Raw genomic sequence first — 124,772 nt, 5'->3', positions numbered from 1 at the left:
TAATTTAACGTTGATTATCGTAACGAAATGATATCGTTTCGTTCGTTAAGCATGCCTGGTGTACAAGTACAAGTGTGTTGACTTATCTGTCAAGCATTCTGACAGGCACTCGCTGGATTCGGAATAACAGCAAATTCAAAATGGATACCATTACCGAATGCCCGAATGATTGAAAAAATGAAAAAGTCGAGACGATTGGTAGACAAAAATGTTGTCGTTGAGACCAAAAATGCGACTCTAGACCTGAGATTTCCATCAGGTGAGCGAGGCTGTTTGTAGTTTTGACGTTTATCGCTTAGTGAACACACTTGTATAGGTACACTATGATGTGGATACTAATTTCGGTGATATGTATTTAAAAACACTGCCTAATCTTAAAAATTAAACAAAAAATCGGCAACTTTGTAAAACTTAATCAATACGCTTTTGAAAGCTGCATATTCATTATTACTGTATTGTATTATAAAATAAATAAAATAAATGTAAGGCGCGATAACCTCCGAAGATATCTAAGGCCGAGCTTCTCTTCCAATTTGCGTCGTGCTCCTCTTGATTTTCCCTACAAATTGGCCGGACGGAACCTACATGTTTTATGCCGACTCCGAACGGCATCTGCAAGGCAGATGAGTTTTACTGGGAGCTTTTCATGGCAGAAATACACCCGGACCGCTTGCCAAACACTTAGAAAAAATTTCTTCTAATTGAAAAACCTTATTTCTAAAATTTTGATGTTGCTTTGCCCTGTGTGTGAACCCAGGGCATAAGGTGTGGTAGGCGGAGCACGCTACCATCACACCACGGTGGCCGCTATTGTATTGTATTATGCTCAAAAATAACTTGAAAAGTCGGCGTCAGATAGAAGCTTACGTAAATTAAAGATGCAGACATTGGTGCTTTATCGGTAACCGTATCGGTAACCTTATAACAGCTGATTCGACCAACCTTATGGGAATCAATGCAATCGATTATTGGTGCCGCTAAGGTCGTAACCGTATCGTAGCCAACCAATTGGTTTTTGGTTAACCGTCGTAACGATAAACAGCTGATTACTTTAGGGATACGACTACAGCGATACGACATACGGCACCAATGACTCCCGCTTTAAGTTTGATTTTGGAAATAAAGTTAAAGCATACGAATTTCGTGAATGTGAACAGTTAACTTGTAACGTTGGTGCTTCTCGCTTTAAAGCTCTAAATTGTCAAACTTAAAGTGTTGCCTAAAGTTCTATTTGATGCCGGCCGTAAATAACGAACTGAAGCCAAAGAAATCAACAAGTGACCCCCAGCGGGTAAGGGAGTAAGAATATACCCGGGGTAGGTATGCCTGTCGTAAGAGGCGACTAAAATACCAGATTCAAGGGGTGTGTAGCGCAACCCTTCAGGTTGCCAGCGCAATATATAGCTTCTCCAAACCTAAATGTCAACCTCACCTATCCGCGGCGAATCCTGTTTCACTAACAGACGAGGCTCTGGTGACCCCAAGCTCCTCATGGAACTTGGGGTGGGGAGGGGGAATGGTCTGAAGGTTTAATGTGGTCACATAAATCGTTCCCGAGATGGTCGGGCTAGCACATTAATGGTGCTGTGGTACCGGAGCGTACCGGATCTTTATCCGGCAAAGGACCATCACATCGATAAGACTCCCCAAGGCCTTTGGGGAGCAACCTTATCGCTACAACAACAACAACAACAAATCAACAAGTGCACTGCGATTTTTACGTTTCTTATATAAATATGCTATGTAGGATAAGATTAAATTAATAAAGCTATTAAATGTATTATAATTGACTATTTAAAATAATGAGCCTTTATTTTTAAAAACAAAAGAACTATAAATCTTTTTCGCTTAACTTAGACAAATTTCTGTATCTTCAATTTAATTGTCAATTGTGAGTATGTTTAATATACACCTTTTAATGTATATGGGGTATTCCATCCCATTTCGACCAATTTTGAACCCGACCCCTTTAGAATTGGCTGAAAGTGTTTCTTCTTTTTCTAGCTTACGAAAGACGTTTTTCAGAAGTTTTTCAAATTTTTTCATCCAACTCAAAAAAAGTTATGAATTTAAAAAAAACACCGTTTTTGTTTTCAAAATGCTATAACTTTTGCAAAAATTGACCGTTTGGATCTTTTTTTTTTAAATTTGTTTTTAATTGTACTTTTCGGAAAAAATTCAAAAAAATTTTTAAAGTTTTTTTTTTGTAATTTTTCAGTTTTTCCAGATTTTTCGAATTTCGCCCTTTTTTCTCATAAAAAAACTTCAGTCAATTCTGCAATCATCCCCACTAATCCCGTAGTGGGCCGAGAATTTAAAATTTTTTTTGTATTTTTTCCGATAAGTACATTTAAAAACATACTTAAAAAAAATTATCTCAAACGGTCAATTTTTGAAAAAGTTATAGCATTTTGAAAAAAACACCATTTTTTTTCAAAATATTTAAAACTTATTTTGAGTTGCAAAACGGTGTTTTTTTTTCAAAATGCTATAACTTTTTCAAAAATTGGCCGTTTGGGATAATTTTTTTTTTTGAATATGTTTTTAAATGTACTGTTCGGAAAAACAAAAAAAATTTTTGAGTTTTTTTTTTTCAATTAAATAAAGAAAAGAAAATTCTCGGCCCACTCCGGGATTAGTGGGGATGATTGCAGAATTGATTGAAGTTTTTTATGAGAAAAAAAGGGCGAAATTCGAAAAATCTCGAAAAGCTGAAAAATTACAAAAAAAAACAAACTTTAAAAATTTTTTGGAATTTTTTCCGAAAAGTACATTTAAAAACAAATTAAAAAAAAAACAGACACCAAACGGTAAAGTTTTGAAAAAGTTATAGCATTTTGAAAAAAAAACGGTGTTTTTTTTTAAATTCATAACTTTTTTTGAGTTGGATGAAAAAATTTGAAAAACTTCTGAAAAACATCTTTCGTAAGCTAGAAAAAGAAGAAAAACTTTCAACCAATTCTAAAGGGGTCGGGTTCAAAATTGGTCGAAATGGGATGGAATACCCCATATGTATGTAATTAAAAATCAATATAGATCTGTTCACCCATATATTTATATCTATCCAAATAATATCGCACCACTGGCTGTTTTTACCAACTCCGGTTAATACTAACTGGCACCTTATTTGACAGAAATCATTGATCATTGTTCTGTCAGATATTTTGCCAGTCAGCTTTTACAGAAATCGTTTCGAGATCTGTCAAATAAAGTGCCAGGTAGCATTAACCGAATATGGTGAAAATGACCGCAAGAATATCAATCTTTAATAGGTATATAAATGTATTTCTATTCTAAAAAATATTGCGAAACGACTGATAAACTCTCGTCCCAAGAATATACAAGATTTAGATTTTCTGTTAACGACATGCTAATCCGCTCTCTGAGCGTGACGTCACCTTTCAAAATACGTCACGCGCTTGACTGTCTCCATTAATAGCATTGAGTTATTTTATAGTTCAGAAGTGAATTTGACAATGTAGATGCGCAGATCGAACAAAAAATTATTCGCAATCAGCGAAATATTTATTTTACGGATCTAGGATAGACCCAATAGGTTGTCTTTAATTGCAGTTTTGATATGTTGATGCCTCAGCTACTAATTGAATCGATTTGTTTTATCACTGCACCGCTATTTCGAAATATGTCATATCCTTAAATAAAAAAAGAAATCTCCTTAGGCCCTGAACTTATCAGCTGTATTTGCAAGTTACTTTGCTCATCTATCAAATAATAAAAAACAGTTTAGATAGACACATCTCAATGTATTTTGCTAGTTAAAAAAATGTGAGCCAACTTGCACAAGGACAAATTATCTTTTTATCTCAGAGTTAACGTGATATGAGTTAACTCCTCATACATTTTTGACCAATTTTTTAAATTAACTATCCGCTAAAGTGATAACTTTTTCTTCTGCAAGTGGGCCCAAGTGTATTGTTTTTTCGGAAATGTAAAAAAAATTTATAAATATAATTAAGTAGGTACATATTAAATAACTATTAGGCCTAGTATCAATAAGTTGTGTTAAATTAAACAAAAATAAAAACTCAAACAATTTAGCTACAAAAATATGTATGTATATAAAAATTATTATCATAATAAAACTGTACAACAAATCAACTTTTTTATAATACTTCATAAGTTCAATGACAGATATTTTTCAATAATTATTTTTTTAAATGAAAAAAAATTATGAAATTAATATTTGGTCTTGAATTCATGAAATATTAAAAACAAAGCAATTGATAGATCGCAAAAGAATAAAAAATAATATTAACTAGATAGATCTAAGAAAGAAGTGATGACACAAATAAACTACTTTTTCATAAAAATTAATGTAAATAATTTATTTTATTTGAAAAAGTATTAGTTACACAGTGCATCTCTCGCCTGTGTATTAGAGCAAACTAGTATTTTTGTACGGATTGCTTCGTAACCAAAAACTAATTTCCTCCTTTATCGAAGTCAGCCGCCAAAACATAAATAATGTCTTTCGGAATTCGAAATCGAACCCATTTCAATATATATTGTGTTGAAAAAAGTAAAAGTGTGGGCGTGCCTTCTGCTTTTATTTGAATAGTAGGCATTATTTTCTTTTCAATCTGTTGTAACAGGTGTTATAAGGCGTCAAAAGGCATTTAAAAAATCACTGGGGATTGAACGTTTTTAAGGTTAAGGGTTAAGCGCTTTCAACCGGTCGTGCGCCATGAGCGCAGTCTTGTTCGACTTTCCTTAAATTTCAGGATAGCAATATGGAAATAAACATGTTGAGACCAGGAATTGGAACGCTAAAGCTTCCTTCAAGCTTCTAAAGCATCCGTTTGTAAAATGTGGGGTATAAGGGATCCCTAATCACCCACAAAAGCTCTGGAGACTATAATCAACCTCCCCCTAATGGTAAACTCCGATCAAGGTGTAATGCGGAAAGATGAATGCAGTTGCCCTGCAACGAAATTAAAGACCATATTATATCATATTCCGGAAACTATTGCCTAAAATTTATTTCAACTAGTTTAGCTAAACCGGACCTTTCTCTTGACAGCAAGTTTCTAAGTCCATGGATGTCTTTACAGATAACTCCAAACCTATTGGCGATGTGGAGTATGATATCTTATTCAAAGGGTTTTCACTCTAGTAAAGGCCTGCAAAGTCGTCTATAACGTACAATGAGAAGTCATAAAGAAGGCCGCACCTGGCTGCTTTCTCACATCTGTGGCAATTCGACTGTACTAAAAGAACCGACCTTTCGGTGTGTCATAGCAATTATATAGGTCCCAGGTCACAGAGGTGTACATGAGAGCTATCGTGTGGATGAACTAGCGAGAACGACGATATGATCAGACAGGTAGGTAACATTGCACCTTCCTTAACAAAGGACTTAGCCTCGGAAGAAGTTTAGGCCGAGATTTCCCTGCGGTTTGCGTTGTGCTCCTTTTTAAGTTTTCAAGGTGTTTCATGCCGAGTCAGAGCGTTAAAATACTGACTAGTGTCTGTTATCACATAAAACATGTATGCCAAATAGGCACAGAAACCCTAAAAGGAGCTTTACAGGCAAACGTGAAGATGCATAAATGAGAACCGAACTAGGTTTCTTATTAATTTTAACCATTTCTGCTTAGGCCCATTCATTAGAATATTTCGCAACCACAGTCCCAACTAATGATTTACGGCGGAACGGCATGTACGAATATAGGATTGAAAGTACCAAGAAAATAAAGTGTAGGTATCACACTTTGGTCACTGCACAGAAGATAAAATTCATCGACATCGACCCTGATAAAATCTGAGACATTCTGAGTACCATTAAGGCGGGCTTGCCTACATAAAAGGGTGGGTCGTTCAAGCGAAAAACACGTTAGGCGTTTAACTCTTATCCGATATAAAAGCCTTGAAGCAAAGCTACGCAAAGAAATGTTTCATGTAAATCCGTCTTTGGAGTTTGGAGGAACAATTTGGTCAAAATTCCTAAATATATAAAGGACTCTAGCTCATCTCGTGTTATCTCAAGAGGCCAGCTGACTAAACTGGATTACTCCAATGCTTGCAAATACACAAATACAAAATAAGTGCGTTTTTTATTTATAAAACTAAGACCCGTTTCACTTTGAACCTTTGCAACGCTTCCCTTTGATGCTTTGACTTCACCCTTAAGTCCCTATTATGAGACAAATTCTATCTTCGACTGTGATGGAAAGAGCTGATCGAACGAATTTTCATTCGTTTTTATGATGCGCGTTCGATGAAGGCAACTGTTATTGTGAATTTCGATAAACTAAAAAGTTCACAATAGCACATTTCCAATACCCTGTCGATTAAAATAAAATAAATAAACAAAATCCGAACTAGTTATTAAATGCAAATATTAAAAATAAAAGTACGACTACGATGGAATTGTGGTTTGACGATTCGTCAGATGAAGAGGAAAGCTTACTGGATCTAGCCAGAAAAATAAGACGGGTGAGGGATGCTTCAAATCCTTTGGAAATGAATTCTATCACGTAAGTGTAGCGATCTAAATAAGTTGTTAAATTGTTGAAATTATGAGTTTTGTTTATAGATTTATTTAAAACTTCAGACTGTCCAAAAAAGCGTTCATTGAGTTGTTGTCCAGTACAGATGAACTGCTGCAGCAATGCACAAGAGCCAAGTCTATTCCTAATATTCTAAAATTGGTAACAGTTCTCCGATTTTGTACTCAGTGATCCTACCAACTGAGCATTGGAAACGAAAACGCACTCGAACTTGCCCAGCAGACTGTGTCTGTGATACTATCAGAGGTGTTGAATATCTTGGAAAATTTTATTTGTGAAATATGGATAAAATTGAATTACGAGGAGGCTGAGCTGCATCAAGCAAAGTTGCATTTCTATAATGTGCAAGTTCCTCTTGCTAATCCCCATATAGCAATCTAATCCCCATAATTGAAACCAGTCTTTCAAGCTGTTTTTTTGTACTCACGACCTTGGACCTATATAAAATTAATTCAAATAGTTGAAAATTACTACTAAGTGGTAAAAAAGTAGAATATAAATACAAAAAACTTACATTTTAAACAAATCTTTTTCTATTCGATACAGCGTCGACAACAAATTTCTATTCGCTTGAAAATTAGATACACAACGAAAATTTCGACAGAGATGAGGTGTCATAATAACAATTTCAAATTCGATTTTCGATAGCCAGCGATGGTCGAAGATTGAATAATGCTCATAATAGGGGCCTTAATAACTTTTGCCTCGCCTTACATTCCACAAACTTTGTGTAGAAGCAAAGAGGATAAATACAATAAGAGCCGTCACTCGTTATTTTGTAGCGAGTATTTCGCTGGAAATTGAAAAAATTGATGCCGAATGTTTTCTGAGGGACATTTTTAATTGTCTCGCATTTATCCATGCCGTGTAGGTCCCTTGTGCAACTGTGATTTTTGGAAAGAGAATTAAATAAGTTAGTTAAATACAGTGGGAAAAATAAACACAAATACCACACGAAAATGTATAGAAGACATTTATAAACATCTCGCCCAAAAAAAAAGTAGCGACTACCTCTCAGTATACATCGAGTAAATGCCTAAAAAATAACGAGTTACGGATCTTATTGTATTTATCCTCTTTGGTAGAAGATAGATCTGTCTGGCGACGCTCTGCAACAAAGCCTGAAAGATACGTAGCCTGGCCAATATACCAGTTTTTTTACGCGTATATACGTCTACGTTTGCGCATAAAAAACGCTTATCATCACTTAGATAGTGCTTAGGAGACCCATCAGTGTAAACTTTACTAAGTAGCGCAACTAACAGCTGATCGCTCAAAATTTGCACACACACACAAACATAACTAATGGCCATATTACGGAAATCTTACGGAAATTGAAATTAAATTTTTAAACAGACATAAAATGTTATAATATTGGAATATATAGCATCTAGGACACCTTAATTAAAGTAATTGAAAGAAAATGTTTGCTTATTCTCAAGTATTTAATTATTTTTTCTAAATTTATCTTTAATATTGATGCAATGATTGGAGTTATATTAATCCAATGCAACTCTGCTCTTGCAACTGTTCTTCATTCCACTCCATTACTGTGTCTCTTTCACTGAATTCGAGTGCCTTCCACTCTATTCGCAACATAATCTCAATTTAAGCTGCCAAACTATATAGTAAATATTGAGACCCATCCAGCGGCAACTAGCTACAGAACATGTTGTCAAAGAGGATAAATATAATAAGAGCCGTCACTCGTTATTTTTTAGGCATATACTCGATGTCAACTATGAGGTAGTCGCTACTTTTGTTTTATGAGGGACATTTTTGAATTGCCTTCCATTTATCCATGCGGTGTTGTCACTTTATGCAAACGTGTTTTTTGGAAAGAGAATTAAATACAGTCGGAAAAATAAACACAAATACCCCATGAAAATGTATAGAAGACATTTATAAACATCTCGCACAAAAAAAGTAGCGACTAACTCATAGTTTACATCGAGTTAATGCCTAAAAAATAATGAGTGACGGCTCTTATTATATTTATCCTCTTTGATGTTGTACCGAAAAGCGGAGACAAACTTCTGAATCGGTTGCGATGAATAGTGGACACACACCATTTGTAGGGGTGAAAAAAATACACATATTTCAGTTGCATTTGAGTATAATACGTATTGAAATTTATGAGTACTAATTTTATGCGCTGCAATTTAGAAGAGTAGATAAAGTTTAACGCTTAGCAGTCCATATAAAGTTTAAGCGTAAAAGTATAAAGATGTAAAAAAATAACAGAAATAATTTAAAACTGTGACAGACTCCGTAGGTTATTTTAGTACCAACGAAAGCAACTCTGCAGAAACGCCGTCCGGTTTGTGTCACTGCTGATGTAAATAAAGAACAGCTGTTTCGCAACTGTCAAAGTAATTTGTATTGCAAAATTACCGGAAAATAATTTACCAGTGGTTGAAAAAGAATAAGATCTCTGCTGTAACAAAAACAAAGAATGCTTTTAAATAAACTAAATGCTTTGCGATGCTATTGTATGCAAGCCAACAACAATTTTTACGCCACAACTCCGATTTACTACGTTAACGCCGGTAAGTTTTTAGGTTACTCTGCATAAGATGGGTTACATATAAATATGCCCATTTACAGCTCCACACATAGGACATCTATATTCGGCTTTAATAACAGATGCGCTATGCCGGTATGAACGTTTGCTTGACCCCAAAAAGACAGTTCATCTCTGTACTGGCACTGATGAACATGGTACAAAAATCCAACAAGCAGCAGCTCAAACCGTGCCAGTTGCACAATATTGCGAGAATATATCAGCGCTATATCGTCATGTATTCGCCGAAGCGAAAATAGCAAACACCGATTTTATACGTACTACTGAAGAGCGCCACAAGAAGGCTGTAGCGCATTTTTGGGTAAGTAGTTGCCGTTGTTTTAACGATAAGTTCTTTTTACTAGTGCCCCTTCAAAATTGAAATATACATTTACAGCGCACTTTAAAATCGCGCGGCCACATTTACTCTGCTGCATACAGTGGTTGGTATTGTGTTTCAGATGAAACTTTCTTAACAGAATCACAGCTACGTTTGGACACACAGACGGGCGCACGTTTATCGCTTGATTCTGGTCATCCGGTTGAGTGGACTGAGGAGACAAACTATATGTTCCGTTTATCGCAATTCCAAGACGATGTTCGCTATTGGGTAAAGCAAGGTGATCATATACGTCCTGCCAAGTTTGAAAAAATACTATTAGACATGTTAAGTGAGCCATTGCCTGATGTCTCTGTTTCACGTCCTTCGAAACGAGTGCATTGGGCTATTCCTGTTCCTGACGATGAAACACAAACCGTTTATGTTTGGTTAGATGCGCTTACCAATTATCTCACTTCTGTTGGATATCCAGACGAAGCGGTAAGCGAGTTGGTATACCAATTTCCATCTAATTTACTTATCTTTTTCAGTATCGCAAGTTTTGGCCACCAAATGTGCAAGTGATCGGCAAGGACATTTTAAAGTTTCATGGTATTTATTGGCCTGCATTTCTTATTGCAGCAGGTAATTTGAATGTGTGATATAGTTTAGTAAAAGCTTTGCATATAGTGCTGATTCACTATACTTCACCAATATGCAATGTATTTGAAGTGCAAAAAGTATAAAACGCTTTGGCTTCAGTGTTTCATTGCATTTATTATGGTTGCTTTGACCGGTATACTCTCCCTGAAGGTTTCAAAGAGTGAGCGGAAATAACAGCCTTGGCCATGAGAAACGAAGTAGACTGTTGTTGGTTTGGACATCGGCTGTCAGCTAGCACATGTAAAGGTGTTTGTAATGTTTGTGAACTTCCTCATGGAACTAGGGCGTGGGCCAAGATGGCGTAGAAGGTTCAATGTGGTCATATTATATATTTCCCGAGATGGTCGGGCGTGTCCCTTAGGTGCTTGTTACCGGATCTATAACTGGCAAAGGACCATCAACATCGATAACACTCCCTAAAACCTTCGGAGAGTGCTTCTATCGCTAGGACAACAACAGGCTCAGCTAACACATTCCCTCGTGGAAGTGTAGTCAAGTTCTCCTGATAGAAGTAATTTTCAAAACGGGAGCTGCATTTCTTTTGGCATATTGATTATGCTGAAGTCGATGAGAGGTGTCGTTTGATACGGTCAACCATGGCACGTTACTGCAAGACCTGGAAGGGTCTACCCTTCCCCCATGTCTTAAAAGGTGGACCGCAAATTATCTGGGTGGTCGGCAGGCATCGGTGCAATTTAGAAACGAAACATCAAAACCAAGAATAATTTAACAAGGGGTGCCACAGGGTGGTGTCCTATCCCCACTTTTGTTTAACTTCTACATATCAAAGCTACCTTCGCCACCAGAAGGGGTTACTGTCGTTTCCTACGCCGATGACTGCACAATAATGGCCACAGGCCCAGGCCCACAGTTCGATGAGCTTTGCAATTGAATAAACGGCAACCTCTCTGACCTCTCCAGTTTTTTCGCCTCGCGAAACCTGGAATTATCACCGAATAAATCCTCCGCGACCTTATTTACAACATGGACGTCTCAAATGTCGACCATTTTGAACATCCACGTCGATGGCACTATGCTACCGACTGTCCTACACCCCAAAATCTGGGGTGTGACGTTTGATAAGGATCTACATTTTGCGGAGCGTGCAGCCGCAATTGTACCGAAAATCCAGAGCTGTAATAAAATCCTCAAATCTCTTGCTGGCAGTACATGGGGAAAAGACAAAGAAACGCTCATTACCATTTACAAAGCAATTGGCCAGCCGATTGCATGCTACGCGTCCCCTATATGGCCGCCAAGCTTAAAAATTACTCACTGGAAGAAGCTGCCGGCCTGTCAAAATACTGCTTTCAGAACCGCCACGGGCTTTCTTATGTCCCTAGAACACCATCTATATAATGAAGCGAGAGTACTCCCCATCAGTTAGAGAAATGAGATGCTAACCAAACAGTTCCTGTTGAATACCCAGAATACCTGGGCATCCCAACAGATATCTGATTAATGAGCCAACACCGCTCAGGGGCTAAAGGAGTCATCTCCGTAAGCATTATGAGGAAATACGGCACCTGAGAACTCAGCCGCATGAAGCCAAAAAATACAAGCAGGTCCTCAGCAAACAGGCGTCGGACCTTTATGCCAGGAATTGCCCGGTGAATCCAGTACTCAAAGAACAGTACCCAAAACTTCCGGAAGAGGAATGCATACTGCCAAGGGAAACGCGAGTCACTCTAGGTCAACTTCGATCTGGATACTGTAACAGGTTAAACTCCTACTTATCCAGAACAAACCATCTCTTTAATTGTAATGTGGAACCAACGCCTCTAACACCCCTCTCATTATGGTCCACCCCTGTTGAAACAGCAAGTTTTCTTGGACTCCCGTTAGAGGATATTGATGACAATTTGTCATCGGTCGCACCTATTGGATGGGGCGATGCACGCTACTACAACAACAACTTACTTTAAGTACTGTTAACATAACAATAACAGAACTTACTTACTTACTGCTCGATGTCTGCCCTTGCCCCGGATGTTATCTAATAATCATCTCCATTATTACTTTCCTATTTTATTCACACTTAACTAAGCTTATATTAAGCTGAACCACTTAAACATTCTGTTTCATGCAATAATTTCTTTACATTTCCCTCTTTACTACAGGATTGGAACCACCACGTCAACTTTTTGTACATTCTCATTGGACAGTGGATGGACAAAAAATGTCAAAAAGTAAACAAAATGTCGTCGATCCGGTTGTGGCAGCAAAAACTTACACAATGGAGGGCCTGAGGTATTTCCTGTTGCGTGAGGGTGTGGCGCATAGCGATGGAAGTAAGTTCAAATAAAACATGAATGCACAATAATACGCACATACTTATATATATTCATGTATGTAAGCACTTTGTGTGCAACAAGAATGCACCACAAAGTGCTTAAAGTTAAAATAACACTACTTAAAACATTTTAGAAAAAAGAAAACGATTTGAGTGAAGCGTAATCTTAGTGGATATTGTTGTTTAAGCACTAGCAGGACTGGATTTGAACAGGAGTAACATTGGGACTCATGGGGTTGTGGAGCTCAACCGTTTCAAGGATTTGCTAGTGCAATTTATAGGCCAGGTGTCAAATACACCTGCCCTTGAGGAATATTCTTTATTTAACAGGCGAGGCTCTGGCCTCTGGAAGGAGGGGCTCGGGTGACCTAGAATGTTCAATGTGGCCATGTTAATCCGTTCCGGCGATGTTACTAGCCCGAACATAATGGTGTCGGATCAATAGAAAGAGAAACATTTTTCGCTGTCCTAGGGAACACTGTTAGAAACTCAGTTTCTTAAGTGGAAAATCAAATGAATTGAAAACGAACAGAAAAAACGGGAAAGGTTCTAAACGCAAAGTTTCTCCGTTGAATGAAGTGAGTGATACTTACATCCCACCAAAGCTGTTGTTTATAAAATCGATTTTTATGTAACCACCGTTTAGACTAGATACCTGAATATTGACGCATGTGCACAATCCGCTGACAATGCAATATAGGGAAAAATATTGATAATACACTGATCGAGATAATAAGGGAACCTTTTCCAATCCTGCGAGTGATTCATAGTCTTTCCAATAGGCTAGATACTTGAATATTGGACTGTAGCATTGACAAAAAATTTATTCTTCTTATGAAATTTTAAGTAACGTCCTGGTGAGCAAGATACTAGAAACTTAGAACGTGGTCAATTGAGATATCATGATTTGAGAAACAATTCCCTAAGATGGGGCAGTGATATATTTAAAAAATTACTCTTAAGGCGATGGGATCTTGCATAAAGCATTGTTAAAAACCCCACCACAGGAGGCGCACAGATCGGGATCTAAGGAAACAACGCCTGCGGGCTAATCCAAAGCGGACTAAAACAAATTGAATACGCCACAAAACTAAAATTGTGTGCACCCACAGGCGCTTGTGGAGGTAAATCCGGTCCTGCATACTTGCTGCTGTTCTTCCATGCAGCCGCTGCAAAAATGTTTCTTATACTTAAAGCAAGATACTTGTGGCCAAAAGCGTAAGTTTGACACACAAAAAATGTTTAAAAAAGAAAAGCAAAACAAAGTAAAAGCAAAGCAGACAAATTAGCTGCAAAGCGGAAGGAATTTGACTTAAGTTTAAATAATACTTAACGGAAGAAATTAAATGATTGTGGTTTAGAAGAAGTTGGTAAAATTATGCAAAATTTAATGGAAGTTTTGTAATTGTGCAAATTTACGGGCGTAGTAACAGCTCAACAGCTGCACAGATGGCAATTTTAAAGAAATTTAATTGAAATGAAATAGACGGGGAGGTTAGCTAAGGCTGAACTGGGTAGTCAAAATACCTGGGGTTGGGTTTACCTCATATACACTGAATGTGCCATAGTAATACCAGAATTTGTTTGACGACCAAACAGAAAAACCTCACTAAGATAGCACGACCCACGTTACAAAATAGCTATTTCTCTTAGCAAACACTAGAAAGACGAGTAAAGCTAGAAATGAGAAGAGAATACGCAAACTATTAGCGAATGAGATAAAATATATAAGTATGTTTAAATTAATTAATGAAAAAGGGTCCCTTTATAAAGTTTATATACATCCACGCTTAAATTAATATTATTAAAATAAGTGGAGAAGTTGGAGTGCAAATAGTGTAACGAATTTACTTAAATTCCGCTTATTCCAAATCTGCTAACGTTCGAATCACTAAACTGTTGAATAAATAACTCCAATATTGAATAACACAGGTCAACAAAAACAATTTTTTTTTGTACATAGGTTTTGCCCTATATATTCGGATTCTATGTTCAATTCTATAAAAAAAAATGTGATTACTAATCAAAAATATTTGGTTTTGGTTTTAGCGATTTGAAAATTTTGCATTTTTGCACCAGGCTAATGTAGGTCCTTTCGCGCTATTTCGGTTCGATAGACGGCGGCGGGTAGCTACCTGATGCAGCGATGCATCAAAAAAAGATCTAATTAAAGCACAACATACTCATCTTAAAAAAAACCAAAAAAATGTGCCTGAGAAACAGTAAAAAGGATATAAAAGGTCCCAGATACACATAATTTTAAGTAGATTTGGCAATTCGTTAAGTACATATTAAGAAACTCATCGAAACTTTTACTGACGGATTGGCAGGCCTTGCAATAGAGCATGCCAGCTACCTGATAGCGTTTTTGTAAGTAAAATTTTGTTTAAGAAGCTGTAGTTTGTTGGGTCACTCGTTGTGGGCGACACTATGTTTTTGCATATCACAGAGGAATGATGTCTTCGAGAAGTTGTAAACGAGCGGCTAATTCGTTTTGCTATATATGTGGCGAATGTATTAAAAGAAGACAAAAAAAGTTTGATTTAACTAAAAACACAAGGATTTGCGAGACCTACCGAGCCAACTTCGGTCTACCTGTTAATAACCAGGACAAAAAATGGGCTCCACATGTTTCATGTAACTCTTGCAGAAGCATTCTGGAGCATAAGTTTATTTTCTCTTTTTTATTGTACTAACTGTTTCATATATATATACATATATCTACATATATATAATTGCATAATAACTGAAATTGTTATGAAATGCTTTACGTTATATTATAGTTTGGTAACAGGGTGAGAAAAGAGCCATGAAGTTCGCAGTGCCGAGGATTTGGAGGGAACCGAGTAATTATGACACTGATTGCTATTTTTGTGTAGTGAAACCACTGAAAGGGAAACGTTTAAGGAAAACAATTTATCCGGAACTACCATCGACATCCGCTCCAGTACCACATTCGGAACAAAATCCTGTACCTGATCCACCTGTGTTGGAAAAGAAACTACTCCCTCAAGGCAGCTTTCAAACATCGAGTTCATCTGCATCCGTACATTCCGAATTTGTTCCTCAATTTGAACCAGGAATACCACATCTCATCAACTCTGAAGATCTCAATGACTTAATAAGAGAATTAAATCTATCAAAGGACAAAGCAGGTTATTAGCATCGCGGCTTAAACAACGAAATTTACTTACTTCTGATGTTCGAATATCTCGGCAAAGAAAGCGTCATGAATAATTTTCTTGTTTCTACAGTAAAGAAGATAGACTCTGTTTTTGCTATGACGTGAAAGGTTTATTTGAATCAATTGGTATTCCTTGTAATACAAATGAATGGCGCCTCTTTATCGACAGCTTAACAAAAAGCAGTTCTACTACACAATGGGAACAAAATTCCATCTATTCCACTGGCACATTCCATACATCTCAAAGAAAATTATGACAGTATTAAAATGATATTAACTGCAATCAAATATACGGAATACAAGTGTGAAGTTATTGGAGACTTCAAGATGGTTTGTTTTTTTACTGGAATGCAAGGTGGATATACCAAACACTCCTGTTATTTTTGCCTATGGGATAGCAGAAATGATGCCGCCCACTATCGCCAAAAACATTGGCCTGAACGTACTGAGTATGGAGTGGGAAGATTTAATATTAAAGCATATATGACACTACTTTATTTTTGCTCGGATTCCAAGCTAAAATAACTGACGAAACTTTATCGGAACTTCAAAACACAAAAACAATTTCTATCATGAAAAAGCGAGACCACTATTCCCTCAAAATTAATGAGTTTGACATGTTTTCATTTATGTTTTACATTTTATTTTTACATTAACACTTTTAACAATATAAACAATGCAAATAACACGCGAAAATTATTTCGGTCTCTAATGGTTCACTTTTTTCACAAGAAAGTTGATTTTAATTGTGTTTTTATGCACCAAATTTTAAGACTAAAAACAAAATTTTCATATGAAAAATAAAGAAACGGCCGAATGTCAAAAAAACCTATCGAAATACAAACTGGCTCGTTTGTTTTTAATGAACTAGATTGTATTTTCCTTGTATTTCGTTAGTTTTTTGAAATATAGTGACAACAAATTGAAGATAAAATACAAGAAAAAATACACGAAAATAAAGTAGTGTCATATAGGTTTAAACATGAAGCAATTGTCGATCCTAAAGATATAATGATGCCGCCATTGCATATTAAATTGGGTCTTATTAAACAATTTGTGAAGACTCTTAATATTGAGTCTAAAGCTTTCAAATATTTGCGGACTTTTTTTCCAAAGCTTTCAGAGGCGAAAATTAAAGCTGGAGTCTTTGTTGGCCCTCAAATAAAAAAAATTATGAACTGCGATATTTTCCTGGACGTATTTAGCAATGAGGAGAAACTAGCGTGGAACAGTTTTAAGGCAGTAGTTCATGGCTTTCTTGGAAATCATAGGGATGAAAATTATGATGAGCTGATAACTGGCATGATTACGAATTTTTCCGCCATCGGATGTAGAATGTCGCTAAAGATGCACATGTTACATTCACATCTGGATAAATTCAAAGATAATATGGGAGCTTATTCAGAAGAACACGGGGAGCGATTCCATCAAGATATAATGGAGTTTGAGAAACGCTACCAAGGCCAGTAGGTATACGGAAAGTATGATGGGGGACTATATTTGGACGGTAATAAGAGAAACTGTTACCGAATATGGAAGGAATAGCAGGAAAAAGCATTTTTAAACATTTAAACTGTATTCTAAAACTAAATTTATAAGAATAAATCTTAAATTGATTTTTACTATGCTTCAATAAATTAAATCTATATCAAATTTTGACGAATTTTCATGTTTTTCGTTTTTCTCATTTTTTTCGAACAAAACCAAATCAAAAACTTTTTTATGTCCATATTCTTATTTCTGGGTACAAAAGCAATACAAAAAATATACGCACGACCCATGTAAAAAAATGTTGTTGACCAGTGTAATGCAAAAATGGTCTTTATTAGACTACTTCACAATAACACTTATACTTCGGAACTGATAGCTTGCTTAAATCAAACTGATCGTCGTGCCTCAACTGTTGCTGCTTTTTATACTGTTTGGTTTTCTCGTTGACATATTTCTAGGCGCTTCTATTTCTAGAATTTACTAGTTAGTTATCAGCTATAAATTTGTCAGCTATAACTACAGATGCTCGATTTTATAGCTTCTCTCATAGCCCATGCGCTTGTATATGTGAGTGATACTTGCAAAAATGATTGCATACTTTTGGGAGTATCTCAGATATATGCATGTGTTTGTGCGTTACCCTCCGCTGCTCATATGGACATATGGGTAGACATAATGATTGATTTGTTGATGTGCATACGAGTCACTGCTTAGTATCCGCTTAGGGATGATAGTATCTCTTAGTGTTGCTAATATTCGTCACACTGCCCTCCACCTAAGTCTGATAGTACCGATCAGACAAATCTCTCGATCTAGACGCTGCCAGCCTTTCCAAATGAACGACTCATTTTGGTTCGTGGTTTGCCAATGGTTTGTATGCGGTACACTACATCGTTGATCCGTTTAACAACTTTATATGGGCCTTCCCAATTACACTGCAATTTCGTAATCGTATCTGGCTTTCATCTTGTCACTCATAATCTTTGCTCGTTACCTTACCAGATCGTGTATCTCTCTCAGCTCTTCTCCCAAGACACCAGTGGATTTCTTAACATTTCTCTCCGCATCGGCATCTATCCCAAACTTCAAATCAGCTGGCAGTCGAAGATCATTGCCAAAAATTACCTTTGTGGGAGTTTGGCCCGTTGTCTCATGCACTGCCGATCGGTAAGCCATCAAGAATAATGATACGTGTGTATCCCACTCCTTATGGTACTTGCCTACTACTTTCCTTAAATGATCCTCCAATGTTCTATTGAAACGTTCCACCATACCATCGGGCTGAGGGTGCAATACAGTTGTCTGTGTTTTTCGAATGCCCAACTTCTTACACATTTCTTGGAACACAGCTGATTCAAAATCCCTGCCTTGGCCAAATTCCGAATGTAACTCCATTGGTACACCATACCTTACAACCCAATCGTTTGTAACCACTTCTGCTACTGTTTCCGCTTCTTGGTTTGGGATTGGGTATACCTCTGGCCATTTACTGAAATAATCCATAACCACCAGTACGTATTCCGCGGTTGCTAGTAGGAAATGGACCTGCGACATCCATGGCGATCCTTTCAAATGGTGCACCTGAAATATACTGCTTCATCTGGCCATGACTTCGTATTTTGGGACCTTTCGCTCTGTTGCATACCTCGCAGTTGGCAATCCACTCGGTGATCGACTGACGGCAACCAACCCAATATAATCTCTGCTTAATTTTCTCGAGCGTCTTCGTGATTCCAAGATGACCTCCACTTGGACCATTATGCAGCTCGCTGAGTACGTCAGGAATCCTCTTTCTGGGAACAACTATCAGTTTTTTTTTGCATTGACCATCCTCACTCTCCGATACTCGATGCAAGCAACCGGATATTAATTCTAAACTGTTCCACTGTGCCCAATATGACTTCGCAATGGGACTCTCGCTGACATCTCTGCTTGGTCTTTCGTTTCGTTCGAGTCCGTGCATAACATGTGACAGATCTGTATCTTCTAGCTGACACTTTCTTAGTTGTTCCTTGTCCCATTCATCCGTACACGTTATAGTCATTAGCCGGAAAGCCACTTCTTGCTCCTTCTACCATTCAAAAGCTTTTTTTTTTCTTGTAAGCTCATGGAGGCTATGGGCTACGCTGGAAAAGTTTGGTACAAATCGGCGGTAGTATGTGCACAGCCCAAGGAAACTTCTTAGTTCATGCAAGGTCTGTGGTCTTGGCCAATCCTTTACTGCCTCTATCTTTTTTTTCATTCGCTGTACAGATGCCTTCTGTCGTTACCTTGTGACCCAAATAATTTACTTCCTTTTTAAACAGCGAACACTTTTTGGGACTTAGTTTCAGACCAGCGCCAGCTATTCTCTGGAAAACTTCCTCCAAGTTCTTAAGATGTTCATCAAAGTTCTTGCCCAATACGATGATGTCGTCCAGGTACACCAAGCATGTTTTCCAATGTAGTCCTTTCAGTACCTGGTCCATGAGTATCTCCAAAGTAGCTGGTGCATTACAAAGTCCAAAAGGCATCACTGTAAATTGGCAAAGACCATCACCGACACTGAAGGCTGTTTTCTCTTTATCTTCCTCCCTCACCTCAACTTGCCAGTAGTCGCTTTTCAAGTCCAGTGTGGAAAACCATTTCGTACCATATAGCGAGTCCAGAGTATCGTCAATTCTTGGCAATGGGTAGCTATCCTTTTTTGTGACGTCGTTCAACTTGCGGTAGTCCACGCAAAACCTCATTTTTCCATCCTTCTTCACAAGTACCACCGGTGAGCTCCATGGACTAGCTGATGGTTCGATGACGCCGCTATCGCTCATTTCTTGTACGATTTGACTCACAACTTCCCGCTTCGCCAGTGGAACACTACGAGGAGCTTGACGTATAGGCCTCGCGTCTCCAGTGTCAATTTGATGTTTCACAACATTGGTGCGGCCTGGTTTGGAACCATCCTGGTCAAATATGTTTGCGTACTTCAGGAGCAGTTGCTTTGCCTTACTCTGATAATCTTCCTCTATCCCCTTCGTCCATGCCGTGATGTCATTTGAAAGATCAGTATTACTAGATGAAACGTGTTCCTGGAGCTGTTCACAGTTAATAACTACTTCAGCCTCTTGGCATCTTCCCAAAATAGCTCCTTTGGTCAGTTTGAGTGGTGACTTGAATTCATTGAGTACTCTTACCGGAATACGTCCATCTTGTTTTGTTATAGCCAGGGTTTTTCCTACAAGTATGTTCGGTGCTGATTTGTTTGCTGCTTCGACAACCCACAATTTGTTTGTCCCACAGTCTCCATCAACCTTTGCCCAGATGACTGCTTCGGATTTTGGTGGTATTTGCTGACTCTCTTCCACCAGCACTCGTTTACTGCTGCAGCCTCTCTCGTAGCCGAAACTATGTGGCGCATCCATGTTCTTATATCGCATCGTTTTGCTTTGCATATCGATCTTGATGCCTTGGTCGATTAAGAAGTCCACTTCAATTATGATTTCATCAACAATCTCTGCCACTATAAAATTGTGTAGTACCGTGACGTTCCCACTTGCTACTTCACATGCTACTTCTCCAATTACCTGGGTGTCCTCTCCCGTGGCTGTACGTAATCTTGCTCCAAGCCGTGGTCTTATCTTCTTGTTGACTAAATTTGATCGAATGATGGAATGGGATGCACCCGTATCTACAGTCAGTAAACGTTCCTTTCCATCCACATGTCCTCCGACAGTAAGATTGCTAGACCTTCTTCCAATTTGCGAGATAGAGATTATGGGGCATTCAATTGAGGGAGCCAGCTGTCGCCCCTTGCGGCTGACTCGCTTTAGTTTAACGATTGAGTGGATTTGGAGATTTGATCATCTCCTTCAGCTCTGCGCTTACGGCCACCCACATTGCTGGAACTGTTAGGATTGGTACTGAAATAACGTGTAGTGTGCCCTGGCTTTCCACATTTGAAGCATTTGACGGCACCATCGTTTTTCTGCTGCGTTCCTTTTAATTCTTCCAAAATTGTGTCTACCCAGTCTGGTATTTCCAATTCTACGCGATGAGCTTTGTATGCGGGCTTACTCAAGAGTGACGCTGTTTCCTGAGTCAGTGCATGGGATACCGTTTCTGCAAATGTTGGCTTTGGGTTTGCATATGTAGCTCACTTCGTTTCAACGTCCCGTATGCCATTTATAAAGCTCTGAATCTTTACCCTTTCAGTGTATTCCACGGGTGCATCCGTATTTGCCAAATGAGCCAACCTTTCAACATCCGAAGCAAACTCCTGCAATGTCTCATTTGCTTTTTGGTAATGGTTTTGCAACTCAATTTGGTATATCTGTTTTCTATGCTCGCTTGCATAACGTCTCTCGACAGCGGCCACTAATACTTCATAACTTTTCCGTTCGTTCTCTGGAATCGTCTGTAAGATTTCCGCTGCAGGTCCTTTCAATGCCACGAACAGTGCAGCAACTTTATCTTCCGCATTCCAGTTACTCACTGCTGCGGCGGTCTTCTCAAACTGTAGCTTAAAGACCTGGAAAGGAACAGAACCGTCAAAAGATGGAGTTTTTACCTTCGTATTACTCGCTGAAGCAGCCGGGCGATTAAGTTGCAATTCCTGTATACGATCTCTCAAAGCGTCCACCTCTGCCTCGAATTTTTCTTCAAACTGCATTATTTTTTCGTCCATGCCCGCTTCGAGTTTTGATGATATACGAGCCTCTTGTGCTTCTAGTTGTACTGTTATGCGTGTCTCTTGTTCTTTCAGTTGAGTTGCCATATATGTCTTTTGTTCTTCCAGCTGTGATGAAATTTGTGTTTCCTGTGCTTCAATCTTGACCGTTATACGTGTCTCCTGTGATTCTAGTTGCGATGACATGTTGGTGGATATTTGCGACGACATTTCTGAAATGCGTGCCTCCTGTGCTTCCATCTTGGATGTTATACGGTTCTCCTACGATTCCAGTTGAGATGACATTTCGGTTGATATTTGTGACGACATTTGCTTCAACACTGCTAGTATCGCGTTAGTGTCAACACTTGCCAGTAGATTCGGAGTCTCTATCCTCTCCTCCATTTTAGTCGCTGCCTCTTCTACATCAGTATAAAAGACATACTGGTTCACATTAATTCTTTCCAACTCCAATACCTCTCGTAGCCGTGCTTGAAGTTTGATCTTATTGCCGGTTTTATTCAATCCACGGCTCTCCGACTCCTTCTTCAGTTGCTGGATTCTCAATTCACTCAACTTTGCCATGTCCAAGCTGTATTCACAATCTTCGGAATTTATTCAACAATTCCTCTTCTGATACCAATTGTAACGAATTTACTGAAATTCCGCTTATTCCAAATCTTCTGCTAACGTTCGAATCAGTAAACTGTTGAATAAATAACTTCAATATTGAATAATGCAAAAATGGTCTTCATAAGACTACTTCACAATAACACTTATACTTCGCACCTGATAGCTTGCTTAAATCAAACTGATTGTCGTGCCTAAACTGTTGCTGCTTTTTATACTGTTTGGTTTCCTCGTTGACATATTTCTAGGCGCTTCTATTTCTAGAATTTACTAGTTAGTTATCAGCTATAAATTTCGCAGCTATAACTACAGATGCACGATTTTATAGCTTCTCTCATAACCCATGCGCGTGTATATGTGAGTGATACTTTTTTTTTTTTTTTTTTTTTTTTTTTTTTTTTTTTTTTAATGGACGTTGTGGCAGCGCGCTGCCCTCAAGTGGCCCAATGAAACCAGGCTAATCCTGTTCACGCGATCGATTTAAATATATATATAATAACTTTTTTTTTTTTTTTTTTTATTTTGCCGAGTCTTTGATGGGCAGCGGTTTGTCAAGCGTCACGATCTGAGACTGCTCAGCTACAGAAGAAATTTCATCAGCCAAGCGTAATACTTAAAGAGAACAGAAGCAAACGTATTATACATTAATTTAGAGAGGTGAGAACAATCTTTTTTATAGAAAAAAGGGAGTCCGAGCTATCAAATGTGTTTGAGTGAGAGTTATAATCTTGGCATAAACGCCGAAAAGGTTCATTTTGTTCGAAATTCGTTCTACATTGTTTCAGCAGAAGAGGTTTGAAGTGTCTCGATGTCCGAGAGGGAACGCAAAAGTTCACTTCATTCAGAAGGAATGGGCTCGAAATTGATCCATTTAAAAGTTTTGTCATAAATATCACACCAAGCATTTCCCTTCGACTAGCAAGAGTTGGAAGATTGATAAGCTTTAATCGATTAGTATAAGGTGGAAGATTAGTTAAAGAGTCCCATTGGAAATTTCTTAAGGCAAATAGTAAAAATTGTTTTTGTATTGATTCGAGACTGTCTGCATGGACTTGATAACGCGGATTCCAAATTATCGAGCCGTATTCTAATATTGGCCTAACTAATGTTGTAAAAAGTGCTTTAGTTATGTAAGGGTCGTTAAATTCTTTTGACCACCGTTTAACAAATGCAAAAACACCTTTGCCTTTATTCACTGTAGCATTAATATGAAGATTGAAACTAAGTTTGGAATCCATCATGACTCCCAAGTCAATAAAATTATTTACAGTTTCTAGACTATAGTTGTTCATTGTATATGAAGCTGGTGGCGAAACTCTCCGAGAAAAACACATGAATTTACATTTTTTGAGATTGAGCGGCATATAATTTACATTGCACCAGGTAACCAAGTGATTTAAATCCATTTGAAGCAAGGAATGTTCCTCAACCGAGGCACATGATTTGAAAAGTTTTACATCGTCTGCGTACATCAAGATTTTTGAGTATTTAATTGTACCAGATATATCGTTTATGAACAACAAGAACAGAATCGGACCAAGATGGCTGCCCTGAGGAACACCAGAAGAAACATTGATGACCCCAGAAAGTGTATTTTTAAAGATTACTTTTTGCGTACGATAACCAAGATACGAAGAAATCCAACATATAAGACGGGGTTGAAAACCGAGTTGACTGAGCTTATGAATAAGTAATGGGTGTGATACTTTGTCGAAAGCTTTACTGAAATCGGTGTAAATTACATCAGTGTGAAGGCCTTTTCTAAATCCATTAGAAACGTGGGTGGTAAATTCTAGTAAATTGGTGATAGGTGATTTGCCCTTACAGAACCCAAATGCGCAAATGATTGCATACTTTTGGAAGTATCTCAGATATATGCATGTGTTTGAGCGTTACACTCCGCTGCTCGTTTGGATATATGGGTAGACATAATGATTGATTTGTTGATGTGCATACGAGTCACGGCTTAAAGATGATAGTATCCCTTAGAGTTGCTAATATTCGTCACAATAGGAATACTCTAATACGATTAATGCTATATCGCTTTTACGCACCCCAGCGGGTTAGGGGGATTAGAATATACCCGCGGTAGGTATGCCTGGCGTAAGAGGCGACTAAAATACCAAATTGATTGAAGGGGTTGTGTAGCGCAACCCTCTTAAGGGGTTGCCAGCGCAATATATACAGCTTATCCAACCCATTTGTCAACTTCACATATCCTTGGCGAATTCTGTTTCATTAACAGCCAAGGCTCTGGCGACAGCAAGTTCCTCATGGAACTAGGGGGTGAGGAGGGCAGGATGGCCTAGAAGGTTTAATGTGGTCATATAAATCGTTCCCGAGATGATCGGGCTAGTACCTTAATGGTGATTTGATACCGGAACGTACCGCATCTATATCCGGCAAAGGACCATCAACATCGATAACACTCCCCGAAGCCTTCGGGGACTGTCTTTATCGTTAATACAACAACAAAAACAACAACTCTTTTACGCCATCTCGTTGTTAAGTTGTCCGATTACGCTAATACGCTCTACGCAATCCCCCTTAGGGTAGTAAGCGTTAAGCTATAAGATTTTTCGCAGTAATGCGTACGCTAATACATTAAACGCTATTATGAGCTTTCAAGATGTCACACTTGCACTATAGCGCTGTAATGATGTAAGTAAGATATGCGTTTATACACTGTTACACTTATACGCTTTATGTGCTGCTTGAATAGAAAGTTCGGTGTAAGCTAGCTAGATAATATAGATATGTATATCTATCGAAATATTTACCATAGCACAGAGGTTCGTATTTCCGCTATTAACATAAAATATGTATGTGAACATGTGTGCATAAAAACAACAAACACAAGTTATTTAGCTGGCATCTTTGAGGTAGGAGGGAACTGTTTCTAGTACTACTTTTTTCTCAAACACAAATCAATATGACTGCCATCCATATTGAAGTATCTTATACTCATTGTTTCATGCCTAATGCCCGGTTTTTCAGTGCGACTTTTAACTTCAGTTAAAGTTGACCTGCTGTTTGCTGCTCGCCTCAGCTCAAGCGGCCAAAGTGGCAGGGTTAAACTCTAATTAACTTTAACTGTAGTTCAAATTCGCACTGGGAATTTGAGTAATATAAAGGAAGCATTTAAAAATTTTTTTTTAATGGAATATTTAAATTATGATGAAAATATATCTGGTCTACTATGACGTGGTGTAATCTATTTCTGTCCTTGTTAACTTTTAAAACTTTTGCTAAGCTTTCTATTCACCAACGCCTGCTTTTAAAATCCTAAGTTAATTTAAACTTCAGTTTGTTAAGTTTGCTCTCTGTGTTAGTGGGATAAAGTCATGTGTCGCAAAAAGTTTATAACGCTCACAAACTTTGTTTATGACCTTTCTAAAGATTAGGCGCCTTCAAATCTCAAATTACAAACATTTATTTGTTTCTATAGTTTCCCAGCCAAATTTTCAAAAGATTTCTTAACCAGCAGTATTGTATACATACATATGTATGTGTAAACTTATTTATGCGTCGAAATGTGTTGTAAAGATTTGCGTCTTTGCATGAACTTTGTTTTAGGTACCACTATGATTTATCAACATAATTGAATGCAGTGTGAAAGTGCGTAAAGTTATTGATGTGTGTGTGAATAGACGTGGGATATGATAAAGGTTCAATCAACTGTCAAATTTTATTTTTTAAGTGTTCTTTATTTGCTAACGTCAAGTGTTTTTTAGTTACCTTAATTCCCACCTCGTTTGGAAGGACCAGGTGGAAACCGATTTGATGTTGCCAAATGGCGCCAGTTACCCCAACGTAGATGCGACTGGCGCTACTGCTGATCGCCGAAACATTTTAAGCGGTAAATAATGATAGAACTTTTAGAAAAAGTATCGAACCAGTACACGTATAAAATAATCGGATCAAAGTATCGATGCTAGTACTCATACTCAGTAAAAGGTATCGAGTATACTCGATCGAAGTGAGTACTTCGGAACTTTTATTATAAGTGAAGAAACTTTTTTTAAAATGAGATCGTATGTTTTGAATTTAATAAAAAACAAACAAGGAAGTGTTTGGACGAAATCGAACATTATGGCTGGGTGCGAGTTCGCCTAAATTTTAGGTACCTAAACTAATATTCCACTGGAACTTTCCAGCACTGCAATTAGGAAAAAGCTGTCAAAACTGTGCGCGTTGATTTGAAAACCTAAATTGTTTATTTATACTAGAAAATAACAATACGGGAATTTTGGTAATTTTGACGCGTTTTCATTCTTAAAAACAACAGAGGTCAATTAGGGTTCGCGGTAAGTACCTATCCTAAGACAGCACTACAAGAAAATGCAGTGGCTCCGTTTTATAAGGCTTTATTTCCGGACATAGTGGAGCACATGCACAATGACCTTTTCCACAATCTCGAATTCAAGACTGTGATGTTTGTACTCCTCCAATAACTTCTTTAGGCCAATTAGTCCATTTGGTTGCCAAATATGTTCAGATTGTGGTCCACATTTCAGAAGGATACAATTCTTGTGTCGCCACCATAAGCTTGAATAAATTTGAGCTCACCATAACGTACAATCGATCGGGCCTTAATCACAGCAGGGATCATCGCTCTATGATCTATTATTTACTTACATACATTGAATGGACAGAGCCATTTATGTACATACATATTTGCATATACAATGTTGAAAAATCAATATTTTTGTTTTTGAAATTTGACATTTGAATTTAGGTTGAAAAGTATGCTCATAAAAATTCTAAATTTTTATTTGGAACTGCCTTACCGGCAGTTTCCAGTGATTTAGGTTTTTCCATATTTATGTAGAAATTTAGGTCAACTCGCACACAGCCTATATACGCATTTGTGTGCTCTTACAAATATTTTAAGGATACATTTAAAGAGAATCGTCACGAACATTAAATGATTTAAAAGATTTTTGATCGACTTATGGCGTTTATAAAAAAAGTTTTTTCAGTTAGAAAAAAGTTTTTCTAAAAAGAGTCGCCCCTCGGCAATAGTTTGGCAAGCACCTTTCCCATGAAAAGCTTTCCAGTGAAAAATCAGCTGCATTGCAGATGACCTTGGGAATCGGCATGAAATATGTAGCACGAAGCAAATTGGAGGAGAAGCTGGGTCTTTATCTCCTTGGAGGTATATCGCGTCAACTATTTTTTTTTAAATTTCATTAAACGTTTTATGCAGAGATTACCTAAATAGCACGTATGTACTTTGTACTGCCATATATCTACTGGTTGTTGTTGTTGTATCACTGCTTCGCCCCATCCAATAGGTGCGCGCACACAATTGTCATCAATATCCTCTAACGGGAGTCTAAATAAAGCTGCAGTATCAACAGGGTGGACCACATTTAAAGGGGTGTTAGAGGCGTTCGTCCCACATTGCAATTGTCAAGTGGTTGACTCGGGGTAGGTTAGACTTTAGCCTGTTACAGTATCCAGATCAAAGTTGAGCTAGATCGACGCGCGTCTCCCTAGGGAGATCGCTTTCCTCTTCTGCCAGCTCTGGGTATTTAACTTTAAGAACGTGGTTCGCCGGGCGTTTTCTGGCATGGAGGTCCATCGCCTTTTTGTGGATATCACTGAGGAGCTTTTTTTTGTTGTTCTTCTACTTACGGCTGAGATCTTAGTGCCGTTTGCGAAGATGACTCCTTAAAACCCTTGGAGTGGGGTCCTTTAATTGGATGTCTGTCGGGACGCCCAGGTTTCTGTGTTTTCAGCAGAAACTGTTTGTTCAGCATTTCATTTCTCGCTCTAATGGGGAATACTCTCGCCTCACTATGTAGGTGGTGCCCTGGGGACATTAGGAGACAACCCGCATCAGTTCTCAGAGCGGTTTTTTGACAGATCTGTATATACTTCCAGTAAGTAACCTGTAGGCTCGGCGACCATATTGGAGACGCGAATCATGCAAGTATTTATTTATTTTTAGCCCAAGTGCTGCCGGCAAGAGATTTGAGTGTTTTGTTACAGCTCTGGATTCTTTGTAAGTAAAAGTGCGGATGCAAGCTCGCCAAAGTGTAGATCCTGATCGAACGTCACATCCAGTATTTTTGTTAGTCCTGTGGGTAATGCCATCGACGTGGATGTCGAATATGGTCGACATTTGTTTTGTGAATGTTGTAAAAAAGGCCCCATATAAACCATAGGTCGGTGACAATGTCGGGTTACATAAGGCGAAAAAACTGGAGAAATAAGGGAGATAGTTTTTTATTTTTTTACATAGCTCATCGATGGGTGTGACAGGACCTGTAGCTATTATCGTGCAGTCATCGGCGTAGGAAACAATGGTAACTCCTTCTGGTGGCGAAAGTAGCTTCGCAATGTAGAAATTAAACAAAAGCGGGGAAGAACACCACCCTGTGGCACCCCTTGTTTACTCCTTCTGGGATTAGATGTCACGTTCCTGAATTGCATCCATGTCTGCCGACAAGATAGATAATTTGCCGTCCACCTTTTGAGACTAGGAGGAAGAGGGGACCTTGCAAGCCTTGCAGTAAAGTGCCGTGGTTGACTCTATTAAACGCTTTTGATAAGTCTACCTCTTCTGGTAAAATTGTTACGTACCATATATAGATTGGAAATTTTGTTAAGATTAAAACTGTAAGCCAATTTTCTTTAAAGTAGACGTGGTCCCTATCCGATTTTGATCGGACCAATATGTTATACCAAGGACCATATTACCACCATATTTACATATAATGTGCATCGCAACTTTTTTATAAACTCCCCAAGTTTCACCACTTCATCAGTATTTGTTAAGGCATTGTTCCTTTTTCCCATTAAAATATCGATACCTTACTTTACTTTTGGAAAAGTATTGATACTACTCACTCAGCATTCGTATCGTTCTATCACTAGCGGTAAAGCGCTAATTAACTAAGCAAGTAACACACTCCATGACTCGATGACAACGCAATATGGGGAAAAAACCTTTCAGTAGGTGAAACATGGCTCGTCCTAAGAGACTTATAACTTTGAGAATAGCCCAATGAAAATGAAGCATTTAGGATAAAATATTTCTTCAAATCAATGCCCGGGTCAATATACTATCTGTATATGTCGGACGGTCGCCGTGATGTGATGGTAGCGTACTCCGCTTACCACACCGAAGATCCTGGATTCACGTCCCGGGAAAAGCAACACCAAAATTTTAGTAAACAAGTGTTTTCAATTAGAAGAACATTTTTCTAACCGGGTCGCCCCTCGGTAGTGCTTGGCAAGCACTCCGAGTGTATTTCTGCCATAAAAAGCTTCTCAGTGAAAACTCATCTGCCTTGCAGATGCCGTTCGGAGTCGGCATAAAATAAGTAGGTCTCGCCTCACCAATTTGTAGGAAAAGCTAAAAGGAGCGCGTCGCAAATTGGGAGAGAAGCTCGGCCTAAAATCTCATCGGAGGTTATCGCGCCTTACATATGTATATAAGGAAGGATGTATGTTTGTATGCAGCTTATGGACTCCGAAATCACTGCACCGCTTTTTTTCAAATTCAACCCGGGGATTGTTCCTGTGAAGTATCTTTCCAGAAAGTTGGCCATGGACTGATCTATTCGAACAAATTTTAATAACGGTTCCATTTGCATGAAATTTAGTATATAGGTACTGGAACTGGGACTGGGACTGGGACTGAGACTGGGACAGGGACTTTTACTTGGGAGTGAAGAGAAAAGAGGGAAGGAAAAGGAGGCCGAGAATAAAATATAGCTAGACGAAGTAGAAAGATGGGAGATAGAGAGGGATAAGGAGACGCAGAGAAGGGGAATGGCAGGATGAGTAAATAAATAGGCAAGCAAAAGGAGGAGGAGAGGGAGAGTAAGGTGTAGCATATTGTTACGAATATTAGCAACACTAAGGGGTACTGCCATCTCTAAGCCGATGCTAAGCAATGACTGAATGCACATCAATACTTCAATCATTATGTCTACACATATGTACGTACAAGCAGCGGAGAAGCAACACACAAACACATGCAGATGTCTTATCTGAGATATGCAATTATAATTGTGTAAGTGTCGCTCACAAACACACGCGCATATGAGAGCTATACACGTACATCTGTAGTTATAATTATAGCAGATGACCAACTAGTAGATTCTAGAACAGAAGCGCCTAGAAGATGCAACGAGGAAATCAAAGAGTATAAAAGGCAGTAATAGTAGAGGCGCTACAATCAGTTTTGATCAAGCACGTTATCTGTTGAGCAATAGTAGAGTTATTTATTGTGAAGTATTTTAATAAAGACAATTTTGCATTACTGAATAGTGGTGCTATTTATTCAACAGTTTAGTGATTCGAACTTAGAAGAAGGTTGCAAATAAGAGGATTTGCAGCAAATTTGTTACAATTGGTGTCAGAAGAGGAATTGTTGAATAAATTCCGAAGATTGGGAATACAACTTGGACATGACAAAGTTGAGTGAATTGGCGATCCAGCAACTGAAGGAGGAGTTGGAAGTCCGTGGATTGGCTACTTTTGGCGATAAATCCCAGCTACAAAAACGACTAAGTGTAGCTATGGTATTTGAAGGAATCACCAACGCTACAAAACAACAACAAAAATGGAAGAAAAGAAAAAACGAAACACCGCAGACAGTGACGAGCACAATATCTGTACAAACATCGACAACGGCATCTCAGCTGGAGTCACAGGAGGTACGCATTTCAAAAATGGCGTCGCAAATGTCATACCAATTGGAAGAACAGAAGACATATATGTCATCTCAACTGGAAGCGCAAGGGGCACGTATATCTGGAATGTCGACAAAAATTTCGGAACTGGTATCATCGCAGCTCTTTGCGAAACTGGAAGAGCAGGATGCAAAAATTTTACAACTCGAGGACAAAATTGATGCCGAGATAGAAGCGTTGAAAGGTCTTATGCAACAGTTACAACTAAATCGCCCAGATGTTCCAGCGAGCAATCCGAAGGTAAACACTCCATCTTTTGACGGCTCTATTCCTTTCGAGGTATTCAAGCTTCAATTTGAGAAGACGTCAGCAGTGAACAACTGGAATGCTGAAGATAAAGTTGCTGCTCTATTCGCAGCATTGAAGGGGCCAGCAGCCGAAATCCTACAGACGATTCCCGAAGGAGAGCGGAACAACTATGAAGCATTGATGGCCGCTGTCGAGAGACGTTATGGAAGCGAGCATAGAAAACAGATATACCAAATTGAGTTGCAAAACCGTTACCAAAAAGCAGATGAGACATTACAGGAGTTTGCTTCGGATGTTGAAATATTGGCTCATCTTGCAAATGCGGACGCACCCGTAGAGTACACTGAAAGGGTAAAGTTTCAGAGCTTTATTAACGGCATACGGGACGTCGAAACGAAGCGAGCCACATATGCGAACCCAAAGCCAACATTTGGTGAAACGGTATCCCATGCACTGACTCAGGAAACAGCGTCACTTTTGAGTAAGCCCGCATACAAAGCTCATCGCGTGGAAAGGCCAGATTGCGTAGACACAATTTTGGAAGCACTGAAGGGATTACAACAAAACAATGCCGGAGTTATGAAGTGTTTCAAGTGCGGTAACCCAAGTCACATTGCACGTCATTGCAGCACCGGCCATGGTAGTTCCACCTTGGCTGGTCGTAAACGCAAAGCTGGAGGAGATAAACAAGAGCGAGTCAAATGTAAAAATTGAGAACTTGCTCCAGCTATTGAATGTCGTGTGATGCCTATCTCGCAAACTGGAAAGAAATCGAGCAGTCTTACCGTCAAAGGATATGTGGATGGCAAGGAGCGTGTACTGACTGTAGATACGGGCGCATCTCATTCCTTGATCAGATCTGATTTGGTCAACAGGAGAGTAAAGCCATTACCTGGAGCAAGATTGCGTACGATTACTGGCGAGTATAACCAAGTGAAGAAGTGGTATGTGAAGTCTTAATTGGGGAGGTCATGGTTCCACACAAATTCGTTGTGGCAGAGATCGTTGATGAAGTCATATTGGGAGTGGATTTCTTAGTTGACTATGATAAGCAGAGAATGATTATGCAGTATAAGAACCAGGATGTGCCACTTAACTTCAGTTTGGAAAAAGGGTTCAGCAGTAAGCGAGTGCTGGTTGAGGAGATTCGACAGATACCACGAAAGTCAAGGAAAGTAGATCGAGCAAAGGTTGATGGAACAAATGGGCCAAACAAAGCGAAATCAAAAGTACCTGCGAGAGAAACACTGGCATTGACAAAATGCACTAAAATGACTGAAAGAATTTTCCAGAAAGAATGCAAGGGTGGTTTCAAGCCAGCGCGCACCTCTGTTGGGAAATGTCGGAACGATAATGGGTATGTGGAGCCAATCCGTCAAGATCAAGCTCTACAAAGTAGTTTATTGGCCAAACAACAGAGTGCGAGGGAACGATCAAGGATAATGAGTAGTAAGATGAAACGCAGGTATGATGAGAACAATAATTCGGAAGGTTTCTTGGAGGTAGATTTGGTACTGTTATACAACCCTCACCGGCGGAAAGGTGTTCCATCCAAATTTCGGTGCAGTTGGGAAGGCCCGTACAAAGTTGTGAAGAAGATCAGTGACACCATCTACCGCATACAAACCATTAAGAAACCACGAAGTAGAAGAGTTGTACATTTGGAGATGCTAGTGGCGTTTAGATCGGGAAATTTGTCTGATCGGGACGATCAAACTTAGGTGGAGGGCAGTGTTACGAATATTAGCAACACTAAGGGGTACTGCCATCTCTAAGCCGATGCTAAGCAGTGACTGAATGCACATCAATAATTCAATCATTATGTCTACACATTGTACGTACAAGCAGCGGAGAAGCAACGCACAAACACATTACATCTGTAGTTATAATTATAGCAGATAACCAACTAGTAGATTCTAGAACAGAAGCGCCTAGAAGATGCAACGAGGAAATCAAAGAGTATAAAAGGCAGCAATAGTAGAGGCGCTACAATCAGTTTTGATCAAGCACGCTATCTGTCGAGCAATAGCAGAGTTATTTATTGTGAAGTACTTTAATAAAGACCATTTTGCATTACTGAATAGTGGTGTTATTTATTCAACAGTTTAGTGAGTCGATTCGTTACAATGTTTTTAACAGTTATGCAGATAGAGCAAAGTTAGGACAGAGCAACGTCTGTCGGGTCTGCCAGTTATTATTATACTTAACGGAAAATATAAAATAATGAGTATAATAAATATAAAACGAACTCCGACAATAACCGAACTTTTGTGAAATCCGCCATTTACGTACGAGGTTTAAAAGTTTATTTCTAGGCATACACTTTCTTGCGCGCTTACATGTCTGCTTTACAAATTTCTCTCTTTGTGATGAAAATTGGATTGGTTTTAACTCTCCTAGAAAGTTTTAGCTTAACTTTATTCCCTATTCTGCTCTTTTTGATTAAGGTAGCTGAAATGCCATGAGCTGAATTGCGTTTCAGTTATCGTGCGTGTCCAGTAGATTCGGGCGGACGCTTGCTATTTTTTATGTCGTATGGAAACCAATCTAGTCTAATTTTAAATATGTATGGAAATATGAGGAAATAACATCGTAAGGAATGGTGTTTTATTTTCTGACAATAATGTCGCCCTGTTGGTTTTTCTTATGAATTTAGGTGTTCCACTCACAAAATACATTTCACTGAATAAGAAAAAGGGTCTCATTGCCTATAAAGAGAGCCATTTTGCATAGCGTGAGGTCATCAAAAATACAAATGTTAGAACTTAAGGTGCAGCACGGGGGTCACATTTTTTCCAAAGCAGAAAGTGCGATTAAATAAAAAACTTCTTTGTACTTTACAACGGTCCCGGTTGTTGTTGTGGCAGTACTTAGCCCCATTCAATAGGTGCGACCACTCACAAATTGTCATCAATATCCTCTAACGGGAGTTCAAGGAAACTTGAAGTTTCAACAAGGGTGGACCAAAGAGAAATTGGTGTTAAAGACCACATTGCAATTCAAAAGATGGTTGGTTTCATGTGGGGATACGTTAAAAGCAGGACATACATATATTTTGCGTGTAAAGGTTGATTCGAGATAGGTAAGAGTTTAACCTGTTACAGTATCCATGGTGAAATTGCTTTCCTCTAATGCGAGTTTAGGGTATTTGACTTTTCCCGGCAATTTCTGGTATAGAGGTCCGACGCATTTTGGTGCTGTTTGTGCTTTGTTTCTTCATATGTCTGAGTGTAGTAATAAAGCTTGCGGAGATGACTTCTTAAGTCCCTGAGTGGCGGGCCTCTTTAATCAGATGTCCAGGTTTCTGGGTACTCAGCAGAATTTCTCTCCCTTATGGGGAGTACTCTTGCCTCGCTGTGTAAATGATGTTCTGTGGACATAAGAAGACAACCCGTAGCAGTTCTGAGAGTGGTGTTTTGGCAGGCCTGTAGTTTCTTCCATTGAGTAAGTAGGAAGGCGTTGCCGCACTCGGTCGATAAAAGGCCGACTACATATAAGACAATTACATGGTGGACTTTATGCCTTACTATCACAATTTTTTTTTGCAAGAGTCAATTTCACTATATTTCTTGTTCTTGCCTGACCTGATAAATTAAATTTTATTTCACTTTGCTTTTCTTTATTAAATCGTACTTTTTCAGAGTTCAAACTTTTATATTGTCAATGGCTCAATAAGTACAAAGTTAGGCTGTTGGTTTTTCAATGTTTGATTTCTTTTATTTTTCAGAAATCTCTATTTATAATTTAAACGTTTGTAGTAACTTTTTACAACTCACTGCTTTGTTTTCGGTTTTATTGGTCTATCAGATTTTGAAACAAACAGTCAATTTACAATGAATTCGATCAAAACAGCGGTCAACTCAAAATATCACAATTATCAAAAAAAAAAAAAAACGCAATAAAACGTCTGCTTCTCCCATATGCTCCAATGCATTTTTTTATTTTACAAAGCCTTTTCTCGCTGACTAGTGCAGGTATTAGTAAATCAAGTATACAGTTCGGCAGGTATTGATGTGGGAAGCCTGGAGGTACTCATAACTTCGAAATTGCAGATTTTTCAGTTAGCTCGCTATTGATCTAGGTGTGCGTCATGCCTTATTATACGAGGTGTGTTCAAAAGTATCGTGAGTTTTGTGTTTTTTCAAAAATGATTTATTTATTCATGAATATCTATTTTGTCCTCTTCAAAGTAATCCCCATGAGATATAATACACTTGTGCCAACGGTTTTTCCAATCTTCGAAGCACTTCAAAAAATCATTTTTTTATCTTGTTCAGTTTTTCCTTCGTTGTCCTTTCATGGGCCTCTTCAGTTTAGGGAACAAGAAAAAGTCACAGGGGGCCAGATCTGGGGAATACGGTGGCTGCGGCATCATTAGTGTGTTGTTTTTGGCCAAAAAGTCGCGTCGAAATTGAACAATTTTGGTACGAATTTCGCGGCGACCCGTCTCATGCCCAAATCATTGATAAAAATCTAATGACACGAGCCAATCGATATGCACAGGTCCTCAGCAACTTCTCTAACGGTGATTCGACGATTTGCCAATACCATTTTCTTCACTTCATCAATTTTTTCGTCTGTTGTTGAAGTGATCGGGCGTCCGGCACGCTCTTCATCATTCACATCTTCTCGGCCTTCTGAGGACATTTTGTACCACCGATAAACGTTGCTTCCGTCCAAGGTAGCTTCTCCGTATGCCGCAGTCAACATTCGGAATGCATCCGCGCACTTAATTTCGTTTTTCACACAAAATTTTATACAGGTTCTTTGATCCATTTTTTTGAATACGTAAAAATAGAAGGCGAGCCAAAACACGTGCAAGCAAAGCAGCTGTCAACAATTAAGTGAACACTCAAAATGGCCGAAGTTGTCGGCATAAGTGAGAGACATGAGTACCAACATAACGCCATAAAAAAATCGAAATTCGAATATACGTAACCCGCGAAAATTCAAAATTCCCGATACTTTCTGAACACACACACATATACATATGTACATAGTATACCAAAAACATGGGTAAACTTTTTGAACTTTGCTATTAAGTACACAATCTAAAGTACGCGATGTGTCCATATAATTGTGCAAAAAAAAAAAAAACCACAGAAATATATCGAGCCATAACCGCACAAAGGGCTTAACCGACATTATTTTTGATTTTTTGTTTTTGATGGAAACCGCAAGGCCATTACCATATGCACCAGCTCCAAAAAAATTACAAGTCCTACGAAATACCGATACGAAGTTATAGATAAGCCAATTTTGGCTCAAGTGCACAAAACACTTTGTTTATATTTTTTGTGCTCGCAATGTGTAGGTTAAGCCTTTTTTCCGAGAAAAGTTTGTCATTTTAATACAAAGTTTTTACATTTTGGTATGCATGTTTCGTAAATTTCGTGTTTTTAATTTAAATATGGACTTCTTGCAAACACATATGGTTATTTTTTAGATAAAGATTTTTCTTAATAAGGATTATAATGAATATAGCCAGATGATTGTTGCAGATTTTAAATAAAGTTGCACTAGTTCCATACAGCGACACCGATTTTTCAGAGGAAATAGTTGAAGAAGATACTTGTGTTGGGAAACAAGGTAGGAGGATCCCGAAACCACTACCCAAAGGGCTTCTACGAAAGTAGGGACCTTCTACTTCAGTTTATACATGAGCTTACAGATAATTTCATCGTTAAATTATTAAGATTTGAAATCACTTTGTGATAATAATATTATTCCCGAAAATTTCCACAGAGAGTACCTCAACTTGAAACACAACTCTTTTATCACAGATACATTACCAGTTACTGATGTAGAAGACGGCAATGTGAAATGAATAGATTGTACCTTAGTTATACAGCTTTTATTTAGAAAAACTTAGTTTAGTTGTAAATTTATATATATTTGTTAATCAGTCTGCATCTTTAAATATGAATTCCGTTTTGAAATCTGAATAAAAACATTAATCTGCATCACCAACCACTGTTTTTATTGTTTTCAAATGTGTATTTTTTATTAGTTTAGTTTTGGCTTAACCGACACTTCAAGTAATGAAGTCTTTTTTTTGGAAAGCAAAAAGGGCGTAAGCGGCAAATGCGCCATTATTACTAAAGAAATGCAAAGAAATCCCACATTAATATACGTCAATTATATAGTCTTATATACACACCAACTTTAACGTTACTATCTAAAGTAATCGCAATATAAATACAAAAAAACGTCTACTGAACAATTTTGTTTATGCCGGTTAAGCCCTTTCTGCGGTTATGGCTCGATATATAAAAGTAAAATCAATAAAAATTAGTGCGATTGACAAAAAGGTTAAATTTTTTTGTCTGAATTTTACTGTGCTTGCATTCACATATCTGTGTGTGTTTTTTTTCGATAAAAGCAGTGGTATAACTGTGGTATAGATTTTTAATTCCTTCCGTTTTATGATAAGACGGCGGCCGCCTTGGTGTGGCGGTAGCGTGCTTCGCCTACCACGTCGAAGGTCCTGAGTTCAACTTCCGGGCAAGGTAACATCAAACTAAGAAAACAAGGTTTCCAATTAGAAAAAAGTTGTTCTAATCGGGGTCGCACCTCGAAAGTGATTTGGCAAACACTCCGAGTGAAGCTTCTCAGAGAAAATTCAACTGCCTTGCAGATGCCCTTCGGAGTGAGCATAAGACAGGTCCCGTCCCGCCAATTTGTAGGGACAATTAAAAGCAGCACGACTTAAATTGAAAGAGAAGCTCGGCCTTAATCTCTTCCGAGGTAAATCGCACCAAGTGTTTATTTTTACATTTTTTTATGATAAGTGAGTTCAGAGTTTTTTTGCATTTGGTATTTGGCCGCAAGGCTTACCACTGCAAAAAATGGGAGACAGTCCAATAAAACGGCCGCCTCGAACCAAGTCTGGATATACATATAGCTTTTGACTCGTTGTCTCGACTATATAGACTAAACTCTTTTGTCATGCAAAGCAACTTAACCTTAATCGGATGAACAGCGAGACAATTTGCAGCTACACTTGTACCAACACTCAGAGAAAAACGCCGTTCTAAAATCCAGCACCACCGGACTCAATTCAAGCTTTTCATGTTCTTACTTTTTTGTTTTTGAAAAACGAACGACCTGTTCTCAAAACAACAACCTTGTTCTTGAACTGACAACCATTTTCTTGAAAAGAGAACGGCTGGTCTTAAAATATGAACAAATGTTCTATTAATGAGAACAATGTTCTTAAATTAAGTTCAAGAAAAAAGAAACGGTATAATTCGTGTGCACTAAAATGTTAAATACAACATTTGACACAAGCTATCAAGCAGTTGTTGTGGCCCAGCGGCTACGATGTTGCGGTTGCGATCGTGTGGCGCGAGTTCGATCACCGTCAAACTCTCAAGTTTTTTTTTCTATTTTTCTTTCAGTTCCGCTCATATATGCACAGCTAATTCTCAAGCTTGTTATGAAATGTTTTAAGTATATATTCAGATTGCATTTTTTTATTAATTACAAAAAAATTATTATTAATAAAAATAGTAATTAAATGGGTATTGGAAAAATCACCTTCCCAAACCACACCCCCCTCCCGGCCCCCAAAGATCAAGAATTGAGACCGAAAAATGTTAAATCGACCGCAAATCTTTCTCGAAGCGTGAGAATGAAAATTCTTAAATCAAGCCCAAGTAGTGCTTGAAATGAGCACTGAAGGTTCACACATCAATACCAAAGTGGTCATAAAATACGAACGGTGTGCTTGGAAAAATTGTTCTTAAAACAAGCCCATCGGTCACGAGTTAAGAAAAAACGTACTTAACAGACTTTGTCAACGAATGTTCTTAATTTTGAACTTGTTTCGTTCATTTTAGAACGATTTTTTCTCTGAGTGAACGACGCTTAAATCTGAGCTATGTATATCTATTTAATTAATCGATACAGGGCAGCGACTCTCTCAAAACCACCAATTTTTAACAAATTTCGTCATTGAGGTTAGGTTGGGTTGAACTGGCCGTTCAATAAAGACCTCACATAAACTGAATGTGTCCATAGTCTTACCACAATTTGTTTGACGACCGTAAGTACCCCAATCAGGTACCAGGACTTATGTTATAGAATAACTCCGTCCTATCAGCAAATTCTAGAAGTTTTCTATGACCTAGCTTAATTGCTGCCTCGAGATCTGGCAACTCTGCCGCCCCTAATAACTGGAGCCTTGTCCTAGCGAGCGCAGGACACGAACACAGAGCGTGTTCAACCGTTTCTTCCTGCAGCTCGCTCTTCCTACACCTGCTGTTGCTGGCGAGACCCAACTTATAAGCATGTGAATATCAAATAAAATTATTACAACCTACTTTGAATTCCTTTCAATCCGTCATTTGGAGCACTTACAGTAAAGGGCACAGCAATCGTTCGACACTTTCGCATTGCTGGCTGACCAAATATGGTAAATGCGTTGCTTTAGCAACATATTTTGTCTTTGCTTAATCGCATCGTTAAGACGCTGTTATTTTTTTACTCAGCTGAGCAGAGCAGATAACGGTAATCCGTAACGGCATAAACTAATCGAGATAGATATAGACTTCTATATATCAAAATGATCTGGGCGAAAAAAGAAATTCATCTAACCATGTCCGCCCGTCCGTCCGTCCGTAAACACGATAACTTGAGTAAATTTTGAGGTATATTGATAAAATTTGGTATGTAAGTTCCTGGGCACTCATCTCAGACCCCTAGTTGAAATGAACGAAATCGGACCATAACCACGCCCACTTTTCCGATATCGAAAATTTCGAAAAACCGAAAAAGTGCGATAATTCATTACCAAAGACGCCTAAAGCGATGAAACTTGGTAGGTGGGTTGAACTTGTGACGCAGAATAGACAATTAGTAAAATTTTGGACATTGGGCGTGGCACCGCCGACTTGTAAAAGAAGGTAATTTCAAAGTTTTGCAAGCTGTAATTTGGCAGTCGTTGAAGATATCATGCTGAAATTTGGCAGGAACGTTACTCCTATTACTATATGTGTGCTAAGTAAAAATTGGCAAAATCGGAGAACGACCACGCCCACTTAAAAAAAAATGTTTAAGTCAAATTTTAACAAAAAGTTTAATATCTTTACAGTATATAAGTAAATTATATCAATATTCAACTCCAGTAATGATATGATGCAACAGAATACAAAAATAAAAGAAAATTTCAAAATGGTCGTGGATACGCCCTTTTTCATTTAATTCGTCTACAATACTTTTAATACCATAAGTCGAACAAAAATTTATCAATCCTTGTGAAATTTTGTAGGGACATAGACTCTATGACGATAACTGAAATCGGTTGAAGCCACGCCAAGTTTTATACACAGTCGACCATCTGTCCTTCCGCTCGGCCGTTAACACGATAACTTGAGTAAAAATCGATATATCTTTACTAAACTTCGTTCACGTACTTATCTGAACTCACTTTATCTTGGTATAAAAAATGGCCGAAATCCGACTCTGACCACGCCCACTTTTTCGATATCGAAAATTACGAAAAATGAAAAAAGAATGCTTAATTCTACCAAATATGAAAAAAGAGACGAAACATGGTAATTGGATTGGTTTCTTGACGCAAAATATAACTTCAGAAAAGACTTTGTAAAATGGGTGGGTATTAAGTAGAAGAAAATGAAAAAGTTCTGCAGGGCGCAATCAAACGCCCTTGGAATCTTGGCAGGAATACTGTTCGTGGTATTACATATATAAATAAATTAGCGGTACCCGAAAGATGATGTTCTGGGTGACCCTGGTCCACATTTTGGTCGATATCTCGAAAACGCCTTCACATATACAACTAAGGGCCAATCCCTTTTAAAACCCTCACTAATACCTTTAATTTGATACCCATATCGTACAAACACATTCTACTGGTCCACCTTTATGCGATATCTCGGAAAGGCGTCCACCTACAGCACTAAGGATCACCCCTTTTAAAATACTCACTAACACCTTTAATTTGATACCCATATCGTAAAAACAAATTCTATAGTCACCTCTGGTCCACCTTTATGGCGATATCTCGAAAAGGCGTCCACGTATAGAACCAAGGCCCGCTCCCTTTTAAAATACTCATTAACACCTTTCATTTGATACCCATATCGTACAACACACATTCTAGAGTCACCTCTGGTCCACCTTTATGGCGATATCCTGAAATGGGGTCCACCTATAAAAATATGGCCCACTCCCTTTTAAAATAATCTTGAATACCTTCTCATTTGAAACCAATGTCATACAAACACATTTCAGAGTTACCCTAGGTTAATTTTGATAAATGGTGATTTTCCCTTATTTTGTCTCCAAAGCTCTGAGCTGAGTATGTAATGTTCGGTTACACCCGAACTTAACCTTCCTTACTTGTTTTGGCTCAGTAAGTTTTGAAGCTATGAAGTTCGAACGCAAAAGTTTGAAAAATGTGTCATTGATTTCTTGTTATTGAGTAGCAAAGCAGGAGGAAACATTTAGTTTTTATTATTGCGAGAAGGCAGCTCTTGTAATTTTTATTGTCGTGTTTGCCATATGACTTCGTTAGACAAATTTCTTCAGCAGTTGAAATTTGCCAATTCATAAGAACCTTAATGATAATACTTACAGCAGCAAACAGAAAAATAGCAGTGGCAATTTTTGTCAAATTTCTTCAGTTAAGTTCATTTTTTTTTGTATGAATAAAGTGGGGATTGCCATCATTGCTTTTAAATGTATGATGAAAACATTTATTTGAAGCAATTTTTATACCCAGCTGTACTTGTACACAGGGTATTTTAACTTTGATTGGATAACGGTTGGTTGTACAGGTATGAAGGAATCGAGATAGATATAGACTTCCATATATCAAAATCATCACTGTCGAAAAAAAATTTGACTGAGCCATGTCCGTCCGTCCGTCTATCCGTCCGTCCGTCTGCCCGTTAACACAATAACTTGAGTAAATATTGAGATGTCTTCCCCAAATTTGGTACACGAGCTTATCTGGGCCTAGAATAGATTGGTATTGAAAATGAGCGAAATCGGATGATAACCACGCCCACTTTTTATATGTGGGATATTCCATCCCATTTCGACCAATTTTGAACCCGACCCCTTTAGAATTGGCTGAAAGTTTTTCTTCTTTTTCTAGCTTACGAAAGACGTTTTTCAGGAGTTTTTCAAATTTTTTCATCCAACTCAAAAAAAGTTATGAATTAAAAAAAAAACACCGTTTTTGTTTTCTAAATGCTATAACTTTTTCAAAAATTGACCGTTTGGGATCTTTTTTTGTTTAAATTTGTGTTTAAATGTACTTTTCGGAAAAAATTCAAAAAAATGTTTAAAGTTTTTTTTTTTGTAATTTTTCAGTTTTCGAGATTTTTCGAATTTCGCCCTTTTTTTTTCTCATAAAAAACTTCAATCAATTCCGCAATCATCCCAACTAATCCCGGAGTGGGCCGAGAATTTTTTTTTTGTTTTTTATTTAATTGAAAAAAAAAAACTTAAAAATTTTTTTTGTATTTTTTCTGAAAAGTACATTTAAGGCAGGGCGAAATCGAAAGCCCTTGGAATCATGGCAGGAATACTGTTCGTGGTATTACATATATAAATAAATTGGCGGTACCCGACAGATGATGTTCTGGTCACCCTGGTCCACATTTTGGTCGAAATCTCGAAAACGCCTTCACATATACAACTACCACAACTCCCTTTTAAAATTCTTATTAATACCTTTAATTTGACACCCATATTGTACAAACACATTATAGAGTCACCCTTGGTCCACCTTTATGGCGATATATCGACGTCCACCTATAGAACTAAGGCCCACTCCCTTTTAAAATACTCATTATCACCTTTCGTTTGATACTCATAATTTACAAACGCATTCTAAAGTCAACACTGGTCCACCTTTATAACGATATCCCGAAAAGGCGTCCACCTATAGAACTAAGGCCCACTCCCTTTTAAAATACTCATTAACACCTTTCATTTGATACCCATATCGTAAACAAATTCTAAAGTCACCCCTGGTCCACCTTTATGGCGATATCTCGAAAAGGCGTCCACCTATAAAACTAAGGCCCACTCCCTTTTAAAATACTCATTAACACCTTTCATTTGATACCCATGTCGTACAAACAAATTCTAGAGTCACCCCTGGTCCACCTTTATGGCGATATCTCGAAAAGGCGTCCACCTATAGAACTAAGGTCCATGCCATTTTAAAATATTCATTAACACCTTTCATTGGATACCCATATCGTTCAAACAACACATTCCAGGGTTATCGTAGGTTCTTTTCCTACATGGTGATTTTCCCTTATTTTGTCTCCATAGCTCTCAACTGAGTATGTAATGTTCGGTTACACCCGAACTTAGCCTTCCTTACTTGTTAAATTTGTTTTTAAATGTACTTTTCGAAAAAAAAAAAATCGGCCCACTCCGGGATTAGTGGCGATGATTGCAGAATTGATTGAAGTTTTTTATGAAAAAAAAAAAAAAAAAAAAATGGCGAAATTCGAAAAATCTCGAAAAACTGAAAAATTACAAAAAAAACTTAAAAATTTTTTTTTGTATTTTTTCCGAAAAGTACATTTAAAAGCAAATTTAAAAAGAAAAAGATCCCAAACGGTCAATTTTTGAAAAAGTTATAGCACTTTGAAAACAAAAACGGTGTTTTTTTTAAATTCATAACTTTTTTTGAGTTGGATGAAAAAATTCTGAAAAACGTCTTTCGTAAGCTAGAAAAAGAAGAAAAACTTTCAGCCAATTCTAAAGGGGTCGGGTTCAAAATTGGTCGAAATGGGATAGAATACCCCATATGTATTATTGTGCAGCCTTGTAACACTATTATGCACACAAAACAAACAGCAACAGCATTTCAAGTGTACATCTGGGTATGTAATGTTCGGTTTCACGCGAACTTAGACCTCCTTACTTGTTAATTTTTAATTTATTTAATAATTTGGGAAAATTTTAAACAACGTGACATCAGGACGATAGCTGTTTCGGTTATACCTTGTAAAACTCTTCAAGGTCTTTTCTCCCGGGAGTGTAACTCGAAAGCACTCCTACGATGGTTGAAGTTTAACAAAGGCCTTCAGCCACGTCATGCAGTACTTGTGGTAAACTTATCCCGCTTGCATTCTTTGCATATTTTATTTTTTCCACAGTACATACTTCGTATATTATCATGTGTCAAAGCTATGTTTTTGTTGTTGGTATGTTTTAAAGAAACTTGTATTTTGCTTTGTTTTATTTTTCAGAAATACAAAGAATTAATCAATGTTGTCTATTAGTATGAATTTTTTACTTTAATTTGAAAAAAAAAGTGCCATTATTTTTTTAACTAAAAAACCAATTTTAAAAAAACTTTTCAAAAAATTCGACAAGTCGAGAATATTTTTCGAAACTTTCGAACTTTCCATTTAAAGTTGTCTGAATTTTTCCGAGTGTGCAATTTTTTGTAGGCCAATCAATTTTAGTTTAACAATGAACAAGTTTTATTTCTCCAAAATTCGCATTGATATTAAAACATTTTTTTTTTCGAACGGTGTTTCAGACTTTCGTCTACTATGTATGTATATAAAAAACAAATGTTTCAAACTTCGATGGAGATGGAAGAAAAAATTTAGAAAAAATGATTGCGATCTATAACTTGTTCTTTGGCAGACTAAAATTAGTAGGGCTACAAAACTGCATACTAAAAAAATCTAAGAAATCTAATAAAAAAGTTCGAAATTTTCCTAACATTTTCTAGAATTTTCGAATTTTTTCGAAAACGTTTTGGGGATTACTTCCAGTTACAAAGTTCATGGAAGTTTGCTCTTAAACTATCGGAAGTACAAAAAAAGAAAGAATTTCAATTACGAAATTTGATTAAAACTGCCAATGCTAATTTCGTTTTCGCTACTGTACATCCAACATAAATATTTATAGCCCCATTGCGCGAGTGCGACTTTAATGAATCACTAAATTAATTACAGTCACAAATTTGTGGCACATTATGAAAATAGTGAAATGTATTTTTAATGCTAACATAACTGTAAACGAATTGAAAATTGTTGGTTGTACTCAAACAACAAAGTCATTATAGAAGTCGTAACTCGATCGAAAAACGGCAATGAATAGAAATCATAACAACAAATGAAGCTATTACTTAGAAGAAACTACAAAACTGTTGTAATAAAAACAAGTAAGGAAGGTTAAGTTCGGGTGTAACCGAACATTACATACTCAGTTGAGAGCTATGGTGACAACATAAGGGAAAATAACCATGTAGGAAAATGAACCGAGGGAAACCCTGGAATGTGTTTGTATGACATGTGTATCAAATGAAAGGCTTTAAAGAGTATTTTATGAGGGAGTGGGCCATAGTTCTATAGGTGCACGCCATTTAGGGATATAGCCATAAAGGTGGATCAGGTTGACTCTAGAATGCGTTTGTACGATATGGGTATCAAATGAAAGGTGTTAATGAGTATTTTAAAAGGGAGTTATCCTTAGTTCCATAGGTGGACACAGTTTCGAGATATCGCCATAAAGGTGGACCAGGGGTGACCCTAGAATTTGTTTGTACAATATGGGTATCAAAAGAAAGGTGTTAATGAGTATTTTAAAAGGGAGTAATCCTTAGTTCCATAGGTGGACGCCGTTTCGAGATATCGCCACAAAGGTGGACCAGGGGTGACCCTAGAATTTGTTTGTACAACATGGGCATCAAACGAATGGTGTTAATGAGTATTTTAAAAGGGAGTGGGCCTTAGTTCTATAGGTGGACGCCGTTTCGAAATATCGCCATAAAGGTGGACCAGGGGTGACTCTAGAATGCGTTTGTACGATATGGGTATCAAATTAAAGGTATTAATGAGAGTTTTAAAAGGGAGTGGTGGTAGTTGTATATGTGAAGGCGTTTTCCAGATCGCGACCAAAATGTGGACCTGTGACACAAACATCATCTGTTGGATACCGCTAATTTATTTATATATGTAATACCTGCCAAGATTTTAAGGGTTTTTTATTTCGCCCTGCGGAACTTTTTCATTTTCTTCTACTTAATATGGTAGGTGTCACAACCATTTTATAAAGTTTTTTCTAAAGTTATATTTCGTGTCAATAAACCAATCCAATTACCTCACCATGTTTCATCCCTTTTTTCGTATTTGGTATAGAATTATGGCATTTTTTTCATTTTTCGTAATTTTCGATATCGAAAAAGTGGGCGTGGTCATTGTCGGATTTCGTTCATTTTTCATACCAAAATAAAGTGAGTTCAAGTAAGTACGTGAACTAAGTTCATTAAAGATATGTCGATTTTTGCTCAAGTTATCGTGTTAACGGCCATGCGCAAGGACAGACGAACGACTGTGTATAAAAACTGGGCGTGGCATAAACCGATTTCGCCCGTTTTCACAGAAAACAGTTAACATCATAAAATCTATGCACCTACCAAATTTCAAAAGGATTGGTTAATTTTTGTTCGACTTATGGCGTTAAAAGTATCCTAGACAAATTAAATGAAAAAGGGCGGAGCCACGCCCATTTTGAAATTTTCTTTTATTTTTGTGTTTTGTTGCACCATGTCATTACTGGAGTTGAATGTTGACATAATTTACTTATATACTGTAAAGATATTAATTTTTTTGTTAAAATTTTACTTTAAAAAAATTTTTTTTTAAAGTGGGCGTGGTCCTTCTCCGATTTTGCAAATTTTTATTAGGCGTACATATAGTAATAGGAGTAACGTCCCTGCCAAATTTCATCATGATATCTTCAACGACTGACAAATTACAGCTTGCAAAAGTTTTAAATTACCTTCTTTTAAAAGTGGGCGGTGCCACGCCCATTGTCCAAAATTTTACTTATTTTCTATTCTGCGTCATAAATTCAACTCATCTACCAAGTTTCGTCGCTTTATCTGTCTTTGGTAATGAATTATCGCACTTTTTCGGTTTTACGAAATTTTCGATATCGAAAAAGTGGGCGTGGTTATAGTCCGATATTGTTGATTTTAGATAGTGATCTGAGATGAGTGCTCAGGAACCTACATACCAAATTTCATCAAGTTACCTCAAAATTTACTAAAGTTATCGTGTTAACGGCCATGCGGAAGGACAGACGGACGACTGTGTATAAAAACTGGGCGTGGCATCAACCGAATTCGCCTGTTTTCACAGAAAACAGTTAACATCATAAAATCTATGCCCCTACCAAATTTCAAAAGGATTGGTTAATTTTTGTTCGACTTATGGCGTTAAAAGTGTCCTAGACAAATTAAATGAAAAAGGGCGGAGCCACGCCCATTTTGAAATTTTCTTTTATTTTTGTATTTTGTTGCACCATGTAATTACTGGAGTTGAATGTTGACATAATTTACTTATATACTGTAAAGATATTAAATTTTTTGTTAAAATTTTACTTAAAAAAAAAATTTTTTTTAAAAGTGGGCGTGGTCCTTCTCCGATTTTGCTAATTTTTATTAGGCGTACATATAGTAATAGGAGTAACGTCCCTGCCAAATTTCATCATGATATCTCCAACGACTGACAAATTACAGCTTGCAAAAATTATAAATTACCTTCTTTTAAAAGTGGGCGGTGCCACGCCCATTGTCCAAAATTTTACTAATTTTCTATTCTGCGTCATAAATCCAACTCATCTACCAAGTTTCGTCGCTTTATCTGTCTTTGGTAATGAATTATCGCACTTTTTCGGTTTTACGAAATTTTCGATATCGAAAAAGTGGGCGTGGTTATAGTCCGATATCGTTCATTTTAAATAGCGATCTGAGATGAGTGCTCAGGAACCTACGTACCAAATTTCATCAAGTTACCTCAAAATTTACTCAAGTTATCGTGTTAACGGACGGACGGACGGACGGACGGACGGACGGACGGACGGACATGGCTCAATCAACTTTTTTTTCGATCCTGATTATTTTGATATATGGAAGTCTATATCTATCTCGATTCCTTTATATATGTACAACCAACCGTTATCCAATCAAACTTAATATACTCTGTGAGCTCTGCTCAACTGAGTATAAAAATTGCCAATGTTGTTGTATTATAAATATTTATGACCATTTGTGTCTATGAACTACAAGTAGCCCATGAGTACCACCCCACCCCACCCACAGGGACATTGAACGTTTTATTATTGTATTGCGCTAATGGCATATTTTGCATAAATAGTTCCTGCGGCAAGTGGTAATGGCAAATGAGTGCAGTTGAATGACGAACATCTGTGGCAGTGTTTCACTCATTTCACTTTTACGCTAAAGTGAATGCGCAAAAAATTTGCCGGCATGAAATGAAAGCGTAGTACTAAATATGCGAAAAAATACATTAATGAAATTATAATAATAAATTGTGATGTTCAGCTGCTGCGAATGCAAAATGGTGAAATGAGTTTAAAATGTTTCTGTGCCATTGCTGTTGCGGCTTCCGTTAGAAGTTTAATGTTGTAGGTAAGTTAAGTTGATTTTCTGCTATGATGTGATGTTTATAACCTTGTACATGGTACTATCTATGTAATTTGTTATTTTTTACTAGCACTTCAGTGTAATTTGATATTGAAGTGCAATTGAAATTTGTAATGTAGGAAATAAATATAATTTGTAGAAATGAGAAATACTTGGAAAGAAAAATGCATTAAAGACTGGGTTGCTTTTATGCGATAAAAATTGTTTAAAGTTGAAGCCCATGGTAGGACGCTTTGGCAAAATTAACAAAAATGTACCAGGTCCTTTCGAAGTATTCAAATACATACCTATGTACATAAATACAAGTATAAGAAAAGGAAACTAAGTGCATCAGTGTCAAATTCATTTTGTTGTGGCGAAAAAAATCACTTTTTGCAATCGCATACGTGTTTTTAAGTAGATAAACTCAAGCGATGCGCACGTTTCTTGTACTCTACGTACTTAGCTTAATGATTCCATGACGGCTATGGTTCAGCACTATTCAGGTTTTTACTAGGACTTCCATTTAAAAAATTCGGTTACTTACTTGCCTTAAATTGATTTCAATTTGCTTTGTTTGAATTGATTTGACGTGACTTGACTAGAATCGACTTGACTAGAAGTGACTTGACTTGGCTTGGCTTGGCGTTACTTGACTTGGTTTTACGAGACTCGACTTGGCTCAACTTGACTTGAATTGACTTGACTTGAATTGACTTGACTTGATGTAACTTAATGATTTGATTTGACTTGACTTGATTTGACTGAACTTAATGACTACGCCAGTGGCATGACTGTACCTATTTTGACTTTACTTGACTTGAATAACTGACTAATTTATTTTGACCTGATATGACTTGACTTGATTTAACTTAACTTAATGACTTTGCTAGTGACAGAACCTATTTTGACTTCACTTGACTTGACTAACTGACTACCTTGCGCTTGACTTGACAAATTGGCTTTTTTTGTTTTTTGTTAGAGTTTCGTTGAAGGAGGAAATGCTTTATGCCCTGACTGGGATATTTGAGCCTCAATGTGTGACTCTCCCAGTAGGACTCCGTTCTTCCATGAAAGGCTACTCACTAAAACCGAACCTCCTACGGCCCACCCATTTCACTGTGGCTGCGCGTACGTACGCGCTACGTGAACTTCACGGCTACTCTCATGCTAATGTGTTAGACATCAGTCTTCTCGTTTGCTGAGAAGTATAAGCCTTACAAAATCGCTGACCGTATCCCATCGGTCGTTTCGGCAGGTCATGTTATTGATGACAGTGCCCGGGGATAGCTCGCCAAGTATCTTTTCTTCTGACTTGATGACTTAACTTGGTTATACTCAGACCGGATTAACCCTCTACGGGGTCAATGCAAAGTATACCTAACATCTCGAGTCGCTCTTGTCGCGTTGTGGCTCTTTCAGCAGCTTTGATTCTTTTTAATTTCGAGAAGGATCGTTCGGCAGAACAATATGTGATCATTAATGTTAAAAAAATCCGAAGATCTATTTCTGTGTTAGGAAATAGATCGGCTAATTGATCTTCCATTAGAATCTTATACAAATGAATATGAGTTTTTTGTGCATCAGTGTATCTGGAGTTCACGTAACTTTGGAATTGTTTCATTTCAATGAAAAATTCTTCCAAGTCTCTAGAATAAAAAATAACTAAAGCGCTTTCTTTTCTGGCTATAGTGTTACGCTTTTTGTACGCCGCGCAAGGTTTGTTGTTCTGTTCTAAAAAAAAGGCAACGCCTTTACGGGGTATTTCGTCCTTTTGTGAAAGTTGTTGCCTACTCGCAACGCAAAAGCGTTACACTTTTACCCTGTATAAAATGGCGGTGTGGCAGTGCAACTCTCAATTCGCTCTTGAGTTCCACATATACTCTGTTAATATGAGTGCACAGATCACCTACCAGATTGCGCATTCACGAGTTCGAAATTGCTTCGTTCTGCGCATCTACGTCACAGCTGACTGAGCGAATGAAAGAAAAAGAGAAAAAAATAAGAGCTAATGGAAAATGACGTAAGAATTGCCCATGCGCAATGCGCAATCTTCTTGTGTGATTTGTGATATGAGTGAATATGGTGAGATGAAATGTTCTTTGTATGCACTATAAATGTTGACAATTTTCTGGGGTAGGAGTAACACTATTAAGGCTTTACCATTTACTTAGGCAACAATTTATTTCAGAAAAGAAAACGCTATAAGTTATTTATAGCTTCGTGGAGGTCTCCATCACTTAGAGAAAAATTGATGAGAAATGCAAATCTCTCTGAAACTTCCATATACTTTCACTGTGAAGATTGTCGATGATTTCGAGGAAAAATTTTGTCCTAAAATCATCGCGAGGCGAAAATTCTACTTCTGGAGCATTTCCGCCATTACGTTGTTTTTTTCTACGACGAGTACGTTTTACGATTTCTGTATAACCTACACAGGTAATAATTGTTTTGTTTTTTCCTCGAAATAATTGAACTTTTCACGGAATGAAACTAAACTCTCTTCTAACGATTCGTACAAAAAAGCACACGTTTTACAATCTGCCTTTTTACAATGCAATGACTTACTCACTGAACGCATAGCAGTTAAAATAGAGTTAAAGGCTACACCCTCTGTTCCAAAAATAATCGAAATTTTTCAATATAAAAACAACCAGTGTACATTTTGAGATAATTCTTTTATATTATTCAATATACTCTCCTGTCACTTCGATACACTTCTTTGCGCGCTAATACAATTTGTCAAATGAGTCGGAAATGTCCTTTTAGGAACCTTGTCTAGTTCGTCGGTCATCGCCTTTTGAATGCGGTCAATTAAGTTTTATTTATTTGAGTAAAAATTATTTTCAGTTCTGATTATATTTTTCTTTCACTCTCTAGAATTTTATGTTTGTAAGAAAATTTTAGAAGTCTTTTTCATCTTTCGGGGGCCCAGGCAACTGCCTATTCTGCTTCTTGTTAATCCGGCACTGGTTATACTTGACTTGATTTAACTTGACCTAGTTTGACTTCACTTGATTAGAATTGTCTTAGCTTGTCACTTTTCCTCTCGTTTTTTTCTTTTACTTTGGTTCATCTCTTTTATTTGATTTCCCCTCCCAACATTGATAATAAGCGTAAGTATCCTCAACATTATCCTCACTTTCGGGAATGTAGTGGTATTGAGGATCGAGTAAGATATTGACTTTCATAGCTAAAATTTAATAGCTTCGAAAAAGATTTTACTTGAGCTATGCCGGCCGTCCGTCAGCCCGTTCGTTAAAAAGGTAATTTGAGGAAAAAATTTAGATATTTTTCTCTACATATGTTTGAGCCTAGTTATACTCCTAGTTATACTTACTTACTTAATTGGCGCTTAACCGTCTAAACGGTTATGGCCGTCCAACAAGGCGCGCCAGTCGCTCCTTCGCTCCGCCAACTGGCGCCAATTGGTCACACCAAGGGAGTTTAAATCGTTTTCCACCTGGTCTTTCCAACGGAGTGTGGGCCGCCCTCTACCTCTGCTTCCATAGGCGGGTTCCGATAGAAACACTTTCTTGGCCGGAGCATCATCTTTCATTCGCATAACATGGCCTAGCCAGCGCAGCCGCTGCGTTTTAATTCGCTGGACTATGTTGATGTCTGCGTATAGCTCGTACAGCTCATCATTAAATCTTCTTCGGTACTCGCCATCGCCAACGCGTAGAGGTCCATAAATCTTTCGAAGAACTTTTCTCTCGAACACTCCCAAAGCCGCTTCATCTGCTGTTGTCATGGTCCATGCTTCTGCCGCATATAGCAGGACGGGTACGATGAGTGACTTGTAGAGTATGATTTTCGTTCGCCGAGAGAGGACTTTACTTTTCAATTGCCTACCTAGTCCAAAGTAGCATTTATTGGCAAGATTGATTCTTCGCTGGATTTCAGTGCTGATGTTGTTGCTAGTGTTGATGCTGGTTCCCAAATAAACGAAGTCTTTTACTATTTCGAAATTATGGCTGCCAACAGTGGCGTGGTTGCCAAGGCGGGTATGCGCTGACTCTTTGCTGGATGACAGCAGGTACTTCGTTTTGTCCTCATTCTCCATCAAACCCATTTTTACCGCTTCTTTTTCCAGTTTGGAGTCAGCAGAACTAACAGCGCGGGTGTTTAGGCCGATGATATTAATGTCAGCATATGGCAGGATTTGCACGCTTTTAGTTATACTCCGCTTTTAGTTACGCTCTTAGTTATACTCCTGGTGAAAATTAGCAGAGTCGGTTGACGACCACCACCACTTTTTTAAAAAGCTCTGATTTTATTGTTCAGTTGTTTGATTTTAGTTAAGAACGTACCGTAGTACATTAGCTGTATCTTCGTAGACGTAGTATGTAACTGCATTATACTCATATTTCAGCTGAACTGTGATTAAATAAGCATAGTGCCACCACTTTTTTAGTTAATCGTTATCTAATGCTTTTAACGACATAAGTCGAATATAGCGAAATCCCTAAAAACACCCCGGTATTCACATCAACTCGTCAACTTATCTGGTTAAAAAATATATCCCTCTAGAGTATTGTGTTTCTATAAACTGTATAATAACCTCTTACCCACTCAACCAGATTAGGTGACAACTCATTCAATTGCGTTTAAGACGATAAGTGTTTCCTGTGAAAACGGCATAAATCGTATTTTAGAACCACGCCTACATTCCAATACTTTGCGTGTCGTCGCGTTAATTTGTTAGTGTTATTTGAATCAAAGGTACAAACCCACTATGGCGGAAAGTTGTAAGCAGTTGGCGATTGTCCCGAGAATGAATTAATTGGACTGTCAGTGTTCACTTGGATTGTGTCTGTGCCTTTCATCTTTTTGCTAATTTTTGTACAGTGAGCACTGATGAATAGATTCTTGCTCTCTGTAAGCGCAACGGAAGTTTTACATACACTGACCATTAATGCCATCTTCGTCAAAATAATTTTTGGGAATTTTCGTCCGACTTTTGGGCGATATGCAGCGTAACGATTACTTTCAGTAGGAATCATTAAATCAACCATTAGGGTGCAAAACATATATTTCAAAAACGATCCGTAGAATTCCCTTTCGTCGGGGGCCGCCGAGCAGAATGATGTTTTGCGCAGAAATTCCTTGGCTTGTATAACTAACCTGAGATTTACAAGGTATAATCGAAGCAGCTGTCGCCTTGTACATCCTAAGCCGTTTTGGATACATTTTTCTCGAAATATTCTATTAATTAAATGGTAAAACTTTACATGAGTTGTTGACAGCTGTCGTTTGAGGCCATCGATGGTGCTTGTAGTGCAGTGGTGCACTACGCCGTCAGAGCTTCGAATTTGGGGATTCAAGGGGTTGTGTAGCGCAATATATAGCTTCTCCAACCCAATTGTCAACCTCACCTTCGAGCGGCGAATCCCGTTTCACTAACAGACGAGGCTCTGGCGACCCCAAGCTCCTCATGGAACTTGGGGGTGGGGAGGGAGGGATGGCCTGAAGGTTCAGTGTGGCCATATAAATCGTTCCCGAGATGGTCGGGCCAGCACCTTAATGGTGCTGTGTTACCGGAGCGTATCGGATCTGTATCCGACAAAGGACCATCACATCGATAACACTCCCCAAAGCCTTCGGGGAGTAACCTAATCGCTACAACAACAGCTTCGAATTTAAGGGCAACATTTCTTGTAGTAGTATGTGTTTACATGGAGAATGTTTGGACATAAATTCACTCATTAGATGTTTATTGCTCGAAGTATAAGCTAAAACTGATTGGTTGCTCCCTTCACTGAATCTCTTTCGTTGCGCTCATATGACATGTAGGTGAACGCCGAACAGTTCTCCGAAGCTCTACTAGGCTCTCGAGTGCGTCACTGTTTTAGTGGCCAATTAATCAATATCAGTTCGAAAAATGTTTTCTAATCTGTTTAAAGCTTACGTCTGCCCACTACGTTAGAGTTGGATATACTCCATTCTTTCATAAAAATTTCAAATATTTTTTTCACATCTAACTCCTTTTCAATAACATTCCGAATTACTAATATCAGAAATATTTTACTTCATTTGATTTATGTACATCTAAATTTCCAGTTTTACGCTTCGTTTTACGTTTCATCTTTTTTATTTGCATTATTATTTTTTGCTCTCCTTCACTTTTGCTTCGCTTCATTCAAAAGTTTTTTCGCTTGAGTAACCAATGTGGTCAGCATTTCTATCATTATAAAGACTTTGCATAACTCTATGCAGGTACGTTTTTATAGCTTTCCCTGTAGGAAATATAAGAATCGAGTGTGCCATAATAAGTAAGTAACAGTGAATTTTCGCCGCTTCTCGCAATTTATTGAATTGAAAGCACTCCAGTGTATTTGAAAGACTTGTTAAATTTCCTTAAAATACCAAAAATGTGCTGCCGCTATACAACACAGAGATCTCAAAGTTTTGAGAAATCCATTTTACTCCCAGCGTTTTAAGGTGGCTAAAATTTTACTCAAACGTTTTTTTTAAGCTATTGCATAGATTTTATAGCGGGCTTGGCGACTAAATCAAAAAAACCGTAACAGATATTTGTCAAAAAAGATCCGAAAAGGCTCGAAAAGGTTCGAAAAGGTTCGTAAAGGTTCGGTGTTAGCAACAGGCCAAATACATAAAATTGGATCTCTATCATAGACAGCGGTGGGCACCACTACATTTACACGGTTACCAAATTGAGAATGTGTTAGTAAACACGAACGCGTAGCGAGCACGAAAGCAAAGTCAATTATTTATTTAGTTTGATTTCAATCATTGTGAATGATGACTAAGTGTGTTATCTTATCTGTCAACTGCCTGACAGGCTGTTCAATATGGCTACTTTTCAGCGTTTTGACAGGCTGTTCAATATGGCGGCGCCTATCTTCAGCGGGTGATAGAAAGAGAGACAGAATGAGACAGCGGTAGTCAAATACAAATCAGGTGATCCAATCACTTTGGAAGTTTGACGTTTATGCATAAGATATCACACTTAGTCATCATTCACAATGATTTCAATGCTTGAACGGTAAACATGTGTCACACGCACTCTTTGGTACTCTGTTTTAAGCGCGCGTGCGACACTTCTGACACCATCGAAATCAAACTAAAAGAGCTGTTGTTGATTTTCACGAAGTAGCCATCGTGCTATCGCTTATCGTATACATATATGGTCGCTTACAAGCCAACCTAATAAAACCGCACTGCGTTGTTTTAGCGCACACAAACAACCGGCGTTTTTTGCCCTTACCAAAATAAGCATGCGTTGCGACAATGTAAAGCATGTGTGCAAACGTCAAATCTAAATGTCACGCAGAACAAAAATTGGAAATCGAGTTAGGTTTCACGCAGCAAATTCAATTTGAGTTGCTCTCATACAAGTTGTATGTGCATGAGACATTTTTGACAGAAAATGACTTGCGTGCGTTTATATTAGGTTAGCTGGTTAGCAGGTGCTAAGCTCACGCCCACCCCGGATCATAAAGTTAAAGTTAAAGTGAATGTTAAAGTTAAAGCGAAAGTTAAAGTTAAAGTTAAAATGAAAGTTAAAGTGAATGTTAAAGTTAAAGCGAAAGTTAAAGTTAAAGTTAAAAATAAATTTAAAGTTAAAGTTGAAGTTAAAGTTAAAGTTAAAGTGAAAGTTAAAGTTAAAGTTAAAGTTGAGGTTTAAGTTAAAGTTAAAGTTAAAGTGAATGTTATAGTTAAAGCGAAAGTTAAAGTATAAGTTAAAAATAAAGTTAAAGTTCAAGTTAAAGTTAAAGTTAAAGTCAAAGTTAAAGTTAAAGTTAAGGTTAAAGTTAAATTTAAAGTTCACGTTACAGTGAAAGTTAAAGTAAAGTGAATGTTAAAGTTAAAGTGAAAGTTAAAGTTAAAGTGAATGTTAAAGTTAAAGCGAAAGTTAAAGTTAAAAATAAAGTTAAAGTTAAAGTTAAGATGAAAGTTAAAGTTAAAGTTAAAGTTTTTTTTTTTTTTTTTTTTTTTTGTGTTTCGTGGAAGGAGGAAATGCTTTATGCACTGACCGGGATATTTAAGCCTCACTGCGAGACTCTCCGAGTGTAGGACTCCCTTCTTCCATGAAGGCCTACCCACTAAAACCTAACCTCCCACGGCCCGCGCAAATCCCCGCACCTGGGACCGCGTTTAGCATTACTTCGGGTACGGGTGCGCGCTACGTGAGCTCTATGGCTACTCTCACGCTAATGGGCTAGGCATCCGTCTTCTCGTTTACTGGTAAGTATATGCCTCACATATGTGCTGACCGTATCCCATCTGTCTCTTCGACAGGTCATGTTATTAATGACACTGCCCGGGGATAGGTCGCCAAGTACCTCTTCTACCCTCCTTCGCTGATGGGAGAAGTGCTTGCATTCGAAGAAGGTGTGGCGTACATCGTCTATTTCCCCAAAGTACAGGCAGCTCGGGCTATCAACCTTACCCATTCTGTGTAGGTATTTGCGGAAGTAACCATGTCCCGTTAGAAACTGGGTCAGGTAAAAGTCTACCTCTCCGTGCGGTCGCTTCAACCATGGATCAAGTTCAGGGATTAGTTCCCTAGTCCACTTTCCTACGATGCTGTTGCTCCACTGATCTTGCCAACATCGGTTGGTTAGGTTAAGGTTAAAGTTAAAGTTAAAGTTAAAGTCAAAGTTAAAGTTAAAGTTAAAGTTAAGGTTACAGTTAAAGTTAAATTTAAAGTTAAAGTTAAAGTTGCAGTTAAAGTTAAAGTTAAAGTGAATGTTAAAGTTAAATTTAAAGTTAAAAATAAAGTTAAAGTTGAAGTGAATGTTAAAGTTAAAGTTAAAAATAAAGTTAAAGTTAAAGTGAAAGTTAAATATTAACTTCTCATTTACTCAATAAAAGTAAAAAATTTGTTTTCTTATCGGTCACCACGCTTATAAAGGTTAACTTGAATTAATATCAAAGACAAAACTTTAATTAATATCAAAGAAAACAAAATGTTGCATAAATATTATAATTGCATAAGTTGATAATATGCAATAGCTTTACCGCGGCAGTCCCCGAGTGCCACACGTCCTTTTTTAATTTACGGACGAGTTGAGAAGAATGTCTTTTGATTGCAATTCGCAAAGGTCATTTTCGAGATAAGTTTGAGAATATTAAATTTCTCAATTTGAGACCAAGCTCAACTCACATATCAAAAATGCGCTTCCTAGGTTGAGGACGTCTTTTTTGTGAAGCATTCGAGAACTTAGAATTAAGACTTCAGAAATGCTTCTGAAATTTGAATTAATATAAAAAATCCCTACCGGATAACCTGTGAAGGGCAAATATCCGACTAAAAGTGAATTTTCCAAATAAGTTTTCTAGTTTTATTAAACCGCAAGCTTACTTATTGAAATGCTTTTGCTACTACAACTACACACGTGTGTCGGCGATGTTTTTGGGGCTTCCGTCATCATTGTAACTCTGCATAGCCTCTCAAGTTTTTTTGGTATAGTATGTACTTTTTTGTAAAAGTATGGGTTGTATAATTGCAAATACCCAATCAGAAAGTCTGGGTGATAGGCGCCAGGTGCATACCAGCTTCCTCTTGCATGCATACAGTGCCGCGGATGGTTTGGTAAGGTTTTGTTAGGTTGAACTGGCCGGTCCATGAGGACCTCACATAGACTGAATGAGCCGGGGGTGGAGTCGACGAACTTTACATAGAATCCCAATCTATTAGAATCCTCCAGTATGCCTGTCGTAAGAGGCGTCTAAAGAACCCAAATAATTCAAGGGGCAATTTATAGCTTCTTCAGGCCAATTTAGAAGCCGACGCTTTTGCCACCCCATACTCCTTATGGAGGTTCAATATGGTCAGATCAAATCGTTCCCCATATAGTCGGGCTTGTAGCTTAATGGTGCTTCTTACCGGAACGTACCGGATTAATATCCGGCAAAGAACCATTAACATAGATAATATTCCCCAAAAATTTCCTGCAATAGCAACAACAACAACACCAACAAACTAGAATTGATGCACATTAGTGTACATATGTATATTTTTATAACCCAAAAATAAGCAAAATATTTTTCAACTTCTTTTTCAAAAATACTTGAGCACTATTTGGCATATCTTGCATTTATTTAACCAATTCTGCATTTCCAATAATATTTGCTTGTGCTTTTCCCTTGATCTTCGCTGGCACATGTATAGCAAACTATTTCCACATGTAAATATGTTGGTACACAAAAAATTTTACAATTTCGCATTTGCATTCTTATAATCAATTAGAATAGAAAACAAAATTGTACTGTTCGAGTATTAAAAGAGCAGATACCAAATCTATGGATGTTGCTTTTTTAACGTTTGCGCATTTGTATACCAAATTGTTGCCAAAATTTGAAGGACTCGAGGTAGACGTTAGAAATGTTAATTTTTATTTGAATTGTTGTTCTTCGAACTGAAAAATTTTAATGTTACAGTTATTTGTGCGGTTATAGCTTATCTAAGGTACCATTGCACAATAATCTAACAAGTTTCCAAATCCATTATTTTGGATTGCAGTATTCTGCCATTATATTCGAAGAAAATTTGGTTGTGAAAGACATTGATACTGACGGCCGTTGTACCGACATTTCGGGCATTACTCTAACAATGCTGGATATAAAAAGCCGGCGTGGTTTACAATTTTTACAAATTCTTGTCATAAAAACAATGTTCTAAGCAAGTTATGTTGCAATTGGTCGATTATAGTTGAACTTATGGCATTAAAAGTCCCGCCCATTTTCAAAATTTTTTAGTAATGGTTTTTTTGCTCCACCATATCATGACTGAGCTGAAATATCAGCATAATTTAGTTATATCCTGTAAAGATATTGAATTTTTTATTTACATTAGAGTTAAACAAAATTTTTTGAAAGTGGGCGTGTTCGTCAACTGATTTTGCTTATTTTCAGTTGATGTATAAATAGTAAGAACGAAAACTATATGTGAGTGAGATTTAAATATGATATCTTTAACCTCGTTTGATTCACGGTTTGCAAAACTTTTAAGTTTTTCTTTTTAATGTGAGCGGTGCCACGCCCATTTTCAGAATTTTACTAAATTTCTATTTGGCGTCATAAAATGAACCCACACATCAAGTTTTATCAATTTATCGCTCTTTGGTAATGAATTATCAACAATCTATTCAGGGCGGCTGCCGTGGTGCGGTGGTAGCGTGTTCGTCTACCGTACCGAAAATCCTGGGTTCAAATACCGGGCAAAGCAACATCAAAAATGTAGAAACAAGTTTTTCAGGTGCCGTTCGGAGTCGGCTTACGACATGTAGGTCGCGTTTCGCCAATTTGTTGGAAAAATAACGTCGCAAATTGGTTGAGGAGCTCGGCCTGAAGTTTTTTCGGAGGTGTATCTCGCTTTTTAAACGGTTTTATTTTTATTTTCAAACGGGAAAACTGAAGTTAAGCCACATACAAACGGACACAGTAATAGCTTAATGGTAGGCCGGCGGTGTTAGAAAATTTTACGGCTCGAGTTCGAATCTCACTCGGGAAGAATATAGTTTCTAATTTAAAAAATACAAAGATATCTGAAGAGATCTTTGGCAGGGTCGAAAAAGCTATAATATAAGCCAGCATGTTTCGTTTCAGTTTTTCCATCATAATAAAATCACAATAATTTAATAAGAGAAATTATTGTGAATACGTCTCAAAATAAACCAAGTGTGTAAATACTGTCCATACAGTGATTAAGTAAGAATCTCGAGAAGCTCGCGAGATTTACGAGTACTTCGAGACACGAGAATCTCGCGAGAAGTCGAGTTCTCGGATCTCGAAAATCTCGCTTGTGTTCGAGAAGAAATCGTAATCTCTAGTTTCGAGTACTTCCTAAACTCCGGATACTTTCTCCATCCGTGTACTTATTAAAACGGTAACTTTTTAGAGTGTATATTTGTATTACATATTTCCATATCTACATATTTTGTAATATAGTGCAGTACATGTGTATGTAAATGAATATTTTGCTATTCGAGTTCAGGAATTGTGGCAAAGCACAATATGTATTTGGTTTTTTTTTTTGCTTTTGGTTCAATCGCGTTTGAAACACTACATAAAGCCGGCAAATGCATTTGCGTCTGAGCATCCAACAGAAAATATCTACAAATTGTTTATTTCCGTCCTTTTTGACAGTCTTTTTCTGGCAGTCAAGCTTCAGCAAATATCTGAAGTGCATACATATATATGTACATTAGGCCGGGTCGATTTGTGGGGAGGCAAGAAAATCGCCCTTTGCTCTGTGAAAATCATATTCTAGGGATCAAAATAAGAAACTTTGCCGAAGGAACCATACCTCTAAAACGAATTCTGATGTCCCCCCTTTGGGTCGAACTTTCAGATTTTGAAAAATCCCACTTTGAAATGCCTATGTTTTTATACTCAGTTGAGCAGAGCTCACAGAGTATATTAACTTTGATTGGATAACGGTTGGTTGTACAGGTATAAAGGAATCGAAATAGATATAGACTTCCATATATCAAAATCATCAGTATCGAAAAAAAATTCGATTGAGCCATGTCCGTCCGTCTGTCCGTTAACACGATAACTTGAGTAAATTTTGAGGTATCTTGATGAAATTTGGTACGTAGGTTCCTGGGCACTCATCTCAGATCGCTGTTTAAAATGAACGATATCGGACAATAACCACGCCCACTTTTTCGATATCGAAAATTTCGAAAAATCGAAAAAGTGCGATAATTCATTACCAAAGACGGATAAAGCGATGAAACTTGGTTGAACTTACGACGCAGAATAGAAAAATGGTAAAATTTTGGACAATGGTCTTGGCACCGCCCACTTTTAAAAGAAGGTAATTTAGAACTTTTGCAAGCTGTTATTTGGCAGTCGTTGAAGATATCAAGATGAAATTTGGCAGGAACGTTATTCTTATTACTATATGTCTGCTTACTAAAAATTAGCAAAATCGGAGAACGACCACGCCTACTTTTTAAAAAAAATTTTTTTAAATTAAAATTTTAAAAGAAAAGTTAATATCTTTACAGTATGTAAGTAAATTATGCCAACATTCAACTCCAGTAATGATATGATGCAAAAAAATACAAAAATAAAAGAAAATTTCAAAATGGGCGTGGCTCCGCCCTTTTTCATTTAATTTGCCTAAGATACTTTTAATGCCATAAGTCGTACAAAAATTTACCAATCCTTGTGAAATTTGGTAGAGGCTTAGATTCTAGGACGATAACTGTTTTCTGTGAAAAAGGGCGAAATCGGTTGAAGCCGCGCCCAGTTTTTATACACAGTCGACCGTCTGTCCTTCCGCTCGGCCTTTAACACGATAACTTGAGCAAAAATCGATATATCTTTACTAAACTCAGTTCATGTACTTATCTGAACTCACTTTGTATTGGTGTAAAAAATGGCCGAAATCCGACTATGACCACGCCCACTTTTTCGATATCGAAAATTACGAAAAATGAAAAAAAAATGCCATAATTATATACCAAATACGAAAAAAGGGATAAAACATGATAATTGTATTGGTCTATTATCGCAAAATATAACTTTTGAAAAAAACTTGGTAAAATGGGTGTGACACCTACCATATTAAGTAGAAGAAAATGAAAAATTTTTGCAGGGCGAAATCAAAAGCCCTTGGAATCTTGGAAGGAATACTGTTCGTGGTATTACATATATAAATAAATTAGCGGTACCCGACAGATGAAGTTCTGGATCACCCTGGTCCACATTTTGGTCGATATCTCGAAAACGCCTTCACATATACAACTAAGGGCCACTCCCTTTTAAACCCTCATTAATACCTTTCATTTGATACCCATATTGTACAAACACATTCTAGAGTCACCCCTGGTCCACCTTTATGGCGATGTCTCGAAAAGGCGTCCACCTATAGAACTAAGGCCCACGCTCTTTTAAAATACTCATTAGCACCTTTCATTTGAAACCCATATCATACAAACGAATTCTAGAGTCACCCTTGGTCCACCTTTATGGCGATATCCCGAAAAGGCGTCCACACATAGAACTAAGGCCCACTCCCTTTTAAAACACTTATTAACACCTTTCGTTTGATACCCATATTGTACAAACGCATTCTAGAGTCAACCCTGGTCCACTTTTATAACGATATTCCGAAAAGGCGTCCACCTATAGAACTAAGGCACTCCCTTTTAAAATACTCATTAACACCTTTCATTTGATACCCATATTGTACAAACGAATTCTAGAGTCACCCTTGGTCCACCTTTATGGCGATATCCCGAAAAGGCGTACACCTATAGAACTAGGGCCCACTCCCTTTTAAAATACTCATTAACACCTTTCATTTGATACCCATATAGTACAAACAAATTCTAGAGTCACCCCTGGTCCACCTTTATGGCGATATCTCGAAAAGGCGTCCACCTATAGAACTAAGGCCCACACCCTCTTAAAATACTCATTAATACCTTTCGTTTGACACCCATAGTGTACAAACGCATTCTAGAGTCACCCCTGGTCCCCTTTATGACGATATCACGAAACCTATGGAAATAAGGATCACTCCCTTTTAAAATACTCATTAACACCTTTCATTTGATACCCATATCGTACAAACAAATTCTAGAGTCAACCCTGATCCACCTTTATGGCGATATCCCTAAATGGCGTCCAACTAGAGAACTATGGCCCACTCCCTCTTAAAATACTCTTTAATACCTTTCATTTGATACACATGTCATACAAATACATTCCAGGGTTACCCTCGGTTCATTTTCCTATATGGCTATTTTTCCTTATGTTGCCACCATAGCTCTCAACTGAGTATGTAATGTTCGGTTACACCCGAACTTAACCTTCCTTACTTGTTTCTTTTTGGAGTTTATTTTTCTCTTTAGAAATTTATTTAGTCAGAACATATGTAAATGAAAAAATGAATTTAACTTAGTAATAGAAAAGAAATTAAAAAAAATTATTAGAAATTAGCGTTTTTACAACCCCCTTTTAAAACCAAGGCATCACTGTGATGCATTTGCATGACATAGTTTTGTGGGTTTTTTATTCAACCGTTTTAAAAAATGAAGGTATCACTGTGACACAATTGCAGATCTTAAAATTGCTTGTGTTGTTTTTTTTAAGCCACCCCAAGACACAACAGGTAGAATTGAAATTGCCCCTACCCAAAAGTTCGAACCAAAGGGGGGGGGGGGGGGGGGGGGGGACATCCGAATTCGTTTTAGAGGTATGGTTCCTTCGGCAAAGTTTCTTATTTTGATCCCTAGAATACGATTTTCACAGAGCAATGAGCGATTTTTAAATCGACCCGCCCTAATGTACATACACTTACTCCAGTTTGCCTATTTTTGTGAATTTAACTGAATCATTTGCATGTATAGGTACATATGGGGTATTCCATCCCATTTCGACCAATTTTGAACCCGACACCTTTAGAATTGGCTGAAAGTTTTTCTTCTTTTTCTAGCTTACGAAAGACGTTTTTCAGAATTTTTTCATCCAACTCAAAAAAGTTACGAATTTTAAAAAAACACCGTTTTTGTTTTCAAAATGCTATAACTTTTTCAAAAATTGACCGTTTGGGATCTTTTTTTTTTTTAATTTGTTTTTAAATGTACTTTTCGGAAAAAATACAAACAAATTTTTAAAGTTTTTTTTTATAATTTTTCAGTTTTTCGAGATTTTTCGAATTTCGCAATTTTTTTTTCTCATAAAAAACTTCAATCAATTCTGCAATCATCCCCACTAATCCCGGAGCGGGTCGATCATTTTTTTTTTATTTAATTGAAGAAAAAAAACTTTAAAAATTTTTTTGTATTTTTTCCGAAAAGTACATTTAAAAACAAATTTTTAAGAAAAAAATATCCCAAACGGTCAATTTTTAAAAAGTTATAACATTTTGAAAACAAAAACGGTGTCCAACTCAAAATAAGTTATTAAAAAAAAAAACGTTGTTTTTTTCAAAATGCTATAACTTTTTCAAAAATTGACCGTTTGGGATCTTTTTTTTGTTTTAAAATTTGTTTTTAAATGTACTTTTCGGAAAAAATACAAAAAAAATTTTTAATCTCTGCAATCATCCCCACTAATCCCGGAGTGGGCCGATATATTTTTTTTTATTTAATTGAAAAAAAAAACTAAAAATCTTTTTTGTATTTTTTCCGAAAAGTACATTTAAAAACAAATTAAAAAAAAAGATCCCAAACGGTCAATTTTTGAAAAAGTTATAGCGGTGTTTTTTTAAAAATTCATAACTTTTTTTGAGTTGGATGAAAAAATTTGAAAAAATTCTGAAAAACGTCTTTGGTAAGCTAGAAAAAGAAGAAAAACTTTCAGCCAATTCTAAAGGGGTCGGGTTCAAAATTGGTCGAACTGGGATGGAATACCCCATATATAGAATACATACAACAGCAATCTCTTTCTTCGCATTTGTTTAACTATATGTAGAAATATATGTACGTATAAGTCAAAATATATTTCCAACTATAGATACGATCTCATACCTATAATTGCTTTCAACATGCAAATGTACATACATTTACAATTTTTCATAAAATATATTGAAATTTTTTGTTTTTTTCTTGTGCAGTATGTATATTTTTACATACATATATTAATTTCCTACAGACTATACAGATTTGCACACATTTTTTCTCTAAGTTATTTCAATTCCTTCCTGTAGTATTTAAAGGAAGCTACAAATTACTTCCTCTTTATTAAAAAAATAAAATTATACGAAAACATACATTTATTATAATTACTTCAAACTAGTGCTCAAATTTCCATGTAAATGCACAGAATTAAGTTAATTTATATTTTGAAGATTTATATCAAGTTCAAATTTCAATCAGAGAAAATAATAGTTATGCATGTATCGGTTAATAACACAACTTCACTTTAGAAAAATGTGACTCTATTGTGATCAATTGTCCAATATGTGCCATATATCGAAACCATCTACCATGTGAGTACTCCATGGTGAAAAGTTAGGTTAACCCGAAATAACCCACGATTACCAAATGGTAACGCAAAAGGTGTCGCTATATTTCCACGAATTAAATCTAAACTGCACAACAAATTTACAAATGAATAGCGCTATTTTATACTGAATATCCATGACTTTCCGCAAAACAAAGCTTTGGTCAGTCTGGGTTCAAATAGTTAAGCTCTCCTACGTCAAATTTAAGTGAGAAAAAGAATAGTTGAAAATTCCCGTTTTTCAATATGGCACGTCTGTAAGTACGCGATTATAATAATAATTTTTAGGAACATTTAAATAAAAACTATAAAAGTCAGTAGCTAATGAAATAAATTATTTAATTTAAGTTAATTTTTAGCTGGAATTATTTATTTTCTAGTTGTTTTTTACATATGGTAACCGTGGGTCGGCTAGGGTACAGGCTTTTTTTCGTATTTCATGGGATTTTCTATGCTAGGGTCCAGTTTTCTACGCGTTTCAATAGCTTTTCTATGCCTTTTTGTAAATTTATCTGATATAATCTGCAGAATTTTAAATACTACGACCTTCAGAGGTTTATCGTTGCAAAAAATACTTGATTACATTCAAAATATACCAACCTTTCTTTATATCGAGCCTCCTGTAGACGGAAACATATCTGGCGAAAATGATGCTGAAGATGATTGTGCTGATTCCCTGAAACGTATGACCCGCTCAGCTAAAAAGCGGATGTGAAGTAGTAATGGCTAGTGGACGGCGTTTCGCTTATCCGCTGTTGGCTTTTCTCAATTCATGTGGATCTAATGCTATGGAAACAATTCGTGAAAATAGAATTTTAGCAAGCTGTCCACTGGTGCATAAAAAAGACTTCAAGTCAATGGAATGAGGCAATAAATTGAGATGAAAAGCACTGACATATGCATGTTTGGAGAAAAGGAAAGATAACAATGTTGTGTGCATGTTATCTACCAGCTTCGGTGAAAATCCGAATTCAATGGCACATCGTTTTTCGAAGGTAAGTGGAGCCAAAATTAATGTACCCTGTCCTTGTGCGATCATGGATTGACGGATTCGATCAAATCTTGGCGCAGTATCGCACCGCAAACAGGGGAAAAAGTGGTCGTTAAGCATTTTTACCTGGCTGTTAGATGCTTTACTAAAAATGCTTGGCAGCTTTATCGGAAAGTGCAACCGACAATGTCTCAATTAGATGGCCCGTTTCCATCCCACAGATATGCTCTACAACCAGGTCGAGTAGAACACACTCTTCGTTTTAATCAGAGCGGATATATTGTAGTACCATCGAATCGCAGCCGTTGTTCCTATGAAAGATGCATAGTTAACGGACGAACAGCATGTATGAAATGCATCGTAGGACTTTGTTTGAAGTGTTTTGCAAGTTTCCATACCAAACCATGATTTCAACCACCTATATTTTAGTTCAGAAAATGTCTTTCTATTGTATTTTTATAAACTTATTCGTTCCTTATTTACGGTCTATTATTTCCGAAATAAAATTTAAAAAACCATGTCCAAAATAGTTTTTTCTTTCATCAAATCCTGTACCCTAGACGACCCAGGATCACCATATGGTAACGCTTGTTTTCCGGATTTTCCGGAAAAGCGTAAGAGTGAATTACAAAATGGACAGTATTTTAGTGTTCAGGAGGTCAAAATCTATAAGACAGCTTCTTTCCAACTAAATACTAGACAAAAAAAGTTATGGGAACTACCGGGTTATGTTGGAGTACGGCACGTAGGTATTGTTCTTACTTTCACACTGATACTTTTTCCTCCATTCTGAATGCTCTAAGCACAGATGGGGTACATTCGTCCATCCATACTAACTTTTCCATATAACTTTCAGTAGAAGCAAGTGATCCAACTTCCTTTACTTTGCTTTGCTGCTGATCTATCAATTTTGCTATTGATGACTCCATATGTATTTCATGTAATATCTATTTAAGATTTGAGCATGCGATCTTGTTCTCTTTCTTGCTCCGCTTCCTCTTGACCCGGAAATCTGCTGTCCTTATAACTAAAATCTTGCGTGTATGTTTAGGTGATGCTTACACTGCTATCTGCACCTGGCATTCAGAGATACGCTACCTTTTGCATCTTCTCAACTTTCAATAACAGCTCGTTTCTTGTATTAGCTTTTCCAGACTAAAGCTAATATCGGTCGGATGACTGTATCGTACACACCGTGAATAATAAACGGCGTCCAAAGAAGAGTTGGCGATCCAGAAAACAGAGTGATACTTGCAAATATTGAGCCCTGTGCTCCGCGGTCTCACCTTAAAATTAGAAGTACCTTCGGGAAAATTGCTTTAAACATATATGTAATACTCCTATATTGCTAATAGAAAATGCTCGAAATGTGTTTTGAATTCGAAATCAAAACAATACAGCCTATAAAATTTTTGTGATTGTAGCAGCATAAGTGTGACAAGAAAAAATTTAAATTTAGGTACATTCGATTATTGAATACAAAAACAAAAATTTTTAAACAGAAATATATCGACACTCTGATGTTTGGGAATGTACCTAGCTTTTTGTACCAATATAGGACATATATGGCTTTAAACCAATTTGAGACACGATAAAACGCATACCGACAAATTGTTGTTTTACTATCGTCTTATTATTTATAGCGAATTATTATCGTTGAGTTATCGATTTTTATGGGTTTGTTATCGCCGGGTCATCGGATTCTTATTAATTTGTTATCGACAGATAACAAATGTGTCATCGATTTTATATTGAAGTTTTTTCGGAATTTTTTTCATAGCTAACCGATGAGTCATCGATAACAAATCGATAATACGCCGATACCAAATTAGTAAGGCTCCGTTATAAATCGATAACTTTTCGGATTCAAGTTGATACATATTTAATAGCATAAATAACTTTTCGATAGCAAATCGATAACATGTTGATGACATTGATAACTTTTCGGAAATAATCGATACAAATTAATAAGCCGATGAACTGTACGATAACAAATCTACAACAAGATTATTAAAAATTGGTAACACTGCGATAGTAAATCGATAACTTTTAAATTGTAAAACGATAAATTTTTGATAACAATTCGATAACTTTTCAATAAAAATCTATAATTCATTGATAACCTTTGTTATCGATAGAAAATTTATAACTCAGCCACATCTCGTCGATAACACACATATTACAAAACCTTTATTACCCCTTCCCTCCCCTCACGACCACCCCTCAACTCCGGAGACAGCGTTGTGTAGGTCCAGTAGGTAATGTGCTCTCTTATTATTTCAAAGTCGACCAAGCTTGCCAGTCTTACCGGACGGTACTGCTGTTAAGGACGGTACTTATATGCCACTAGCCTATACTGGTGCAAATATAAGTAAAAAATTTGGTCTTTCTAAAATTTCATAAATCGCTATATAATTGTCTGTAACCTCCGGCTTCATAATTGCATAAGAGTTTCCAAATTATTTCAAACCAAGTAAACTTAGTTAAACCTAAATTAAATATAGGTATAAATAGTATTTAGAAAATGATAAACGGTGCGTACGTTGCGTATACGCCTTGTATCCCCGCATTCTTCTAAAGTCAATTTTCAACACAAACAAATTTTTGCACACTCATCTACATCTTACATCTCTTTTAATGTATGTAAATGCAAGCAAAGCTAAATTCATGCAATTTAATTGAAAACAGCAAGTTCGTTGAGATATGCATTAGACCGGGTCGAAAAAGTTGCAAAGGACCGCGGCTAAAATTGAAGGTTATATTGAGATGGTATGGGGAATTTTTTTTGTTTTAACCTCTTAAAGTATCTTCTCGTTCAATCAAACTAGTACCTTATGTTGGCCCAAAAAGATTTAATTTGAGAAACCTACTGCAGATCTAATATCCTTTATATTTGAAGGTATTATAGAGCTACTCTAAATGTGTAACGTAAACGTATAAGACTCGGAAATCCAACGAATTAAAGTAATTTTTTTTCTGGGACTGTGTAACCAACCACTCTGGTCGTTGATTAAACAAAAAGTATGCAGTGGTTTAAGTTAGGCAAAATTATAGACGCTCAAAGAGTTTTATAAAAATCGGTCAAACATTTTCGGAGAATATCTCGAACATTTAGGGATAAATTATGTATAACGCAAGGAGTCATTTATTATATTGCGACGCAAAGTGTCACGGCGTCATAATAAACTGGCCGTTATTGTATGTAAAATGGATAGAGTGAGAAAGTATATCTTCATGAAAGATACAATTTCCTCTCCTACAGAGTAGTGCAACAGCAAGGTATAAAAAAAGCTAGCACACAACTAATGTCTAAACAAACAGTTAAAGTGAAGTATTTTGAAAAACAAAAACTTTGAAGTGTAAGCACATGAAGTATTTTCATTGCAATGCAAAGTTCTTAAATTTACTTGCATAGCTACACATACATACATACCACATGCAACAACAAAGTTGTGAGGACTAACGCCCCGATTCTGAGCGTTACCGGTAAAATAGTACCCAGAACATTATGTAACCGAATATCGTTACCATTTCTTTTATCCGCGATTCTGGCCCAAGTGGTAACGCTGTCATCACCGAAAAACTCACCAGTGTCTGTGGAGAAATTTGAAAGGTAGTTTTCTTCGCTTTCACGGTTGCCACTTTGGTCCATTTGGACCAAAAATGGTCCCTTCCAACCCCATTTGGTCCGCTGGTCCCTTTTCTTCAATTTGGTCCTTTTCAGGCATTAGCCACGATTGATACTTTTCTTTATTTTTCACTCAGGTAAAAATTCACAATATTGCCCAAAAATTCGCGACACTTTTGTTAGCCCCATATAATTTTGAATTTACTTCAATGGAACTCTCACCATAAAAAATTGCTCAGTCAATAAAATGTACCAGAACAATAACATTTCACCTAAGATATAATTTACGCCAGGCATTAAAAAGAAAAGTTTTGGCAAACACATTGTCGTTAATTGTTGATGAAATAACCGAATAATCAAAAAAAAAACTCTTTTTTTTTTTAATAATTTGGGAAAATTTAAACAACGTGACATCAGGACGGACAAGGCGACAACTGTTTCGATTATACCTTGTAAATTTCTTCAAAGCCTTTTCTCCCGGGAGTGAGAGTCGAACCCACACTCCTACGATAGTTGAAATGGTTATAAATGCATCCAGCTACGTCATGCCCTAGTTGTTGTAAAGTTTTTCCATATATTAGAAGGTTATACAACACTATGTAAAATATATGAAAATTAAAATTGCTTCTCGCCTAGCATAGCTTATAGCGAGCACTCTGCCGTGAGCCTAACACTTTCAAAACTTATACAAAGAAATTCTATGCATTACTTCTCGTTTGGCACGTTGATATTTAAATCTTTCTCACCCAGCTCAATGAGTTCAAGGAATTCCAGGACTATTGTGGTGTTAAGCCACGCAACGTAATTGAAAACTAAGTATCTTGGCACAAGAAATATTTTAACTCGAAGACAGAAGGAAGCAAATGCAAAAGAGATTTGATTTCGGAAGAAATGTTTTGAATAAAATTATTCTCGTAGGTGATAGCAGAGCTACTGAGCTCTGGGATCAAAACTCACACTTACTGAATCTATGCTCTGATATGAAGTTTAAACGTTAAGGGTAAAAGTAAGCATCTATAAAAATAGCACTAACAAAATTGCCTAGTTTCATTTATGATTTACTGAGTTTTCCACATACATAGTTCGGCAACACCAGAACGCAAATTTTGAACCGTTTCTTACTAAAACCTAACTGTACTATACATTTTACTTCATTGCAATCAACAACATAATGCTAGAACCAAGAGCTTTGTGACCAAAACTAGGTTCACAACGCTTGGTTGGTGAAAGACATAGACTTATCCTATGTCAAAATATAGTACCATTTTTGGTTGCATGCACATATATTTGTTTGTTCAGCTTGAATTAAAGGAAAGTCTTCACTATGTTTTGTAAAATTTTATATCGAAACATTCTAAAATTTTGTATTTTATACTAATAAAATAAAGCAAAAATTTGGTTATTTTTTTCGATGAATTTTGGTCCCAAATGAAAACATGGTGTGGGAACCGTGTTCGCTTAACGAAAATGTCTTACTTGTAGATACGAGGTTAACGAATAAACAGGATGATGTATATATACAAATTATGTATGATAAGTTTCTACATAGGTATATTGTAATTTATTCTGTGAAAGTACCTAATGTAAACAAATATGTATAGCAAGAGACAACACTTTGTTACTATTATCTTTACTTATTTGCGCTTAGAATTCCTTATTTTTCAGTTTTGCCTTTTTCCAAACAACAGCTGTTGTGTGGTTATTTCGATGTAACCACCTACTTTTGTGGGTAAAAAATTATCCGGCTACTTTAGCAGGTAGAATACCAAAAGGGTGTAAAAGTTGCCACATGATTTCGTTACCGTGGTGAAGAATTTTGTTACCACACTAGAATCGGGGCGTAAATGTAAGTTAGGAAAAGAAAGTATATAAAAGAGAAACAAAAGTACACAAAAGAAAACAATTCAATGGGAATTGGAAAACATTAAAATAATTACAAGTGGCATTTGTCACACTTACGTTTTCGCTTTTCTTTTTTAAGCGAATATACTCATACATACATACATATGTACATACTAAAGTCAATAATGTGTGGGTGGCTTTATGTCTACAAGAGTTGTAGGTAGAATTTCACTGCGATAAAAAGGCGGCATGCAATGTTAGCAGAGAAAGGGGAATAATAAATAATAATCACAATCGGTGGCTATGCTGCCTATTGGCACGGTCATTATTGTGGGAAAAAACTCTATTTAATCGAGCTCGATTTAAGAGATAATAGCGTTTTCTTTTCTGAAATAAATTGTTACCTAAGTAAATGGTAAAGCCTTAATAGAGTTACTCCTACCCCAGAAATATCCGACATTTATAGTGCATACAAAGAACATAAATGGCTACCCCGTGTATTGGCTGATTTTCACAAACGCGCTTTCAATGATAATAAAAATTCTTTAGCAATTATTTCCTTCATTTTAATTTTCTTCGCTAAAAATTTGTGAAGTTATGAAAATAAATTGTCACGATCAGCTGGTTTAGCAGAGTTGCACTGCGACATCGCCATTTTATGCAGGGTAAAAGTGTAACGCATTTGCGTTGCGAGCAGGCAACAATTTTCAAAAAAGAACGAAATACCCCGTAATGACGTTACCTGCTTTTTAGAATAGAACAAAATATATTTAAAACCCTTGCGCGGCGTACAAAAAGCGTAACACTTTTGCCAGAAAAGAAAACGCTATAAGAAAAAAAACAATGCAAAAAAAAAAACATTGTGGATAAATCCTGCGTTGCGGATGTGATATATAAACTTTTATAGAATAATAACTTAAGTTTATAAATAACGGCGCCTTTGTGCAGTAGTTAGTGTGCTTAGCTGACTTACCGCACGTTCGAGCTCCCATGCAGGTAGCTCTAGAAATGAAAACGTCAAAACGTCGACCTATCGTGGGCAAGAACGCAGAGCGTATTTTTACCAGAGCTTTCCGATGGATGGAGACCTGTTGGTTAAATTGTTATCACAAGGTATAATTATCATTAATTTGCACTTAACTGCCTGCTATCCCTGTTTCGCGATAACTGACACCAATTGAGAGCGCCAAGGTAAGTCAAGCCTTTCTCCACCTGTCTCTTTCAACTTAGCGGAGGTCTACGCTCTCCTCTGCTTCCAAACTACCGTATGGACGGAAAGTAATGGTGGCCTTACCACAGCAAGAGGGAGGCAGAGGGAAATAATGAAGTTTGATTGCTAAGTAAAAGGGAGGTTACATCAAGACTCCGGCTTGAAGTGCCAAAGCAGTACCCGACTATGAAGCATATTAGTGTTACTATCGGGATAGTGCGAGACGAATCGAGTAAACCGCTTTCAACCTTTAATTCAACGGGCTCAGTTGTTAGAGTGTAGCAATATCGCAAGCTTGGGCTTGTTAAAGCCCACAAAGCAAAGCACAAGCACGTGTGGGGTGAAGTCACAGGAAGCGTTGCTTCTGCATCAGCATCGAATAAACCTATAAAGGTTTGGAAGGTACTTCGCGTATCTTGGCCTGTGTAAGTGGTTCAAGCTACACTGCGTGGGCGGATCAGTACTTCCCAAATCAAGTATTATTGTCAAATGACAACAAAACAGAAAGAGGACTGGAGAATCTGAAATTGAGAGAATAACAAGAAAAAGAAAAAGGTGTTAAAAAATAAGCTTTCAGCTGCTTTTCAACTGCACAGCGGTTTTGAACGAACTCCTCTTGAGAAGAGTTAATAAGAAGTAACGCTGATCCAGAAGCCATGACTCCACAAGAGAAAGTTTCTAAGCACCGCGAGCGCAGATTCAGCATTTACTACGCAAAAAAGATCAGAATGCAGTCTTGGGAAGGAAATGCCTACACTCGTGTTGCCAAAACACGGAACTATTAGCCAAATATGTTTACTGCGCAGTGTACCGCAAATATATCGCCCTCTTTGGCTGCATGCCATGTTATACTCTAAATGTCTTGCACCGGTAGAGCTTTTTTTGGACTAGCCCCATTTGTATACCTAACACATGACAATTGAACAAGCCCCATACTTAACAGAATTGCCTGCATGATGTTTGCAAATTGCACAGCTCAACTGGTGGTTGACTTTAACATTTTCCCAATCATAGATAGACATAAGAATGCATGTAGAGCTGAAGTACAAGGATGAAATGATAACTCGAAAATGCATAAAGAACAAAGGTGGGAGTGCTTTGAAATGAACGTTTGAACGCCATTGAGACTTGTTTATCCCCTAAAAATTGCTGTCTCAGCATGAAAAGCCAGTCTCTTTAAAGAGGAATGAACAAGCAAACATCTCATAAAATCGATATACATACATACGTAGCTGGAATGTTCATCCTTGTTTACGGCTTTCAAATGTGAGCACAAAAGATGATAAAAACATTCCAGCACACACACACATTGCGTTTGAAAAAAAAAAAAACACAAGCTAGAAATATCACACAAAAAATTTTACAGCCTAGTGCGCTTTTATCCTGCTCCAAGTGTAGATGTAGGCACTGAAAGGTATTTGTGTTATAATCAACAGATTGCATATGAATACATTCAACAATATTCATACATAAAATACAAGTAGGGCCAGAATCTCGTCCTGTTGCGAAATTTTCCATAAGATTTGAAACTTTAGACCAGCAGAACTTAAGAAATTTACCTTTTAAGAGCAGCGTTCCCGAAAGAAATAACTAAAATACTTCTATACTTTCTAGGTAATGCTACATAGTAAATCAGACAATACTATGAAAAAAGTAAATATATCAGACCTTTAACCTTACTTTCTGACAAAAGTTTAAACAAATTTTACTTGAATGCCATGAACCTTGCGAGCTTTAGGAGTATTTCGGTAATCGAGAACCTCACGAGAAATTTTTCCTCGAATAAACTCGAGAAATCGTAAGCTCTATTTATTTTCAATTTTCGAGATATTGTGGCAACTATCTCCGGATATTTTCGTGGCATTTTTTTAATTCTAAGTACTTTGCTTATTATACCAGAATTATTTTCGGGATCACTTAAAAAATAAACGTAGGACTGTTTTCAGATTTTATTATTATATGAATAATAAAATTTATCATTAATGAATAATTTCGCAAGTCCTAAGTGCCCATTTCGCCTTTTTTGTTTCCTGAATCAATCGAGATAATTTTTGTACTAATTTGACATCATGTTGCGACTTATTCGGGACTGTCTTCGGGATTGTTTCGCGATTCTTTTCGCCATCATTTTGAACTTATTTGGAGATTATTTCGATACTGTTTTTACATATGAACTATTTCGGACTTTCAAAATATCTTTAGATAATTTGTGCATTGTTTGTTAGGAGTGTATCGAAATCATAGCGAACCGTTTCGATGTAACTACGCGATTTTCTTGAATCATTTTTATATGATTTATTGATAATTTTGGGATCGTTTTCGAAATAATTTCATGATTATTAAGCAATAATTTTTGTACCTAGTTGTACTTGAACACAGGGTATATAACTTTTATTAGATAACAGTTGGTTGTACAGTAGGCCGGGTCGATTTGTGGGGAGGCAAAAAAATCGCCTATTGCTCTGTGAAAATCATATTCTAGGGATCAAAATAAGAAACTTTGCCGAAGGAACCATACCTCTAAAATGAATTCTGATGTCCCCCCGATGTCGACCCGCCCTATTGTACAGGTATAAAGGGATCAAGATAGATATAGACTTCCATATATCAAAGTCATCAGTATCGAAGAAAACTAGATTAAGAAATGTTCGTTCGTCCGTCCGTCCGTTAACAGGATAACTTGAGCAAATATTGATATATCTTCACCAAATTCGGTATACGGGCTTATCTGTACCCAGAATTTAATTGGTAGTGAAAGTGAGCGAAATTTGACGATAACCACCCCCACTTTTTCGATATCGAAAATTTAGAAAAATGGAAAAACTGGGATAATTCAAAAACAAATTCCGCTAAGCTAATGAAATTTGGTGTGGATTAGTTTTATGACGCAAAACATAAATTCCATAAATTTAGAAGAAGAAAATTTGGTAGTTTAAAAAGCCGTAAATCAAAAGCCGTTAAAGTTATTACATTGAAATTTGGAAGCGACACTTACTATATAGACTGAGTGAAGATAATAAAAGTTGGTTTAGTTTGCAATAACTGTATTGTATTTAACTACATTTGACTGATATTCTACTTCAGTAGTGGTATGGTTGAGCTAAGAATTAAACAAATTTTGAAAATGGACGTGTCCCGCCCCTTTTTTGTTACTCTTTCCAAAATACTTTGAATGCGATACAAATTTTTTTCTAGTTGTGTTATCGATGATGTATAAACGAGTTATCGAGCTATAGATTAATTTGCTATCGATAAGAATGCTATCAACAAAATGTCGACTTTTTTATCCACGAGTTATCGGTTTGTTATCTAATTCATATAGAAAAATATTGATGTTAGAATTTTAGCGATTTGTTATCAAAAGTTGTCGATTTGTTATCGAAGTGTTAAAAATTCCTTTCAGATAAGCTAGAGCTCTACCACGGGTTGAAGACAACGCATAACAGAGATAACTTTACATGAACCAAGTAATTTCGAGCAGAGCTTCGTTGGTTTATTATGGTTGGGTACGGTTTCTTAACGGCTTGTTATCGACGGGTTATGGATGCGTTGGTATTTGTTGCATAATAAGCCGAGGAATCGTCGTTAACAAATCGATAACATACCCATTACATTTTTTTAGGTGTCAGCATAGAACTTCTTGGTACTCATGCCTTTTTTTGAATTTTTTCGTATATTTTTAGGAGTGCTATTATAGTAATTTTACAATTTTGTTTGAAAGTAGTTTCAGATAAATCTGGGCGGGATAATGTTCCAAAAAAGCCATATACTATTTATTTGATACTTATTTAAAAAGTGAAATAAGAAAAAATAATAATCACAAATAATTTGCAAAATTTTTTTATTATAAACCTTCGCTGTATTTCTAAGCAAATCCAAAGGAAACGTACAAGGACTGACACGAAAATATTCTTCGTTCACAAAGAGAATAATTGCTTAATATCGCATTTAACTATTTTACAAACTTTTATAAATAAAAAAAATAAATGTAAGGCGCGATAACCTCCGAAGAGATCTAAGGCCGAGCTTCTCTTCCAATTTGCGTCGTGCTCCTCTTGATTTTCCCTACAAATCGGCCGGACGGGACCTACATGTTTTATGCCGACTCCGAACGGCAACTGCAAGGCAGATGAATTTTCACTGAGAGCTTTTCATGGCAGAAGTACACCTGGAGCGCTTGCCAAACACTGCCGAGGGGCGACCACGCTTAGAAAAATTGTCTTCTAATTGTAAAACCTTATTTCTAAAATTTTGATGTTTCTTTGCCCGGGGTGTGAACCCAGGGCTTACGGTGTGGTAGGCGGAGCACGCTACCATCACACCACGGTGGCCGCAACTTTTATAGCAAAGCATTTTTCATTGATTCCGTTGATGCAGCAAATGCCGATGAAAGGCTAAAGCAGAGTATCAACCGTGACCGGACTAATACGTACGCAGGATTGGTGTACAAAACAGTGACCTCTAGAGAGTTGAAGGCTGAATATGAGAATGTATTGGTTTATTATACACAAAGTGTGATTGCCAAAAGTAATAATTTGTTTCAAAGAGATATTTTGAAATCTACGGAATTCGGATTTTGACTAAATTTTTTTGAATCCTGTACTACTATTTTTTGCCCTTCGTTAGTTTCAACCCTGGTACAAATATGGCACATTGCGACGAAATTAATTAATGCAGCTCATGCCAATGCAATATCAATCGAATTGAGTGACCACAAAGAGCACAAAAACCAATAAATATAACTCTCAAGCATTTACACAAAACAAAACATTCACACATACATATGTTCATATATTCACATACAACATTACGTATGTGTGGTGGTCATTCACCACAGCTTATTGATATTAGCCCTTTGGGTATAACTGCACTTGTTCGTATTCACTCTTGACCATAGATTTGATTGGTAATTGAATTTTACACCCGAACAAATTGTTCTTTCGAAAATTACAAAAATTTGTTATTATAGAATTTTGTTGTGTTTACATGCAGTGATTTACGGCATATTATTGTTTATGTCACTGCATTTCGAAATTGCGTTTTCAAGTGATGGGAATATTAAATGCTCAACTGAAAACAAATTTTGCATACAAAGTTAATTGTAGAGGGGAGGTGGAATACTAAAACGAAAATATGCAGTATCGATAATATCTTAAAAACATTAGGGTGGAATTCTGTGATATTCTCACAGCAATTGGATGATCATAGTAAATCGCAGCGGCAGCTTTGAAAAAAATCACCGTTACTGAATGAATGTGGTAGCATCTCCGACTCGTTGGCAATCACGCTATTCAATATTAATAGTCACATATCCAATCACAAAATCACAGATCTCATCACAGGAATAATTAGTTATGATAATAGGCATCATCCGGTCGAAAATATCTTGGCCAGATAAATAGTTTTGCATGTTAATACAACAACAACGATTTGGGCCAGATAATTCCATAAATAAGTGTGGTTCTATTTGTGAGCCAGATAATTTGTTAATTTTTTGTCATTAGTTTGGCAAAACTGCCTTTAATAAACCTATTTTTTCAAAAATAGATGTCGCCGCATGGCCTTAAGTCGACATATGCCTATCAAAACTCATTACGACCTCTGCTTCTCAAGCCTCCCAATGAGGCAGAGCATTCCCGTGAATTTGAGAGTCATACGTAGCTAGAAAACTCACTGGATGATGACTAACATCAAGCAATGATCCTGCGATTTTGCAAACGTGCCTGCTAGCATCTACTGGTGGATGTCGCAGTTTTCCGTAAGCGTAAGCGTTTGAAGAGCTGTTTGCGTAGAAACTGGAACATCTAGCACTGCAACACCAGATTTCGCAGAACTTTCTTAAAATATGCCCCAGCCCAGTTGAAACTGTATTTAATTTATGTATAGATAGGATTAGATCCGATAGTTAGATATGTTGGGGATTGTACTGCGACCATCTCGCTCACACCACCTCGTCCAAGCCAACTTCTCGCATGAAGTTTATCACTCCTTTGAACTGAGGTTTTGTATGTGTGATATCTCCGTTGAGGGCGATCCTACATGACTTTATTGTTATCTTTTCTTATATCGCATACCTGACATTTATAAAGCGAAGACTCTTGAGTAGGAGCTTTGTCTATGTCTATATTCTTCTAGCCGAAACTTTTGCCTGCGCTGCTAACTCTAGACGGACTGTGTTCATTGGGTCGTCACGGTCTGCAGCCACTCTCGTGTAACTTTTCTAACTCCAGTTTGTAAACGTATAGCTCATCCGTGAGTTCTCGGTAGTTGAAATAAGTTCCACAGTTGTGTTGTTGCTCTGTGCTCGCAGAGTTGTGCTGCTGGTTGCTTTGGTCATAGAGTTTTGTGTTTTAGAACTGATAGTAATGCTTGGGTATGACATATGCATTACTGTCTGAAGAATTTTTATTCGCGCTATGCTTATAATTGATGCTTCTTTTTCACCCTACGCGTTCATGGGCATGTTCCCCGGGGGCTGTTCAGTATTTCTTGGTACTCTGTGCCCCACGGCCTGGCTTGTATGAAACCGTACCTGTAGAAATGCTTAAATCCACCTCTTAGAATGAAACTTTAGAAATATTCGTCTATTTCCACCTGAAAACTAAGTCTGACGTGCTTGTGCAGTTGATAATACCTCACATCTGCGTATATGGGTCATAGCTTTGGTTAGGGAGCGGTCTGTGATCCACCGATAAATTAACACATTTTATCTAGGGGGTAAACCACAACCCCCACACTACTTGTGCTTAGAGCTGGGCTTTTTCACCACTCTATCGTTGCACCAACGCTGACGAGCCTTGTTGCTGTTCTTTCATCCTATCAATAAGCAACGATAAGTCCAAATCCGAAATACACGCCACAATATGTTAAAACATGCACATCTCTACCGGATGCGAGTCAGAGCATCTTGAATAAGGACATCAGCAACGCCGGTATTTGCACTCCCTAGGAAAATCATCCTCATCCTTATTGTTCAAACCTTTTTTTTTTCTAGGCGATAAAGGGTTTATTGTGAAATTAAGTCGGTTGGCATAGTAAAAAATGCATCATCTTTAAATAGTTTTACCCTACATATAGCATTTTCAAGCGCCTTACAAATTCTCATATTTGTTTTAAAGTTATTTCTATTCTTCTTTTACCCACCATACATATAAACAAAATTGAATGCAACCTTATAACTTTTTGCTCTCATTTTTCTTTCAGACTTTAGCCATGCAAAAGCTTTGCGCATTCTGAACTCTGAACTGGCAAACACGCTAGGAAATCTCTTATCGAGAGCTTGTGCAAAATCTCTTAATCCACAACAAGTTTATCCGCGACTGCATGCCGCACAGCTCGACGATTTGTTACGGATGGATGCAGCCAAGCGTCTGCAGGATGCATTACAACAAATTGAAGGTAGCTTACTTGCTGCAATGGCAGACATATATACAACAACATAGTTACAAACACATACACATACATTTTGTTTGATATTTTTTACTTTGAAGATATTAACTTTTTTCACCTCTGCGCAACTGAGATATGTCGAATTGATTGTTGACGGGTTGCGAGTGTTTGTCTGTGAGGTTAGCAATCATTTGGTGTGAGCTTATTTTCTGCTTGAAAAAAAAAAAAACAACGCGTTTTACCCACAACCGTTATGTTAGCAATTGGATTTGATTCGCCGTTAGCGTAGTAACGGTGTAGTGATGATGCGCGAACTCTGCATCCTCTTCCTGCAGTGCAGTCCAAAGTGGAAGTCAGTGCAGTGAAACAAAATAGCAACACTAACTTTCGATTGGCATTAACGGTTCCCCCATAAATTCAGAAAACAAAAATTCAGAAACAAATTTTTTCAGAAAAAAATAGTCAGAACCCTTTTTTCAGAAAGCCAAAATTCAGAAGTCAAAACTCAGAAACAAAAATTCGGAAATCAAAGTTCAGAAGTCAAAATTCGGAAGTCAAATTTCAGAAGTAAAATTTCAGAAGTCAGTTTTTTTGCTGTCTGATTACTTTCTGAATTTTGATTTCTGAAATTTTGCTTTTGAATTGAATTTCAGCCGGGAACAGAGCAACGTCGAAAGATGGCGTTATATTCAATCGAATTATGGAATATGTATAATATCACCAAATTGGATGAAGTCCGTACAAATAATTCCATCGAAAGCTGGCACGTCATTCGAAGTGCGTTTGGGACACACCCTAACATATTTAATTGCATAAATAAAATAAAAAACGAACAGGCAATAATAGAAACAAAACTACAGCAATTTTTAGCTGGAGGCGAGCCATATCGGAGACGCAAGAAAAAAAATATAAAGACTTTGTTTTTTAATACTGTAAATTCAAAAGATCGTGGGTTCGAATCGAGCTAAAGGCCTAACAATAATTCTTTCATCATTATTATTGTTATGATACATTTTTTCTTAATTGAAACAACACAAATTGTTAATACATCCCAGAGCACGGCGAAAAAGTGTCAATAAATATGACACTATGGCACATTGCCATGAAACAAGTCCAATTTTCACAACTATTCTGCAACAGATGTCGCAGTGCTGTGAATATCAATTGGCAAGAAACAGGATAGAAGTAGAAATAATGAAGACAAACAAACAACCGCTGTGATAGCTGAATGGTTATAGCAGCGGCGCCTAAACGTTGCCGATGAAGGATCTTAGCAGTTCCCGAAATGGATCTATACAACGAGCTTTGGCAGTTGTCTAAATTTTTCTCTTTCTTCTATTCTAATTTAAAATTTTTTCAATTAAGGAAAAATGTATCATAACAATAATAATGATAAAATAATTCGAGCTCGATTCGACCCGCCATCTTACAAATAAGAAGGCCGATATAACAACACAAATTGTAAATTCATTTGAAAAAGATAAACGCGAAAAAAATTAATTAATTAATTACATGATTGCTATTGCACACAATTCAAAATTTTAGAAACAAGATAACATAAGCCGGTTTGCTATAGTCAATTTTTGATCTCTTTGTATCAGCGACAATTTTCGATCGCTATTTATTGCTTAGAACAATTTGATCTCTTTGTTTTAACGACAGTTTTTGATCTATGTTTTATGTTGTTTTCACTTTTATTTAATTATCACTTGTTACACTTTTCACAGAACTTAAAAACTATGCAAAATGTCACACCTTAAGTACTTTTTTGCGTACCAACTCTTCAGGTGGCTCGTGCTCTTGTTAAGCATTGTTGTTGTGCTAATCGGCAGTTTTGGTTAAGTACTTTTTGATCGACCAATTTTTCAGGTGCACTCGTGACTTAGTTGTTGTTGTTTTGCTTGCTATGAAGAGTTCGTATGCAAACCCTGCAAAAATCGTCGGACCATGTGGTCCACTGGAGTACTTACCATTCTACTCCACTGTAATGCAGCGATGGACCAACTCATGTTTCTACACGAGTATGTTGTAAGCCGATCATTGCTCGTTTTTAACGATTGTAATCACTACACGATGTTTATTGGACTGTGGGTACTCCTTGGATTACTCTGATGTAATGCGGAGCTGGAGTATATGGTCCAGTCCTAGGACATCGCAATGTTAATGGACCATATTTTTTGTATGAATTGTGGTTAATTTGGGAGCACTCGCTTGATCCATAGCGAGTACTCCATACATGCATGCATGGAGTACTCGCGATTTTTGCAGGGAAGCTTGTACGTCATACGTGCGTGTATTATATGTACATATCGCTCATTTACTTCAATAGTGTCATACTTCAAAAAACACAATTTTTCAGGAGAGCCATTCAAAGATTTCAACTGTCATATGTTGCTCATATAAAGGCATATTTTAATTTTTATAGCACGTGGTAAATTTTTAACAGATCACAAAGATTTTTTTATACAACATAGATCATGATATTGGGTACGTTTATATGTTATTAACTCAAAAGTCATGTTTTTTGAGTTATGACACTATTGAAGTAAATGAGCGATATGTAAGCACTAAATTGAAAATTACCAAGTACCGTGAATATGTAAGTTATATCAAGAATAAATATGTAAGTAAATATGTAATCACATAGATTATATGCGGGTGTGGCATATTAAGCTATTATAACTCCTCCCCCTTTTAAATTCGGGACGTCCTCGGACCGCCAGCTTTCTTATAACTAAAAATTTCATTTTTTTTCATTGACCTTTTACACGTAGTTGTTTCAGTTATGTAAACCAATATATGTATGTAAATAAATGGCTTATTGATAGATATATACTAAGGTTTTGCATTACAGATTTAATGATTGATTTTTTTTACAATGTTTAAGCACATTTGGGCATTATTTGAAAAATGTTTTACCTTGATAATTATTTAAATGAAATTTAATCGTAACAAAATCATTCAAAGATAGTTTATTCGTAGATAAATTATTCTTCAGTAAACATTTGATAGATAATTTATTTCCGAATGATTTTGTTTGATTGAAGTTCGCATATAAAAAAAAAATTATTTTGTATGTTTGTTAACTATTGTTAACAAGTGTTTCTTATCAATGTTTTTATTACATATTTAACTATCAATCAATCAATCATTAGTCATTTGAACAAAATTTATTGAAGTAAGCGAAATGATCGGCAAAACAATTTATTTTTAAAATCGCAATTAAAATGAATTTTACCCAACACTGTATAAATCCTTAAATTTTCGAATAAATTTCCATTTTTCGTGTTTATTGTTTGATGCAGGTTTTAGTAATTAAGTTATTTGATTTTTATTACATACATAAAACAGTTTAAATTATGCCCAAATTAAGATATATGATATAGTATTTTTTATTACAATGAAATATGCTTTGAAATAATCTGGACTTTGTCGAATATTGTCTTTGTGTACCTTTTTACCGTTAATAAGTACCGTTGTACCCAAATCTTTTTCCACGGTATTTTCTTCATAAATTTTGCTCAGCTTATTGCCTAAGCGCTTGTTTCGTTTAACATAAACTTTTTCACCTTCGCAGAATATTCTTTGGCTTCCTTTAGACCAGGGCCGCCGAGAGAAAATCCGGGCCCCTAAACTAAAACGAACAAATTCTCAAAATCAAAATTACCGTGTTTTACATATGTATATGCTGTCTCGCTGTTGGTGCTTCAATACAGAGCATGCCAAGTCCTGTAAGGCGTTCTTGAGTTGAACACGATCAATGGAAGTTCTTTATCCTTCCAAGAACACTGAAGGAGCGTTCAGCACTAGCTGCCGTAACAGGTATCGTGCAAAAAATACGTAGAGAAACACAAATGTTAGGAAAAATTGTAGCTAGATTTAGAGCACAGCTAACATTCAACAATTCAAATGGTGACAGATTTTCGTTAAAATTTGCTGAGGAAATGTGCTTCAAGTGGATCATTTCATCTCCTAAACTCTTGGAAACGTCTGAATTGTATTTGCTGACAAATTGAACGGCATTTTCTCGTATTGAAACCTCATCCATGTATCCAAATTGCTACAAAAAAGAAAAAGTGTTCTTCAAATTTTTCATGACAGCAAATCGTTCGGTAATACCTACAATAACCGAATCAACTATCACCAAAAAGGTGTTGTTTTTGGAATCAGTCTCGTGATCGTCGTTGATTGTATCTTTCTCTTCACATTCATAAAAATGTATTTTACTATTCCTTTTTCGAACGTCAGGAAACTTAGGTGAGATTCCCAATCCAGTGGCGTTGTTTTGCATTCGCATAAAATGTTTTCCCATTGCTTTCTGATCAGATTTAAATCAGAGATCAAACTTTCTAAGTTTATAACTTCGATATCGATCGTAGTATCCCTGGAATGGAGGAAAACAAAATACATTCAAACTTGCTGATGTATTGAATAACGCCATTAACATCACCATATGTTTCCGCTGTCAAACTTAGCACAAGTAACTCGTTTAGTGCCTGTTTCAATCCTTGGCAACGATTTGCAAAAGGCTTAACTGCCTCAACTTATAATTTATTTATTTTCTGCAAGCAAAAAGCTTGGATAGCATTTTGAGATTCCCGGGCTCCTCCAAAGCCCGGGCCCGGGGTAAATGACCCCTCACCCCCCCTCGTCGGGCTTGATTTAGACTTACTTATTACTTTATCTTGTGCTGCACAAAGTTTGTCTTTAATTGACTTCAGAAATTCTTTTGAAAAATGATTGAGCACGTTTATAGGACTTTCATTTAACGTTGAATGAATAGTATTATTGTACTTGTTTGTTGCTAATAAAATCAGTTCTTTCATGTCAGTTAAATTTTGTTGCGCTTTGGTGGATCTGGCTATCTCCGTAATTGTAGAATGTACTCTCTCTATCTGTGTTACTGCTACTGTGTAACGCTGGTATAAAAAACTGCTCCATGCCTGTTATACTTGATTTCTATACAAATTCTATAGTTTTTACCGATTGTTGCTAATATTTTCTTGATATCTGGGAAGAAGTATTCCGAGATGAGTTCTTTATAACTTTCTTGAACTGAACGGTGCGCTCTGCTGTGTTCTGCAGTAGCCGCTTTGATTTGATCCCCTCTTCTGATAAGGTCTATGACCAATTTTTCCCTGTGTACGAATTTAACACCAGGAAAATTTGACAAAAGCAAGGACTGAACTCTGGCCTTCGTTTCGAGATCACAACAGATTCCGTTTACAACATTTGGGTTTATTTTTTCGCGAAGTGTTTGGAATAAGAACTCTGCGTCGTTAAAATGTACAGTGTGTCTGATTTGTTTTTGGAATAAAAGTTTTGTAGATTTTCTGTTGAAATCTGAAGTCACAAGAACGAGCTGAGCTCTGAATTGATTAACTGGATTTTTTATAGTTGTTATGGCTTCAGAAAGAAAAATTTCGCTGTGCGCGGTTTCCGTTAATTCGTCGAAGTTGTGGATATACTGCCGAGAAAGCGCATCAGCTACTTTGTTGTCTTTGCCTGGCTTGTAAAAATATTTTGGGGCGAAAGAATTGATAAATGCTGACCACCGTTTTATTTTCGAGTAGGGATTTTTTCAGAAATTGCAAATGTGAGCGATTGGTGGTCCGTGTATATGTGTATATTTTTCTTACCGTAAAGGTAATATCTAAGTTTTTGAAATGCGCATACAATGGCAAGGAGCTCGCTCTCATTTGTGGCGTAATTTTCTTCGCTTTTGGACAACGTCAGGGAAATCATGGTAATGGGTTTGTCATTCTGTGAAAGCACGGCACCAAGTGCGACAGACGAAGCATCGGTCGTTATTTCGAATGGGTTTGTATAGTCCGGATGTTGAAGAAGAACATCTTCTGAGGCTAATATATGTTTTAGTTTGTTAAATGCTGTTATTGCATCCACGTCGAGTGATATATTAATTTTCATTGAATAGTTGCTTCTAACATGACCGTTCTCCTCCAAATATTTCGCTATGGGCTTGGAAATGTCGGCAAAGTCCCTAATGAACCGCCTATAATATCCAGTGAGTCCTAGAAATGAACGTAGTGATCTTAAAAATTTCGGTTCTTGATAGTTTAAAATAGCTTCTACTTTGCTAGGCGAGGTGCGAATCCCTTTCTCTGAAACAGTAAATCCTAGAAATTCTACATCTTTGTGGAAGAACTTGGATTTTTCCAAAGATACTCGCAACCCTGCGTCTGCTATCTTTTTTAATATTGAATCAACATGTTCGAGATGAGAATGTACGTCTGGTGAAAAAATGATAATATCGTCGACGTACACATGACAAATCTTCCCAATATTTTCGCGCAAAATGTCGTCGATTGCTCTTTGGAAAATGCTCGGAGCATTTTTTAGCCCAAAAGGTAACCGACAAAATTCGTATTTGGCGTTATTTATGCTGAAAGCCGTTTTGCACCTATCTTTTTCAAGTAAACGTATTTGGCGAAACCCTGATTTGAGATCCAAAGTGGTAAATATCGTTGATTTTCCTAAATTGGATAGGATCACCGAAGTGTCTGGAATAGGGTATTTTTCGGAAACTGTAAACTCGTTTAATTTCCGGAAGTCGATGACCATCCTAAGTTTTTGATTCCCTTGCACTGGTGAGTTATATGGCGAATATGACTTTCTGATTATTCCGTCCTTAAGCAATGATTCTATCTCTTTATTTATAAAAGTTGCAGCAGATATGGGGTATGGATAGCTTCGTGAGTAAACTGGTCTCTCGTTTATGGTATCTATGGGTTCTATTACCCTCGTATTATAGGGAAGTGCCCTATCTGGATCGGCGAATGCAGTAGAATTACTGTTTATGAGTGATTTTATATTGCAGGACGCGAAGTTAGTACTTACTTCGCTCATATTTATTTGTTGACATTGGAAATGGTTAAGTTTTTCTTTCCCAACCAATCCAACCTTTGTATCTATTTTGGCTTCAGTATCTTTTAACGGATCATACCCGATGATTCCGTCAAAGCTTTCTAACTGTGGCAAACCCTCTTCACCCACTCCATCTCCATTGGGCAATTCACAAGAGTGTTGTAAAATTTTAAGAATTGAGTTGTGTTATAATTAAAACACGCGTTATGTAGCAGTGATACTTAAGTGGATTGTATTTATTTAAGCAAACAGGTACCGACAAGGCGAAGGAGAATGAACAACTGAAAACTTGAGTACAGTGACAGTGCATTGAAGCTGCAGTCTACAGTGTGTACATAGCGCATAGAAACCGTTGTATGTATATAAGAGAAATCTCTCATCAGCTTTAATGCAAGTTACCACAACTATCCCCCTCTTAGTTTTTAGTCGTTTAATCTTTACAAAATTTATGACTTAGTTCTATTAGGGTTGCTTCTTAAATTATAGCTATGTGTTCTAGTGTCATCGTTAGTTACAGAATTTTCCTTTTGCCTATTCTCATTATTCTCTACAATTTCAGGCTCTGCGGCAATTTCTTTTTCATTTGAGAATTTAAAATTTTCTGTGTTCTTTAATGTAGTTGGAACGTATCCCTCCTCTTCAAACTCTTCATTAGTTCTATCAACAATTTTTAACATTTGATTGGCATGCCGCTTCCACGTTTTTTTTTTCTAACTGAACAGAGTACGTTTGTTTACCAATTTTTTTTACTACTTTCGCTCTCACCCAACAAACGCGCCCAGCGACTGAGTAGTCCTTTGTTAACACTACTTCGTTTAGCTCAAAATCATAATTCTTTTTCCCCTTGTAATAGTGCTGCTGATCTTTCTGTTGTTTCTTTACCTTTTTATCTATTTGTCTTAACTCTATTTTACAAGTCTTCTTCTTGGGATTAATTAGGTCAAATCTATTTCGTAGCTGCCTACCAAACATCAATTTAGCAGGTGACGAACCCGTTGTGATGTGCTTTTTATTGCGGTAGTCAAAAAGATATCGTGCTAATGTTTCATTGAATCGTACGCAACTTTTTCCAAACAAAATTCTCCTTAGCGCATTTTTTATACTTTTCACCATATTTTCCGCCTGTCCATTGGTAGCCGGATAGCCTACAGGGGTTGTGACATACTTAATACCATTATTTGTTAAAAAATCTTGAAATTCTCTGGACACAAACGCTGTGCCGTTATCCGAAACAACAGTTCGTGGAAGACCGAAACGAGCAAAAATATCTCGCAATTTTGTTATTGTGTTGCTACTAGTTGTGTTTGTGCCCATATCTACACACTCGACCCACTTGCTGTGACTATCCACCACTACCAAACACCAACGACTCATCATTGGCCCAAAAAAGTCAATATGGATTCTATCCCAGGGTTTTTCTGCCCAGTCCCAGGGAATCAACTTTTGCTTCGGGGGGTTTGAACGTGTCATTAGGCAACTGGTGCAAGATTTAATTTCTTTTTCAATGTCGACAGTTTGGCAAGGCCACCAACAACACTCTCTGGCTATTGACTTGGTTTTACTTATACCCATGTGAGAACTATGCAAATACTTTACTATTTTACTTTGTAGCGAATGAGGAACTATAATTCTATAACCCCAATACAAACACCCATTTTCCTCTGAGAGCTCGAACCTACGAAGGAAATATGGATTTAACTCTACCTCACTGCATTTATTTGGCCATTGCGAATTGATGTATTCCTTAACTCTTTTTAAGATTGGATCCGACATAGTCTCTTTCTGGATGATGTTAAAGTCTAATACCGGAATACCTCGTTCAGAGACATAATTCATGTAAACCCCGTTTTGCATTTCTTGCAACATAAAATTTTCGCAAACAGTTTCACTAGGGTACCTTGAAAAGAAATCAGCAACGTTTTCCTCAGATTTAACATAACTAATATTAAAATCGTATGCTGACAATGTCAGCGCTATCCTTTGCAACCTATTGGCCGCAATCTGCGGAATAACTTTTTTTGGCCCAAATAACACAATGAAGAATTTAAAAATGAACATTTGTCTTTTGCCAGCTTGAAACCCGACTCCTGCAAAATAGTTAACACCTTTTCTAGCCGTTGTAGATGGAGAGTCCTACTAGGGGCGGTAATCAATATATCATCTAAAAATACCACTACACCTTCTAGCCCTGATAAAAGGGTTTCCATAATTCTTTGGAACAACGCTGGTGCTGATGCAAGTCCATATATTAATCGCTTATATTGGTATAACCCCTTACTAGTGGAAATTGTTGTCAACGGTCTCGCAGATGGCTTCAGCTCTATTTGTTGGTAAGCCATGGAGAAGTCAAGCTTTGTGAATTCTTTTCCCCCATGCAGCTTTGATAACAAATCCTCGATTCGGGGTAGAGGGTATTTTTCAACCTTAAGGTAGGGGTTGAGGGTGACCTTAAAATCGCCACAAATCCTTACATCGCCTGACTTTTTCAACACTGGCACAATAGGAGTGCCCCATTCACAATACTCTACAGGTTCTAACACATCAAGCTTAACCAGCTTTGCGATTTCCCTGTCCACTTTTTCCCTTATTGCTATAGGGACGGGGCGAGGTTTACAAAACTTAGGAGTTGCACTTTTTTCTAGTACAAGCTCTACCTGTTGTTTTTTGAAACACCCTAATGTGCCATCGAACAAGGAGTGAAACTTTTTGAATACATAATCGGCAATATTGTTCTGTTTGGATAAAAAGTTAACGTTTTGAATACTTATGCCGAACTGATTCACAAAATTTCTTCCCAACAAGGGCGGGCCACCATTCTCAATAACAACAACTGGTAGCCACTTACACGAGCCATTATATTTCACCAGCATATCACATACTCCCTTAGGAACAATCCGCGTACCATTATACGATTTAAAAATTATATTTGTCTTTTTAAGTTCTGCGGCATTAAAATATTCACGAAAAGTTGCGAAAGCAATCACGCTATATTCTGACCCAGTGTCCAATTGTATGTTTAAGCGAACATTATTTAAAAGCACATCAAAACAAATTGGCCCCTGCTTATTGCATGATATATTAAAGAGAGGTAACTCTTCTTCCGACTCTGTCAAAAAATTTATTCTGCCTGCTTTGCACATTTTCTTAATATGCCCTCTTCGCTGACATTTATGACACTTGTAACTTTTAAACTTACACACACTAGCGCTATGGCCCACGCTCCCACACACACTGCACTGATGGTCATTGTTCTGCCGCCTCCGCTGTTGTTGACTTCGACCACTGCGTTTTACGTTGTCGCTGTCCTCTTTTTGCTGTTTTTTCGAGTCTTCACTTCTCCGCCTGACCTTCATTTGACTTTGGTTATAATGTAGCTGCTCACTGCTGTCTTCAACTTCCCTTTTGACCTCATACTGCTGCCGAATATAATGTGATGCGTTAGCGATGCTTATTGCCTTTTCCAATGTGAGGGTGCTTTCATTTTCTAGGAATATTTTGTCTTTTGCTGGGCCAGCCTCCAAGCCCATAATTAATTTATCGCGAATCGCCATATCAAAGTGTGGGCCGAAAGAACATCCTACCGCTAATGATCGAACTCTTGCCGCCCAGTCGTTTATTGATTCAGTTGCCATTTTATTGGCCTGATAAAACTTAAATCGCTCTGGAAATTCGGACGCGGCTGGTTTAAAATGAGCCGACATAGCTAGGATACACTGTACATACGTAGTTGCTGCACCATCAAGAATATGTGGATTCAGCAGATTTTTTAGAAGCACGTAAGTTTTTTCCGACAGGGCATTCAGGAAAATTGCTTTTCTCTGCTTCCCCTCTTCAATATTGTTAGCAATGAAAAATTGGTCAAGTTGACTATGGAAAACATTCCATATATTTTCTTTAAAATCAAATTTCGGTACACTTCCAAATATCGACATCGCCCGTTTTGTATCGTCGCCAGATGTTATAATTAAAACACGCGTTATGTAATAGTGATACTTAAGTGGATTGTATTTATTTAAGCAAACAGGTACCGACAAGGCGAAGGAGAATGAACGACTGAAAACTTGAGTACAGTGACAGTGCATTGAAGCTGCAGTCTACAGTGTGTACATAGCGCATAGAAACCGTTGTATGTATATAAGAGAAATCTCTCATCGGCTTTAATGCAAGTTACCACAAGTTGTTTACATGGTTTCCAATAACACATTTGATTAAATCATAGCATATACGGCAAATAGGAGACCGTGTAAATTATCTACATCTCCATCGTCATCTCCATCTCCACCTCCATCTCCATCTCCATCTCTATCTCCATCTCTATCTCCATCTTCATCTTCATCACCATCTCCATCTCCATATCCATCTCGATCTCCATCTCCATCTTCTTTTCCATCCCTATCTAGATCCCGTTCTCCCTCTCTATCTTCCTCTTCTCTCACTCCCACTCTCCTGCTACCCTTCCTCTCCCTCTACCTCTGCATCTCCTTGTCTCAATTATTTTCCATTATTGTAATATCGTTCTGCCATTACGTCGCCCGAAACTGTACTAAATTCTTAACTTAAAGCTTAACAAGAAAATACTATACTCGTATAAATGCTCGATGCAGCAGCAGGACTGCTTGGAAGCACTTTTACTATTTGTAATTTGTTCGTCTACTTTTAGTTAATACACACTTCAACTTTTCGTCCACAAATTTCCTCGTGAAGTCGCTAAACTTGATTTTAGTCTTTTTAAAGCAATGATTACTAAAGTTTCAAACGCTTAACAACTACTTCCATTAAGTCACAACTTGACTTAGGTTATTTTCGATATTTTTGCTCCAATAAATTGGAACATTTTATAGCACACTAGCTTGAGGGTTCTTTATATTAATGGAAGTTCGTTTAAAGTTTACTCTTTGAAAATGAAGGTTGTTTATTTTTTGAAGGTAAGCACCTCCGAATTTGCACCAAATGCAATAAAGCGAAATTAAAAGTTGTTTGCACTGATCACAAGCTCGTTTATGCGCAAACAAGCATAGAGGCAATCGAAATAATTAATTATAATAATAGAAAGAAATAAGCAAAGTGAAAAAGAAATGGGGAAATCCTTAAAAATCATGTCCGCATTTGGACAGAATATGAAGATGAATGCAATTTTGGGAAAGTAGGTGGTGTCACGCTTCCTTCAGGGAAAGAAGGTGATTAAAAGGCATAAACAAAGTGAAGAAAAGAGAAGAAAAAAGGATAGAAGGGTTTGCCGAAAGAGAGTGAGAGCAGAGAAGAAGTACAAAGAAGAAAAGCGAATGAATTTCGAAAATTAGTAAAAAAATGAATAATAATGACAACATAAATGGGTAGATGAGAAACACACGAAGAGTAGGAGGGCAAGAAGAAAATGATCAATTAGGGTAATAAAAAAGAGAGAAATGAAGAAGCTTGAAAGGAAGGGAGTATAAAAAAGGAAAGTAGACCCGTTTTCTTAGTGGAAAAGAAGGAGCGGGCGGGGACAGGTATGAGGTGAGCATTGTGGAAGGCCGCATCTAAAGTCTAGAGTAAAAAGGCTCTATTTTCTTTTTAAATGATTACACGGTTATATAAATTAGAAACACCATAGTGTGTTAGTAGCGCACACCCTCTACCACACCGAAGGTCCTGAGTTCACGCCCCGGACGAAGCAACATCAGAATTTTAGAAACAAGTTTTCTCAATTAGAAGAAAATTTTTCTAACCGAATTCGCCCCTCGGCAGCGTTTGGCAAGCACTCCGACTGTGCTTCTGACATAAAACGCTTCTCAGTGAAAACTAATCTGCCTTGCGGATGCCGTTCGGAGTCGGCATAAAACAAGTGCCTAGGTCCCGTCCCGCCAATTTGTAGGAAAAATTAAAAGGAGCACAACACAAATTGAGAGAGAGAAGCTCGCCATAAAATCTCTTCGGAGATTATCGTGCCTTACATTTATTTATTTATTTATATGAATTTTTCTAAGCGGACAAATATTATATGTGGTTCGCTGAAGCTTTCAGCTTGTGTTCACATTGGCTGTTGGCTAGTCGTTTGTTTATTTTATCCAAGCATAGAAGATTGCATGGTAAGCAGTTTAGCTCATGATTGATCCCAATGTTACTCCGGAGCAGGCACATGTAATTTCAGGACTTGAATTTTGATCGAGAGAAGTGAGTGTCATTAATTTTATATAGTTTCAAAAAGGAAAATTTAAATTTAAGTAAATCTTCTTTGGGCGCGTTATGAAAAAATTATTAGAGGGAAGTTTTAAGATATGAGCGCATCACTGTAACACAAAAGTAACAGGTTGAAGCTGTCCACTAAAACTTGATTTGTATAAGACTTTAACCACATCACATTATGCGTGACATATATATGTATATGTTGAATTAGATCGAATGGTGAAAAAAGACTGGGCCGATATCGTGTTATACGATCACGGATAAAAAACCAATTTCACTCAAACGATAAATATGAATCTGTCAGGCTTTTTGTAAAAGCCATAATACATAATGCATCTAATCAGTACCTGTAGCCACTATTTCACGTATTACCTCAATCCCAATTACCATTTCAGCACTGAATTGCGATTCGAAAAATTTAATTCAATAACGGATCGTATAACACGATACGGGCCCAGCATTCATTAGTGTTATTTAACTTCGGGAGTGCAGTTATCGGTATGTATAGATGTACATATATATGGATGTATATACGCATGCATTTCCATTTCAGTTCAGCTTGACACACATACATACCCATACATTTTTATGCGTGTTAATGGTTAAGAATGCATACATCTCTTGAAGAATCCTTTGTCGTAGTGTTGGCAAAACATCGATAGTATCAATGGTTTCTTAACTTTCGATCCACCGATATTTCGTTAAAACAATCGTTAAAACTATCGATTATGTCGCACTTTACGTGAATATAAAACCTACCAAATTTCTACACATTTGCCGTCTTTCAGTGAGTTTTACAGCTCCGGCTCGCTCAATTCTCACGGGAATGCTCTGGATCATTGAGAGACTTGAGAAGCAGATGTCGTGAAATTTTCGCACACGTGAAATGTGATAGGCAGATGTCGCCGCTGTTTTTCGTTTAACTCATTCGGCGAAAGGCTAAGCAGCGACATCTATTTTTGAAAAAGTAGGTATATTAAAAGCCGCGTTGCCAACCTAAAAAGAAGTAATTAAAAATTATCTGGTTCACAAATTGAACCAGACTTCTATCTGGATTTATCTGGCTCAAATCGTTGTTGTTGCATTTACATGCAAAATTATTTATCTGGCTCGGGATTTTGCCACCGGATGATAGCTATTGGCATCTCCTGAGCGAATTCGCCGTCTCATTATTTTTTGTGTTATTAGAATTAACGTCAACGCTTTTCAGCTCAGAAAATTATAAATGTGAAAAATGAATAGGCAGAAGTCCAGTGTGTGGCAATTTTTTAGAAAAGTTGAAAACTCTAACTTCGTACAATGCGAGCTTTGTTGCAGTAAATATAAATATTGTGGAAATACCACAAACATGTTTGACCATATTAAAAGAAAGCATAACCACAAACTAAAGCGTTTACTGCATGAGATATCAACTGAAGAAAACAATTCTCTGGATATACTGTCTGATTCTGAACCAGATGTACCAAAAAAGAAGAGTGCAATCAAAGATTTCTTAAATCGGGATATATACTATGGCGATAATTCTATAGCAAAAAATATATAGATAAAGCATTCATAAAGATGATTAAATAAGCAGTATCAAATGCCTAGTAGGAGCACGATAAAAAGATCTTTGTATCCCAGTTATTATGAAGAGATTAAACAAAAATTGAGCGAGCTTTTGAATGTTTGTGAATATGCAGCTATAATAACTGATATGTGGACTTCTACATCAAATGAGGGTATATTGACTGTCACATGCCATGTAAGCAAAAATGAAAATATTTTATCACCGCTATTAAAAGTTATAAAACTTGAGGGGAGCCACAGCGCAAATGATATAGCTACGGTAAGTTGTCAATTGCACTCTATAATTAAAGGATTAGATGTAAAAGATCTAATTTCCAGGTAATAGACTCGGTAATGGAGGAGTTTAAAATTAAAAAAAAATTGGTAGCGATTGTAACGGATAACGCCACTACAATGGTTAAGACTGCAGATATTCTTAAAATTCGTCACTTGCCAAATTTTGTGCATTCAATTAACTTAGTAGTACAGGACAGTTTTAAAAGCAAACATTTTGAAAACATTTTAAAAAAGTGTAAAAGTTTAGTAACATATTTTCGTTCAAGTACGTTAGCTTCCGACAAATTACGTCAAATGCAGAGACTCAACCATTAAGAAGAGCTGGCTTGAAGAAACTTGCTGACAAGCATTTATTCATTCCCGCAACATCAGTGGCATCTGAGCGCATATTTGCGAAAGCCGGCCACATACATAGTGAAAAAAGAAACAGATTGAAAGATACCAATTTGAATAAAATTTTATTTTTATAAAACTTGAGGGAAGCGTTTGATTGAAACCATATCCCCAATATTCACAATCAATAATGCAAGACTGCTCTAGAATATGTGATTACCTCTGAAATATTTTGGCAGTAGGCAGATTAAATCATTTTACTGTGAAACATTACTTTTCATCTGTGTATATATTTAATATAGTTTTTGTTATTAACTTGTTTGTTACATTCAAAAAGGATTCGATTTAAATAAACTTTCGTTTAATAATAATTCTTCTATATTTCATTATCAAGTTTTCTGAATGTTTTATTTCAACTAGTAACTATCTATACTATCGAAACTATCGATTGTTTTCTCACCAAAAATCTATTTAATCGATAGAACTAAGCTATCGATGTTTGCCAACACTCCTCTGTCGTTAAAAATTGTAAACGTTTCGTTAAAATTCTTAAACAAAAGTTCTATTTTTTTTGTATGTTTGTATATATGCTAATGTTTGTGCACTAAGAAGATTTACGGCAGATTCAGTCTCATCTCAAGTCTCCAAATTTGAGATATTCCCTTAGAGAAAATTTTCGTGACTTGAGATGATTTCGGTATTCAGTAAATGAAGGTCACAAAAAAACTCACCACATCAACAAAATTCTCGAAAAAGACAATTTACATTTAAAAAATTATATAACACTGAATTTTGGCAACATAACGATGTGTGGTGTTGTGGCTGAACTCATAGGGCGCAACTCACGTTTCTGTTTGGAGAATCCCAAAGAGCGTAGGTTATAATCTCAGTGAAGGCGCACATTGAATTAGATTACTTTTAATATTTTTATTTTTTCGTTGCTAATTTTAAGTTTTAAAAATGGAACAACAATCGTTTTTGCCAAATAGTTTTTGCCGATATTTTCATATGCCCGGGCCAGCTCACAAATTAGTGACCGCTCTTGTGAGACTGGAGACGTGAGCCAGTTTACAGAATACCAAATTTTCTCAAAACTGAAGTTCACCAAGAATTGTTTCTAATAGTGACTAGTGAATTCGGCTGTTACTGAATTCAGCTGTTAATCGAGGATATGTACACCTTATGTTTGTATGCAGCTAATGGTCTCCGAAACCAATCCGCCGATTTTATTCAAATTTACAGGATATCTTCACGGGAGAGTGTTCCTGTGAAGTTTCTTTTCGTGAAGTGGACCAGGAACTGATCTGTTTAAACAAATTCTATTCGCGGTACGATTTTCTTAAATTTGATATATAGGAAGCACTTTGTATAGAAGCACTTGTATAGGTTCGATTTGCATGAAATTTTGTATACATACATATATGTCGCCCTTTGCCTAGATTAGCATACTTTTTTCCGGGAAGTGAACCAGGGACCGGTTTATTCGAAAAAAATCTATTCATGATTCCTTTGCCTGAAATACCTTAACGGAAGATGCTACGGCAGTGTACATAATTTAGAATTAATAACATTCGATTAATTCGCGAAAGAAGAAAAATATTTCTATATTTAATTTTTCAAATTCAAACTGAACGTTAATGACTTTGTTGACTATCTTTGTCAGTCCTTTCATTATTTTATTGTAATTAATTATTTGCATGCAATTAAAAACAATTTTTTAATGGTGCCACAAAAGTATACTCACGCGCGCACAAGCTCCCATTTTTTTAAATTGGATATAATTTTTTTATGAAGAAAAATTTAAAGTTTGAGTAGGTTTGAAATATTAAGAAAATGCAATAATGTTCATCAATACCGTCCAATATAAAATATCAAAGCGAAGTTTCCCTTTCAAACAGCAAATACCCAGCTTATCAAAGTTATTCCAACAAATCGTGGAAAATAAACAGACATTTTTTCAATCTCACACTATTCACTATCATAATCATAATCATGTTGATCGTTATTAACCAGCGCACTCAGAATACTCGCTACATTCTAATAGCACTTAATTAAGCGCACACTTTTATGTACTCAAATATTTTCAATCTCAATTTTTTTCTAAAAATTATTTCAACTGCCTTCAACTAACAACAACTTTATGATTATTATTATTATTGTTTATTTGCAGCACGTTGCGCACAACATTATGCAGATAAGAATTTCTATTTGGTTGTGGATACCGTCGTAGCCACTTTACATGCGGCCAATAATTTCTTTGAAACAGCACGTCCCTGGGAGTTGAAGAGCGCGTCAGACACCATCACCAACATCAACGATGCGGCGACTGTTAATGTAAAGAATATTGAAAATTCAGAACGGCTAGAAACGATTATCGCCATGACAATGGACACGTTACGCATCTGTGGTATCATATTGCAACCGATTGTGCCACAGTTGTGTAAAAAGTTACTGGATAAATTAGCGGTGCCGCAAGAGCAACGTTTATGGCGTAATTTAGGCGAATATTTGACGACGTCCTCTAATGAAAATGTATCAAAGCCACTTGCCACATGCACAGATGCGCTACTATTCAAGCGTATATTGCTTAAGGATGTGGTGGGCAAGGAGGAGGGTGAATTGTTAGCTGAGAATTCACAAATGCCACCAACGCAAAAGAACACGAAGACGAAACAAAAGCAACAAAATCAGAATGCGGCAAAAAGCAAGAAATTGGCGCAATAGTTCAAGTTTAATCAATGCTACTGTGGGGCGAACTAGGAAGGAAGTGCGGATAGTGAAATCATAAGCAATTCAGTTGTGGCTTCTTGTTGTCTGCAACTGCAACCACAATCATAATAAAATTTGGACTTGCTTCTAAAACAACTACAATAGCGTTGTGTAGTGCCTTCGCGTGTAGTTAGCACTGGTTTTATTATTATAGTGGCTGCAGATGGATGCAAGTTATCGTGCCGACATTTATCATTCAATGTACGCAGCAATCAAGTAATTTAAATTCGTTACAATCTATTTTGCTTCCTGAATGTGTTGGCATTTGCGTTGTAATGCTACGTGCTATCGTCTACTTTCCCACGATGATTTCTTGTAGCTAGTACTTTACGTTCATCACGTCGCTTAAGCAAAGTGTTTTAATAGTTTAAAGTTGCGGGTGTTTGCAAGATAATTCATTGCAGCCATTTAATTATTTATCGTACTCGGGCGCCAATTTGTATGTACTTCGTTTCATCCACTGTTGCAGCGGAACCTAATGCAACGATGCGACAATCCAAATACTGATTTGCAATAGAAAACAGGCAATATTTAACCAAAGAAGAATAGATGATTGGCGAAAAGGTCGTTGGTGCCCTTATATGACAACATTTTTTCTTTCTTCGATCTGTATTAAGGATTGAGTATTCTAAGCATAGTGAAGTACAGAAAACTGTAGAAGATATGTTAAAATGACTTGTTAATTAGTTAAATAAAAAAGCCCAAAATACAAGATTTTTGTTTTTGTTGAATCGGAACTAAATATACAGCAGCGAACAATAAAATAGCAGTGGGAATTTTTTATCGAATTTCGTTAATTAAAACCTTTTTTTTCGATGGTTTGAGAATAAACTTCCACGAATTTTGTAACTGAAATTATGCAAACTCATCTCAAAAACGTTCGAGAAAATTTTAGAAAAATCCGACCCACCAATAAGTATATCGGGATATCGGGATGACAATCTTTTTTCATTTATACGCACATGTCTGCGCGTCTGTTTGTTTGAATGCAAACTAGCCCCTCAACTTTTGAGATATCTTGAAAAAATTTTGTGAGCGGGTTCATTTAGACGCCCGATTAGACATTTCTTGGAATCGACCGGATAGGAACACTATAGCAAATATTCCCCATGCAACCGATTTTTGAGAAAAGAGAATTTTTTCATATCTACTTCAATTTTTTAGATTGAAGCTTCAAATTTCACCAAATGCTTACATTCATTGTTGTCTGAAAATATTTTATAGATCGGTCAATATGTATATGGGGTATTCCATTCCATTTCGACCAATTTTGAACCCGACCCCTTTAGAATTGGCTGAAAGTTTTTCTTCTTTTCTAGCATACGAAAGACGTTTTTCAGAAGTTTTTCAAATTTTTTCATCTAACTCAAAAAAAGTTATGAATTTTTAAAAAAACACCGTTTTTGTTTTCAAAATGCTATAACTTTTTCAAAAATTGACCGTTTGAGATCTTTTTTTTTTTTAATTTGGTTTTAAATGTACTTTTCGGAAAAAATTAAAAAAAATTGTTAAAGTTTTTTTTTTGTAATTTTTCAGTTTTTCGAGATTTTTCGAATTTCGCCCTTTTTTTTTTGTTTTTCTCATAAAAAACTTCACTTAATTGTGCAATCATCCCCACTAATCCCGGAGTGGGCCGAGAATTTTTTTTTTGTTTATTTAATTGAAAAAAAAAACTAAAATTTTTTTTGTATTTTTTCCGAAAAGTACATTTAAAAACATATTTAAAAAAAAATGATCCCAAACGGTCAATTTTTGAGAAAGTTATAGCATTTTGAAGAAAACAACGTTTTTTTCCAAATATTTAAAACTTATTTTGAGTTGGAAAACGGTGTTTTTTTCAAAATGCTATAACTTTTTCAAAAATTGACCGTTTGGGATCATTTTTTTTTAATATGTTTTTAAATGTACTTTTCGGAAAAAATACGAAAAAAAATTGAGTTTTTTTCAATAAAAAAAAAAATTCTCGGCCCACTCCGGGATTAGTGGGGATGATTGCAGAATTAATTGAAGTTTTTTATGAGAAAAAAGGGCGAAATTCGAAAAATCTAGAAAAACTGAAAAATTACAAAAAAAAAAACTTTAAAAATTTTTTTGAATTTTTTCCGAAAAGTACATTTAAAAACAAATTTAAAAAAAAAGAAAGATCCCAAACGGTAAATTTTTGAAAAAGGTTATTGCATTTTGGAGGGGCTAAGATACTTGGCTTGGATATCATAAGTGGTTTCAGGCTCTGGATCAGGGACTGATATCAGTCTTAGACCGGCCATAGTGACGAATGTCACGCGTGATTAGTTATCACGTCCTGCACGAGGTGCCCCTGCTTGTACTGATAATGGCGGATCTAGAGAGGACTACACGATAAAACCCGCACCCCCTGAGTCATTGTGCCGAGCTCAGGGGTCAAGATCGATACACAACGGTGACGAACTGGACTGTTTAGGGCTTTGATTTGACATTACATTTTGACTTGATGACTTTGGGCTGGTAGGTGCGGTATTCTCCCACTTTAGTAGGTCGGGGTGAAACCCTACCGAAATGGCTGGTAGGCTAATGCTGCACCTGCCCACGTCCCGTTAAAACCGTGGCGGGCCTCAAGGTACGTTCCGGCTCCGTCGCCGTTAAGTTGGTGGTGTAGGTGCGGTTGAAGATTTTCCCGCTTCGCGTCCGGTCTGGCTCTGAACGCATTACTCATAAGGTAATGCGTCAACCCTCGCGTGGCCTCCCTGCGTAGCATAGATAATCACAAGACCGTTTAAGGGCGACTACACAATCGGCTCCGGATAGCGGCCTTGAGGGGGGACTTTTTTAGAATGGACAAGACTAATACGAATCCGCCAAGGATGGGGTGCGGAAGAAGGGCGCTTTTGATGGAAATCCGTCAAATCAATCTTCAGCACTCAAAGGCGGCTTCCGCAAATTTGTTGCTCTGCCTTGAAAAAGGCGGAGTGGATATAGTCTTTGTCCAGGAGCCGTGGCTGAGTAGTAACGGCAGTAAGATTTCTGGATTAAGGACTGGAAAATTCAACACCTTGGTGCATGGGGAGGCAAGTAGGCCTAGATCCTGTGTGCTTGTTAAAAAAGAGATTAAAGCTTTTATTCTCTCTAATTTCAGCAATGCTGACGTAACCACGGTCTGCCTCGAGCGAGGAAGTAATGAAATGTGGGTGGTCTCAGCGTACATGCCCCACGGGGACGTAGAGGGACCACCACCTGCGATGCTGGGTGAAATCACCGCTGAAGCAAGGCGGAGAGGTGTTGGCGTGATCATCGGTGCCGATGCTAATGCCCATCATAGCATTTGGGAAAGCTCGGATACCAACACTAGAGGTGAGTCCTTATTTACTTTTGTTGTAGATGAGGGACTTTGTATATGTAATAGGGGGAATGACGCGACTTTTATTACTGCGGTAAGGGAGGAGGTCCTGGACCTCACCTGGTTAGTAGAGAGCTGGAAGGTCGGATATCTGGATGGAGGGTTCTCAACGAGCACTCCTTCTCTGATCACCGATATATTCAGTTCTCAGTGAACGAAGAACGTCCCGGTAAAATATCTTTTAGGAACCCTAAAAGTACTAACTGGGACTTGTATTGTAGGAAGCTGGGAGAGCTACTGCCTGCGGTACCTATCATTAGTTCGGGTCTGTCCGAATCTGAGATAGACGTTCTGGTGGAAAACTTCACCTCGGCAAGCAATAGCGCCTTTCAGCTGCCCTGCCCATTGAAAACTTACGGGCGGAAGGGCAAGCCGCCCTGTTGGTCTGATTCTCTTAACGACCTAAGAGCGTCCAGTCGGCGGTTCTTCAACAGAGCTAGGAGGAGTAAATTACCCTCGGACTGGGAGCTTTATAAGGTGAGTCTGGGGATTTATAAATATGAAATAAGGATAGCCAAGCGAGATGCATGGCGAAGCTTCTGCGAAAACGTAGAAGGCTGCAATGAATCTGCGAGGTTTAGAAAAATACTCTCTAGGAACCCCGCTCCTTTGGGGTATCTGAGAGATGATGGTGGGGACTGGTCGATGAGTAGCGAGGAGTCCCTAAGGCTTTTACTGGACAATCATTTTCCCGATGTCCCAGTTGCGCAGGGATCTTCGTCTGCATGGTCGGCGGTCGTTGGCCATGCAGAAGTGCCTGCATTCCAATACGGGAAAGTCAAATAACCTGGGCTATAGGGTCGTTCAAGCCCTATAAGTCTCCGGGCCCGGATGGAATCATTCCTGCGCAGCTTCAAAGGTCTTTGGGGATTTCCTGCCACTGGTTGGCCATCTTATATACTAACTGCTTCAGGCTTAACTATATCCCGAAGTCTTGGCACACGGTTAGGGTTATTTTCATTCCGAAGGCCGGCAGAAGCTCTCATGTATCACCTAAGGATTTCAGGCCAATCAGTCTCTCGTGGTTTCTAGCTTTGTATCAAGAGAATTTTACTTTCTAAATTGAATTATAACATTAAATTGGAAAACACTAAAATTTTTGAAAGTGGGTGTGGCACCGCCCCTTTTATGACTAAGCAATCTTCTATGTTTCGGAAGCCATAAATCGAAGAAAAATTAACATATCGTAGTGAAATTGTGTACAAATATTTTCCTTATAGCAGAAAATATTCACTTATCAAGAAATTTTTTTAAACGGGCGGTACCACGTGTTATATAGAAAACTAATTTATCTGCAATGAAATGTACAATTAAAGCTCACGCTGTGTATATAATGTTCGGTTACACCCGAACTTAGACACCTTTACTTGTTTTGTTTTAAATTAAAATCTTTTGTTAGAAGATGAACGATGCAAGTGAGGAAGAGCTTCACAATTGTTATCAGAAACTTGTGGATTTACATAAGGTCAACGGCCATAAGGTCAATTGGCCTTATGACCACTTCAAATGGCACAAAATCAATTGAGGGTTTGGCCATACGAAATGGTCAGATTTCCTAAATCCTAAATGGCGCAAAGTAAAATTAAGAAAGGTCGTAAACTCAGTTGACCTTTTGACCATTTAAAGTGGTGTTAAGGCCAATTGATATTATGGCCATTTGAAGTAGTCATAATGTCAACTGACATTTTGGCCGTTTACATTACCACCATAAATACATAACATTTTTGATGTTGCTTTTACTGTGGCGTGAACCCAGGATATTCGGTGTGGTAGGCAGAGCACGCTACCATTGCACCACGGCGGCCGCGGAAAATGTTTTCAAGCAGGTTCGCCCCTCGGCAGTGTTTGGCAAGCACTCCGAGTGTATCTCTGCCATGAAAAGCTTTAACATTTTAATAATATAATTGACTTTTTGGCCTCTTGAAAAAATATGAGTTGATTTTATGACCATTTTGGAAAAGCAGAATGGTCATAATGTCAACATCGTTGTTAATCACCCAATGAAAATTAGTCTAAAAAAACAGCCAAATATAGATAAGTAGGAAACTCCCTCGACCTAACTTCTATAATGCTCACGAAAGAAGGGTATTCCACGCAGCTTTATTCTGCTTCCACACTGCGCTGGGCAGTCACAAAGTAACTGTTTCACCGCTTCCTCGTTTCTATCAATAAATGACTAAAATTGGTGTATTGTTGTATGACGATCACATGTTCTTAGAAATTCGACCGCAGCAACCGATTGTCAGCCTGCTAAGTCAGTACTCAGAGATGGATCCTTGTTCCCAGGGGTTAAACAAAAGCTCCGCTTCTCCTCGCCGGGCCAGCTCCACACCATCTTGTTTCCGTGCATGTTACAAAGCCTTGACACATAAATTAGGGAAACGCTATGTTGACTAGTTAGAGGCTTGGTCCTCTATAAACACGGACCCCCACAGACTTGTTGTTGTAGAGTTCCTGAAACGAGAGCACAAAAGGCCATTTGACTATCTGTTTCGTTCCGAAACAAAACAATTGGATCTCATATCTAGTTTAGAACCTCTTAAGGGCAGGGGGTTACGCAAAAAGATCAGGTTAGGCTAGGTGGAGTGGTAGCCAACCCAGCGGGGGAAGCTCACTTCAACAAAATGAAGGTCCGTTTTGATACGATAGATCCAAACTGAGCAACTTATGCTAACTTTTGACAAATTATGGACAGTTAAGGCAGAAGTGACTCTATAGAACTATACAGGTGTATACATATCGTCTCAAATTAACGGAAGGTGTCGGGTCTGCTGTTTACTGTATCGATCGAGAAATAAGTAGATCCTATAGACTTACAGATTACGCAGGGTCTTTCAGGCAGAAATTATAGCCGTGAAGAAAGGAGAAGAAATTCTGCACGAAGCGTGCTTATGCTGCAGTCGTGTCCATATATATATTGATAGTCATGTGGCGACTAAGGCAATAATTTCACATAGCACTTCTTCAAAAAGGGTCCTGGAATGCAAAGAAGCATTTGAAAAACTTCGCTCAGGCCGGACCATACATCTGCACTGGCTTCCCGGTCATAAAGGAAAACACTAGAAGGCCGATGAGTTGGCAATGGTGAGTGCAGTACTCGCTGAAGCGACGGTAAACGTCCCAATCCGTTTAAGAGAAGTCAAAAGGAGACAGGGGTTGCATATGATCATGGATCAAGCAGGAGAGGCATGGATAGAAGCGCGGGGCTGCACAATTTCTATGATCATGTGCAAATCCTACGATATTAAACTCACAACGTAGCTCATATCTCTAAAGAGAGAATACTTAATGCTCGCTATGGACATAGCAACTATATCTGTGTCTTCTGGCATCACAGCCTTATAAGTCAGGCCTCGTCAGTAATAGCAAATGTAGCAAGCGTGAGCTGCAGGAAGAAACGGTTGAGCACGTTCTGTGTTTGAGTTCTGCGTTCGTCAGGTCAAGGCTCCAGCTCTTAGGGGCGGCAGCCAGCCCTATCGTGCATTTATATTGAAGCTGTTATAGCGTTCCTTGATCTTGCAGTTAGTCCGTGCTCTCATCAGTAATGTGTTATAAATTAATAAACAATTATTACCATAATTTTGACCTGTAGTGATTTAATGAGCATATAAGTTAATTTTATATAATCTAGTTTACTTTTATACCTATGACATTCTAATTAAAAACCACAAAACATACACATTTACACATCAAGTTGTACAGCTGGAGGGTATTCTTTTATCCCTCTTTGCTCTCCTATACAGCTGAATGTTGCATATTTGCATTTGTGTGCAATGTTTTTCGTTTTTGTTTTGTTTGTGCGTTGTGTGATTACATTTCCTGCTTTAGCCATAAGCGATTTCCACGCATGTACTTGCTTTTCTGCCACAATGTGGGAACTAAATGAGCTCCACAATTAATTTAACTTTGAAGTGAAAGAGCGTGCTTATGCCAAATAATGCTCTGCGAATGTTTTTGTGGGAGCGACCTACGTGTGTTTACAGTGCAGTCAATATGAAGGAGAGGGTTTGGAAACATTTGCTCGAGGCCGGAAGGACTCTGTACTACACAGCAGCACGTCTACGGAAGCTAAACTATCACTGAACTGATTTGTATTACTCTACAAAAGCACAAGATTACCCTGAATATGAGTCGTGCCAAGGTATGGAGTAAACATTTTTGTTAAGGGGTCTTATAACCACTATATGCCACCGGGCCTGCTTAGACCATTCGACGGCTCTGAATGTCTGTGACGTGCGCTATGTTGAAGTAGGAAAATGCGCAACGGGAAATTTCATTTTTCTGCACTCTTTGTAAAACAGTTAAATTGGTGTTAAAATGCCAGAAGTCATTGTTAGTTTCCCATAAAATCGGATTAAATTATTTTCTTTTACAACGGAAAATCTCATTAATATAATTTTAATAAAGTAAACTTGAATTGAGTGCGACGCAATGCAGAGGTGAATGTTAATTTGCATATGAATATGTTCGCATGAATTGCATAAGTAAATACATATGTATATTATTCAAAATTAGCATAAATGCTCGAGTATTTTATATTAAATTTGGAAAAAGGTGTAGTTAGCACTAAATAGTGTGAAGTTTTTAGAACAAAATAACACTGAGCTTCCTTGGAAAGCAGAAAATAATGTCAGCTCGAAACTTTACTCTTTTAAGAATAAAAGAAAATGCTTCTACATGAAATAAAGGAACCAACCTTTTTCAAGTCAAACTTAACTTTTTCAAGTCGAATGAAACCTTTTCAAATCAATATAAACCTTTTCCAGTCAGTTGCAACCTTTTTTTTAACTTTCTAAAGTTACATGTAACATTTTCCCGGTCAAATGGAACTTTTTTAAGTCAATTGAAACCTTTTGTAAGAAAAAATTAATTTTTTTTAATGAAACCCAAGTCACAAATGAAACATTTTTGCAGTCAAGTTAAACTTTTCAAAATTAGATTGAAAACCTTTTTCAAGTCTGGGAAACGAAACCTTTTGCAAGTCAAATAAACATTTTTTGATGAAACACTTCCGACATATATGAAACACTAGCCTTTATCCGCGGCCCCGTCCGCAAGGAAAATTTTAAATATATGGGCTATTCGCGTTAGCCTGCTTATTATCTGTTTAAAATTTTGTTTTCTATCTAATGCATTTTATTTTTGTAATTGAGTAAAAAAAAGAACTAAATGAGCTGATAACCTGATAGGATCCCAAATGATCCCGAAATTATCCAGAAAAAGCTACGAAATGACCCCAACGCTATCGCGGACGGATCCCGAAAACCATCCAGAAATGCCCCGAAAGGGTCTCCAAAAGTTCCCCGAATAGTCCCAAAAAAACCCGAAATGAGAGCGACACGATTCTAGACGTATCCAGAGAACCACACAGAAATGATCCCTGAAGGTGTTCCAAAATGATCCCGAAAAGGTTCCGAAATGACCCTGACGGGCTCCCGGGCGGATCTCAAAATCATCCAGAAAATATCCAGAAAGGGTCCCTAAATTATCCCGACTAACTCCAGAAAAAGTTCCGAAATGGCTCCGAGGGGATCCACGATGGATCGCGAAAACCATACAGAAATGATTCCGGAAGGATTCCAAAATGATCCCGAAATAGTCCGGAATTGACCCAGATGGGATCCCGCACAGATCCAGAAATGATCCCGGAAGGGTGCAAAAACTATCCCGGAAAAGTAAAAAAATTCCCGAAATGGCTCCTACGGCATCCCGGACGGATCCAGAAATGATCTCGGAAGGGTCCCCAAATGATCCCAAAATGGTCCCGAAATGACCCTGATGGATTCGGCAAACCATCAAGAAATTATGCCGAAAGGGTCCCAAAATGATCCCGAAATAATACAGAAAAAGTCACGAAACGACCCCTAGAGGATCCTCAAATGATCCCGTATTAGCCCCGAAAAGGTCCCGAAATAACCCCGACGGGATCTCGGACAAATCCCGAAAACCATCCAGAAATGATGCCGGAAGGAATCCCAAATGATTCCGTAAAAGTCCCGCATTGATTCCGACGGGATCCCGAACGGATACCGAAAATCATCCAGAAGTGATGCCGGAAAGGTCCTCAAATGATCACCTAATAGTCCCGAAATGACCCTTAAGGGGTCATGGACGGATCCCATAAACCATCCAGAAATGATCCCGATATACTCCCGAAGAAGTCCCGAAATGACCCTGACGGGATCTCGAACGCACCCCTAAATGACCCTGACGGGATCTCGGCCAGATCCCGAAATCCATCCAGAAATGATCTTGGGAGGGACCCCAAATTATCCCGAAAAAGTCCCGCAATGATTCCGAGGGGATCCTGATCGGATACCGAAAACCATCCAGAAGTGATGCCGGAAAGGTCCTCAAATGATCACCTAATACCAAAATGACCCAGACGGCATCCCGGACTGATCCCAAAATCCATTCAGAAATGATCTTGGGAAGGTCCCAAAATTATCCCGAAATAGTCTCGGAAAAGTTCAGAAATTACCCTGACGGGTTCCCGGACGAATCCTGAAAGCCATCTCTAAATGATTCCCGAAAAAGTCCCGAAATGTCCCTGACTGGACCCCGAATAGATCCCGAAAACTATCCAGAAATGATGCCGGAAATGTCCTCAAATGATCACCTAATAGTCCCAAAATGACCCTGACGGCATCCCGGACAGATCCCGAAATCCATCCAGAAATGATCTTGGGAGGGTCCCAAAATTATCCCGAAATAGTCTGGGAAAAGTCCAGAAATTACCCTGACGGATCCCGGACGAATCCTGAAAACCAATCTTAAATGATGCCGAAAAAGTCCCGAAATGACCCTGATGGGACCCGGAAAGGATCCCGAAAACTAACCAGAAATGATGCCGGAAAGGTCCTCAAATGATCTCCCAATCGGAACTATTACGAAAAGACTCTGACGGGATCCCGATCGGATCCCGACAACTATCTAGAAATGATGCCGAAAAGGCCCGCAAATGATCCCGTATTAGTCGAGAAAAAGTCCCGAAATGAACCCGACGGGATGCCGGACGAATCCCAAAAACCATCCAGAAATGATGCCGGAAGGGACACCAAATGATCCCGAAAAAGTCCCGCAATAATTCCGACGGGATCCTGAGCGGATACCGAAAACCATCCAGAAGTGATGCCGAAAAGGTCCTCAAATGATCACCTAATAGTCCCAAAATGACCCTGACGGCATCCCGGACAGATCCCGAAATCCATCCAGAAATGATCTTGGGAGGGTCCCAAAATTATCCCGAAATAGTCTGGGAAAAGTCCAGAAATTACCCTGACGGATCCCGGACTAATCCTGAAAACCAATCTTAAATGATGCCGAAAAAGTCCCGAAATGACCCTGATGGGACCCGGAAAGGATCCCGAAAACTAACCAGAAATGATGCCGGAAAGGTCCTTAAATGATCTCCCAATAGTTCCGAAAAGACCCTGACGGGATCCCGAACGGATCCCGACAACTATCCAGAAATGCTACCTAAAGGGCCCGCAAATGATCCCGTATTAGTCGAGAAAAAGTCCCGAAATGACCCCGACGGGATGCCGGACGAATCCCAAAAACCATCCAGAAATGATGTCGGAAGGGACCCCAATGATCCCGAAAAAGTCCCTCAATTATTCCGACGGGAATCTGAACCGATACCGAAAACCATCCAGAAGTGATGCCGGAACGGTCCTCAAATGCTCACCTAATAGTCCCAAAATGACCCTGAGGGCATCCCGGACAAATCCCGAAATCCATCCAGAAATGATCTTGGGAAGGTCCCAAAATGATCCCGAAATAGTCTCGGAAAAGTCCAGAAATTACCCTGACGGGTTCCCGGACGAATCCTGAAAGCCATCCGTAAATGATCCCGAAAAAGCCCCGAAATGACCCTGACGGGATACCGAAAGGATTCCAAAAACTATCCAGAAATGATGCCGGAAAGGTCCTCAAATGATCCCCTAATAGTTCCGAAATTACCCTAATGGGATCCCGAACGGATCCCGACAACTATCCAGAAATTATGCCGAAAGGGTCCGCAAATGATCCCGTATTAGTCGAGAAAAAGTCCCGAAATGACCCCGACGGGATCCCGGACGAATCCCAAAAACCATCCAGAAATGATGCCGGTAGGTATCCCAAACGATCCCGAAATAATCCCGAAATGACCTCGTCGGCATCCCGGACGGATACCGAAAATTATCCAGAAATGATGCCGGAAAGGTCCACAAATGATCCCCTAATAGTCCCGAAATTACCCTGATGGGATCCCGGACGGATCCCGAAAACCATCCAGAAATGATGCCGGAAGAGCCCCCAAATGATCCCGAAAAAGTCACCAAATGACCCCGACGAGATCCCGCACGGATCCCGAAAACCATCCAGAAATGATGCCGGAAGAGCCCCAAATGATCCCGAAAAGGATTCCGAAAACAATACAGAAATGATGCCGGAAAGGTCCTCAAATGATCCCCTAATAGTCCCGAAATGACCGTGACGGGATCCCGACAACTATCCAGAAATGATGCCGAAAGGGTCCGCAAATGATCCCGTATTTGTCGAAAAAAAGTCCCGAAAGGAACACGACGGGATCCCGGACGAATCCCAAAAACCATCCAGAAATGATGCCGGTAGGTATCCCAAATGATCCCGAAATAGTCCCGAAATGACCTCGTCGGCATCCCGGACGGACCCCGAAAATTATCCAGAAATGATGCCGGAAAGGTTCCCAAATGATCCCCTAATAGTCCCGAAATTACCCTAATGGGATCCCGGACGGATCCCGAAAACCATCCAGAAATGATGCCGAAAGGGTTCCCAAATGATCCCGTATTAGTCGCGAAAAAGTCCCGAAATGACCCCGACGGGATCCCGGACGGATCCCGAAAACCATCCAGAAATGATGCCGAAAGGGTCCCCAAATGATCCCGTATTAGTCGCGAAAAAGTCCCGAAATTACCCTAATGGGATCCCGGACGGATCCCGAAAACCATCCAGAAATGATGCCGAAATGGTTCCCAAATGATCCCGTATTAGTCGCGAGAAAGTCCCGAAATGACCCAGACGGGATCCCGGACGGATCCCGAAAACCATCCAGAAATGATGCCGGATGAGCCCCAAAATGATCCCGAAAAAGTCCCCAAATGACCTCGACGAGATCCCGGACGGATCCCGAAAACCATCCAGAAATGATGCCGGAAGAGCCCCAAATGATCCCGAAAAAGTCCCCAAATGACCCCGACGATATCCCGGACGGATCCCGAAAACCATCCAGAAATGATGCCTGAAGAGCCCCCAAATGATCCCGAAAAAGTCCCCATATGACCCCGACGAGATCCCGCACGGATCCCGAAAACCATCCAGAAATGATGCCGGAAGGGTCCCCAAATGATCGCGAAATAGTCCCGTATTAGTCGAGAAAAAGTCCCGAAATGACCCCGACGGGATCCCGGACGAATCCCAAAAACCATCCAGAAATGATGCCGGTAGGTATCCCAAATGATCACGAAATAATCCCGAAATGACCTCGTCGGCATCCCGGACGGATACCGAAAATTATCCAGAAATGATGCCGGAAAGGTCCACAAATGATCCCCTAATAGTCCCGAAATTACCCTGATGGGATCCCGGACGGATCTCGAAAACCATCCAGAAATGATCCCGAAAAAGTCCCCAAATGACCCCGACGATATCCCGGACGGATCCCGAAAACCATCCAGAAATGATGCCGGAAGAGCCCCCAAATGATCCCGAAAAAGTCCCCAAATGACCCCGACGAGATCCCGCACTGATCCCGAAAACCATCCAGAAATGATGCCGGAAGAGCCCCAAATGATCCCGAAAAGGATTCCGAAAACAATACGGAAATGATGCCGGAAAGGTCCTCAAATGATCCCCTAATAGTCCCGAAATGACCGTGACGGGATCCCGACAACTATCCAGAAATGATGCCGAAAGGGTCCGCAAGTGATCCCGTATTAGTCGAAAAAAAAGTCCTGAAAGGACCACGACGGGATCCCGGACGAATCCCAAAAACCATCCAGAAATGATGCCGGTAGGTATCCCAAATGATCCCGAAATAGTCCCGAAATGACCTCGTCGGCATCCCGGACGGATCCCGAAAATTATCCAGAAATGATGCCGGAAAGGTTCCCAAATGATCCCCTAATAGTCCCGAAATTACTCTAATGGGATCCCGGACGGATCCCGAAAACCATCCAGAAATGATGCCGAAAGGGTTCCCAAATGATCCCGTATTAGTCGCGAAAAAGTCCCGAAATGACCCCGACGGGATCCCGGACGGATCCCGAAAACCATCCAGAAATGATGCCGAAAGGGTCCCCAAATGATCCCGTATTAGTCGCGAAAAAGTCCCGAAATTACCCTAATGGGATCCCAGACGGATCCCGAAAACCATCCAGAAATGATGCCTGAAGAGCCCCCAAATGATCCCGAAAAAGTCCCCATATGACCCCGACGAGATCCCGCACGGATCCCGAAAACCATCCAGAAATGATGCCGGAAGGGTCCCCAAATGATCGCGAAATAGTCCCGAAATGATTCCGGAATAGTCCCGAAAATGTTCAAAAATAACCCCGACGGGATCCCGGACGGATCCCGTAAACTATACAGAAATGATCCCGGAAGGGTCCCAAAATGATCCCGAAATAGTCCCGAAAAAGTCCCGAAATTACCCCGGCGTAATCCCGGACCGATCCCGAAAACCATCCAGAAATGATCCCGGAAGGGTCTCGATATGACCCTTACGGGATTACAAATAAGGTGAAGCTAATTATAAAGCCATGTTAATAAGGCAGCAGGCGCATTAGAGCGAATAAAAAGTTAGATAGAAACATACAGGTAAAGCTAATAAAAGCGTGCTAATAAAAACAATTGATGGAGGGCGGATGGCGGGAGTAGAGGAGAGGACCACTGATCGTTCCTCCAAAATTGTCTAGATCTCGTTCTGTATGTACCAGATACCAAAAACTATTGATTTAGGAGAAAATTTAGATTGAGTTATAACAATTTATGGATTTTACACCAGAGGGGGAGATAAAGGGGGGCGGGCGGAGGGTGTCACTGCTTACTTTGTAAGCCCTCGACTTATTTGACCCCTTGAGTCTGTGATATTGGTGAAGGCCAGTATACGTAAAGTTATAATGTGTAAAAATTATGAAAAATAATTTCTCGAAGGGGTCGTGGGACCCCCACCCCTCTTTCCATGTTCGAAAAAAATTTCGCTAGTAGGCTACTGTCTGTGTCCCAAATTTCATCAAAATCCGTGTAGCCATTCTGGCGTGATTCAGTCGCAAAGACGAAAAAATATAATAATTAAATTATAACTGTTCCTAGGGGGCGGGGACCACGCCCCTTTTGAAAAATATATAGCTAGTAGATCCTTCTAGACTATTGGCTATATGTGTGCAAAATTTCATCCAAATCGGTCCAGCCGTTCTTGCGTTATTGAGTCACAAAGACAAACGTCTGGACAAACATCCAAACATCCAAACATCCAAACATCCAAACATCCAAACATCCAAACATCTTAACATCCAAACTTTCCCATTTATAATATATACTAGCCTTTACCCGCGGCCCCGTCCGCAAGGAGAAAATTAAATATATGGGATATTCACGTTAGCCTGCTTATCAAGTTATCTGTTTAAAAAGATGTTTCTGTCCAATACATTTTATTTTTGTAATTGAGTAAAAAAAGAACTAAATGAGCTGATAACCTGACAGGATCCCCAAATGATCCCGAAATTATCCAGAAAAATCCACGAAATGAACCCAGAACCATACAGAAATGATTCCGGAAGGGTCCCAAAATGATCCCGTATTAGTCCCGAAAAAGTCCTGAAATGACCCCGACGGGATCCCAGACGGATTCCGAAAACTATCCAGAAATGATGCCGGAAAGGTCCTCAAATGATCCCCAAATAGTCCCGAAATGACCCTGACGGGATCTCGAACGGACTCCTAAATGACCCTGACGGGATCCCGGACAGATCTCGAAATCCATCCAGAAATGATCTTGGAAACCCAAAATAATGCCGAAACAATATCTGAAAAGTCCAGAAATTTCCCCGACGGGATCCCTCACGGATCCCAAAAACTATCCAGAAATTATGCCGGAATGTCCTCAAATGATCCCCTAATAGTTCCGAAATGACCGAAAACCATCCAGAAAGTATGCCGGAAGGGACCCCAAATGATCCCGAATACCATACAGAAATGATGCCGGAAAATACCCCAAATGATCCCCAAATAGTCCCAAAAAAGTTCCGAAATGACTCGGAAGGGATCCCGGACGGATCCCGAAAACCATCCAGAAATTATGCCGAAAGGGTCCCCTAATGATCCGATACCAATTCGATAAAAAGTCCCGAAATAACCCCGACGGGATCCCGGACGGATCCTCAAAATCATATAGAAATGATGCCGGAAGGTACCCCAAAGGATCCCGAAATAGTCCCGAAATGACCCTGGCAGGATCCCGTACGGATCCCGAAAACCATACAGAAATGATGCCGAAAGGCTCCCCTAATTATCCCGTATTAGTCCCGAAAAAGTCCCGAAATGACCCCGACGGGATTCCTGACGGATCCCGAAAAGCATCCAGAAATAATGCCGAAAGGGTCCGCAAATCATCCCGTATTAGTCAAGAAAAAGTCCTGAATTGACCCCGTCGGGATCCCGGATGGATCCCGAAAACTATCCAGAAATGATGCCGGAAGGTATCCCGAAATAATCCCGAAATGACCCTGACGGGATCCCGGACTGATCACTAAAACCATCTAGAAATGGTGCCGGAAGGTACCACAAATGATCCCGAAATAGTACCGAAATGACCCCGACGGGATCCCGGACGGATCCCGAAAACCATCTAGAAATGATGCCGGAAGGTACCCCAAATGATCCCGAAATAGTCCCGAAATGACCCCGATGGGATACCGGACGGATCCCGAAAACCATCCAGAAATGATGCCGAAAGCGTCCCCAAATGATCCCGTATTCGTCGAGAAAAATTCCCGAAATGACCCCGACGGAATCCCGGACGGATCCTCAAAACCATATAGAAATGATGCCGGAAGGTACCCCAAAGGATCCCGAAATAGTTCCGTAATGAACCTGACGGGATCCCGGACGGATCCCGAAAACCATCTAGAAATGATGCCGGAAGGTACCCCAAATGATCCCGAAATAGTCCCGAAATGACCCCGACGGGATCCCGGACGGATCCCGAATACCATCCAGAAATGATGCCGAAAGCGTCCCCAAATGATCCCGTATTAGTCGAGAAAAAGTCCCGAAATGACCCCGACTGGTTCCCGGACGGATCCCGAAAAGCATCCAGATATGATGCCGAAAGGGTCCCCAAATGATCCCGTATAAGTCGAGAAAAAGTCCCGAAATGACCAAGACGGGATCCCGTACTGATCCCGAAAACCATCCAGAAATGATGCCGAAAGCGTCCCCAAATGATCCCGTATTAGTCGAGAAAAAGTCCCGAAATGACCCCGACGGGTTCCCGGACGGATCCCGAAAAGCATCCAGATATGATGCCGAAAGGGTCGCCAAATGACCCCGTATTAGTCGAGAAAAAGTCCCGAAATAACCCCGACGGGATCCCGGACGGATCCTCAAAATCATATAGAAATGATGCCGGAAGGTACCCCAAATGATCCCAAAATAGTCCCGAAATGACCCTGATTTGATCCTGGACGGATCCCGAAAACCATCTAGCAACGATGCCGGAAGGTACCTCAAATGAACCCGTATTAGTCGAGAAAAAGTCCCGAAATGACTCCGACTGGTTCCCGGACGGATCCCGAAAAGCATCCAGATATGATGCCGAAAGGGTCCCCAAATGATCCCGTATAAGTCGAGAAAAAGTCCCGAAATGACCAAGACGGGATCCCGGACTGATTCCGAAAACCATACAGAAATGATGCCGAAAGCGTCCCCAAATGATCCCGTATTAGTCGAGAAAAAGTCCCGAAATGACCCCGACGGGATCCCGGACGGATCCCGAAAACCATATAGAAATGATGCCGGAAGGTACCCCAAATGATCCCGAAATAGTCCCGAAATGACCCCGACGGATCCCGAAAACCATCCAGAAATGATGCCGAAAGCGTCCCCAAATGATCCCGTATTAGTCGAGAAAAAGTCCCGAAATGACCCCGACGGGATCCCGGACGGATCTCGAAAACCATTGGGAAGTGATGCCAAAAGGGTCCCCAAATGATCCCGTATTAGTCGAGAAAGGGCCCCGAAATGACCCTGAAGGGATCCGGACGGTTCCTCAAAACCATATAGAAATGATGCCGGAAGGTACCCCAAATGATCCCGTATAAGTCGAGAAAAAGTCCCGAAATGACCAAGACGGGATCCCGGACGGATCCCTAAAACCATCTAGCAATGATGCCGGAAGCTACCCCAAATTATCCCGTATTAGTCGAGAAAAAGTCCAGAAATGACCCCGACGGGATCCCTGATGGATCCCGAAAACCATCTAGAAATGATTCCGGAAGGTACCTCATAGGAACCCGCATTAGTCGAGAAAAAGTCCCAAAATGACCCTGAAGGGATCCCGAACGGATCCCGAAAACCATACAGAAATGATGCCGAAAAGGTCCCCAAATGATCCCGTATTAGTCGAGAAAAACTCCCGAAATGACCCCGACGGGATCCCGGACGGATTCCGAAAACCATTGGGAAGTGATGCCAAAAGGGTCCCCAAATGATCCCGTATTAGTCGAGAAAGGGCCCCGAAATGACCCTGAAGGGATCCGGACGGAACCCGAAAACCATCCAGAAATGATGCCGAAAGGGTCCTCAAATGATCCCGTATCATTCGAGAAAAAGTCCAGAAATGACCTCGACGGGACCCGGACGGATCCCGAAAACCATCCAGAAATGATGCCGAAAGGGTCCCCAAATGATCCCGTCTTAGTCGAGAAAAAGTTCCGAAATGACCCCGACGGGATCCCGGACGGATCCCGAAAACCATCCAGAAATGATGCCGGAAGGGTCCCCAAATGATCGCGAAATAGTCCCGAAATGATCCCGGAATAGTCCCGAAAATGTCCCAAAATAATCCCGACGGAATCCCGGACGGATCCCGAAAACTATACACAAATGATCCCGGAAGGGTCCCAAAATAATCCCGGAATAGTCCCGAAAAAGTCCAGAAATGACCCCGGCGGGATCGCGGACGGATCCCGAAAACCATCCAGAAATGATCCCGGAAAGGTCTCGATATGACCCAAACGGGATTACAAATAGGGTGAAGATAATTATAAAACCATGTTAATAAGACAACAGGCGCGTTGGAGCGAATGAAGAGTTACAAAGAAACATACAGGTAAAGCTAATAAAAGCGGGCTAATAAAAACAATTGAAGGAGGGCGGATGGCGGGAGGAGGAGAGTACCACTGATCGTTTTTCCAAAAATGTTTAGATCTCGATCTGTATGAGCCAGATACCAAAAATTATTGATTTTAGGACAAAATTTACATTGAGTTATAACAATTTATAGATTTTGCTCGAGAGGGGAAAGGAGGGGGGGGGGGGGGGGTGTATCACTGCTCAATTTGTAAGCCCTCGACTTATTTCACCCATTGAGTTTGTAATATTGGTGAAGGTTAGTATACGTAAAGTTATAATGTGTAAAAATTGTTAAAAAGTAATTATTCGAAGGGGTCGTGGGACCCCCTTCCCCCTTTCCATGTTCGAAAAAAATTTCGCCAGTAGCCTGTTATCTCTGTCCCAAATTTCATCAAAATCCGTGAAGCCGTTCTGGCGTGATTCAGTCGCAAAGACAAAAAAATATAATAATTAAATTATAACTGTTCCTAGGGGGCGGAGACCACGCCCCTTTTGAAAAATATATAGCTAGTAGATCCTTCTAGACTATTGGCTATATGTGTGCAAAATTTCATCCAAATCGGTCCAGCCGTTCTTGCGTGATTGAGTCACAAAGACAAACGTCTGGACAAACATCCAAACATCCAAACATCCAAACATCCAAACATCCAAACATCCAAACATCTTCACATCCAAACTTTGCCATTTATAATATATATATTAGATTAGATTAGATTAGATTAGATTCTTGCAGTCAAGTTAAACCTGTCAAAGCTAGGTTGAACCTTTTTCCTGTCAATTGGGAAACGAAACCTTTTGTAAGTCAAAGTAAACATTTTCAAAGTCCCATAAATCATTTGTAATGTCAAAAGAAGCTTTTTGAAGTTAGATTAAATCTTTTTTCAGTCAAATGTAACATATTTTAGTCAAACGAAACCCTCTGTTGGTCAAAATAAATATTTTCTGAGTCAAACGAAACATTTAAGTTAAAGTTAAAGGAACCCCCTTACAGTCAATTGGGGGCTTTCTAAAGTTATATCAAGTCTATTTTCGGTCAACTGGAACTTTTTAAAATGAAATTAAACGTCTTGAAAGGCAAAATAAACTTTTTCAAGTGAAAATAAGCTTTTTCAAGCCAAAAGAAATCCTTTTCAATTCAAGTGAAACCTTGTTTAGTCATACGAGACCTTTTAAGTCAAATGAAACCTATTTCAAGTCAAATAAACCTTTTTTGAGTTTGAGTAAATTAACCAAGCCGTATTCTATAGTCAAACCAATATTTGTTTTTTTATGTAAATTAAACCGTTTTGAGTCAAATTAAATCTTTTTGGAAACCTTTCTCATGTCAAATGAAAACTTCGAAATTACGTGAAGTTAAAATTCAATATTTGGTATAGAGGCTCCTATATATTAGGAAGATGAGGTGGAAGAGTTTAAGGAACGAAAACGAGGGTGGGAGTGGGCTTGAGAGTAAGAGCAAGAATGTGAATGGGGGTGAGTGCGAGAAATTTTTTGAGTATGCAAAGTTTGAAAATTATGTTCATATGGATGAAAGTCTGAAACACCCATTGGAAAAAATTGTCAAAAATTAACGCGAATTTTGAAAAACCTATAGCTTAAGCTTTGCTAGAATGAAATTGATTGCACTACAAAACTGCATATTCAAAAAAAAAATTCATGGAACTCCAAATAGAAAACTCGATATTTTTATAAAACTTTCTCGATTTTTCGAAAACGCTTTTGAGATCGGTTTGCATAGTTTCAGCTACAAAATTCATGGAAGTTTTTTCAGGGAATATCGAAAATACATAAAGAGGAATTTAATTGACGATATTTGATAAAAATTGGCGCTGCTTTTTTCTGCTCGCTGCTGTATTTGGAACAGGTAAAAGAAATTAGGTTTATTATTGCATTTGTTTGTATTATTTGTAGCTGCAAATCTCAACTCTTACTTTTATTATGATTAAAACCTATTTACAATTCATCGACGTCTGTATGTAATATTGACAAAATATACGAAATACTGAAGATAAATTGAAATAGAAAGCCAAATAAAACCATTAATACAGTTCAATCACATTGGCAAACATACTAATGACTTATCCAAAGGAGCACAAATGGAAACGGTTTCATCAGCAGCATGTACATTAAGCTGGGTTTATTTGCATGGACGAAAGTTAACCCATATCGCGCCATCGATTTTTCGATAGGTTTTAGGCTCAAGAAAAAAAAGTTCCACTAAGCATACCCAAAAAAATAATTTTCGAGCCTGCAAAATTTGAGTTTTTTGACTTTCCATTTTTTTGATTTTTAAGGTTTTTTCCATGAGCTACTTAAAAAATTTTCATTTGATTTTAAAATTTTCATGTATACCCTGCTCCACTCCAAATTGCCCGCTAAAAACTTTGGCGGTAACAGTTTTTTGAAAAAAAATATTTTTTGGGTTTTGAGGAGTGTTTTGGTGAAAAAATGTATTTTTTCGCCATTTTTTTTTAAGGGTTTGTTCAGAAACGTGCAAACGTGTTGCCGATGAAAACGAATTTGTCTCATATTTCCTATCCCACTTAAAATTATGCGATAAAAACGTTGGCATTAACAGTTTTAAAAAAAATGATTTTTTTTAGTTTTTGGCACTTGTTTTGGTCGAAATCGATTTTTTTTCATTTTCAAGGCTCCAAATAATTTTTTATGTATATTTTTCCGTCAGACCCACCAATAAGTATATCAAAATGGTCAGAGGACGAGCTGAGTTGATTTAGCCTTGTCCGTCTGTCCGTCCGTCCGTCCGTCTGTCCGTCTGTCCGTTTGTTTGAACGCAAACTAGTCCCTCAATTTTTGAGATATCTTAATAATTAAAAACTTAATAGCATAAACCTCCCATACAACCGATTGTTCAATAAGAGGGTTTTCACAATTTCTGCCCCATTTTTTTTTTTTAAACTGCACTTACCACCGTCTTTAGCGCATGAATTCACTTGGGACTAAAAATCGATTTCGGCAAAAATATGTCCGATCTTGACGATGTTTTCAGACAACCATCTATGCCCAATACGTAAGCTTGTGGTAAAGTTTGATGTTGCTAGCTGTTAAAATGAGGCAGAAATGGCGAAAACCCTCTTCTTGAACAATCGGTTGTATGGGAGGTATATGCTATAGTGGTCCTATCCGGTCGATTCCGACAGATGTCAAATCCCCCATAAAAATATGCCCGCTTACAAAATTTCATCAAGATATTTCAAAAATTGAGGGACTAGTTTGCGTTCAAACAAACGGACTGACGGACAGACGGACGGACGGGCAGACGGACATGGCTAAATCAACTCAACTCGTCCCCTGATCATTTTGGTATACTTATTGGTGGGTCTAACGGAAGCATATACATAAAAAATTATTTGGGGCCTTGAAAATGAAAAAAATTGATTTCGACCAAAACAAGTTCCAAAAGCAAAAAAAAAAAAATTTTTTTTAAAACTGTTAATGCCAACGTTTTTATCGCATAATTTTGAGTGGGATAGGAACTATGTGACAAATTCGTTTTCATCGGCAACACTTTTGCACGTTTCTGAAGAAACCCTTAAAAAAAATGGCGAAAAAATACATTTTTTCACCAAAACACTCCTCAAAACCCAACAAAATATTTTTTTTTTTTTTAAAAACTGTTATCGCCAATGTTTTTAGCGGACAATTCCTGAGCCCAAAACCTATCGAAAAATCGATGGCCCGATATAGGTTAATAAATCGACCCAGCTTAATGTACATACATATATATGTATGTATGTCTGGAAGTAGTCATATAAAGAAGTGGGTTTAGTGCATTACCACACACACACACACATACATAAAATTACAGACGCATACGATACACAAATCAAAAAAGCTGTCAAGCACAATCATAAACAATGCGATTTGTCAGAATAGAGTAAATAAGTGGGAGGTTTACCTCTTATCTACCCAGCACTGAGCAACGAACTAAGTACCTATGCAGACGTATTTTTGTTACTCATACGCCGTGTCTGCCCCATACCTGCCTTGAAAGATTACTAAGAATTTTGCACACATTGTATGTGTTGATTACATTGTGCTCTATGATGCAATCATTTTTACAACAACGACAGCAAACAAAGCAATATCTGAAGTATGTGTGTATATATATATAAAGGTAAATAGACGTGTTAGCTGGTAGCATTGTATTAACATCTACAACAACAAATATGCTCCATTCAAAAAATTCTTAGCGCAGCAAACGAATTCCCTCCAGTGAATTGTCAACATTACTTATTGTACATTTCCCACAAGTTTTCGCATGTTGTATGAAATAAGACATCAACTCGAATTAGGTGTTCGTTGCGTTTAACATAGATTTGGATTAATAATGCATTTGATGCACAAGTACAATACTGTCAAATAAATATGTTGTTTTGTATACCATTATTAAGTGATAGATGAATTATTTGAGCAAACGAGAAAGTGACGCAATATACGATTACTTTCGGATTTGTCAAGCACCAATCCTCGAAGTTTTTTCCGACAATGCGTATGCATTCATTCCCCGATATGTACCACTTGTCCGCAACACATTGCCTTCCATCAGGCTGTACCACGTCAATACGCCTTCACGATTCAGAGATACCGCTTAGTGTAGGACATCACGAACCGCTCAGAAAGATTAACACACCTGAAAAGATGTGCCAGTCAAGCGTTTGATTACCTGATCATAGGACCAACTTTCCAGGCGAAAACCGCAAGTGGTCTGAGGTATTCCAAAGCCCGCATTTTCATCCAAATCCTGTTTGCAACATCTACGCGGGTTAGAGATTTGCATTACAGCTGGCGCGGATGTCGCTATTCCCTGGCACACGGATAATTTTCATTGAAAAGACTCTCGATTCCACCGCGAGTTAGACGGCAACCTAGCATCCGATTGGTTGTTCCAGGAGTTTTTAAATTCTGCAACACATGTCGCATCTTGTCCACCACATTTGATCAGGAAGCCTTAACTTCTGACTTACTTCGAGCTCTTGACTCTGTCTTGTTAGAGGTGAAGTCGAAATGAGAATACTAGAATGCGTATTGTCTAAAAGTCCACTTCCCACATTTAGAATAACAACTACCTGCTGGTTTGCTGCTGCTCCACCAGCAATGCAAAAACTTGGGTTTTGTCGAAGGTTGAGTTAAGCTTAGACGCTCCAGACTCGAATAGAGGATCCACGAACTTCTATTAAAAATAATATAATCCGTTCTTTAGTTTACTCCCAACACACAGACAGACTTGGATATTGGCCCCTCATACTGATAGACCTAGCTAATTAAAGATAGGAGGGAGAAAAGAGTTCGGAATGGCCGTTACGGTACGGGTATCCGGTTGATAGCGGTAACGCTTCTTGCGTCCTAGCGGGGCTATGTGTCTTACCCTCCTGCAGCTCACACGTTTCGGTATAGCGGCGAAAGTTAGTCCGACTTACTATACCAGCACTCCACAAAGACTTGACTTACACAGGTATCCTTCTGAAAAGTTCCGACACCCTGCGTAAAAATTTTGCTCTGACAAGGATTATCAGTTACCGTCTTTCGAGATATTTGAGTAGTTTGTTTACGACAATGACAGAATAGACGGAACATACCTTCTGCGGCGTGCCCCTCCCACCCTTATATTTGCCATCCTACTACCACGGGGATCTCCGCAGTATATGGGTTGCACAAACAGTATTTGCCACCCTGTTTCAGCCTTGTACAGAAATCGCCTCTTCCTCTCTGCTGCAACCCACCACCCAAATGGAGATGGGGTTAGCCGCCCCCAGCCGGTTAGAGGGCTTAGAATATACCCGCGGTAGATAGCCTGTCGTAAGAGGTGATCAAAATACCAAAAAAGGGGTTATGTATCGCAACCCTCTCAAGGGTCTGCCAGGGCAATATATAGCTTCTCCAACCCAATTGTCAATCCCACCTACCCGTGGCGAATCCTGATTCATTAACAGCCGAGGCTCTGGCGACGCCGAAATCCTGATGGTTCTAGGGGGTGGGAGGGCGGTATGGGCTAGAAGGTTTCATGTGGTCATACCAAATCGTTCCCGAGATGGTAGAGCTAGTACCTTTGTGGTGCTTGCTACCGGAACTTAACGGATCTGCATCTGGCAAAGGACCATCAACATCGATAACACTTCCCAAGGCCTTCGAAAAGGGTCCTTATCACTACAACAACAACAACAGCAACAACAGGTGGGGCTGGCCAAATTTTTCTTCGTCTCTCTACCTCCGACCTACTGTTCTATTAACGGAACTGATCCTGATACTTCCTCTTAAACCCATCGTTGAATCGGACTTTCTCCAGCGATTTTGCACACTCTTGTGATCAGCGCTACCCAGAATTATGAGAAGCACCTCTACGGTCGTAACACTCCAAGGTGTTGGTAGTCATGCAGAGATCACAAAGAGCCTTCTTCTGTGGAGTCACCCGTTTATTTCCGCAAGTCCGCTTCTAATACAAAGAAAATTCTTGCGAAAGAAATAGCAAAATAAAAGCAAAACGATGAATTTTATTTAATTTTGCGTGACTTTTTTTTACGAAAATGATGCGCATTACATATACATAAACAAATAAAATATGTTTTATGCATTCAACACCCGCAATCGTGCTTAGAATATCTACTCGAGCATCATTAATAATGATTCATTATTCAAGACGAACTGAATGTATGGAGGTGAAATGCAAGAGCGCAGACAATAAGAACGCGTGCAGCAACAATTCAATGGCAAGGATATATTGAACAACTTTAAATGCAACAACAAATGTTTCATACGTGCGTGCTATCTTAAAGTGAAGAAAACAGACATGAGATGCTAACAATTAAAATATTTTTACGTGCGTGTAGATATTATAAAGTCTTTGATATTATTGCTGTTGTTGTTTCTGAGTCTATGCATCAGGTTTGATGATTTGAGCCAGGCAATGAGCCAACCCAGGTAATCGGACAACAAAAGAATTAGAAAAAAAAAGGCACACCTACAAATAAAAAGTAAGACCGAAAGCTTGGAGAAATGCTTTTGCGTTTAAGTGAAAAAAAGTATATAAATATTTCTCGCACTTGAATCGTTCACGTTGTTCCATTAGAATGTACATACGTACATATGCTGAAAAAAAGGAGCATGCATAAAGCGACCTTGACATGCATAACATATGCAATATCAATTTAATGAAGCAGTCAGCATTCTTGCTGAACATTAATACAATGGGCGCATTGATCTACTGATTCGTGATCTGTGCTCCACGAAGCTCAACTCGCTCTGGAATAGCCCGCCTTAAGTTTGAAAATATTTCCTGTTTGCTGTAAGATC

General features: G+C 38.1%; 1 protein-coding gene across 1 annotated transcript; it reads left to right on the top strand.

The window, feature by feature from the left end:
- Nucleotides 1-8,888: 8,888 nt before the first annotated feature.
- Nucleotides 8,889-99,419, top strand: MetRS-m (Methionyl-tRNA synthetase, mitochondrial). Its single transcript, XM_067760625.1, has 7 exons — nucleotides 8,889-9,079; nucleotides 9,138-9,415; nucleotides 9,491-9,913; nucleotides 9,964-10,057; nucleotides 12,196-12,366; nucleotides 80,525-80,719; nucleotides 98,109-99,419. The coding sequence occupies exons 1-7, from the start codon at nucleotides 8,986-8,988 to the stop codon at nucleotides 98,660-98,662; spliced, it is 1,809 nt and encodes a 602-aa protein (XP_067616726.1). The 5' UTR covers nucleotides 8,889-8,985; the 3' UTR covers nucleotides 98,663-99,419.
- The last annotated feature ends 25,353 nt before the right edge of the window (nucleotides 99,420-124,772 follow it).

Source organism: Eurosta solidaginis, chromosome 1 (genome assembly GCF_040869045.1).
Source record: "Eurosta solidaginis isolate ZX-2024a chromosome 1, ASM4086904v1, whole genome shotgun sequence".
NCBI classification, from domain to species: Eukaryota; Metazoa; Arthropoda; class Insecta; order Diptera; family Tephritidae; genus Eurosta; species Eurosta solidaginis.
Note: the sequence above shows the minus strand (reverse complement) of the source record. Positions and strands in the feature narration are given on the sequence as shown.

Excerpts from the sequence above, each read along its gene's own strand:
- MetRS-m (XM_067760625.1), top strand. The coding sequence starts at position 8,986 with ATGCTTTTAAATAAACTAAATGCTTTGCGATGCTATTGTATGCAAGCC. Across the intron at positions 9,416-9,490 it reads AGGCTGTAGCGCATTTTTGG|CGCACTTTAAAATCGCGCGG; the intron begins GTAAGTAGTTGC and ends ATACATTTACAG. Across the intron at positions 10,058-12,195 it reads TGCATTTCTTATTGCAGCAG|GATTGGAACCACCACGTCAA; the intron begins GTAATTTGAATG and ends TCTTTACTACAG.